The sequence below is a fragment of the Natator depressus genome, chromosome 3, assembly GCF_965152275.1.
Source record: "Natator depressus isolate rNatDep1 chromosome 3, rNatDep2.hap1, whole genome shotgun sequence".
Classification (NCBI taxonomy): Eukaryota; Metazoa; Chordata; order Testudines; family Cheloniidae; genus Natator; species Natator depressus.
The window spans coordinates 957,270-1,076,852 of record NC_134236.1 but is presented as its reverse complement, the minus strand read 5'-3'; the positions used below and the strand labels follow the sequence as shown (position 1 = coordinate 1,076,852).

The following is a 119,583-nucleotide window of genomic DNA, read 5'->3' as shown; positions in this document are numbered from 1 at the left end:
AGTGCAGTGGGTCTGTACTTCATCAGGACTAAACTGGAGAGGGAAGGATGTTGAGTGCAGTGGGTAGTGGGAGTCTGCAGGGCTGGACTGTGATGGGGCAGGAGTGGACTGCAGCGGGTACAGACTGGAGCCAGTAGGTTGGTAAGAGAGCGTTGGCGGTGTCTGGGGGTGCATAGAAAAAAGTTTTGGGACAGTGGCTGTAGGGGAGGGCGGGCATGGAACTGCTTGGTTTGCAGAGCTAGTATCGCCTGGAGCGGGTCTGCTTGGCACTCCATAATGTTTAAGAGCCGCTCCTTGACTTTGTTCTGGCACGCCATGTTCTCCTTTGAGTCCCTCTTCTCACTGTCCCACCACTCCTTCAGTTCCTGTTTTCCAGCCATGGAGTGCATCACGACATCACACAGAAGGTCCTCCGTGACCAATCTCTAATTCTGTGCAGCCATTCAGCTGGGCGATAACAAAGAGGGAGGCTGGGCACCCAAGGTCATCTCTGTGAAGCCAAAATGCAACATTTTACAGAAGCAGTATTGTTTGCAACACAGAGACCACTGATTCAGTGATTTAAAACACAGCCACTAATCACATACCTGTCACTAACTGGCTGACCCCAGGCACACATGAGCCACACATGGGCCATAAGACCCCCAAAATGGTGAGTAACCACAGGGGCAGGGAAAATCAATGTTCCAGGACCGTACTGTATACTGGGCACATGGCTCTTGGGGAGAGCCAGGATTGTTGGGGGGGGCTTATAATCATTCCTGTCCCCACATTTTCCACAGGCTGTGTTCATTATGGAAGATATCTTGCTGCTGAGGGTGTGCAGGGAATCAATGGAGGGTCTTCTCCAAGACTGCGGCTTCCTCCCTGTATCTTATGCAGCTCACCAGTGTGCATCAATGGTCCCCCCCAACAGTGATGGCAGAGTGGTGCAGGAAATTTACTCTTAATGGGGCAAGAAACAAAGCAGCTCTGCCAAAGAACCTGCGGCAGCAGATTGCCCAGTATTTCCATGAGAGTTTCCTGGAGATCTCTGAGGGAGATTCCCATGAAGTGAGGGATTCAATCAACAGCCTGTTCCACCACTCAGACTAGGCATGTGATGGTATGCGCATCAGACAGACACAAGCCTGCTTTCTGCAACCCACCTGTCCCCAACAACCTGCTTCGATGATTTCCAAAATCAGATCCACTTGCCGGGGGCCTCCTCTCCTGTTTGCGCTTTGCCAAGCCCCGATGGCTATGACTAGCTAGCCTCCTCCAGGGAAGAGAAGAGCTCCTGGCTGCATGCATCTCTGACCTCCGAGTCGTCCTCTGCCTCTGTCCCCCTCCCCCTCCACATCCTCGTCCAAGATTTCCTCCTCCTGGCTCGGTCCACTCTCAACTGGCATGTGAACCACCAAATTATCCACAGGCGCTTTCGCAGTGGAGGTGGGGTCACCACCGAGTATCGCATCCAGCTCTTTGTAGAACTGGCAGCTCGTGGGCGCAGCACCAGAGCAGTGGTTTGCCTCCTACGCATTGTGGTAGGCATTCCGCAGCTCCTTCACTTTGACCCTGCACTGCAGCATGTCCCGGTCATAGCCCCTTTCTGTCATGCATCATGAAATCTGTCTGTAGGTATCCTAATTCCGACGGCTGGAGCGCAGCTGGCACTGGACAGCCTTCTTTCCCCAAATGCTGACGAGGTCCAGCAGCTCAGCATTGCTCCAAGCGGGGGATCGCCTGGTGCGTGGAGCAGGCGTGGCCACCTCAAAGATGCACTGAGACCACTGCATTTGTCACCAAGCAAACAGGAAGGGGACTTTCAAAATTCTCAAGGAATTTTGGGGTGGGGATGATGATTGGTCACATGCGGGCAGGGCAGTAGAGTTCAACCGATGACCAGAGAGGCAAGAACAGGCATTGTGGGACACCTACCCAGAGGCCAATCACAGCACTGTAATCGACCAGGGTGTCTACACTAGCACTGCGGCACTGTACCCCCAGTGCAGAAAGCTGAACGCCTCTCGTCAGGTTGGTTTTTTTACAGTGCTACAACTGCGCAGTTACACCACAGAAAACTGCTTTACTGCTCAGAAACTTGCCAGTGTAGACAAGGCCTGAATGAACACTCCCCTGATAGCTAGCTGGGAGGGGGAGAGACTTTGGGTGTGTTTATGTAAATACAGTTTGCTCCTGCTCTACTTATATATTGAGCAGAGAGAGTGCTGTCAAAGTGATCAGTTTTGGCCTGTGTTGGGTACAAATCATTTTATTACTGAATGCAGGGGAGTGAAATGCTGTTACCAAAACGTTGTAATTATTGTAGAGAAGCAGAACTGTGCTTAATCTGTCCCAACTGAAGAGGGTCACCTTCAGCTGAAAGGACCTCGTTAAGCCAGGGGCTCGAATGCCAGCATACTGTGAAAGTAAGAGAGGGTGGGAACAGATGTCCTAGCTGGAAGGTGAGTGCCTGGCCTCTGCCTGGGGTGCCCAGGCTGGTTTGATCTGTTCCCCCTCCACTGTTCAAAGACAGAGCTAAGTAAGTTTCAGTGGGAGCCTCTTTTGTTATTTTAAACGCTCCGTCACTGAGAGCTGAAATCACTTGAGATGGGGCCATGTCTCTGCCCCACCTGCAAAGAGCCAAAAATCCCTAAGAGATGGATGTGCAGAGGTTGCGGCAGGTGGCTGGCCAATGAGTGGCCAGCTAGCTGTCAGGGGAACATTCATTCAGACCCATGCTGTCTCACCGCATGGGTTAATGGGAAGTCAGACATGCAGGTGCTCACCACCAGACACTGGACTTTATGATGAGCTGTTACTGAAACCAGTTTCATCACATATAGGGTCCTCTAATCCCAAGAGAGCAGCCACTGAGCCAGGTCAATAGATAGCTCAGATCTGCCCCAGTAACCACACTGCTGCCACGCCCGTAGTCACTAAATGCTACAGGGTTAATATAAAACGCAAGACGAGTGCTACTAATAGTAAACATGCTATACAGCCCATCATTGCAAAGTCCTTGCAGCAGTGACGGAATAGCCTGCGGGCTTGTAATGTCTCACTGGTATCTCCCAAAAGACGAGAACGTCCTCGGTCTGTAGTTCAAAATGCTCCATTTAGCTGTAAATCCACAGTCCAGAGAATCAGGGCAGTAAATGGGGCCAAACGGAGATCTCTTAGGGGTCTTTCATACCCTCTGCCATGTGCCTGGAAATTCACTGTCTCAAACAAGCCCACAGCCCAGGGGCATGGAAGATTACTGACCCAAGCTGGAGTCCAGGGCCACATGGGCATATCATAGAATCATAGAAGATCAGGGTTGGAAGGGACCTCAGGAGGTCATCTAGTCCAACCCCCTGCTCAAAGCAGGACCAATCCCCAACTAAATCATCCCAGCCAGGGCTTTCTCAAGCCTGACCTTAAAAACTTCTAAGAAAGGAGATTCCACCACCTCCCTAGGTAACGCATTCCAGTGCTTCACCACCCTCCTAGTGAAATACTTTTTCCTAATATCCAACCTAAACCTCCCCCACTGCAACCTGAGACCGTTACTCCTTGTTCTGTCATCTGCTACCACTGAGAACAGTCAAGATCCATCCTCTTTGGAACCGCCTTTCAGGTAGTTGAAAGCAGCTATCAAATCCTCCGTCATTCTTCTCTTCCGCAGACTAAACAATCCCAGTTCCCTCAGCCTCCCCTCATAAGTCGTGTGCTCCAGTCCCCTAATCATTTTTGTTGCCCTCCGCTGGACTCTCCAATTTTTCCACATCCTTCTTGTAGTGTGGGTCCCAAAACTGGACACAGTACTCCAGATGAGGCCTCACCAATGTCGAATAGGGGGGAACGATCACGTCCCTCGATCTGCTGGCAATGCCCCTACTTATACATCCCAAAATGCCATTGGCCTTCTTGGCTACAAGGGCACACTGTTGACTCATATCCAGCTTCTCGTCCACTGTAACCCCTAGGTCCTTTTCTGCAGAACTGCTGCCTAATCCTCTAATTTGTCTAGGTCCCTGTGTATCCTATCCCTACCCTCCAGCGTATCTACCTCTCCTCCCAGTTTAGTGTCATCTGCAAACTTGCTGAGGGTGCAATCCACACCATCCTCCAGATCACTTATGAAGATATTGAAGAAAACCAGCCCGAGGACCAACCCTTGGGGCACTCCACTTGATACCGGCTGCCAACTAGACATAGAGCCATTGATCACTACCCGTTGAACCCGACAATCTAGCCAGCTTTCTATCCACCTTATAGTCCATTCATTCAGCCCATACTTCTTTAACTTGCTGACAAGATTACTGTGGGAGACCATGTCAGAAGCTTTGCTAAAGTCAAGGAACAACATGTGCACTGCTTTCCCCTCATCCACAGAACCAGTTATCTCGTCATAGAAGGCAATTAGATTAGTCAGGCATGACTTGCCCTTGGTGAATCCATGCTGACTGTTCCTGATCACTTTCCTCTCCTCTAAGTGCTTCAGAATTGATTCCTTGAGGACCTGCTCCATGACTTTTCCAGGGACTGAGGTGAGGCTGACTGGCCTGTAGTTCCCAGGATCCTCCTTCTTCCCTTTTTTTAAAGATGGGCACTACATTAACCTTTTTCCAATCGTCCAGGACTTCCTCCGATCGCCATGAGTTTTCAAAGATAATGGCCAATGGCTCTGCAATCACATCCGCCAACTCCTTTAGCACTCTCGGATGCAGCGCATCCGGCCCCATGGACTTGTGCACGTCCAGCTTTTCTAAATAGTCCCGAACCACTTCTTTCTCCACAGAGGGCTGGTCACCTCCTCCCCATGCTGTGCTGCCCAGTGCAGCAGTCTGGGAGCTGACCTTGTTCGTGAAGACAGAGGCAAAAAAAGCATTGAGCACATTAGCTTTTTCCACGTCCTCTGTCACTAGCTTGCCTCCCTCATTCAGTAAGGGGCCCACACTTTCCTTGACTTTCTTCTTGTTGCTAACATACCTGAAGAAACCCTTCTTGTTACTCTTAACATCTCTTGCTAGCTGCAACTCCAGGTGTGATTTGGCCTTCCTGATTTCACTCCTGCATGCCCGAGCAATATTTTTATACTCTTCCCTGGTCATTTGTCCAATCTTCCACTTCTTGTAAGCTTCTTTTTTGTGTTTAAGATCAGCAAGGATTTCACTGTGAAGCCAAGCTGGTCGCCTGCCATATTTACTATTCTTTCTACACATCGGGATGGTTTGTCCTTGTAACCTCAATAAGGATTCTTTAGAATACAGCCAGCTCTCCTGGACTCCTTTCCCCCTCATGTTATTCTCTCAGGGGATCCTGCCCATCAGTTCCCAGAGGGAGTCAAAGTCTGCTTTTCTGAAGTCCAGGGTCCGTATTCTGCTGCTCTCTTTTCTTCGCTGTGTCAGGATCCTGAACTCGACCATCTCATGGTCACTGCCTCCCAGGTTCCCATCCATTTTGGTTCCCCTACTAATTCTTCCCGGTTTGTGAGCAGCAGGTCAAGAAGAGCTCTGCCCCTAGTTGGTTCCTCCAGCACTTGCACCAGGAAATTGTCCCCTACACTTTCCAAAAACTTCCTGGATTGTCTGTGCACCGCTGTATTGCTCTCCCAGCAGATATCAGGGTGATTGAAGTCTCCCATGAGAACCAGGGCCTGCGATCTAGTAACTTCCGTTAGTTGCCGGAAGAAAGCCTCGTCCACCTCATCCCCCTGGTCCGGTGGTCTATAGCAGACTCCCACCACGACATCACCCTTGTTGCTCACACTTCTAAACTTAATCCAGAGACTCTCAGGTTTTTCTGCAGTTTCGTACCGGAGCTCTGAGCAGTCATACTGCTCCCTTACATACAGTGCAACTCCCCCACCTTTTCTGCCCTTCCTGTCCTTCCTGAACAGCTTATATCCATCCATGACAGTACTCCAGTCATGGGAGTTATCCCACCAAGTCTCTGTTATTCCAATCACATCATAATTCCATGTCCTTACATGCTTTGCTGACTCCCAGGGCAGCCCTTGCCCAGCTACCCGCTGAGGTGCCCACAGGAAGGCTCACTGGGCAGGACAATGTTCTTTTCTGGCCCATTGTGAGTGTGAAGTGTCTTTAATGAGCCGGCAGCTGTCTGGCCTTGCTGTAAATCTATCGGGGCTCACCCCGAAAGCCAACCCATGTGTGATGCCAGGGCATTGCCAATACTCATCACTTCAGCTACAAGTTTCAGAGTAACAGCCGTGTTAGGCTGTATTCGCAAAAAGAAAAGGAGGACTTGTGGCACCTTAGAGACTAACCAATTTATTTGAGCATAAGCTTTCGTGAGCTACAGCTCACTTCATCGGATGCAAGCTTCATCCAGTCGTAACTTCTCCAGGGCCGCCGGCCGTGACGCGCTTTGTACCCGATTTGCTGCAATTGTCGAACGCTGGCAGCATTCACTCACCCAGCACCGCAGCCTGTTTGCCATGGAGCCCGGCTGCTCTACCCCTGCTGGGGGGGGCGGGGGGGCGCTGGCGGTGGAGCTGCTCCTTGAGCTGAGGGCAGAATGGGGCAGGCAGAGGTGAGGGGTGGGTGGTGCCAGCTCCTGCAGGCGGGTGACTTGGTGGAGAGGCTGTGGGGGGAGGGGAGCAGAGGGGCTGGAGGTCTGGGCACAAGGGGCGTGAGGCTGGTGCTGCGGGAGTGGGCGGCTCCTATGGGGCATGCTTGAGGGTCTCGCAGCAGGGAAGTGGGGAGGCTGTTTGTGGACCCCTCCTTCCCCCGCCCTGTGCCCCACACACGTGGCCTGCTGGGGCGAGGCTGTGGCTGGCATGGGACCATGATTAACCCTTTCCTAACTGAGCTGTTCTGTTTGAGAACTTCGTTCCCCTTGTTCTGTATGTGTGACAGATTCTCACGCGGGTAAATCATCATCCCCCTTCCCCCTCTCACTCACCAGGGCTGATGGCATGAGCTGGGGGCAGGGGGCTCTGTGGGACTGGGCCGGGCCATTCTATGGGTCACAGGACCCCCGCAGATCACCCACGGCCTCCAGGGCTCCTGACTAGGAACGGGCTGAGCAGCTGAGCCCACACGGGAGGGTGGAATGACCGTTATGCCGCAGCCTCCGCTCAGCCCTGCAGCTGCAGGGCCCCGGAAGACCCCCCTCCCCAGAGCCAGCCGCAGGCACGTCGCGGCAAAGCGGCTGAGGCCTGAGCCGGGCTGTGCAGACTTGGCCGCGTAGGCAGCACTGTGGTTCCTGGCAACAGCAGTGGGAGCTTCCATGGTCCTGATCCTCAGAGCCTCCAGCCACGTCTGGCTTGGCCGCTGCACACCCTGGGTGAAGACCCCACAGGAGAGCCGAGGCGCTGGGGTCCAGATGCAACCAGGGGCACCAAACCCTTTTGAGAGTCCCTGAGAGCCCTGGGTCCTGTATGGGTGGCTCCTCCAAACCCAGAGCTTGTCCCAGAGCACAGCCTGGGCACAACACCCACTGCCCCAGGGCATAGCCCCCCATCCCGATCCTACACCCCTCCCCACCCCATCGTGTGGGTCCCACACCCCTCCCCACCCCATCACATGGACTCCCTCCCCACCCCATCACACAGATCCCTCCCCATCACATGGACCCCCTCCCTTCCCCTCCCCATCACACAGACCCCTCCCCTCCCCACCCAGCACAACAGAGGCCATGGAACTTCCCCAAAATAATTCCCAGAACAGACGTGTTAGGAAAACATCCAGTCTTGACGGAAAAACGGCCAGTGCTGGAGAACCCCGCTGGCCCCTGTTCCGATGACTAATTACTCTCACAGTTACATTTACACTGTATTTACCGTCTGAAATTGTCTGGCTTCGCCTTCCAGCCCTAGTCCCCTGTCAGATCTTCCTCTGCTAGATTGAAGAGCCCATCAGCAAATATTTGTTCCCCATGTAGACACATATAGACCATGGCTCTTCTCTGACCCCTCACCAAGTGACCAGCCTCCTCCCAGAATTGTGGCACCAGACCTGGACGCAGGATCCCAGGGCAGGCGCATCAGCATCAAATAACCTCTCGGCTCTGACTCAAGACTACCATTTATCCATCCCAGGATTGTGTTAGCTGTTTTGGCCACAGCATTGCTCTGGGAGCTCACGTTTATCTGCCAGGCACACCAAAGCTTTTCCAGAGTCCCTGCTGCCCAGGATCAAATCCCCCTGTCACGGAGTGTGGGGGAGTCCGGGCCCTGAACCCCTCTTCCTGGGATTCACTGAGACTCTCAGCCAGCCAGTAAAACCGAAGGTTTATTGGACAACAGGAACACAGTCCAAAACAGAGCTTGTGGGTACAACCAGGACCCCTGAGTCAAGTCCTTCTGGGGGAGCAGGGAGCTTAGACCCCAGCCCTGGGGTTCCCTGCGTTCCTCCACCCAGCCCCGAACTGAAACTAAACCCACCCAGCAGGCTCCCTGCTGCAGCCTCCGTCCACATTCCTGGGCAGATGTGTTACCTCCCCCTCCCCCTCCAGGCTCAGGTTACCGGCTCTCAGGTCTCCCACCCCCAGGGCACATTCCCAGGTCAACACTCCCTCCTCCCTGCTGCGTCACATCATCACATCTCTCCCCCCTTCGAGACTGAACTGAGCGGGGTCACTGTGACCAGTGACCTGGGGAAGTTCGGGGCCCCCTCTCCGGGACAGCGCATCCGCTATCAGGTTGGCACTTCCCTTCACATGGACCACGTCCATGTCGTAATCCTGCAGGAGCAGGCTCCATCTCAGGAGCTTGGCGTTGGCTCCTTTCATCTGGTGCAGCCAGGTCAGGGGAGAGTGGTCGGTGTACACGGTGAAGTGTTGCCCGAAGAGATAGGGCTCTAGTTTCTTGAGGGCCCACACCATGGCCAGGCACTCCTTCTCGATGGCCGCATAGTTCTGCTCCCGGGGTAGCAAATTCTTGCTCAGATACACGATGGGGTGTCTCTCCCCCTTTTCATCCTCCTGCATTAACACCGCCCCCAGTCCCGTGTCGGAGGCGTCGGTGAACACCACAAAGGGATTGTCAAAGTCTGGGTTTCCCAGAACTGGGCCACTGACCAGAGCCTCCTTCAGCGCCCGGAAAGCCTCCTGGCACTGCTCGGTCCAAACCACCTTGTCTGGCTTCCCCTTCTTGCATAGCTCAGTGATGGGGGTGGCGATGGCGCTAAAGTGGGGCACAAATCTTCGATAGTACCCGCCATCCCAATAAAGGCTTGGACCTGCTTTTCGGTGTGGGGAGTGGGCCAGTCTCTGATCACCTCCACCTTGGCTGGTTCCGGCTTTAGGCGGCCGCTCCCCACCCGATGGCCCAGGTAAGATACTTCAGCCATCCCCACCTTGCACTTCTCCGCTTTTACGGTCAGCCCAGCCCCCTGGAGTCGGTCCAGCACTTGTCTAACCTGGGACACGTGGTCCTCCCAGGTCTGGCTAAAGACACAGATGTCATCAATATACGCCACGGCAAAACTCTCCATCCCCCTCAGGAGCTGGTCCACCAGGCGCTGGAAGGTGGCCGGCGCTCCCTTGAGGCCGAAAGGCAGGGTCAGGAACTCAGAGCCCCAGAGGGGCGATAAAGGCCAATTTCAGCCGGGCATCTGCATCCAGCTGCACTTGCCAGTAGCCCTTTGTAAGGTCCATGGTGGTAAGGTACCGAGCTCCTCCCAGCTTGTCTAGGAGCTCGTCCGGCCTGGGCATGGGGTAGGCATCAGATACAGTGATGGCATTGAGCTTCCGATAGTCCACACAGAACCGGACCGACCCATCCTTTTTGGGGACCAGCACCACCGGCGAGGCCCAAGGGCTGGCAGATGGCTGGATCACCCCCAAAGCCAGCATGTCCCGGACCTCTCTTTCCAGGTCCTGAGCAGTTTTCCCTGTGACTCAGAAGGGGGAGCATCTTATCGGCGGGTGCGACCCTGTCTGCACCCGGTGGACAGTCAGATTAGTGCGTCCAGGCTGGTTGGAAAACAGCTGTCGGGACGGATGCAGCACCCCCCTGACCTCAGCTTGCTGGGTAGGGGTTAGCTGATCCGAGAGGGGAATTGCTTCCAGGGGGGAACCAGCTCTGGTCCCAGGGAATAGATCTACTAAAGGGTCATCTCCCTGTTCCTCCCACTGTCCACACACGGCCAACACCACATTCCCCCTGGCATAATATGGCTTCATCATATTCACATGGTACACCCGGCGGTGGTGCGCCCGGTTCGACAGCTCCACCACATAGTTTACCTCATTGAGCTGCTTAACGACCTTGAACGGGCCCTCCCAGGCGGCCTGTAGTTTGTTCTTTCTCACGGGGACGAGAACCATCACCTGATCCCCGGTGGCGTAGGCACGGGCCCGCGCCGTGCGGTCATACCAGACCTTCTGCTTCCTCTGGGCTCTGGCCAGATTCTCCCTGGCCAGGCCCATGAGTTCAGCCAGCCTCTCTCGGAAGATCAGGACATACTCCACCACTGACTCTCCATCGGGAGTGGCCTTCCCCTCCCACTCGTCTCTCATCAGGTCCAGGGGGCCTCTTACCCTCCTTCCATATAACAGTTCGAAAGGCGAAAATCCGGTAGACTCCTGGGGCACCTCCCTGTACGCGAACAGCAGGTGAGGTAAGTACTTGTCCCAATCCTGCGGGTGCTGGTTCATAAAGGTTTTCAGCATCATCTTTAGCGTCCCATTGAACCTCTCCACCAGCCCATTGGACTGGGGGTGATAAGCTGAGGCCCAGTCATGCCGGACCCCACATTTCTCCCACAAGCACCGGAGCAGGGCCGACATGAAGTTGGACCCTTGATCTGTCAAGACTTCCTTTGGGAATCCCACTCGGCTGAAAATGGTCAGGAGCGCATCTGCCACGGTGTTGGCTTCAATGGAAGCTAAGGGCACTGCCTCGGGGTAGCGAGTGGCAAAATCTACCACCACCAGACTGTATTTCTTCCCTGACCGGGTCGTCTTGCTGAGAGGTCCCACGATGTCCATGGCCACCTTCTGGAAAGGTTCCTCTATGATGGGCAAAGGTCTCAAAGCCGCTTTCCCCTTGTCCCGGGCCTTCCCCACCCTCTGACAGGGGTCACAGGATCGGCAATACTGCCGGACGGTGGTAAAGACCCTGGGCCAGTAAAAGTTCTGTAGCAACCTCTGCCGGGTGCGCCGGATTCCCTGGTGCCCTGCGAGGGGGATGTCGTGGGCCAGGGACAGGAGCTTGCGGCGATACTTCTGGGGGACCACCAGCTGCCTCCTGATCCCACAGGACTCCCCTTCCCCTGGGGGAGCCCATTCTTGGTACAGGAACCCCTTCTCCCACAGGAACCTCTCCTGGCAGCCTCTCCTCATGGTCCGTCCCACACTGAGGTCGGCCAGGTCCCTGAGCTTCCGCAAGGAGGGATCTTTCCTCAACTCGGCCTGGAACTCAGCGGCTGGGGAAGGGATGGGGCCCGGTTCCCCCTCAGTGGTCAGGTCTGAGGCCTCAGCCTCTCTGAGCCGTGCCCCTCGGCGCTCCCTCCCCACCAGGGTAGGGTCCTGCGCCTCCGGTGTGGTACCCTCCCCAAGGTCAGGGTGCAGTGCCCCTCGCCGGCTCTGGCTACGGGTCACAACCAGGGCAGTCTGGGGGTTGCTTGGCCAGTCCTCTAGGTCCCCCCCCATCAAAACCTCAGTGGGCAAATGGTGGTGTACCCCCACATCCTTGGGGCCTTCCTTGGCCCCCCATTTCAGGTGTACCCTTGCCACGGGCACCTTAAATGGGGTCCCGCCCACCCCCGTCAGGGTCAGGTAGGTGTTAGGCACCACCCGATCTGGGGCCACCACCTCGGGCCGGGCCAGCGTCACCTCCGCGCCCGTATCCCAGTGTCCATTGACCTTCCTCCCATCCACCTCCAGGGGAACAAGGCACTCTCTCCGGAGGGAGAGCCCCATGCCCACCCTGTAAACCGAGAACCCTGAGCCCAGAGCCTCCAGCCCTCTGGCGGGGCTGGCCAGGGGTACTCTTCCCTCCTGAGCAGGTAGTAAACTGGCAACCCCCCTTGCCTGGGTCGTCTGCCCCTCGTCCACCTGGGTCCCTACCCAGTTAACCCTGGGTAGGTTGGGTCTGCTCAGTTTGTCCCTGAGCCTGGGGCACTGGGTCCGTACGTGGCCCCTCTGGCCACAGTGATAGCAGCTCAGGTCACGTTGGTCCCCTCGAGCGGGTCGGAGGGGCCCGACAACAGGCGTTTCCCTTTGGAGGAGGTTCTCCCTATTTCCCCGCTGGGAGGTCCCCTGGTGACTCTCTCTCTGCATCGTGAGGGGCCTGTTCTTTTGGGACTCCTCCCTGCTACCCCCTGACCGACTGTTCACAAACTCGTCGGCCAGCTGCCCTGCCTGCTGGGGGGTCTCGAGCTTTTTGTCCACCAGCCACAGCCTCAGGTCGGAAGGGCACTGTTCATACAGTTGCTCCAGTACGATGAGGTCAAGCAGGTCCTCTTTAGTTTGGGCCCCAGCTGCCCACTTGCGGGCACATCCCTGGATTCGGTTGACCAGTTGTAGGTAGGTGACCTCAGGCATTTTACGCTGACTCCGGAACCTTCTCCGGTACATCTCGGGGGTCAGCCCAAACTCATGGAGCAGGGCCTGTTTGAACAGTTCATAGTCCCCTGCCTCCGCCCCTGTCATCCGGCTGTACACCTCCACGGCTTTGGGGTCCAGTAAGGGGGTGAGGAACTGGAGCCTGTCTGCAGGGTCAACCCTGTGCATCTCGCAGGCATTCTCAAAGGCCGTCAGGAAGCTATCTATGTCCTCCCCCTCCTTCCGCTGGGCCAGGAAGCACTTATCAAAGCTCCTTGCAGTCTTGGGTCCCCCTGCACTCACCGCAGCCAGGGCCACACTGCTCCTCAGCCTGGCCAGCTCCAGTTCATGCTGTCTTTGTTTCTCCTTCTCCTCCTGCTCATGCCTATGTTGCCTCTCCTTCTCCTGATGTTCCCTCTCCTTCTCCTCCTGCTCATGTTGATGTTGTTTCTCCTTCTCCTCCTGCTCATGTTGACGTTGTTTTTCATGATCCTCCAGCTCCCTCATTTTCATCTCCCTCTACCATTCCAGCCGCATCCGCTCCAGGGACGGGGAGCTCCGCCGGGAGGATCCCCTGCTGGCTGCTGGGGTCAGGGTGCCCTCGGTATTCGCTGGGCTTCCCCCAACTCCTCCCCCAGGCATAGGTAGGGAGGGTCTCGGGATGTCCTGGGCAGCAGTCTGACCCCTCCCAGCCCGGTCAGGCCCCAGGGCCCATGCTGCGTCCGCCGGGCGGCTTCCCTCAGGGACAGGGATCGGATCATCCAAGCGATCCCTCTCCTCCAACTGGGCAATCAGCTGTTCCTTGGTGGACCTCCCGATGCGCAGCCCCCTCTGCCTGCACAGCTCCACCAGGTCGCTCTTAAGGCGTTTAGCGTACATCTCCCTGCTGGCCACTCGCAGGCCGGGCAGCTTTCTATGGTTTCCAGGAAAAACCCCTAGTGTGCCAGTCCTTCTTGAGGTCACCACCTCTTTGCCAGGGTTGAGCTGCAGACTCCTCCGCCCCTGGGACCGCTCGCTGCAATCCCCCGGGGGACCCTGTGACTGCAAAAGTCCTTCTCTCTGGTCACACACTCCCAGGGGTTAACCGCCCCCTGAAACCGTCTCTCTCTGAATCTTCAGCACACCTGGTCCCCGTCAATTCCCCTTTGTTTTACTGCTCCCCAGTCACTTACTGCAGGAAGCGCCGTTCACGGGGTGCAGTACATCCCACCCCTGCCACCAGTGGTCACGGAGTGTGGGGGAGTCCAGGCCCTGCACCCCTCTTCCTGGGATTCACTGAGACTCTCAGCCAGCCAGTAAAACAGAAGGTTTATTGGACAACAGGAACACAGTCCGAAACAGAGCTTGTGGGGACACCCAGGACCCCTCAGTGAAGTCCTTCTGGGGGAGCAGGGAGCTTAGACCCCAGCCCTGGGGTTCCCTGTGTTCCTCCACCCAGCCCCAAACTGAAACTAAACCCACCCAGCCGGTTCCCTTTTGCAGCCTGTCTTCACATTCCTGGGCAGAGGTGTCACCTCCCCCTCCCCCTCCCCCTCCTGGCTCAGGTGACAGGCTCTCAGGTCTCCCGTCCCCAGGGCACATTCCCAGGTCAACACTCCCCCCTCCCTGCTGCGTCACATCCTCACACCCCCATGCTGTATATACGGCCACATCCTTTGTTCCTAGATGAACACATTTACATCTGTTTGCTTAACTTAAGAACGGCCATACTGGGTCAGGCCAATGGTCCATCCAGCCCAGTGTCCTGTCTTCTGACAGTGGCCAGTGCCAGGTGCCCCAGAGGGAGTGGACAGAACAGGAAATCACCCAGTGATCCATTCCCAGCTTCTGGCAAACAGAGGTTTAGGGACACCCAGAGGATGAGGTTGCATCCCTGCCCATCTTGGCTAATAGCCATTAATGGCTCTATCCTCCAGGAATTTATCTAATTTTTGTTGAACCCTGTTATACTTTTGGCCTTCACAACGTCCCCTGGCAAAGGTTCCCCAGACAGACTGTGCGTTCTGTGACGAAATACTTCCTTGTGTTTGTTTTAAACCTGCTGCCTGTTAATTTCATTGGGTGACCCCTGGTTCTTGTGTTAAGTGAAGGGGTAAATAACACTTCCCAGTTCACTTCTCCACATGATTCTCCACGCCTCTATCTCATTCCCCCTCAGGCAACTCTTTCCCAAGCTGAAAAGTCCCAATTTATTTAATCTCTCCTCGTATGGCAGCTGTTCCATCCGCACGATCATTTTTGTTGCCCTTCTCTGAACCTTTTCAAATTCCAGTCTATCTTTTTTGAGATGGGGTAACCAGAACTGCACGCAGCATTCAAGCTGTGAATGTACCATGGATTTATAGAGAGGCAACATGACATTTTCTGTCTTATTATTTATCCCTTTCCTAATGGTTCCCAACGTTCTGTTTGCTTTTTTGGCTGCCGCTGCACATTGAGTGGATGTTTTCAGAGAACTATCCACAGTGACTCCAAGATCTCTTTCTTGAGTGGTAACAGCTAATCTAGACCCCATTATTTTGTATGGATAGTTGGGATTATGTTTCCAATGTGCATTACTTTGCATTGATCAACACTGAATTTCATCTGCCATTTTGTTGCCCAGTCACCCAGTTTTGTGAGATCCCTTTGTAGCTCTTTGCAGGCTGCCTGGGACTTAACTATCTGGAGTAATTTTGAATCAACTGCAAAATTTCCCACCTCACTATTTACCCCTTTTTCCAGATCACTTTTGTCTGTTGAACAGCACTGGTCCCAGTACACATACCTGGGGGACCCTGCAATTTACCTCTTTCCCCTATGAAAACTCACAGGTTTTTCCTACCTTTTGTTTCTTGTCTTTTAACCAGTTACTGATCCATGAGGGGACCTTCCCTCTTATCCCATGACACCTTATGAGCCTTTGGTGAAGGACCTTGTCAAAGGTTTTCTGAAAGTCCAAGTTACACTATATCTACTGACTCCCCCTTGTCCACAGGCTTGTTGACGCCCCCCACAGAATTCTAGTAGATTGGTGAGGCAGGATTTCCCTTTACAAAAGCTGTGTTGATTCTTCCCCAACAAATCATGTTCACCTGTGTGTCTGATCATCCTGTTCTTTACTCTAGTTTCAACCAATTGGCCCAGTACTGAAGTTAGGTTTAGCAGCCTGTAATTGCCAGGGTCATCTCTGAAGCCTTCTTTAAAAATCAGTGTCACATTAGCTATCCACAGTCATCTGGACCCGAGGCAGATTTAAGGGATAGGTTACATACCATAGTTAGCAGTTCTGCAGTTTCATACTTGCTTTCCTTCAGAACTCTTGGGTGAATCCCACCTGGTCCTGGGGACTTATTACTGTTTAGTTTATCCATTTGTTCCAAAACCTCTTCAAATGACATCTCAGTTGCACCCAATTTACCAAGCCATCCAGATCGCTCTGTGTCACTGACCTGGCCTCTTCATTATTTCTCACTCTCCCCCCGCCCCCCCATCTTTGTGTCATCGGCAAACTTTATCCTGAATGATTTCATGTTTTCTTCCAGGTGATTGATAAAAATGTGTAATAGTGCAAGGCCAAGAACTGAGCCTTGCGGGACCACTCTGGAAATACAGCCACATGTTGACGAGTCCTTGTCTACAATTACAGGGCCCGACCAGTTCGCCAGTTTTTAATCCATTTACTGTGGGCCAGGTTCATTTGATATTGTTCTCGTTTTTTAATCAATATCATGTGGTACCAAGTTAAATGCCTTAGAGAAGTCTCAGAGTAGCAGCCGTGTTAGTCTGTATTCGCAAAAAGAACAGGGGGACTTGTGGCACCTTAGAGACTAACCAATTTATTTGAGCATAAGCTTTCATGAGCTACAGCTCACTTCATCGGATGAAGTGAGCTGTAGCTCACGAAAGCTTATGCTCAAATAAATTGGTTAGTCTCTAAGGTGCCACAAGTCCTCCTGTTCTTTTTAGAGAAGTCTGAGTATTACATCCTCACTGTTACTAATGGCATTGGGTGGCCCCTGGTTCTTGTGTTATGTGAAGGAGTAAATCACACATCCTGATTCACTTTCTTCACCCCAGTCATGATTTTATAAACCTCGATCCTCTCCCCCCTTCGTCGTCTCTTTGCCACGCTGAACAGTCCCAGTCTTATTAATCTCTCCTCATATGGCAGCCGTTCCAGACCCCTAATCATGTTTGTTGCCCTTTTCTGAACCTTTTCCAATTCAAATATCTCTTTTTTGGGATGGGGCGACCACATCCGCATGCAGTATTCAAGGTGTGGGCGTCCCATGGATTTATATAGAATCAACAGGATATTTTCTGTCTCATTATCTATCCCTTTCCTGATGATTTTTTGGCTGCCACTGCACATTGAGGGGATGTTTTCAGAGAACTCTCCACAGTGACTCCAAGATCTTTCTTGAGTGGAAACAGCTAATCTAGACCCCGTCCTTGTATATGAAGAATTGGGATGACGTTTCCCACTGTGCACAACTTTGCATTGATCAACATTGAATCTCACCTGCCAGTTTGTTGCCCGGTCGCCCAGATCCCTTTTTAACCAGCACAGCCTTCTTTCTGACTGTTGGATTGTGGATTTTGGAGCACCTGGTACAGTGTCTTTAAATGATTCTCAGTTATCATTCACATTTTTCTGATTAAACTCTTCCTCCCAGCTGATCTGGCTCATAACTGTTTTCAGCTCTGTGAAATTGGCCCTGTTAAAGCTCCAAGGGTGTATATTACTGGTCTGGACTTTATGTTGGTTGCACATTATAAATGGGACCAAGTCATGATCACTTGTACTTAAGCTACCAGTAATTTTTCGCTCTGTGATCAGTTCCCCTCTGTTAGGACCAGGTCTCATGTACAATCCCCCCGTCAGCTGCAACCCTTTTGGAGGTGGGGAATTGCCATTGATAATGCTCAGCCATTCCAAGGACACGTTCGTGCTGGCAGGACAAGACCTCCAGCATGTCACTCAGTGTGATGTCCCCAGTGGTCACAGCTTGTTTCCCTGCATGTTGTAGGTAGGTGCATAAGGAGCCGGTCATCCTGGCGGGTGGGGGTCCGTAACAGACAGCAACTCACACCCCGTCTGATGCTTTAGCTGCTAGGACAGCGAGCCAGAAACATCCAAGATCATTTTCTTCTGAGTTATCCGTGACTTGGAACTGGGCAATGCCCCCTCCCCGACACCTTTGGCCCCCTTGATCCTTCCTGGGTAGGGGACAGCCACTGAGTGTGACACTCCCGCTGTGCGATGCGTCGCACCACCTCTGTCAAAGCAACGAACGTGCTCAGAAACGAGCAATCCCGACCCCTCCGGGGTGTTACCCGCCTCCGTGCATTGGTTTCCTTCGGCTCCTTAACGAGTTGTGTTCTCAACAGCTCGATTCTGGGTGGAGCACTCAGCTCTTCCCTCTTCTTACCACCTCTCGTGCTATTAGCTTAACCCCCCAGCCCCTCCAGCCAGCCCGTCCCAAGGAGAGTGGCCCCCCTTGTGGAGGCCATGCAGCCCCCTCGCCCTGTAGAAGGGGGACCCATGTTCCACAACCGCAAAGCCCTTCCCCTACACGCCTCACCTAGCCAGCGAGTCCCCTCCTGCATCCTCTGGCTCCTTGCTCGACGGACAGGAAGGCGCTCGAAGAAGCCTGGCCATTCCTCATCACCAGGCTGCTGCATGCTCTGAAGTCTCCCCCTACCTGTGAGCCAGCCCGTCACACAGTGTCATTGGTGAGCACAGGATCCATCCCCAGGGATCCCTGCCTGTGGCCTTCAGCCACCCGGCCAATCTTCACACGCGGCTCCAGGGAGGGAGCACCCCTTGGTGCTTGGGGAGGATGCTGCATGTGTGTGCATTGCTGGGGGAGGGACTGTGTGGGGGTGGGAGGTGCTGTGAGGGGGTGGGATGTGCTGCACTGTGCTGTGGGGGCGGGATGTGCCATGAGGGAGTGGGATGCGCTGTGTGTGGGTGGGAGGTGCTGTGAGGGGGTGGGATGTGCTGCACTGTGCTGTGGGGGAGGGATGTGCTGTGAGGGGGCGGGATGTGCCATGAGGGGGTGGGATGTGCTGTGAGGGGGCGGGATGTGCCATGAGGGGGTGGGATGCGCTGTGTGGGGGTGGGAGGTGCTGTGTGGGGGTGGGAGGTGCTGCACTGTGCTGTGTGTGGGTGGGATGCGCCATGAGGGGGTGGGATGCGCTGTGGGGGCGGGGGATGTGCTGTGTGGGGGTGGGATGTGCTGTGTGGGGGTGGGATGTGCTGCACTGTGCTGTGGGGCGATGTGCTGTGTGGGGCAGGACGGGTTGCACTGTGCTGTGGGGGCGGGGGGTTCACTGTTATCTATCTCTGGCACCCCCCCCACACACACACACTCTCGCTCTGCAGGGTGGAGGACACCATGGTTCAGGAGCCGTCTGGCGAGGGCTCCGGCTCGCTCTGGAGCAGCGGATGGGAGCTGCCCCTCCAGCCTTCAGATGTCGGCCAGGATCCCAAGGGCTGCAAGCGGTTTGCGAAAACGGGAGACAAGTCCAGCTGCCTCCTCCCTGCCAGCATGGAGGGGAGCCCCGCGCAGGCACCGAGCTGCTCCCCGTGACAGCTGGACCTGGGGGCCAGGACCTGGCCGAGCTGGTGCCGGCTGCATGGAGAGCAGGTCACAGGCCCAGGCTGCTCCTCGGCCACTGTCACAGGGATCTCCAGGGAATGCCCCAGACTGAGCCCGCGGGTCCCTCCCTGACTGATTCGACTGCCCCCCAGGATGGCCTCAGCCCCCGACCCTGCTGAGACAGGAGCAGACGTGTGCCCCTGGATGGCTGCAGGCAGAGGCTGGGAATTCCCATCTTCATAAACATCCTGCCCAGGACCTCACCCCAGGGTCAGGGGGACGGGGCCTCGGAGCCACGGTGCTCGGGGCAGAGAGCCTGGGGGACAGTTTGCCCCCCAGCAGAGACCCATGGGGTGCTGCCTGCCCTGGGATCACCCCAGCCAGGGCGCTGGGGACAGGAGTGCCTTACATGCGCACAGTGCCCAGCCCACAGGGGCCTGTGTGTGACGGGACCTGTGAGCACACGGAAATGCCTGACTGGATCCGAGCTAGGCCCAGCTTGCCCAGTGCCCTGTGGCTGACAACGGCAGCACCATACGCTGCAGGGGAAGGTGTGAGAGCCCCGCACAGTTAGCCATTACCCTCAGCCCCGAAGCCGGACATTTTCTCTCCGTTACGCCATTAATGGTGCGGGATCGTCTGGGGATCCCTAGGCATGGCCAGTCCCCTGGGATCACACTCAGCTCTTGACCCAGAGACTCCCAGTGGCAGAGAGTTCCACAAGCCACGTGCACCTGGTGTGGAAAAGCGTTTCCTCTTCTCACTTCTCACTGCCCCCTTTGTGCCATTGACTGTCCCCTTGGCCTTGTGTTCGGTGGCCCGGAGAACAGACACTCCCCTCTCCGCCAGCCACTGGGTTCCATACGCGTGTCCTGGCCTCGCTTAGCCATCGCCCCTCCGCGGCGCCAACCCCACCTGTCCACCCTCCCTCCCTGGCAGTCCCCCGGCTCCCGATCAGGCTGGTGGCCCAGCTCCGGCCCCCAGCTCTGCGCTAGCCCAGGGCGGGGGGGGGGCGCCATGCTCCTCTGTGCCACTCGCCATCCCACTCCCACAGCCGCCCTCGCTTGCTCCCGCTCCGGGCAGCGGGGGGGTGGCACCTTCGTGGGCCGAGCCCTGGGGAGCAGCTCGCTCGGCACCCTAAGGCGAGCGCCAGACCTGCCAGGCAGCCCTCCTCAAACCCCAGCAGAGCGACGGGCACCGGCCAGCCCCCGGCAGCGCCCAGCTCTGCCAGCGGGGTCCCGGGGCAGGGCTGATGGATCCCAGTGCAGGCCAGGCCGGGAGCCCTGCGCCCCCTAACCGCGGCAGCCGCTCCCCTGCCCCTGGGTTTCCGGGAGAGGAGCGCCCGGCAGGAGACTCAGCACCACGGACAGCGACACGCAGCGCCCGCCGCCTCCGGCCCGGGGGGAGGCATATGCGGGGGCAGAGTGTGGGGGGCTATGGGGGCAGTGGAGGGGGGCTAGGGAGGGCAGTGAGTGTGGGGGGCTATGGGGGGCAATGTGCTTATGGGGGCTGGCTCTAGGGGACGGCTGTGAGTATGTGGGGCTGTGGGTGGGGCGGTTATAGCTGGGGGGTTGCTCTGGGGGGCAATACGCTATAGGGGTGGTTATGGGGCAGCCAAGGAGGGGGCATGGCCATGCAGGAGGCGCTGAATGGGGGCCACACGCCTATGGGGCTGGCTATGGGTGGGGGAGGCTTTCTGGCCGCTGCGCTGCGCCCCTCCGGCAGCTAAGAATCTGAAAATAAAGCGCAGGGAGCGGAGAGACGCAGGGGCTGGGGCCGGGCCAGAACAAACCGTCCCCGAGCCGCGGCGCTCGGTCCCCCCGGGGCTCGGCCCCCGTCCCGCCCCGCCTGGCTCAGGCTCGCCAGTTGCCAGCGCTGCGCGGGCCGCTCCGACGGCGGGGGGCGCCCCCGCGGGCGGTCCCGGCGCTGGCCCCGGGGCTCCCGCGCCCCGCCCGGGCCGGACCCTGGCTCGCTCCGTCTCTAATCAGTTCATGTCCCACTGACGTCAGTGGAGCTCCCGGCTCTATATAAACATCCCGCGAGCCGCCGGCTCAGCGCGCTCGGGACGGACCGGACCGGACTCACCCCGCACGGCACCACTCGGTGAGGCCGCCGCGGGGCCGCGCGCTTCCCCAGGCCGGGCTGGCCGCGGGACCCTGCCGGGGCGCGCAGCGCGGGGTGGGGGGAGGGGGCTCGGCGGGGCGGGGCGGGATGGGGGCTCGGGGGAGGGGGGAGGGGCTCGGCGGGGCGGGTCGCGATGGGGAGGAGGGGGCTCGGCGGGGCGGGGCAGGTCGCGATGGGGGCTCGGGGGAGGGGGCTCGGCGGGGCAGGGCGGGGCGGGATGGGGGCTCGGCGGGATGGGGGGAGGGGGCTCGGCGGGGCGGGGCGGGATGGGGGCTCGGCGGGATGGGGGGAGGGGGCTCGGCGGGGCGGGGCGGGGCGGGATGGGGGCTCGGCGGGATGGGGGGAGGGGGCTCGGCGGGGCGGCGCCGGGCGGGGCTCGGTCCCCGCTCACCTCCGGGGTCTCTCCGCAGGTCCCGGACGCGCCCGGCATGAGGCGGGCGCTGCTGACCGCGCTGCTGGCGTCGCTGCTGCTCTCCCCGCTGCGCCCCGCCGGGCCCCGCAGCAGCGCCGAGGCCGCGCCCCGCCCGAGCCGGTCCCTGCGGGGCCCCGCGCCGCGCCCGCCGCCCGCCCCGCTGCTGCGCGCCCTGCGGCCCGTGGGCGGCCTGGCGCGGGCGAGGCGCGAGGAGCCGCCGCTCTCCATCGACCTGACCTTCCACCTGCTGCGCCACATGCTGGACGTGGCGCGGGCGCAGAGCCAGCGCGCGCAGGCCGAGCAGAACCGGCTCATCTTCGACTCGGTGGGCAAGTGAGGAGGCCACGTGCGCGGGCCGCTGCGCTGCGCCGCGCCGCGCCGGGCCGGGCCGCCAGGGGGCGCGCAGAGAGCCCGGCCCGCCCCGCAGCGCCCCGGTCCGGCCGGCCCCGGAGCCCCGCGCCAGGGCGCAGCTGGAGGCGCGCGCGGCCGCTGCGATTTTCTAATAAAATGTCTTGGGAAAAGCCCCGGCGTCTGCGCGTCTGTGCGGGGCGCGGGGGGCTCTCCCGGGCGCAGGGTCTGGAGCCGCTGCGGGGAGCCTGCCGGGGGGCGATGCGGGGACTGGGGGCGGGAATCCGTGCGGGGACGAGCTCTACTGGGGCTGATCTGCCCGGAGCGCAGCTGGGCTGCGGGGACGGGGGGCCTGGGCCCTGTGTGCACCCCGGAACCCAGGGCAGCAGGCGGGAGGGAACTGGTCCCCGGCAGCCCCAGGGCCCCGAGCGCCGCAGCGGAGCTGCCTGGGGTCCCAAGGAGCGGCCGGGCCAAGCCCCCATCGGCGGCTGGGCGGATCGTTAGCCTGGTCCCGCCGGCACCAGCACCCGGCCCGAGCCCGATCGCGGGGGAAAGGGGAGGCTGACCCCGGGGGAGGGAGCTGGGGGCGGGGAGGAGCCCAAAGGGGGCAGACCCCGAGAGGGAGAGGCCAATATCTCTGAGGGGCTCCAGCCCCATTGCTGGGGGCCTCACCCCTGCAGGGCTCTCTGCCGCAGGCTGGGGGCGCGCAGTGGCCCTGCTCTGGGTAAGTACTGGGGGGCCCTGCCTGTCTATGGGAGCAGGGGCCTGAGGACCCCCTGGTGCCCATGCCTGCTGCTGAGCTGCTGCCCGGTGGGAGACAGAGGGGCGCCCCTTCCAACACCCAGCCGGGCTGGGGGGCGGGTGCAAAGCCCCGAAACCTTGGCCTGCCCCACGGGGTGCCGGGAGATCAGGCAGTGAGGCGCCTCCCTCTGTGCCCAGGGCAGAGCGGGGTGCTGAGCCCCGAGCTCAGCCCATCACCCGCTGCAGGTTGCAGCCTGGGTACCCCCCTCCGGCTGCAGGCAGGGGTGGGGATTTCTATGGGGCAGGGGACCCCGATGGGCCAGGGTCACGGGGCGGGGGGGGGAAGGACCCTGGGTGCCCTGGGCGGCATATCCTGTGGTCGGTGGCTCGGTGGTGCCTGCTCAGAGCCCAGGGGAAGGCAGCCGGGTGCCCATGGGGCTGGCCCCTGCCCCTGCTTCCTTTCCCCCAAGTGGGGGCAGGCTTTGTGCAGGTGTTTCCTGCTCTCTGCAGGGGCCCAGCATGCCAGGAGGGGCAGAGACTGGGGCGCCTAGGGGGTGGGAGACAGGGCAGGGCCTGGCCCTTTGCAGCGCGATGCCAGGGCTGCCATGCTGCCAGCTGCTGCTGGCAGGGTGCCGGGGCCCAGGACAACCCAGACCTCAGCAACCTGCTGGGGCCTAGGGGGCAGAGCGAGGTAGGCGCCTGTGTGGGCTGCAGCTGACCAGCCCCTCTGTGCAGCGAAGGCACCCGCGGCTCCCCTGGGCGCACCACAGCTCCGCACGGGCCTGGGGCTGGACGGGTTTGCCTGGCCGCAGACGTGGGGAGCGGGTCCAGCCCCCTGCACTGGGGGAAGCAGCCGCAACTGCAGCCCAGGAGGAAGCAGCTTGTAGGGCGCAGGTCTTGCTGGCTGGCACAGGGTTTGCAGGATGGGGGGACATTGGGAGGCACGGGAACAGAGGCGCGGAGGAAGTGGGGGGCACGGGAACAGAGGTGCAGAGGAGGTGGGGGGCACAGGGACAGAGGTGCGGATGAGCTGGGGGCACATGGGCAGAGGAGCGGAGGAGGTCGGGGCCATGGGGAAAGAGACGCGGAGGAGGTGGGGGGCACAGGGACAGAGACGTGGAGGAGGTGGGGGGCACGGGGACAGAAGCGTGGGGGCACTGGGGGGACACAGGGACAGAGAAGTGGGCAGCACGGGGGGCACGGGGACAGAGGCGCGGAGGAGGTGGGGGGCACGGGGACAGAAGCGTGGGGGCACTGGGGGGACACAGGGACAGAGAAGTGGGCAGCACAGGGGGCACGGGGACAGAGGCGCGGAGAAGGTGGGGGGCACGGGGACAGAGGCGTGGAGGAGGTGGGGGACACAGGGACAGAGGTGCGGAGGAGGTGGGGGGCACAGGGACAGAGGCACGGGGGCACTGGGGGGGACACAGGGACAGAGAAGTGGGCGGCACGGGGACAGAGGCGCGGAGGAGGTGGGGGGCACAGGGACAGAGGTGTGGATGAGCTGGGGGCACAGGGGCAGAGGAGCGGAGGAGGTCGGGGCCATGGGGACAGAGGTGTGGGGGTACTGAGGGGACACAGGGACAGAGAAGTGGGCAGCACTGAGGGGACTCAGGGACAGAGGCGCGGAGGAGGTGGGAGGCATGGGGACAGAGGTGCAGAGGAGATGGGGGGCACAGGGACAGAGGCGTGGGGGCACTGGGGGGACACAGGGACAGAGAAGTGGGCGGCACGGGGACAGAGGCATGGAAGCGCTGCCAGGGAATGGGCGGTTGTGAGAATACACAGGGTCACTCCAGGATTTCCCTGACGCTTGGCATCAACCCCTCTAATGGCAGCCGCTGTGTGAGGCCTGACTGCCAGCGACCGCGCAGGCCACAGGGTCCGGCGCCACCGCCAGAGCAGGGGCCTTTGCATGGCTGAGGAGGGGCTCAGCGCCCAGGATGCCATCTGCATGTCAGGGGAGGCTGCCACGGCATCCCTGGGCGATGCTCTGGAACTGCTCCCCATGAAACCAGGCAGGACTCTGGGGCAGTGTCCTCTCGGGGAGCAGCCTGTCTGCAGGACACACAGCTCCCCCGGCTCCACCTTCCTGGCTCTGACCTTGGAGCCTTCAGCCTCCTCTGCCCCTCCCTGCGCTTCCCACAGCGAGTCCGCCCAGGCGGGGTCCTGGGGAAGCCAGAGGGTCCTCCCCCCCAACTCCGCAGTCAGACGGGACTCTCAGCCAGCCAGGAAAACAGAGCTTTATTAGACGACAGGGACATGGTCTAACACAGAGCTTGTAGGTGCAGAGAACAGGACCCCTCAGTTGCGTCCATTTTGGGGGCAGTGAGCCAGACAACCCCGTCTGCCCTTCACTCCATGTCTCCAGCCAGCCCCCAACTGAAACTCCCCCCAGCCCCTCCTCCTCTGGGCTTTGTCCCTTTCCCGGGCCAGGAGGTCACCTGATTCCTTTGTTCTCCAACCCTTTAGCTCTCACCTTGCAGGGGGGAAGGGCCCAGGGCATCAGGTGCCAGGAAAGAGGGTGTCGGCCATTCTGTGTGTCCAGACCCCTGAACACAGCTGCCCTCCAGAGCTCTGCAACGATCATACACCCTTACCCCCACCCCCTAGATACTTAAGAACTGCCTAGGGGAAACTGAGGCACCCCCACACTATTCAGAGGAAACATTAAGAACAGTCCCACTTCGTCACAGAGGCTCTGTGGGCACCTGGAGCCTCACAGGGGGTGGGCACCGCTGGGGGGCCCAGGGAGATGGACCCTGTGATGAAGTGGGGCTTTCCCCTTGTTATGTTGTATGTGAGTCTTACTCTTTGCATGGATGCTGTGTGTGACTTTTGCGGAGGCTGCTCCAGCTGCCTGCAAGGATGCTCTGGCCACCCCCTCATCACCTGAGAACCAGGAGGGGGATGTGAGCAGGGGACTCTTGGCCCAGGACGGAGGAGGAGCAACGGGCCGGGCAGGGGCCAGGCAGCTGGAAGGAGTCGGTCTCCACTGGTTTGGGGCGCAGGGGGAGGGCAGAGCCCTGGCTCTGGGCTCCCCTCCCTTCAAGGTGGGCTTGGATGAAAGTCATTGATTTCTGTGCTAACAACTTCTGCCCTACGCTGTGATCCTGTCAACTAATAAACCTTCTGTTTTACTGGCTGGCTGAGAGTCACGTCTGACTGCGGAGTTGGGGGGCAGGACCCTCTGGCTTCCCCAGGACCCCGCCTGGGCAGACTCGCTCTGGGAAGCGCACGGAGGGGCAGAGGAGGCTGAAGTCTCCGAGGTCAGACCCAGGAAGGTGGAGCCGGGGGAGCTGTGTGTCCTGCAGACAGGCTGCTCCCGGAGAGGAGACTTCCCCAGAGTCCTGCCTGGCTTCGTAGGGAGCAGTTCCAGAGCATCGCCCAGGGACCCCGTGACAGACCCACAGTTGGACACCTGTGGGGCCAGGCCCATTGCCAGGTGCCCGGGCCCATGGGGGTGAGCCCAGGGCTGGGTTCTGGGGGGCGCTGGCAGGCACTCGGCATCCCAAGGCTGCTGACATGAGCCCCTGGCTGGCCCGGGCTCCGGGTTCCTCACAGGCCCCAGCGCCACCCACAGCCCTTGGAAGTGGCTATAAAACTCTACTGCTCCATGGCACTGACACTGCAGACCCGGGGTGGGGGGCAGCTGCGTCTTGTGCCTGCCCTGACGCTCCCCTGGCGTCCTGCAGCCCCCGTGTCCCTTGCATCAGATGTGGCATCTTGCACAGGGCTGGGCGTCTGCAGGCTGGATGGGCCGCCAGTCCCCACACCCGAGGGCCATGGCTGGTGTCTGGGGGCCACAGCTCAGCCGGGCCGAGCTCCCAGCTGGGCCCCGGGCCCCAAGAAGCCGAGGCTGCTCTGGGGCAGACTCCTGCGCTTTCCGGGCACTAGCAGTGAGCTGGGGAAGGGGATCTCAGCTTCCTTCCGCCACAGGAGAGGGGAGGCCAGGCCTTGCCCCCCAATGGGGGCTATTTGGAGTGGGGGGGCAGAGCCCCCCCATGCCATAAGTCCTGCGCGGATCCGCCTTGGCAGTGGGGCTGGCACAGAGCCCCACCCGAGGGCCTGCAGCGGCGTCCTGCGGGCGCTGAGCCGGGGCTGGCTCCTGCGTCACTCTCGGGCCGGGGTCAGGTTTGTGGAGCCGGCGGGGGCTGCTCCAGGCACAGCGTGGGGGGTGGGGGGCGCGTCTCCCCGCTCACCGCACTAATTGCGCATGGCCCCGCGCTGCCAGCCGCCCGCTCGGTCCAGCCCTGTTTGCTCACTGCCGCCAGAGGAACTTGCTTGTGAGACACCCAGCACCTGCCCGCTCCGCGCAGGCCCCTGGCAATGGGGGGTGCTGGGGCCGCCGTGCTGCTCCCCCTCCCCGGCCGGGCCCACAGCGCCTTCCCAAGGGGGAGCCACCACCCCCACTGCCGGGTACAACTGGGGGCCCAGGAGGGCAAAGCCAGAGCCCTGCACCCCAGCGTGGCAGCGTGGGCAAGGTGAGCAGGACAGGAACGCAGGATGCCTGGCTTCCATTCCCTGACACCCCCCACATGTTAATGCCTCACAGCACCGACCCCAGGGTGGCGCTAGGGGGCGCTGTGGGGCAGGGAGAGGGCTGGGGGGGGGCTCAGCAGGGGGCGCTCTCCCCTGGCAGGCAGGGCTGCCCCCAGGCTGGGGCTAGGGGCCATGATGCAGGGAGCGGGGCAGGGGGTGCGCTGGGGTGTTCTCCTGTTGCAGTCGATGTGGACTATCCAGTGTTGTCCTGGTTGGCGGCGGTGTCAGATCCGGGGGGGGTGACAGGCCTGGCCATTGGGCTTGGGGGGGCTTTGATGGCTGGGGCCCCACCCCCTGTTTGTGACCAGGGCTCTGTGGGACGGGGGCCTCATGGCCCTCAGGGCTAGTGCAACTGGTGATGCAATGGGGAGATCCCCCTCCCCCGGTGTTTTCTAAAGCCCAGCCCCCCACTCCGACCCCAGCACCACCCAGCCAGTGACACAGGAGGGTTTTTCACAGGCTTTTAACAAAATTACAAACAAAATTCCATTATTCTGGGAATATAGAAAACCTGAGGGAAGGGGGCCAGGAACGCAGGGTCTCGGCCAGCAGAGAAGGGGCCAGGAAGGCAGGGTCTCGGGCCGGGGGAGAGTGGGCCAGGAACGCAGGGTCTCGGCGAGGGGAGAGGGGGCCAGGAACGCAGGGTCTCGGGCCGGGGGAGAGAGGGCCAGGAACGCAGGGTCTCAGGCCGGGGGAGAAGGGGCCAGGAACTCAGGGTCTCGGGCCGGGGGAGAGGGGGCCAGGAACGCAGGGTCTCGGGCCGGGGGAGAGGGGGCCAGGAACGCAGGGTCTCGGCGAGGGGAGAAGGGGCCAGGAACGCAGGGTCTCGGCGAGGGGAGAGGGGGCCAGGAACGCAGGGTCTCGGGCCGGGGGAGAAGGGGCCAAGAACGCAGGGTCTCGGGCCGGAGGAGAGGGGGCCAGGAACGCAGGGTCTCGGGCCGGGGGAGAGGGGGCCAGGAACTCAGGGTCTCGGGCCGGGGGAGAGAGGGCCAGGAACGCAGGGTCTCGGGCCGGGTGAGAGGGGACCAGGAACGCAGGGTCTCGGGCCGGGGGAGAGGGGGCCAGGAACGCAGGGTCTCGGCGAGGGGAGAGGGGGCCAGGAACGCAGGGTCTCGGGCCAGGGGAGAGAGGGCCAGGAACACAGGGTCTCGGCGAGGGGAGAGGGGGCCAGGAACGCAGGGTCTCGGGCCGGGGGAGAGGGGGCCAGGAACGCAGGGTCTCGGGCCGGGGGAGAGGGGGCCAGGAACGCAGGGTCTCGGCGAGGGGAGAAGGGGCCAGGAACGCAGGGTCTCGGCGAGGGGAGAGGGGGCCAGGAACGCAGGGTCTCGGGCCGGGGGAGAAGGGGCCAAGAACGCAGGGTCTCGGGCCGGAGGAGAGGGGGCCAGGAACGCAGGGTCTCGGGCCGGGGGAGAGGGGGCCAGGAACTCAGGGTCTCGGGCCGGGGGAGAGAGGGCCAGGAACGCAGGGTCTCGGGCCGGGGGAGAGGGGACCAGGAACGCAGGGTCTCGGGCCGGGGGAGAGGGGGCCAGGAACGCAGGGTCTCGGCGAGGGGAGAGGGGGCCAGGAACGCAGGGTCTCGGGCCAGGGGAGAGAGGGCCAGGAACACAGGGTCTCGGCGAGGGGAGAGGGGGCCAGGAACGCAGGGTCTCGGGCCGGGGGAGAGGGGGCCAGGAACTCAGGGTCTCGGGCCGGGGGAGAGGGGGCCAGGAACACAGGGTCTCGGCGAGGGGAGAGGGGGCCAGGAACTCAGGGTCTCGGGCCGGGGGAGAGGGGGCCAGGAACGCAGGGTCTCGGCGAGGGGAGAGGGGGCCAGGAACGCAGGGTCTCGGGCCGGAGGAGAGGGGGCCAGGAACGCAGGGTCTCGGCGAGGGGAGAGGGGGCCAGGAACGCAGGGTCTCGGGCCGGGGGAGAGGGGGCCAGGAACGCAGGGTCTCGGCGAGGGGAGAAGGGGCCAGGAACGCAGGGTCTCGGCGAGGGGAGAGGGGGCCAGGAACGCAGGGTCTCGGGCCGGGGGAGAAGGGGCCAGGAACGCAGGGTCTCGGGCCGGGGGAAAGGGGGCCAGGAACTCAGGGTCTCGGGCCGGGGGAGAGGGGGCCAGGAACGCAGGGTCTCGGCGAGGGGAGAGGGGGCCAGGAACGCAGGGTCTCGGGCCGGAGGAGAGGGGGCCAGGAACGCAGGGTCTCGGCGAGGGGAGAGGGGGCCAGGAACGCAGGGTCTCGGGCCGGAGGAGAGGGGGCCAGGAACGCAGGGTCTCGGCGAGGGGAGAGGGGGCCAGGAACGCAGGGTCTCGGGCCGGGGGAGAGGGGGCCAGGAACGCAGGGTCTCGGCGAGGGGAGAGGGGGCCAGGAACGCAGGGTCTCGGGCCGGGGGAGAGGGGGCCAGGAACGCAGGGTCTCGGCGAGGGGAGAGGGGGCCAGGAACGCAGGGTCTCGGGCCGGAGGAGAGGGGGCCAGGAACGCAGGGTCTCGGGCCGGAGGAGAGGGGGCCAGGAACGCAGGGTCTCGGCGAGGGGAGAGGGGGCCAGGAACGCAGGGTCTCGGGCCGGGGGAGAGGGGGCCAGGAACGCAGGGTCTCGGCGAGGGGAGAGGGGGCCAGGAACGCAGGGTCTCGGGCCGGGGGAGAGGGGGCCAGGAACGCAGGGTCTCGGCGAGGGGAGAAGGGGCCAGGAATGCAGAGTCTCGGCTGGGGGAATCAGTTGCTGATGACACCATGTCCTGGAGGTCTCACTCATGGGCTCCTCCTGCATTGCTGGCTCTCAGTGCTGACCTGGCGTGGGGAGAGGGGGAATCAGCACCTGCCCCCTGCGCTGGAGCCCCCTGGGCTGGCATTGGCTGAGATCCCAGAGGGGCAGGCCTGGTGCTGGGCTGAGCACATGGCAGGGGTTCTGGGGGGCAGGGGCTGGAGGCTCCCATCCCAGCCAGGCCAGGGCAGGGTCTGGGCAGGGTCCGGGGCAGGCCTGTCCTGACAGTCGGGGCTACAGGGCTCTCCCCTGGCTGGTTCCTAAGCATCCGAGCAGCTGGGCCTCTGGCCCCCTGGGAGACACACCCCCGGCTGCACCCATCTCCCTGCTGGGGAGTTTGCAGTTCCACCCACTCACCCCGTAGCCCCCCTTTCCCCATGGCCTTTGCCATCTTATCAGCTCCTGCCCCCAACTACACTCTCCCCTGTGCGTTGGGACCTCCAGCTGGACGTCAGCTGCCCCCAGTGTAGGGCCCCCCACCCCCAGGCTGGCCCGGCTGCGCCTCAGCCCAGTGGGGGCCTGGCCTGGAATGGCACTTACCATGCGGGGAGCTCGATGGCTTCTGTCTGGGCCCCACTGCTAGGGAGGGAGAGCGAGAGGGCGGGTGAGCTGGAGAGGGAGGCTGCCTGCATCTGCCCCTCCCTGAATATTCCCCCTCTGCCCAGCACCCAGACCCAGTCAGTGGCGGGCCAAGAGTGGGGCCCGGCAGTGGGGGAGTGAAGGCGCGTGGGGCCCTGGGCTCAGGCCTGCATGGCCTCCAGCCAGACCCCCAGTGTAGGCCGCGCCTGCCCCTCCCACCTCCCTGTGGCCCAAGTCGCAGCCTCTGACCCGTGCGGGCCCCAGGGCTGTCAGGCTGGGACTAGGGGGCATTTCTTGTAATATTTTATGAGCCCTGTGTGTGCTCAGTTTCCTCTCTGTGCTGCATTGTTACTGAGTGGGTGGATGTGACGAAGTGGGACTGTTCTTAATGGTTCCTCTGAACAGTGTGGGGGTGCCTCAGTTTCCCCTAGGCAGTTCTTAAGTATCTAGGTGGTGGGGTAAGGGTGTATGATCACTGCAGAGCCCTAGAGGGCAGGTGTGTGCAGGGGTCTGGACACAGAGAATGGCCGACACCCTGTTTCCTGGCCACTGATGGCCTGGGCCCTTCCCCCCTGCAAGGTGAGAGCTAAAGGGTTGGAGAACAAAGGAATCAGGTGACCTCCTGGCCCGGGAAAGGGACAAAGCCCAGAGGAGGAGGGAGGGGGAGAGTTTCAGTTTGGGGCTGGCTGCGGACATGGAGTGAAGTGCAGACATGGTTGTCTGGCTCACTGCCCCCCAAAATGGACCCAGCTGAGGGGTCCCGTTCTCTGCACCTGCAAACTCTGTGTTAGACCATGTTCCTGTCGTCTAATAAACCTTCTGTGTTACTGGCTGGCTGAGAGTCCCATCTGACTGCGGAGTTGGGGGGCAGGACCCTCTGGCTTCCCCAGGAGCCCCGCCTGAGCGGACTGGCTGTGGGAAGCGCACGGAGGGGCAGAGGAGGCTGAATGCTCCGAGGTCAGAGCCAGGAAGGTGGAAGCTGTGTGAGCTGCGTGTCCTGGGGACAGGCTGCTCCTAGAGAGGCAACTTCCCCAAAGTCCTGACTGGCTTCCTGGGGAGCAGTTCCCGAGCATCGCCCAGGGACTCCATGACAGTGGAAAAGGGCTATGTGCTCTCAGGGCAGGGGGAGAGCTGCCCAGGCCCCCTACCAGCGGCAACAGTGGCAGCTCCAAGGGGGAGAAGATCACGTCCCACCTCTCCACAGGGCAGCTGAACACCACTCCCCAGCGGAGAGCAACAGGCGGGCGGGGGGATAAGCGTTGGCTGCTGGAAGCACTGGCGGGGGCTCGGACCAAGGAGTGAGCCGGAGCCAGACAGAGCTTGAACCCCGGGGTCGCTGCGGCTGGCTGGGCGCTGGCTGCCCAGAACGGACTCTGCTGGAACCTTCACTTCTCTGTGTGCCAGGCCACGGATACACCCGCCTGTCTGCCCGCGCTGGCTGGGTGTCCCTGCAGACGCTGGCGGGGGGGGGTGCTGCTCCCCCAGATGGGACACGTCTCCCCCAGGTCTGAACTTGCTACCTGGAGCTCCCGGGGTGGGGCAGGGGGCTGCAGGGCTCACCCTGGGGGAAGAGCGAGACCCCAGGGAGTCTGGGTCACCGAAGGGCTCCTCCCTGAGACTGTTCCCAGGCTGGGGCTGGCCCTGGGGGTCCATGACAGTGTGACATTGTGAGTGTAATATAATATCTCATGGAAAGGTGACACAGGGCCAGAAAGAGTTAATGAACTCCCAGACTGACCTGACCCAGGGCCGGACTGTAAAGACTGGTTAGGAGGATCTGTAAATGAACAGAGCTGTGAAATGCAGCCGGCATTGTGAGAGAGAGAAGGGGAGCTGTGTGCTCAGGTCTTGTGATGTCAGCAAACAAGTCTTGTCTATTACCATGGCTTTGATTCAAAGATCAAAAGAGGAATATTAACATTTAGGAAGACACTGGAGTGACATAGTATTATTGTCTATATGGCTCTTTGAAGGTTGTGGTAACCGGTATCTGAACTGTTAATGGATAAATTACTCTGGGCTAATTGCTAGGACATTTAGGAGAAGGAAAGTGAAGCCGATTGTTTTCTCAGGCCAAAAGGCTGCAGGGGATGTATAAAACCCTGGGACACGATCCTTCATCTCCGATCTGCTTTGGGTTTCAAGAAGGGGAAACCCTGAGCCATAAGGATTGAGATCCCCAGTCACTGACAGGAGTCACCCTGAACATGGACATTGGACTGTAACCCGTGGACTATTTCTAAAAGGACTTTTGGCAACTACAAGCTCAGCTCTGCTGTATCTGAATCTCAAGAACTGAACCCAAGTCTGTCTGTATATTGATCTTTTAACCAGCACGCTCTCTCTCTTCTTTTTTTTAATAAATTTTAGTTTGGTTAATAAGACTTGACTGTAAGCGTGTATTTGGGGTAAGATCTAAGTTTTATATTGACCTGGGTCTGGGGCTTGGTCCTTTGGGGTCAGGAGAACCTTTTTTTTTCTGTGATGAAATAAGATTTTCAGAATTTAGCATCCTATGTTTGATGTGTGTGTCTGGATGGAGGCCTCCGGCTGGGCACTTTCAGGGCACTGCGTTGTTTGGACGTCTGAGTACCCAGGGAGGTGCTGGAGAAGCTGGTTCGGGCTGGCTGGGTAAATCGAAGGAGTGGAATATCCACCAGCGTTTGGGGTTTGTCCGCCCTGGTCTGTTTGCAGTTCACCCTGACAGAGTGACCTCAGCTGGCTCCCACGGGCAGCCCCGTCACAGACAGACATGCCCCTGCCGAGATCGGCCCACCGGCCCCAGCACTAAGAGCCCGGGGGTGAGATCAGGAACTGGAGAGGGGTCAGGGAAGAGCCGTGGGAATGATCGAAGGGTTTGAAACCTGCCTCAGTGACACGCCAGGAGCTCAAATGAGACAAAGGGAGGGTCTAAGGGGTGATGTGATCCCAGCCTAGAGCAGTGGCTGCTTCTCCACCTTTGTGGGCTCAGGGCCCACCTGTGAATGTCGCGACCCAGTAACTAGTCTGGGGGTGGGGGCCCTGGGGTGGTTTTGAACAGGTCCTGCCCCTTCAGCGGGGTTGGGTCCTGCCCAGCTCCTGTGCTGTGCGGGGGTTGGGCTTGGCTCTCTGCCCTGGGCCTTGCACCTCGGGGTGGCAGTGCCGCTCAGGTTTGGCCCCGCCCAAACTGGCGGGAGTGGAGCTGTGCCCTGGATCACGGGGGTGGCAGCGCCAGCCACTGGAACCCGGCCTACCCTGACTGCCGTCATCATGACATCTGGGCCAAACCTGAGTGGGGCAGGGACCCGAGGTGCCGGAACGGGAAGTGAACGAGCCTGGCCTGTCCACTTTTCGCCCCCGCCCCCGCGAGGCCTGCCCCCAAGCTGGAAGCTGGAGCCCGGGCCGGGGAAAAGCAGCCCGTGAAGCCCAGGCAGCTGTGGAGAGCCACGGACCAGCTGCCTGCCCGGGGCAGGGAGGGGGGCCGAGAGCAGCCCCTGGCCCATCTCCCCGCCCCATGGTCCGGCTGCGGCTCTTGGGCCCCAGAGGACCCGCCCCCCGGCCAGGCTGGAAGCCGGAGCCAGGTCAGGGTAAGAGCCACGCAAGCAGCTGTGGGGAGCCGCGGACCATCCACCTGCCCTGGGCAGGGGGCCCGGGGGTCGGGGATACAGGCTAGAGGCTGCTCTTGGCTCCCCCACCCTGGGCAGGTGAAGGGGCCCAGCCTCCCTGGCCCAGCTCCAGCTTCTGGCTTGGCTGGGGGGGGCCTCGGGGGAAGAGGAGGGGCAGGGGCGGGGCCACGGAGGGGGCCTCGTGGCCCCCCCACCTTTAGGAAGACTCCGTAGCCCCTGGCAGGGACCAAGAGGTTGCAGTGCCCGGAGCAGGGATGGGAGCACAGCCAGCCCCGTGGGACAGGAGCTGCCACGTGACCCTTCGGCACAGCCTGGGGCCGACTGTGGGTCCCGACTCCGGGTGGAGAAGCCCTGCTCTGCCAGTACCTCCATGGGAACAAACGTTGACCAGGTGCTCTGCGGGCAGGTGGAGGAAGGGCGAAGCGGGACAGATTCCCACTGGCGATGGGGGTCGGTGTTTAACGGGGAGGTAATTAGCCATTGGACAATCAGTGCAGCCGGCTCTGCTCTGGGGCAAGTCTTGGGCCCGGGTCGGACGGGGGGCAGATCACATGGTCATGGGCCTTGCTAGCCGGCGCTCTGGGGGTCTCTGAACAGCAGGAGGAGGCTGTTACCCGCGTGTGGCCCGGGGGGACTGTCCCTCACCCCAGTCACTCACCTTCGGCCCCCTCTAGCGCCTCTGGCCCCTCTGGCCTGTCCTCGTCGGCTCCAGCATCTCCTCCATCCCCGCCTGCAAACCCGTCCGAGTCGTCCTCACCCAGCGAGTCTGGGAGAGCGAGGGAATCCCAGAGTCAGCAACCGCACCGGGGGGGCCAAGCCTGCCCCACCCTCCCCACTGAGGGTCCCTGGCCAGGCCTCCCCAGAGAGCCCAGCGGGGCAGAGGCATGGAGCAGCCGGAAGGGAGGCTCTGGCCATGCCACCTGCACCCAGCTCAGCCAGTCCTGGGGTCCCTGCCAGGCATCTGCCCCCAGCACACAGCCAGCTGCGCATGGAGAGGGGCAGAAGCCAGGATCCACTGCTGGGAAGGGACCGTGCTGGCAGCCGCCCCAGGAGGCTGAGATCAGTGCTCTGCCACCCCCTCCTGTACCCCAGCCCCCCACCTGCAAGCCAGCCACACCCCCTTGGACAGCCCATACACCCTGGGCCCCACACCCCTCCCCGGGGGGCCCCTGCTATAGCTAACGCCAGCCCTGCCCCCACCTCGTTGCATGTCAGACATGTCAGACGGACCTGTGGGCTGAGGAGCAGCTCTGCCCACCCCGCACAGCACCCAGGACAGGGGCTCACACCATGGCCCCAAGGCGACCTGCCGGTGCCAGGCCCCCCTCGCCCTGCGGCGCCCCTGGGTCACCTGTCTGGAATTCGATGGTTCTCAGCATCTCGGCCAGGTAGTCCACATTGACAAAGAAGTGGTCCATCTTCTCGTAGCCGGGCTCCGGGCGGCTGCTCATCGACACCTTCGACATGTCTGTGATCCTGCCAGGCAGAGCCAGGGGCATCTCAGCCTCACAAATCTGGCCTGACTTCATTCAGAGCCATTGCAGAGCACCGGGCCTGTGACTCCACGACACCCCCGCACAGCCCGACCAACCGCCCCACTCTGGGACTGGGGGCACTGGCCGAGCTGTGTGTGGGGAGCCCAGGGCTGGGTAGCAGGGGGCTGCGGGTCAGGATTGGGGGCTCTGGCAGAGCTGGGGGAGGGGAGCCCAGGGCTGGGGTAACAGGGGGCTGTGGGGTGGGATTGGGGCACTGGCAGAGCTGGGGGAGGGGAGCCCAGGGCTGGGGTAGCCGGGGGCTGTGGGGCAGGATTGGGGGCACTGGCAGAGCTGGGGGAGGGGAGCCCAGGGCTGGGGTAGCAGGGGGCTGTGGGGAGGGATTCGGGGCACCGGCAGAGCTGGGGGAGGGGAGCTCAGGCTGGGGCAGCAGGGGGCTGTGGGGCGGGATTGGGGGCACTGGCCGAGCTGTGTGTGGGGAGCCCAGGGCAGGGCTGGCAGGGGGCTGTGGGGCAGGATTTTTGTGCTCACACCATCCCACAGATACAGGCATCGCCTCATGGGATCCCAGCCAAGGTCCGTCCAGCCCAGAGTCCCATCCCCAACGGCAGCGCAGGCTGCTGGGGGCAGGTGTGAGAGCCCCATGGCAACTGCTGTGGGACAACCTGCCTGTGAGGACGTGGGGATATTTTGTAATATTTTTATGAAGCCTATGTGTGCCTCAGTTTCCCCTCTATGCTGCATTGTTACCCAGTGTGGGGGAGGCTGGGCACCTCCAGGCAGGCTCAGGCACGGATGGGAATGGCACCCAGGTGTCTGGGACTCTGTGGGTCACTGGGAAAGGACTGGCTGAAGCCAACCCCATATCAATGGAGAATCCATGGCAACAATGGCAAATCTAATTGCTGGGAATGGACACCTGGCCCCACCTCTTGGCAGGAGCCGAGAAGCATCCCCCCAGCTGGGGAATGAAGGGCTGAGAGGTGTGAGGTGGGGGATAAGAGCTGGGGGCTGGAAGGAGTCAGGCTCTCACCTGGAGTCTGACCAAGGAGGTTGGATGGAGAGACAGACAGAGCGCGAACCATGGGGGTCACTGCGGCTGGGCTGGGCTGTAACCGTCAGTTCTCTGGGCCACCCGAGGGGCTGCCTGGGCCATGTGCCAGGTGACCAATAAACCCGCCTGGTTTCCCAGCGCTGGGCGAGTGGCCCTGCAGACGCTGGGTGAGGGGCACTGATCCCTGAGGAGAGGACACGTCTCCCCCAGGATCTGTCCCAGACTCGCTGCCCAGGGCTCCCGGGGTGGGGCAGGGGGCTGCAGCCCCAGGGGCCCAGTCTCAGGAGGCGGTGAGACCACGTGGCTCACCCTGGGGGAAGAGCAAGACCCCGGGGGGTCTGGGTCACTGCAGGCCCCTCCCAGAGACTGTTCCCAGGCTGGGGGCTTAGCACCAGCCCCGTGGATCCATGACTCTGCCCCAAGGACCCCTGACCCCTACGGAGATGGGCTCCAACCAGAGGTTTCTCTCTCCTGTTGTCTCCCCCCCAGACTTACTTTTTAAGCAGCTCCTTGGATTGCTGCAGGGAGGGAGAGGCAGAGAGCTTGGTTAGCATCAGCACCTGCTCCTGGAGCCCAGCCCCCACCAGCCCCTGAGCCCGGGGCCCTGTTCGACCAGCCTGCAGGCTGGCGCTGGCCTTGGCCCCAGCTCTGGCTGGGGGCAGGCTCAAGACCACGTTTCCTTTCCAAGCAGCCTGCAGCATGGGCCGCCCTCGGGCTTTACCACTCAGCCAAGCAGGACCGCCTGGCTGGGGGCCTAGCAGGCCCCTGCCCCCGAGCCCTTTGCCCAGGCCCTTATTCCGGGAGGATGGTGCCCACGGCGTGGCCAGGTACCAGTGTGGAGAAGCCCCTCCCCTGCCCAGACGCCCCCTCCCCACACAGACCTGCAGGTACGCGGCCATCTGGGGCTCCTCCATGGCCTGGATAGCCGACTCCACCAGCTTGGAGGCGATCTCCAGGTGCTCCCCGTACTGGCGGATGAGGGAGCGCACGTGGCTCACCCGCTCCTCCTGCTCCCGGCTGATGCGCTGCACCAGCTCCTTCTTACGCTCCTCCAGGGAGCTGCACAGGGAGTCGAAGCGCTGGCAGAGATGCTGCTTCTGCCGCCGACTGTTCTCCTGCGGGGGGAGCCGCCCCCACGTCACTGCAGGGGCTCGGGGCCACCCCTCCTCCAGCCCCACAGCCCCCGCCCGGTCCCCTGACCTCCAGGAGGAGCAAAGGGGCCAGGGGTCAGGGCAGGGCGCTGGGAGCCAGGGCTCCGGGGTTCTCTCCCCAGCTCTGGGAAAGGAAGGGGTCTAGCGCTGGGCCAGGAGCCAGGACTTGCGGGCTGGATTAGCCATCAGGTCACGGACGCGCTGTGGCCGTTCCCTTCTGTTCTCCAGAGTCAGGAGATCACCCCCCTGACCCCTGTGCCGCTCTGGCCTGAGACCCGCCCCAGCGATTCCTGCATCAAGCCCCACCATGCTGGTGGGGCCCCAGCGGGTCCAGTACAGATGCCTGGCCTGTGACAAAGTGGGAATGTTCTTAATGTTTTCTCCAAATACTGTGTGTGCCTCAGTTTCCCCTGTGTGTTACTCGAGTATCTAGGTGGAGGGATAAAGGTGTGTGATCATTGCAGAGGCCCGTCAATGGCAGGTCTGGCTGAACAGAACAGGGAATCATCAAGTGATCCATCCCCTGTCGCCCATTCCCAGCTCCTGGCAAACAGAGGCTAGGGACACCACCCCTGCCTATCCTGGCTGCCTGGGCCCAGAAACAGCTGACACTGTATCCTGGCAATTGATGGCCGGGCCCCCTCCTCTGCAGCAGGCAGGCGGAGGAGTTGGTGTAGCCCAGGTGACCTGCTTGCTGGGGAAAGAGCCAAATGACGGAGGAGGAGCAATGGGGGTGAGGAGACCAGGCAGCTGGAACTAATCAGTCTCATGCTTTGAGCCTCAGAGGGGAGAGTCCAGGGCGCTAAGCCCTGGATCCCGCTAAGATGGACTTTGCTGCTGTAAGCAGGGTCTGGATGATTTCTCCCGACAGCCAGCAGAGAGTGGGAGAGACTTCAGGGGCAAACCGTATTTACAAGAACACACCTACTCTGCCTCGGTATCCAGCAGACAGAGCTGTGCTGCTCAAAGTGATCAGCTTTGTCCGGCGTTGGGTACAAATCATGTTACTACTGAATGCAGGGGGAGTGACATGCTGTTGTCTTTATTGTATGAATAAAGAGGAGCAGAGCTGTGCTTAACCTGTCCCGATTGAGGGGTCACCCTCAGCTGAAAGCACCTCGTTAAGCCAGGGGCTCGAATGCCAGGAAGATAAGAGGGGTGGAGACAGGTGTTGTGGCCTTTTTCTAAGGGGCCCTGGTCAGGGTTAATCTGTTCCTCCCTATTGCTTAAAGCTAGAGTGAAATGGGCTTTGTTAGGAGCCTTTCATTAAGTTAAATGCTCAAAAGAGCTGAAATGGCTTGTGGTTGGGCAGTGTCTCTTTGTGATGAAGTGGGACTGTTCTTAATGTTTCCTCTGAATAGTGTGGGGGTGCCTCAGTTTCCCCTAGGCAGTTCTTAAGTATCTAGGGAGTGGGGTAAGGGTGTATGATCATTGCAGAGCCCTAGAGGGCAGGTGTCTGCAGGGGTCTGGACACAGAGAATGGCCGACACCCTGTTTCCTGGCCACTGATGGCCTGGGCCCTTCCCCCCTGCAAGGTGAGAGCTAAAGGGTTGGAGAACAAAGGAATCAGGTGACCTCCTGGCCCGGGAAAGGGACAAAGCCCAGAGGAGGAGGGGCTGGAGGGAGTTTTCAGTTTGGGGCTGGCTGGGACATGGAGTGAAGTGCAGACGGGGTTGTCTGGCTCACTGCCGCCCAAAATGGACCCAGCTGAGGGGTCCTGTTCTCTGCACCTACAAGCTCTGTGTTAGACCATGTTCCTGTCATCTAATAAACTTTCCGTTTTACTGGCTGGCTGAGAGTCACGTCTGGCTGCGGAGTTGGGGTGCAGGACCCTCTGGCTTCCCCCAGAGAGTCTGCCCAGGCTACTGCTGGGCGCCATTCCCACCTCCGTTCCTTAGCCTGTCCTGAGAGCAAACGGTCCCTTTCCCACCACTGGGTAACACTGCTACACAAAGGGGAAACTGAGGCACACACCAGCATCATAAAAATATTACAGAAAATTCCCTCTTTGTCCCACCCTCCCTATTAGACATCTGCACCTTGTTCCTAGGCTGAATTCGTGTAGTGCCTGCTCCCAGCCGGCGGCTCGTGTTAGACTGTCTGGCAGATGGAAGAGAAGTCTGCTTTCACAGACCTCTTCCCACACAGGTGCGAGCAGACCCTGAGCAAGTCACCTTTCAGGCGTCTCTTTGGCGAGAGAATCAGACCCATCTCCTTCAGGCTCTCCGCAGCTGGCGGATTTTCTAGCCCTCTGTCCTGTTCCCTGAACCCTTTCCAGTCCATTAACCTCCCGTTGGCAGAGCAGGCCCCAGATCCCAGCTCACTGTCCCTGTCTGGAGAGTGAACACCATCTGCTAGTCCACCTTGTACCCTCTTAGCTACAGCGTCACACAGGGCTATGCTGGGCCAGCTGGTTTCTCCCAGGAGCGCTTCCCTGCCTTCCCGGCTCGGCCCCCAGCCCCATGGCACCTAGGCTGTGACCGTAGGTGGGAGGGCCTGGCATTTGGCTAGGTTACAAGGTATGGGGCCCCGCTCCGCAAGCCATGCGGGCCTTGCTGCCCCAGGGCTATTTACCTCTCCACTGTCCCTGGCAGATTTGACCAGCAGGGATTTTTATCTTTGCTGCCAGGTCCCTGATGAAGACCCTGAAGAGCCGTGGGCAGCTCCTGGTGAGAGCCCACTCCCAATCCCCGCAGGAGGAGAGTACCCCCTGCCCACGGCCTCTGCCTGCTCTCACCCCATGCGGGGGCCGCCCAGGGACCCCATACCTCGATGGCCTTGCAGATCTCCTCCATCTGGGTCACGATGGCCTGGATGCGGTCGTTCCCAGCCACCAGCATGGCGACCCCGTCGCTCAGCTCGCTCTGCCACAGGGGGGTAGGGAGGTCAGTGCTGGGCGGCAGCCCCCCCCTACGCTGCTGGAGGGGGCCTGGCCAGCAGCCCCCACAGCAATGAATGCACGGGGAGCTCAGCAAGCGCAGACTGGGTCCTGCAGGCTCCCTGCCAGCCCCCCCACTCCCCAGGCCTCTGCCAGGAGCCCCACAGAGCCTGCACCTGGGGCAGCTCTGGCCTCTCAGCGCCCCCTGGGGAGGAGAGACCTGCCCCTGGCCCAGAAGGGGGGGCAGCCGCTGAATTGCAAAGACCTGGGGGTGAGGCTGCCCCACTCCTGTTGCTCCAGCCAGGCTGGGCCAGGCCGGCCCCTGGGCGGGATCAGGACAGCCCAAGGGCCCCCACGGCCACATGGGCACCAACTGCAGCAGAGGAGAACGCGGCACGGGGCCCCCGCCACGCCCCCTCCCCAAGCCACGCTCCCCCTGCCCCGGTCCCTGGCCCCCCAGGCCGTGGCACGCAGCCCCAGGTACCTTCTGGTGCTTGTAGACGCTGGGCAGCGGGGCCACCTCGCAGTCCTTGTGGGCCCCGAACACCTTGCACAGGGAGCAGGTGGGCGCCTCGCAGGTCAGGCAATAGATGTTGATCTTCTCGTCCTCGTGCTCATCACACATCAGCTGCTGCTCTGCCTTGGCGTGCAGGGGCCTGGGGGACGGGCAGAGATGGGCCCCGCTCCCCGCGCCCCCCTGCCGGCCCCCAGGGCCCCCGCCCTCCTCCGTGTGCCCCACAGCCGCCCCACACGGCCCGGAATCGCCCCCTGCCCTCAGGAAAACCCCGCTCAGCCCCCCCTCCGGCCCCCAGGGCCCCCAGCCTCCTCCATGTGCCCCACAGCCGCCCCGCACGGCCCAGAATCGCCCCCCGCCCTCAGGAAAACCCCGTTCAGCCCCCCCTCCGGCCCTCAGGGCCCCCCCCCTCCATGTGCCCCACAGCCGCCCCGCACGGCCCGGAATCGCCCGCCACCCTCAGGAAAACCCCACTCAGCCCCCCCACCGGCCCTCAGGGCCCCCAGCCTCCTCCGTGTGCCCCACAGCCGCCCCGCACGGCCCAGAATCGCCCCCCGCCCTCAGGAAAACCCCGCTCAGCCCCCCTCTCCGGCCCTCAGGGCCCCCACCCTCCTCCGTGTGCCCCACAACCGCCCCGTACAGCCCGGAAACGCCCCCCGCCCTCAGGAAAACCCCGCTCAGCCCCCCCGCCGGCCCTCAGGGCCCCCACCCTCCTCCGTGTGCCCCACAACCGCCCTGCACAGCCCGGAATCGCCCCCTGCCCTCAGGAAAACCCCGCTCAGCCCCCTCCCTGACCCCTCAAGACCCCCTGCACAGATCTTCCACTCCCCCAAGCCCTTGGCCCCCCCGGGCCCAGCAGACCCAGGCCCTCGCTGGGCCTCTGCCCGCACCTGGTGGACTCCTGCTTGTAGATGTCGATGATGTTCTCCACGAGCAGGTTGCGCTGCAGCCCGTAGACGCCGTGCCGGTCTAGGACGACCTCGTGGCGGCAGGAGGGGCACCGGAACCGCCCCCCCGACGACACCGAGCTCGAGCCCCGCGACTGCCACAGCGGGTTGGAAGCCTGGCAGGGAATGGGCACGAGTCGGGGGGGGCCAGGAGGCCATGGGGGAGACCCCAATACGCCCGCCCAGACCTGGGCACCCAGCCTGGGGTTGCCCCTGCGGGCTCCGGCCCCGGGCGCCTGGCACAAAGTCAGCAGCACCCAGGGGAAGGGCAGGGCAGAGTCACAGACTCAGGCCAGCCAGGGCTGGGCCGCGACGGAGGGCAGCCAAGGGGCCAGCGCTGCCCGGCTCAGGGGAGCGAGCCCCTTCAATAGCCCAGCCAGCCCCACCCAGAGCCCCACCAGCCCCACCCACAGCAGCCCCGCCCACAATCCTGCCAGGGCCACCCCAGCCCCACCAGGGCCCCACCAGCCCCGCCCACAGCGCCACCCCAGCCCCGCCCACAGCCCTTCCAGCCCCACCCAGAGCCCCACCAGCCCCACCCACAGCAGCCCCGCCCACAATCCTGCCAGGGCCACACCAGCCCCACCAGGGCCCCACCAGCCCCGCCCACAGCGCCACCCCAGCCCCGCCCACAGCCCTTCCAGCCCCGCCCACAACCCTGCCAGCCCCACCCAGAGCCCCACCAGGGCCCCACCAGCCCCACCAGGGCCCCACCAGCCCCGCCCACAGCCCTTCCAGCCCCGCCCACAGCCACACCAGAGCCACACCAGCCCCACCCACAGCCCCACCCACTGCCCTGCCAGGGCCCCACCAGCCCCACCAAGAGGAGCAGCCCCTCCCACAACGCTGCCAGGGCCACACCAGCCCCACCAGGGCCCCACCAGCCCCGCCCACAGCCCCATACCAGCCCCGCCCACAGCCCTTCCAGCCCTGCCCACAGCCCCACCCCACCTACAACCCTGCCATCCCCACCCAGACCCCCACCAGGGCCCCACCAGCCCCACCCACAGCACCGCCCACAGCCCCACACCAGCCCCACCCACAGCCCCACCAGAGCCACACCAGCCCCACCCAGAGCCCTGCCAGGGCCCCACCAGCCCCACCCATAGCCCTACCCACAGCCCCACACCAGCCCTGCCCACAACCCTGCCAGCCCCACCCAGAGCCCTGCCAGGGCCATTGCCAGCAGATCGAGGGACGTGATCGTTCCCCTCTATTCGGCATTGGTGAGGCCTCATCTGGAGTACTGTGTCCAGTTTTGGGTCCCACACTACAAGAAGGACGTGGATAAATTGGAAAGAGTCCAGCGGAGGGCAACAAAAATGATGAGGGGACTGGAACACAGGACTTATGAGGAGAGGCTGAGGGAACTGGGGATGTTTAGTCTACGGAAGAGAAGTATGAGGGGGGATTTGATAGCTGCTTTCAACTACCTGAGAGGTGGTTCCAGAGAGGATGGATCTAGACCGTTCTCAGTGGTAGCAGATGACAGAACAAGGAGCAATGGTCTCAAGTTGCAGTGGGGGAGGTTTAGGTTGGATATTAGGAAAAACTTTTTCACGAGGAGGGTGGTGAAGCACTGGAATGCGTTACCTAGGGAGGTGGTGGAATCTCCATCCTTAGATATTTTTAAGGTCAGGCTTGACAAAGCCCTGGCTGGGATGATTTAGTTGGGGTTGGTCCTGCTGTGAGCAGGGGGTTGGACTAGATGACCTCCCGAGGTCCCTTCCAGCCCTGACATTCCATGATTCCATGATTCTACATCTCCGGAGGGGGCTGCAGAGGCGGGGTCCCCAGGGTGCCCTGGGGGCCCCAGGCCGGGCGCTCGGCAGGAGCCCAGGGCGGAGGCCAGCTGCTATTGGAGATGGAGATGGGACGTGCAGGCTTGGGAGGAGGCCACAGGCAGTGCCAGGAGCTGCGGAAAACCACAGAGCCCCCCGACCAGCCGTGGGGTGGGGAGTTGCGTGGAGGGGAGACAAGGCTGGCGGCCACTGCAGGGCCGGACGTGTGACACCGACTCTGGCCAGGCTCTGCAGGTGGATGAGAGTGTTGGGAGGTGGGGGGCAGTAATCACAGTGGGGAGCAAAATCCCAGGGACAAGTTTCTTAGCACAGCCTGGCTCGCCATGCAGCCCCCCTTCCCATCCCCCAGTGCCGCTCCCAGCCCCACATGAAGCCCCCATCCCATCCCCCAGTGCCGCTCCCAGTCCCCCACGCAGCCCCCCCATCCCATCCCCCAGTGTCGCTCGCAGCCCCGCACGCAGCCCCCCCATCCCATCCTCCAGTGCTGCTCCCAGTGCCCCACGCAGGCCCCCCATCCCATCCCCCAGTGCCGCTCCCAGCCCCCCACGCAACCCCCATCGCCTCCCCCACTGCCGCTCCCAGCCCCACACATGAAGCCCCCATCCCATCCCATCCCCCATTGCCTCCCATCTCCCAGTGCTGCTCCCAGCCCCCACATAGTCCCCCCATCCCATCCCCCAGTGCCGCTCCCAGCCCCCCACGCAGCCCCCCCATCCCATCCCCCAGTGCCGCTCCCAGCCCCCCACGCAGCCCCCCCATCCCATCCCCCAGTGCCGCTCCCAGCCCCCCACGCAGCCCCCATCGCCTCCCAGCCCCACAGCCTCTCTCCCCGCCCCGCCCCGCACGCAGCCCAGCCTGCCCGGCTGCGCCCTCACCTGGAAGACGTCGTTGGCGCACTTGCGGCAGAGGTTGTGCTGGCAGGGCAGGATGACCACGGGCTTGGTGAACATCTCCAGGCAGATGGGGCAGATCAGCTGCTTCTCCAGGCTGTCCATGCTGTGCGAGTCCCCCAGCATGGGCTTGAAGCCCACCGCAAAGTTCATCCCCGCGGCCCAGCACTGCCCCCGCAGCCCTGCCCTGTGCCCCGCGCCTCCCCGTGGGCTGGCTGCCTGGCCCCGGCCTGCCCTGGCCCGCCGGTGCCCCTAGCTCCCTGCGTCCCCCTCCCCAGAGCCGCTGCCCTGCCCGTCTGCACTCGCTGCCCGCCCCGGCCGCGGCCCCAGCCCAGCCGTGAGCACGGGCGCTAATTTTAGCAGCCCTCTGGGCCGGGCCACGTGGGCCCCGTGGAATCCCAGAGCCAATTTTATCTGCAGCTGTCAGCGGCGTCGGGTGACACCGAGTCACGCAGCTGCCTCGGCGGGCCCTGGCTCCAGCGCGGAGCCCGGGGGCAGCCGGAGGGCCAGGCGCGCTCCGAGACCCAGCCGCTGGCTCCCGGGCCTGGCTGGACGCGGGAGACGCTCGGGCAGTGGCTGGAGGCCCCGGCTCCCACCGGGCCCGGCTGGTGACGCTGGGTCCTGGCAGGCCCCTGTGCTCCTCCCCATCGCAGCCAGTGGCCCTGCGGTGCTGTCCCGGGGAGGCCCGCAGGAGGCCCGGGGGGGGGAGGGGGAAGGGGCAGAGACCGGAAGGGGAGCGGCCCCCGCAGCCCCGGACCCTGCCCAGATTTGCTCGCAGGCCAGGCCGCGAGACCCCGCGGGGAGAGCCGGCAGAGGGTGGCCAGGCCAAGCCGAGCCGGGGCCTGTGCACCTGCCCCCAGTGCGTGCTGGTGACTCCAGGCCCGCCGGGTGGGTGCACCTGCAGCCCCCCGGGTTCACGCTGACAGCCGCGTGACTGTCCCGGCGACAGGGCCGCACAGCTCGCCTGCGTCACCCAAGCACTAGCCGTCTGGAGGGAGGGAGAGGGGGTTGCAGGATCCCACCCCAAGGAAGGGGACAGTTGGAGGCCTGAGGGGGGGTGTCAGAGTGGCAGGTACCTTGGGGCAGGGGCAGCATGCACACGAGGTCAGTGTGGGAGCAGGGGTGTGACGAAGCGGGACTGTTCTTAATGTTTCCTCTGAATAGTGTGGGGGTGCCTCAGTTTCCCCTAGGCAGTTCTTAAGTATCTAGGGGGTGGGATAAGGGTGTATGGTCGTTGCAGGGCCCTAGAGGGCAGGTGTGTGCAGGGGTCTGGACACAGAGAATGGCCGACACCCTGTTTCCTGGCAACTGATGGCCTGGCCCTTCCCCCCTGCAAGGTGAGAGCTAAAGGGCTGGAGAACAAAGGAATCAGGTGCCCTCCTGGCCCGGGAAAGGGACAAAGCCCAGAGGAGGAGGGGCTGGAGGGAGTTTTCAGTTTGGGGCTGGCTGGGGACGTGGAGTGAAGGGCAGACGGGGTTGTCTGGCTCACTGCCCCCCAAAATGGACCCAGCTGAGGGGTCCCGTTCTCTGCACCTACAAGCTCTGTGTTAGACCATGTTCCTGTCGTCTAATAAACCTTCTGTTTTACTGGCTGGCTGAGAGTCCGTCTGACTGTGGAGTTGGGGGGCAGGACCCTCTGGCTTCCCCAGGACCCTGCCTGAGCGGACTCGCTGTGGGAAGCGCACGGAGGGGCAGAGGAGGCTGAATGCTCCGAGGTCAGACCCAGGAAGGTGGAAGCTGGGTGAGCTGTGGGTCCTGCAGACAGGCTGCTCACAGGAAGGCGACTGCCCCAGAGTCCTGCCTGGCTTCATGGGGAGCAGCTCCAGACCATCGCCCGGGGACGCCGTGACAAGGGGTTTATGGGAAATGATGGGTATGGACAGTGCAGGCTGCAGCGGGGGGCCGGGGCTGGGAGACGGGGCAGGTGGGTTTTCCGGGAGAAGGCAGGAGGGCTGGGTGATGGCAGGGGAGTGGCGCAGGGAGGCAAAGGCGAGGGGACACTAGCAACAAGCCAGGAAATGAGCTACACGTGTCTGTTCCTGTTTGAAATGTCTCCAGGATGGGCCCCCGGCAGCCCCAGCTCCCTGCCCTTAGGGACACCCCGCTGTGCCCTTAGCTCTTCCCGAGGGCAGGCCCCATGGCCCCAGGACTCCCACGTGGAGCTCTAGGCCCCAGCACCCCCAGTTCTCTCCAGGGCCCAAGTGCGTCCAGACCCTGGCCCGAAGGCGGCCCCCTCAGGGCGGAACGCACCCAGTCAGGGTGACCGGAGATGGGGCAGCCTCTCCTCTTTATTAGCCAGCAGCTGGAGCCCGTCTGGCAGCCTGGCAGGATGCTCCAGTCAGAGCCCATGTTGGCACAAGCAACTGCCCCCTCGTCCTTGGCCCCCGCGTCCCCTTCTCTCCCAGCCCTGCGGGTCTCTGGGCGCCTGTCAGGAGCCCAGCTATGGACAGGCCTGGAGCCCGCTGGTGGCTTTCCCCCAGTTGCAGCCCAGCTGTTCCACCCCTTCCCCTGCCTCGACTGCCAGCGCAGCATGCCCGCCCACCCGGGGGCATTAGCTCCTCCAGTGTGAGGGCAGAGCCTCTCACGCTGCTGGGCTGATTCCAGCCCGACCTCAGCCCCGTCCGGGGGAGAAAGGAATCCCTTCACGCCGGGTCAGCAAAACACAGAGAATGGGGAAACTGAGTCATGCAACTTGTTCATTAAACTAGTACAAACATTCCCACAGCCTGCCCCCGGCAGCCCCTCCGCCCCCAGCTGGCCCCGCTCCCTAGCAGGAAGCTCACCCTGATACCAGGCTATATTTAGACTGCCAGGCAGAGCCTGTGTCCTGCAGCGGGTACAGTGTGTGCTCCACACAGAGAACCCTCCGGCTCCCACCCAGGCACCCTGGAGCTGCTGTGTCGCCCACACCCCCAGTGCTGAGCAGAGCTGTCCTGGTCTAGCCCCCTACTCCCCAGCTGGCCTGTCGTGCCCAGCCTGTGCCCTGCAGTCATGCTCCTGCCCCATGCTGAGTGCCAGGAGGGCGCCCAGGGCACAGCCCCAGCTGGCCTGTGGGGCAGGCTGCAGTCGGGGGCTGGCTGCCGTGTACTGTGCGTGGCCCCCACTCACTGAGAGCAGCCCCCACCCATGGAGCTCTCAGCCTGGGAGCAGCAGGAGACACACCGGGTAGGGGGCACCCCTAGAGCCGGGCGCCATGGTCCAGGGAGGCTGAGCGGGGGACCCCAGCAGGAAAGTGAGAGAGCTCAGTCCCAGCCATGCGCTAGGGCCAACAGCCAGCCAGACCGGTGAGCCAGGGCGCCGGCCTCCTGCCCCCAGACTCCCGCCCCCCAGGGAGAACAGCCTGCCAGGGTGCCTGTTCCCTGCCCCCAGCCGCGAAGGGGGCAGTGACATGCCAGGGCATCTGTCCCCTGCCCCCAGACTCACCACAGGGGAGAATGGCCTGCCAGTCCCTGCTGTATTAATTGAGGTGGAATAAAGGGGCCAGACGTGTTAACAAAGTGCAAGCTGGTCTCCATATTGGAAGAGAAGGTTCAAGGTCTGGAGCAACAGGTATCGACCCTGCGTTGCATAAGAGAAACTGAAGATTTCCTGGACAGACGTCAGGATATGCTTCTACGGACACAATGTTCTGAAGATTCAGAGCAGGCTGCGCAGCGGGGACAGGAGGACGGTGAAGAAATTTGGCAGCATGTGGCCTCCAGAAGAAGAAAGGGGAGCGTCCATGTACCAGCAACGCAGATACAGGTAAGCAACCGTTTTCATCTTCTCTCCACAGGTACGAATAAGGGGAGTGGACGAGATGATACATCTGAGGGAAGGGAAGAGAAGGAGACTCCGCCGATGGGAAGGCATGAGATGCACTGTCCTAGGGTTGGGGGTTCCACGACCACTGCTCCCAAGAGAAGGAGGCGGGTGGTGGTGGTTGGGGACTCTCTCCTCCGGGGGACTGAGTCATCTACCTGCCGCCCCAACCGGGAAAACCGAGAAGTCTCCTGCTTGCCAGGAGCTAAGATTCGCAATGTGACGGTGTCACGGAGTCCCTGGGCGATGCTCTGGAACTGCTCCCCATGAAGCCAGGCAGGACTCTGGGGCAGTCTCCTTTCTGTGAGCAGCCTGTCTGCAGGACACACAGCTCACCCGGCTTCCACCTTCCTGGGTCTGACCTCGGAGCATTCAGCATCCTCTGCCCCTCCATGCGCTTCCCACAGTGAGTCCGCCCAGGCCGGGTCCTGGGGAAGCCAGAGGGTCCTGCCCCCCAACTCCGCAGTCAGACGGGACTCTCAGCCAGCCAGTAACACAGAAGGTTTATTAGACGACAGGAACATGGTCTAACACAGAGCTTGTAGGTGCAGAGAACAGAACCCCTCAGCTGGGTCCATTTTGGGGGGCAGTAAGTCAGACAACCAGGTCTGCTCTTCACTCCATGTCCCAGCCAGCCCCAAACTGAAACTCTCTCCAGCCCCTCCTCCTCTGGGCTTTGTCCTTTTCCCGGGCCAGGAGGTCACCGGATTCCTTTGTTCTCCAACCCTTTAGCTCTCACCTTGCAGGGGGGAAGGGCCCAGGCCATCAGTGGCCAGGAAACAGAGTGTCGGCCATTCTCTGTGTCCAGACCCCTGCACACAGCTGCCCTCTCGGACTCTGCAATGATCATACACCCTTACCCCACCACCTAGATACTTTAGAACTGCATAGGGGAAACTGAGGCACCCCCACATTATTCAGAGGAAACATTAAGAACAGTCCCACTTCGTCACAGACGGAGAGACTGCCGAGTCTCATCAAGCCCTCGGATCGCTACCCTTTCCTGCTTCTCCACGTGGGCACCAATGACACTGCCAAGAACGACCTTGAGCAGATCACTGCAGACTACGTGGCTCTGGGAAGAAGGATAAAGGAGTTTGAGGCGCAAGTGGTCTTCTCGTCCATCCTCCCCGTGGAAGGAAAAGGCCTGGGTAGGGACCGTCGAATCGTGGAAGTCAATGAATGGCTACGCAGGTGGTGTCGGAGAGAAGGCTTTGGATTCTTTGACCATGGGATGGTGTTCCAAGAAGGAGGAGTGCTAGGCAGAGACGGGCTCCACCTAACAAAGAGAGGGAAGAGCATCTTCGCAAGCAGGCTGGCTAACCTAGTGAGGAGGGCTTTAAACTAGGATCACCGAGGGAAGGAGACCAAAGCCCTGAGGTAAGTTGGATACCGGAAGGAAACACGAGCAGGAGCGCGCGAGAGGGCAGGGCTCCTGCCTCATACTGAGAAAGAGGGGCGATCAGCGGGTTATCTCAAGTGCCTATATACAAATGCAAGAAGCCTGGGAAAGAAGCAGGGAGAACTGGAAGTCCTGGCACAGTCAAGGAATTATGACGTGATTGGAATAACAGAGACTTGGTGGGATAACTCCCATGACTGGAGTACTGTCATGGATGGATATAAGCTGTTCAGGAAGGACAGGAAGGGCAGAAAAGGTGGGGGAGTTGCACTGTATGTAAGGGAGCAGTATGACTGCTCAGAGCTCAAGTATGAAACTGCAGAAAAACCTGAGAGTCTCTGGATTAAGTTTAGAAGTGTGAGCAACAAGGGTGATGTGGTGGTGGGAGTCTGCTATAGATCACCGGACCAGGGAAATGAGGTAGACGAGGCTTTCTTCCGGCAACTCACGGAAGTTACTAGATCGCACGCCCTGGTTCTCATGGGAGACTTCAATCATCCTGATATCTGCTGGGAGAGCAATACAGCGGTGCACAGACAATCCAGGAAGTTTTTGGAAAGTGTAGGGGACAATTTCCTGGTGCAAGTGCTAGACGAGCCAACTAGGGGCAGAGCTCTTCTTGACCTGCTGCTCACAAACCGGGAAGAATTAGTAGGGGAAGCAAAAGTGGATGGGAACCTGGGAGGCAGTGACCATGAGATGGTCAAGTTCAGGATCCTGACACAAGGAAGAGAGGAAAGTAGCAGAATACGGACCCTGGACTTCAGAAAAGCAGACTTTGACTCCCTCAGGGAACTGATGGGCAAGATCCCCTGGGAGAATAACATGAGGGGGAAAGGAGTCCAGGAGAGCTGGCTGTATTTTAAAGAATCCTTATTGAGGTTACAGGGACAAACCATCCCGATGTGTAGAAAGAACAGTAAATATGGCAGGCGACCAGCTTGGCTTCACAGTGAAATCCTTGCTGATCTTAAACGTCAAAAAAGAAGCTTACAAGAAGTGGAAGATTGGACAAATGACCAGGGAAGAGTATAAAAATATTGCTCAGGCATGCAGGAGTGAAATCAGGAAGGCCAAATCACACCTGGAGTTGCAGCTAGCAAGAGATGTTAAGAGTAACAAGAAGGGTTTCTTCAGGTATGTTAGCAACAAGAAGAAAGTCAAGGAAAGTGTGGGCCCCTTACTGAATGAGGGAGGCAACCTTGTGACAGAGGACGTGGAAAAAGCTAATGTACTCAATGCTTTTTTTGCCTCTCTTCACGAACAAGGTCAGCTCCCAGACGGCTGCACTGGGCAGCACAGCATGGGGAGGAGGTGACCAGCCCTCTGTGGAGAAAGAAGTGGTTCGGGACTATTTAGAAAAGCTGGATGAGCACAAGTCCATGGGGCCGGATGCGTTGCATCTGAGAGTGCTAAAGGAGTTGGTGGATGTGATTGCAGAGCCATTGGCCATTATATTTGAAAACTCATGGCGATCCGGGGAAGTCCCGGACGACTGGAAAAAGGCGAATGTAGTGTCCATCTTTAAAAAAGGGAAGGAGGAGGATCCGGGGAACTACAGGCCAGACAGCCTCACCTCAGTCCCTGGAAAAATCATGGAGCAGGTCCTCAAGGAATCAATTCTGAAGCACTTAGAGGAGAGGAAAGTGATCAGGAACAGTCAGCGTGGATTCACCAAGAGCAAGTCATGCCTGACTAATCTAATTGCCTTCTATGACGAGATAACTGGCTCTGTGGATGAAGGGAAAGTGGTGGACGTGTTGTTCCTTGACTTTAGCAAAGCTTTTGACACAGTCTCCCACAGTATTCTTGCCAGCAAGTTAAAGAAGTATGGGCTGGATGAATGGACTATAAGGTGGATAGAAAGCTGGCTAGATTGTCGGGCTCAACGGGTAGTGATCAATGGCTCCGTGTCTACTTGGCAGCCGGTATCAAGTGGAGTGCCCCAAAAGTCGGTCTTCAGGCCGGTTTCGTTCAATATCTTCATAAGTGATCTGGAGGATGGTGTGGATTGCACCCTCAGCAAGTTTGCAGATGACACTAAACTGGGAGGAGTGGTAGATACGCTGGAGGGTAGGGATAGGATACAGAGGGACCTAGACAAATTAGAGGATTGGGCCAAAAGAAATCTGATGAGGTTCAACAAGGACAAGTGCAGAGTCCTGCACTTAGGACGGAAGAATCCCAGGCACCGCTACAGACTAGGGACCGAATGGCTCAGCAGCAGTTCTGCAGAAAAGGACCTGGGGTTACAGTGGACGAGAAGCTGGATATGAGTCAACAGCGTGCCCTTGTTGCCAAGAAGGCCAATGGCATTTTGGGATGTATATGTCGGGGCATTGCCAGCAAATCGAGGGACGTGATCGTTCCCCTCTATTCGACATGGGTGAGGCCTCATCTGGAGTACTGTGTCCAGTTTTGGGCCCCACACTACAAGAAGGATGTGGAAAAATTGGAAAGAGTCCAGCGGAGGCCAACAAAAATGATGAGGGGACTGGAACACAGGACTTATGAGGAGAGGCTGAGGGAACTGGCATTATTCAGTCTGCGGAAGAGAAGAATGAGGGGGGATTTGATAGCAGCCTTCAACTACCTGAAAGGGGGATGGATCTAGACTGTTCTCAGTGGTAGCAGATGACAGAACGAGGAGTAATGGTCTCAAGTTGCAGTGGGGGAGGTCTAGGTTGGATATTAGGAAAAACTTTTTCACTAGGAGGGTGGTGAAACACTGGAATGGGTTCCCTAGGGAGGTGGTGGAATCTCCTTCCTTAGAAGTTTTTAAGGTCAGGCTTGACAAAGCCCTGGCTGGGATGATTTAGTTGGGGATTGGTCCTGCTTTGAGCAGGGGGTTGGATTAGATGACCTCCTGAGGTCCCTTCCAACCCTGATAGTCTATGATTCTATGACTCAGTCCTTCAAGATTGCCCTGGCTGGGATGATTTAGTTGGGGTTGGTCCTGCTTTGAGCAGGGGGTTGGACTAGATGACCTCCAGAGGTCCCTTCCAGCCCTGATCTTCTATGATTCTATGACCCGGGCCCCGTCCAGGCCTGACCCTGGGGGGAACAAGGCCCAGGGCTCGGTAGCTAGAGGGGTCTGTGACCCCTCCCGTAATGACCTCTGATTAACGAACAGCCGGCGGGCCCCAGCAACAGGCTTTGCACTGTCTGAAGTGAGCCTTTCAGTGCCCCCTTGGCCCTGCCCTTGGCCAGGGGCAGTTGTACAAGGCCCCCGATGGTCTGGGAGCCGCTCATGCCCATTCCTGGGCACAGAGAAGGCGGCAGCCGAGCTGGGCTCGAGCCGGCTGGGGCTGGGGTTACAGCCCTGACCCCGTCTCCTCGCGCACACAGGCCAAAGCTGCCCGGGCCGAGCAGAGCCCAGTGACGGGGGATGTGGCGTCTGGCTCTGCCAGGGACTCGCCCTGGCAGCCTTGCTGCAGGACAAACCCTGGCCCAGCCGAGAGCCGCAAACTCACCCAGTGCCAGGGTGGCCAGAGCCCCGCCTGAACCTGCCTCCCGCTGCCCAGGGGCTCCAGCCCTGCGGCAGGCAATGGCCGGCTACGTCCCACACCCAGTAGCCAGGGGGAAAAGCCAGAGCTGGGCCAGCGAGACGACAGGTGGGGCAGGACAGGACACCCGAGGTGGGGGCAGGAGATGAGGCCTCAAGGCCCCGGGGCTGGGGCTGGCACCAGGGGAGGTGGTGATGGTGGCAGGGACAGGACGGCTCCCAGGTGTAGGACACAGCAGGGCCCAGGAGCGGTTTTGCTGGTGCCAGGGGCGATGGCGCAGCCCTGGGGGTCGGTCCTTCCGGTCGGGACGTCGCTCAGGAGCGGGACGTGTCCCGGGGGCGCCAGCCGCGGTGGGGAACTTTGCTTCCTTCGGTCAGACGCCGTCGCCAGCCTCCTCCTGATTCTACCCCAAAGTCTTTTCCTGCTCGGCCCGATGGCAGGACATGGGGGGGCCCGTCCCCCCTTGCTGTGCTCCCAACCCCCCCTTTCTGACACACCGACTGGGGCCCATTGGTTCCCGCGCCACCCCCCGGCTCGTCACTCTGGTCCGCAGCCAAGCTCCCCACCGGGGGGCGTCTGTCAGCCCAGTTATCACAGCATGCGGGGGGCGGGGGGGCCCAGCCCCGCCCCAGTGACTGCACTGGGAGCTGCCTGTCCTCACGGGTGCTGCAGTGCCCCTGGTGGCCAGGAGGAGTCACTGCAGGGGCCTCACACCAGCTGCCCGGCGGGGGCTGGCGCGAGGTTTGTGGGGTGGGGGTCCTTGGCCCAGCGCAGGGCACGGGCACAAGGCAATGAGTTAACACTGCAGCTGGGTGTGGGGCTGACAGAGCCTGGGGGCCGGATTTGGGGTGTCAGCACAAGGGGCTCAGGGGTGGCGCGGTGCTGCCATGGGGGGGTCACTGGTCCACAGGGTTGGTGCTACCAACTGGCTTTTAAACAATCCCAAGGGTCCCACTCTTCTGCAAGAGTCAGCCACACAGCCTCCATGGCTGCACCCCTGGGCTCCAGCCTCAGCCCGTAGCTCTGCCCCGCCGAGCCAGACGCCCGGGAGAGACGCGGCCGCTCTGCAGGGCCCCCTGCGCCCGCCAGTGCTGCAGAGACACCAGGCAACCTCTCCCCCCGAGCAGGTCTCGGCCCCCTGGGCGCGGCGTGGGGGGCCCTCGGCTTGCCCAGAGAAGTCGGGGTTCAGACACAGTCTGGCCAGTCCCAGGGCTCCCAGGACCCTGGCTGTGTGGAACCATCTCAGTTTCCTTTCTCTGTCCCTGTCCCTTTGTCCATGCATCCCGGGTAAGCCCCGAGTCTCTCCAAAGACCTCTCGGCCAAGCCTCCTGCCACCTCTGGGCCATTGTTCTCCGGCCGCCCCACGCCGACTTCCACGTTCTGCCTGCCGGAGCTTCCCATCCTCAGACGTCATTTGTTCAGTCCTGTCCTGTCCTTCTGGCTCCTCCATTGGCATGGATCATGTCAGCTTGTCCTTTAACGCCTGTCCCCCCGCCAATACGGCTTCACTCCCGCTCTGCCCAGGAGCCTTTAATCCTCCTGCAGCCACGGGGGAGCAAGCGCCAGCCTGGTAAGTCTCTGCCATGCATCTCATTCATAAAAATATTACAGAAATTCCCACTTGGTCACACTCCTTCCCCTTGAAGACAGACCTGAGCAGGGTCACCTCAGCCAGTGATCTGAGGGAGTTAAAACCCACAAGTGTTCCCCATTGATCCCTGTGACACAGGCAGACCAGCCAACCTGTGCATGTCCCATAACAACCTAACAGGGGCATTGCAACCGTAAGCAAGACAATCTACTTGTGAGTCAGCAGTGTGCCCTTGTTGCCAAGAAGGCCAATGGCATTTTGGGATGTATATGTCGGGGCATTGCCAGCAGATCGAGGGACGTGATCGTTCCCCTCTATTCGACATTGGTGAGGCCTCATCTGGAGTACTGTGTCCAGTTTTGGGCCCCACACTACAAGAAGGATGTGGAAAAATTGGAAAGAGTCCAGCGGAGGGCAGCAAAAATGATTAGGGGTCTGGAGCACATGACTTGCGGGGAGGGATAGCTCAGTGGTTTGAGCATTGGCCTGCTAAACCCAGGGTTGTGAGTTCAATCCTTGAGGGGGCCATTTAGGGATCGGGGCAAAAATGGGGGATTGGTCCTGCTTTGAGCAGGGGGTTGGACTAGATGACCTCCTGAGGTCCCTTCCAACCCTGATATTCTATAATATGTGAACTTTGAAGAGATGTACCAGACTAGCAATCGTCAACTCCTTCATTTGTAGTGGCAGAAATCAAGGGGAGATGCTAAGTGCATTTGGCTGTGTTTACCTGCACCCTCAGACATCTAACAATGGGATCTAATGAGCTTGTAGATGCTAAATCCTGTTCCTGTCCCATAATGCTTCATTTCTGTGCTGTATTGACTCAGAGACCAAAGGGGATATTGTCATTTAGACGGGACTTGTGGTGTAATAATATTATGTGCCCTCAACTCTCTTTGAAGCCCAGAATTCTACAGAGCAGCGACCTGGGAATGGTCTTGCTCGTTTGAATGGCTGCTGCTGAAGGTATCGTCGGAGCAAGGACCCACTGAATAGCGAGTGCAGCCCATGGACTTGCTGCCATCAAAGCCCACGTGGGGAGCTGCCTGTCAGCGCCTAGAAAGGAAGCTTCAGGGCTGATCCAGCCGTCTCAGGTCTGCTCAGACTTTGAACAGGGAAAGGGTAAGTCGTAGGCCGGAGTCTTCCAACACTGATTTGGAACGAAGGCACGGAGGGACTCGCAGACTCTGCCCCCAGATGGCCTACAGGACTATAACCCTTTACATGGATTCCAGAGAGACTTTTACAAGTCAGCAGCCTCGTCATCTCTGCCATGAACCTGACCTAGGACTCCACACACACTGTGTGTGTCTTGACTGTTTAACCACAGCAACGCTCTTCTTTCTTTTCCCCGTTTACTTTTAGTGACTAAAGGACTGACATCAGCCTGCTTATTGGGTAAGATCTGAGAGACACACTGACCTGGGGATCAGTGTTCAGGCCTTTGGGATTGGTGAACCCAGAGGCAGATTACAGTTTTGTGGGGCCCTGGGCCAGAGCTGCCCCTTCCACCTGCAGTATCCCCCGCTCCCCAAACTCTTGCTGGGAAAATGGAGTCAGGGCACGGGGGCTTCCCCCCCTCCTTGGCAGGAGCACCAGGCAGGCAGGTGGAGTGAGTCGGGGGTACCCATTTTTCTGGGCCCCCCCAATTGGCCATGGCCCTTGGGCACAGGCCCTGTTGGCCCACAGCTAATCCACCATTGGGGGAACCTCACATATGGTGACCCAGGTTTCCAGTAACCCCCCATTATATTACACTTGGCTGTCGGCCTGGGAGCCGGGGCTGGAATGCCTCCAGGGGATGGAGTTTGGCTGCTGGCTCACCGGGGGGTGCTGCAGAAGCTGCTTTGTTACTGGCCTGGTGACTCTAGTTATAGACTAAACCACCAGCTTTGGGGACTGCGTGCAGTCTGCCCTGTGTGTGGCATCCTCAGTGTGACCCATCCGGGCCCCCGGTCACAATCCCAACCCGATTTCCCACGCCTACCAGGCACCTGCAGGACCCTTACCGTTCACTGGTCATAACACCGCCTCATGTCCTCCCAGAGGACCTGTCTGTTAGAGGGCCCTAGCAGGGGGTTTTCAGGCAGCCCCATGCCCATTTGCCACCCAAAACCTTTGGGTTTGAAACTGGGCTGGGGTACTGCCATTCCCTTCGCCCCTTGTCTGCCAGGCAGTGACCCACCTGCCTTCATGTGCCGGTGTGACATTGTGAGTGTAATATAATATCTGATGGAAAGGTGACAGGGCCAGAAAGAGTTAATGAACTCCCAGACTGACCTGACCCAGGGCTGGACTGTAAAGACTGGTTAGGAGGATCTGTAAATGAACAGAGCTGTGAAATGCAGCCGGCATTGTGAGAGAGAGAAGGGTAGATGTTCGCTCAGGTCTTGTGATGTCAGCAAACAAGTCTTGTCTATTACCATGGCTTTGATTCAAAGATCAAAAGAGGAATATTAACATTTAGGAAGACACTGGAGTGACATAGTATTATTGTCTATATGGCTCTTTGAAGGTTGTGGTAACCGGTATCTGAACTGTTAATGGATAAATGACCCTGGGCTAATTGCCAGGATGTTTGGGAGAAGGAAAGTGAAGCCGATTGTTTTCTCAGGCCAAGAGGCTGCTGGAAATGTATAAATACCCTGGGACACGTTCCTCCTTCATCTCAGATCTGCTTTGGGTTTCAGGAGGGGGAAACCCTGAGCCATAAGGATTGAGATCCCCAGTCACTGACGGGAGTCACCCTGAACATGGACATTGGACTGTAACCCGTGGACTATTTCTAAAAGGACTTTTGGCAACTACAGACTCACCGTCTCTGCTCTGTATCTGAACCTCAAGAACTGAACTCAAGTCTGTCTGTATATTGATCTTTCCACCAACTCTCCCTCTTTTCTTTTTTAATAGATTTTAGTTTAGTTACTAAGGATTGACTGTAAGCGTGTATTTGGGGTAAGATCTGAGTTATCATTTGACCCGGGTCTGGGGCTTGGTCCTTTAGGGTCAGGAGAACCTTTTCTTTTCTGTGATGAAATAAGATTTTCAGAGTTTAGCATCCTATGTTTGACGTGTGTGTCTGGATGGAGGCCGGAGGCCGGGCACTTTAAGGGCACTGCGTTGTTTGGATGTCCGAGTACCCAGGGAGGTGCTGGAGAAGCTGGTTTAGGCTGGCTGGGTAACTCTAAAGAGTGGAATATCCACCAGCGGTTGGGGTTTGTGACCTCAGCTGGCTCTCATGGACAGAATCATCACTGTTGGCTGTCATGGCTGCAGCCTGGGGGGTCCTGACCCCTAGGTGGGGGTAGGAAGCATTTGGGGTGGGATCTGGGTAGATTTGTCCCACTGCACAGTGGGGCCCCAAACCCAGCCCTGTCTCTTGGGGCTCTGGTGTCACAGGGGCTTGTGAGGCCAGGACTGAGGGTGCTCCCCAGCATTGGTAGGCCCCCCTGGAGTCATGACTCCACCCCAGAGCCATGTGCCTGCACAGCCCCCATTTCCCCTTTGGGGGTAACCTGTTTCCCCCAGGGCACAGGCCTCTCTTGGCACCCCCTCCTGATGGGCTGTGATTCGGGGTCTCTTGCTGAGAACCTGCCATGGCCAGGGCCACCCTCTGACCAGGGGTCTCTGTTACCAGCATCAGCCCCCCAGCTGCTTTACCTTTCATGGGGGCCTCTCTTACCCCTGGAAAGGGCAAACTTGTCTGGCCCCCACCCTGCCCAGGGCTCCCCACACTCAGCCGGGGTCTCAACCCCCACAGGGCTAAGCTCTGCAGGCTGGGAGCTGGCTCTGTGGGGCACAGTATCCAGTTGAGGTTACACCTGAACCCAGGGGACCCACAGCTCCCCTGTGGATCTGGGTGGGGCTGTTCCTCTGCCCCTCAGGCCCAGGGGCTGGTTACAGACAGGAAGGTGCCCTGAGCCTAGCAGCCCTTCCTTCGCGTCACAAGCCGGGGGAAGGACTCTCCCGCTCCCTGCCAGACAGCTACCTGCGTGTGCCTTGGCACCTCCACGCCCAGCCTTCTGGCTCAGGGGTTCAACCCCTGGGCTGGGGCAGGAACCGGGCTGGAGTTTTGTCCTCAGGTGACCCAGGCATTCCCCACAAGGACGTCAGAGCTGGTGAGCTGGAGAACCCCGACTACCAGCCCCCCGCCCTGCCTGTGGCTGCCCAGGGCTCTGAGCCATAGGCGGGGCGAATGGCTCCCCACCTGGACCCGTTGCCCCGGTCACAGCCCTGCAGCGTTCGATGGGGTGGCACCACACAGGGTGTGACAAGGGGCCTCTGCCCCAGAATCTCCCCGCCCCAGGAGCGTCTCCCCATTGGCCACCTCCCTCCGCTCCCCCAGGGGTCCGATGAGTCCGAGCTCCGGAGAGTCCAACACGACACGTGCCTGGGGCCTGGAGTGGGAGCTCATCCACCAGCATTGTGACGAAGTGGGAATTTTCTGTAATATTTTTAAAACCCCCATCTGTGCCTCAGTTTCCCCTTTTTTTTGCATAGCTACCCAGTGGGGAGGAAAAAGTCTGTTTGCTCTCAGGGAGGCTAAGAGACCTAGGTGTGAATGGTGCCCATGTGTCTGAGCCGGGACGGGTTGTTGAAGAGAACTGGCTGAGGCCAACCCCGTATCAGCGGAGAACCTGAGAAGATGATGGGAAATTGAAGCACCAGGACACGGACACCTGCCAGCCAGCAACCCAGAGGGATACAGCTTTCCCCACCTCCCAGCAGTAAAGCTGAGCAGAGACCCAAGTTCCCGCTAAGCTGCGCAGCCACGCAGCAGCCTATTAAGGGCCACACAGGTGCCTCTCCTGCAGCCCCAGCCCCAGAGCTGCTGCAGCTGTGGAGAGGTGCTCCCCCCACCCCCCCCCAGCCCAGCCTAGGGCAGCCTGCACCCCAAACCCCTCATCCCTGGCCCCACCCCAGAGTCCACATCCCCAGTGGGAGCCTGCACCCCAATGCTCTGCCCCAGCCCCTCCGACACACCAAACCCCTCGGCCCCACTCCTGCCACGCATCACCTCCACATTGGTGCACATAACAACTCATTCCGCACATGGATGGGAAAAGTTAGAGGGAACATTGGCAGAGACCCCAGCTGAGAACAATGGACTGGGAGGTGCGGGGGGAGAAGATAAGAGCTGGGGGCTGGAAGGAGTCGGGCTCTCAACGTGCTGCCTGACCTCCTTGGTCAGACTCCAGACAGAGCATGAACCAAGTGGGGGTCACTGCAGCTGGGCTGGGCTGGGCTGTAACCATCAGTTCTCTGGGCCACCCAAGGAGCTGCCTGGGCCATGTGCCAGGAGACTAAAACCCACCTGGTTTCACAGCGCTGGGTGAGTGTCCCTGCAGACACCAGGTGAGGGGCACTGATCCCTGAGGAGAGGACACGTCAGGAGGTGGTGAGAGCGTGTGGCCAACCCTCAAGGAAGAGTGGGATCCGCTGGGGGTCTGGGTCACTGAAGGGCTCCTCCCAGAGACTGTTCCCAAGCTGGGGGCTTAGCACTGGCCCTGTGGGTCCATGACCCTCACACCCTGTGCCAGCAGAGCTGGCTGTGTGACTACTTCCCAGTGAAAGGTCAGACACAGTTCACTCCATGAGGTTCAGCTACAGGCTGCCATCTTAGCTTGGCAGAGGATGGTGAACCCCTCGGTACCAGACTAACCTCATGTTCTCAAGCCTCAGGCACTTCACCCACTTATGCCTTGTCCTCATATCTTACTCCTGGGGGGAATTCTGCACCACTGCATGTGTGCATAATTCATGAGCCATGTATATTTTTAATTTTTTGCACAGAAAAAAGCTTCTGCTGGAAAGTTGCTGCGATTCCACCTTTTGCCCACCAGAGGGCATGGTGGTGATAGAACAGAGCAGCAGCTCCCGGCCAGCTACGGAAGAGAAAGAGCCTGTAGTGCCTTCTTTACAGTGCCTGTCAGGCCAGGCAAGGAGACAGGGACTATGGGGAGACAGACAGTGTGGGGCAGAGGCTGAATGGGAGTGGAGGTACAAGGCCACAGTGGGGAGGGAGTGCAGGGCCACAGAGGGACAGGGAGTGGCTGAATGGGGGCACAGACACATGGAGACAAGATGCAGGGCCACATGAGGATGGTGGAGGCTGAGTGGGGGCACAGATGGACAGGGGGTGCAAGGACACATGGGGACAAAGGCAGATGTGCCTGACTGAATGGGAGAGGCTAGGGGTCAGCCAGGGTCTGCATGGGGGAAGCTCCCTAACAATCCTTCCCTGCCCACCCCCAAAATTCTGTTCTATTCTTCCACCCACACCCAACAACCCTCCATGTTTGCTCCTGTCACGAAGTTTGCGGGAGTCAGGGCCCTACACCCCCAACTTCCTGCGATTCACCATGACTCTCAAACCTTCTGTTTTGCTGGCTGGCTAACAGATGACAGGAACACAGACCCAATCAGCTTGTAGGTACAGACAACAGGACCCCCCCCCTCAGTCAGGTCCATCCGGGGGCAGGGAGCTTAGATCCCAGCCCTGGGGCTCCCTCTGTTTCCCTGTGGGGAGCAGGGAGGCCAGAGCCCATCTGGGCATCTCTCCATTTCCCCAGCCAGCTCAAAACTACCCTTCTCCAGCCCCTCCTCTCAACTTTGAGTCTTTCCTGGGCCAGGAGGTCACCTGATCTCTTTGTTCTCCAACACCTTCAGTTGGCACCTTGCAGAGGAGGAAGGGCCCACGCCATCAGATGCCGGGAGATGGGGTGTTGGCCATTTTCTGTGTAGACAGCATCACACAGGCCCTCTAGGGCTCTGCAAAAATCACACCCCCATCCCATCACCTAGATACTTAAAAAAGGCATGGGGGAAACTGAGGCACCCCCACAGTATTTGGAGAAAACCTTAAGAACATTCCCACTTCGTCACAGCTCCCAGGCTTATTTCCAGCAGTTACTTCCCGCTCCCTCAGCTCCTCCGTTACCCCTGACTCCCCCCAGCCTTTGTACTGCTTTTGAGGGGGTGTGGAAAATACAGAACTCTGAGTAATAATTAATTTACACAATACAGAACTGTATTAATACGCCTAGTAATAAATCTATTTGACAAAAATCATTTCCTGAATCTTTTTTGTTATCTGTATTGTTACAGGCAGACTTGCTGACAGGTATTTTGAAATAAATAACCAAAAATAATTTAAACTGGTGTGATTATATTGTGTTATTTTGACAAATAAAATATGCAGAATTTAAATATGATGTACAAAATTCTCAATTTTTTTGACACAGAGTTCCCTCAGGACTAATAGACTCATTGATTCCCAGGCCAGAAGGGACCACGGCAACCATCTCGTCTGACCTCCTGCATAACAGGCCAGAGCCTTTCCCCACTAGAATTCCCAGAGCAGAGCTTTGAGGAAACATCCCATTGTGACTGAAAAATGGCCAGCAATGGAAAATCCACAACTCCTGGTAAATTGTCCCAATGGCTAATTACTCACCATTAAAAATGTACATGTTATTTCCAGTCTGAATTCATCTAGCTTCAACTTCCAGCCACAGGCATTAGACCTTCCTCTGCTAGACTGAAGCACCCATTATAAAATATTTGTTCCCCATTTAGGTACTTACAGACTGGGCTCAAGTCACCAGAACACCAAGATGCTCCTGCTTGGTGGCCAACAACCCCTTAATGTTCAGCTGGAGGACCATAAGTGCCAGACCTACGACTAGAAAAATCATCGTCCGAAACCTGTTTGACCAAGGTTCGTGGTAATCCTCAAATTCAATCTGCTCGTTGGATCATCTGTTTCTCCAGACTGCAGACAAGCTGCCGGTGGATACTTACAGGGGACGCATCGTGAACGCTAATCCATTGCCCCTGTAACAGGACTGGCACCCACCTCTCATGAGCACCCCCTTTCTCTGGCTGACATGCCTGCAAAGAGTTCTTTTCACAGCACAGCACCCACCTCTCGTGGACAGCCCCCTTTCTCTCGGTTGGGTGTGAGCCTGCTTTACTTTCCGTTCTTACACTGGGGCGGCACCCACCCCTCACAATCGCCCCCTGGCCAATGGTTCTCTCAGCAGGTATTCAGCCGCTCAGCCCTCCGGCTGAGCCGCATACACTGCTCCCCCTTCCGGGGTATACAGTCCAGAGTTCTTATCTCAGCCCTGGTATGGGGCTGTAGGTCTAAGGCTTCTGCCAGAGGCACAGCCTTCTTCAACCACCCAGCCGGGCCTCATCTCAGTACCCCCAGCTGTTGGTGTTTCCACAGGCCCCCCTAGGCTCAGTCTGCAACCAGACCAGCAGGCCCCATCTCAGTATCCTCACGGGCCTGGCCAGGTTCTGTGCTCAGCCCCCCGGGCTCAGCCTGCCTGCACTGACCTCCTGCTGCTCTTCCTGCCAGCCAGGCACCCGGTCTTCAGCAGCCTTCCCTGGGCTTCAGTCCTGGCTGCAGGGAGCTACTCATGCTGGTCTAGCCAGCCAGGCACCTAGTCGTCTCTTTTCAAGCTCCGCCCAGCAATGAAGGCTCTGCTCTGCTGACAGCCTTTTATCCGACTCTTCCGGCCCCTTATTGGTCGGTCCAGCAGCTCCTCTGATTGGCCCCGCCTGTGCAGCCGCTCTAGGCTGCCTGGAGGACTCCTCGCTGCTCTATTCTGGGACACAAGGCCTCCAGCAGGGGGCCCCAGACCAAAGTCCACCCTGCCACAGTCCCCCTCTCACATACTGCGACCATCTTACAAACACTGCAACTATGGTCAAAACACACAACCCCCTGCTCAGAAACCTGGCCGGACGCCATGGGGCGCCGGTGCCCCAACATTACACACGTTAGCCTTGGCACTCGTTGGCGGAGCCCTGCGCTCCAGTCTGGGCTCGCTCGGCTCACACAAGGATCATCAACGTACAACTTAATTCCACCATGCGTATTATTTTGGGCACACCCAAATCTACTCCTCAGTCATGGTTACCGGTTCTCTGCAATATTGCTCCACCCAGTGTTCGCAGACAGAAAAGCACAGCAGAGCTTGTGATAAAAAGTGTGATATGCCACATCTACCGTTAACTAAAGACTTGTTTAATCCACCACATGGTCGTCTGCTCTCACAGCGCCTGCTGTGGGTAAGTTTACCGGGCGAGGGATTTACGGTATAGGACACGTGGACACGTGGAAAGCTTCATGGTTCGCAGAGAAAGTGACAAATAATTAGCTTGTCTCTGACCCCACTCAACGTCAACCTGGGTTTGATTTGGAATTTGTGCTGCAGTGGAATTTCAGTGGTATTTTAGAGACAGTCACTATGTCAGTGAGGGCAGCCACAAACCTTGACACACATTGTTGAGGACTTCAAAATGACTCAACTTCCTGGAGTCTTCATGCTTCTAACATTGTCGATAAGGACACTGTGGTTTGGCTTGACCAGATTGCATACGCCAAATAAATAAATAAGTAAATAAATCAAGATACTCCTTAGCTTTCCCTTAAGGTAAATAGATTGAGCTCTTGGAGTCTATCGCTGTAAGTTTTGTAATCCTTTAATCATTCTTGTGACTCTTCTCGGACTCCTCTCCAATTTATCAACATCCTTCCTGAACTGTGGGCACCAGACCTGGACACAGGATCCCAGCAGCAGTCGCCCCAGTGCCAAACAGAGGTACAATAACCTCTCTGCTCCGACTCGAGATTCCCGTTTACGCTCCCAGGTTGGTATTAGCCCTTTTGGACACAGTGTTACACTGGGAGCTCATGTCCTGCTGATTGTCCACCACGACACCCAGGGTAGAGTCCCTCAGCCTGTAAGTCTGGCCTGCATCCTTTGTTCCTAGTTGTACATTTACATTTAGCCATACTAAAATGTACACTGCTTGCTTGTGCCCCGTGTCCCCAGGGATCCAGATCGCTCTGTGTCACTGACTTGTCCTCTTCATTATTCTCCACTCCCCCAACCTTTTGAGACCTGCCAGTTTTTAATCCATTTTATTGGGACAGGTTCATTTTATATCATTCTAGCTTTTTATTCAAAATGTCGGGTGTACCAAGTCAAATGTAGACACTAAGTGAGGTGTCTACACTGACGCTGCACCGCTCTAACTAGGTCGACAAAAGTTGTATGCCTCTCGTCACGCTGGTTTTATGATGTCAGCCTAGCAGGGGAGTTCCATGGGCGGGAGATGCAGTAGTACAGTGTATACTCCTCCAGTGTTTTGTCTATGAAACTGTGTAGTGTAGACAAGGCCTTAGAGAAGTCTGAGTATGTTATGTCAACACTATTACCTTGCCATCTCATCAAGAAACAGATCCTGTCAAACTAACTTGATATGTTTCCCAGAAACCTGTGAGGACTGTCATTAATTATACCAACTTCCTTTAATTCTTTATTAACCAAGTTCCGTATCAGCTGCTCTATTTGTCACGCCTCCCCCGGCTTGGTGCTACACCCCCAGCTTTGGAACAGTCTCTTGGAGGAACTCTTCAGTGGGCCAGACCCCCCAGCAGGTCCCACTCTTCCTTCAGGGCAGGCCATGCAGCCTCACCGCCTCCTGAGACTGGACTTCCCTAGCTCTTCCTACTTTTGGGTCCAAAGGCACTGGCCAGTAGCCTTTGGTGAGATCAGTGGTAGTGAGGTACCAGGTCCCCCCCCGCAACTTGTTTAGGGTCTCATCGGTCCTAGGAATGGGGTAGACATCGGACATGGTGATGGCACTGAACTTCCGACAGCCCACACAGAACCGGATCGATCCGTCCTTCTTGGGGAGCAGCACCACGGGCAAGGCCCAGGGGCTGGAAGACAGCTGGGTCACCCCTAAGGCCAGCATGTCCTTGCCCTCTCTCTGCAGGCCTGGGCTGGTTTCCTGTCTGCAGCAGACACTAAGCAATGCCCAGCATGTGCTGTATCTGCTCGCCCGTGGGGCCAAAGGCATTCGAGAGACTTTTCCTTTGCATTGTCAGTGACTCACAAACAGGCAACAGAGCACCCCTCCCCCTCCTCTTTCGCCCACTCTTCTCACAAATGTTACACTCCCTGACATTTTGCCTTTCCCCAAGTCCCACATCTGGGACACCCCCGCTGGTTCATTTCCCAGGACCCACGCTTAGCCTCATCCCCTTTGGGTTTCTTTTCATAACCAGACCCACTGGCCACAAACTCATCTGCCAACCAGCCTCCATGGCGCAGCTCCTTCGGCTTCCCATTAGCCCCGGGTTCAGCTCGCGGGACAAATCCTGGCATTGCTCAAACCCGAGCAGCTTGTAAAAATGTGTGTGGAGAGATTCTCCCATTGGGATGGTAGCTTCCATGTACATCAATCCCTTGGGCATTGCACATGCCAAAACCTTGTCCTGTGAGCATCCAGACTATCCGTCTGGCTGTGCACCTCTATCACCCAGGGATCGGGCGAGGGGCTGAGAGGGTTTGACCGGTCCACAGGGTAGACCAGGCTCAAAGCACAGCCTTCTCAAAGGCCAAGGTCTGTACCGCCCTTCCTTAAACTGGGCACTTTGTACACCGTAGGTTCCCGTGGACTCTCCCCACTCGCCCCTCAAGGGGACCTGGGGCTCCTCCACATCCTGGGGCTGCTTTTCCTGGTACATCCAGTGTCTCAGTCAGCTCCCTGCCCTGTGTGCTCCCTCTCTCCCTCCGCTGCAGCTCCAGAGACAGGAATTGGGCATGAGGATGCCCTGCTGCTGCCTTCATTGCCCTGGGGTCTGACCAGCCTTCTCCAGCCGCACAACCAGCTGCGCCTTGCTTCACTTCCCCTGCTCCCTGCACAGCTCCACCATGCTCTTCCTAGGGAAGGGGTGTCACAGACCCACAGGGTCGGGGCTCAGGCCCCAACCCAGAAACAGTCTCAGAGAGGAACCCTTCAATGGGCCAGACCCCCCGGGGTCTCACTGTTCCCCGTGGGTGAGCCTCAGCCCGTAGCTCTGCCCAGCGAGTCCCACCAAGCCAGACACCTGGGAGAGACTCGGCCACTCTGCAGGGACCCCTGCGCCTGCCAGTGCCTGCAGAGACACCAGGCAGCCTTCCCCCAGAGCAGGTCTCGGTCCCCTGGGCGCGGCATAGGGAGCCCTTGGGTTAAGACACAATCCAGCCAGCCAAGCCACCACAATCAGCCAGCTAAGCTGCTGTGGGCTCCACTTTCGCTCCCTCCCTTGTCTGTCTGTCCATCCCAGGCAGCCCCAGGTCTCACCAAAGGCCAGCTCCTGTCCCAGCCTCGGGTTCCCTCCCACCGAGCCCTGCAGAGTCCCAGCCCCACCTGCTGGAGCTTGTTCAGTCCTGGAGGCTCCCACTGTCTGGCTGGATCCTCCCTTGAGCTGAGGCAGGGTCAGCCTGGCCTTAACACCCCAACAGGCCTGTGACAACCCTCCTGCTCTGCCCTAGGAGCATTTAACCCCTCGGCCCCTGCGGGTCAGCAGCCCCCCGCCCGGGAAGTCTCGCCAGGCTTGGCCTTCAGGAAAGCATTGCAAGAAATTCCCACTTTGTTGCAGGGGGGCTGGCCTGGTGCCGTTGAGGGAGTGTGGCCCGAGGTTGGCGTGGCACTACTGGGGGCTGGCCTGATGGGGGAGCACCAGGGCTGATGCGGTGCCATTGAATGGGGCCCAGCTGCGTGGGGGGAGGATGGCTGTAGGGTGGAGGTTGAGCCACCTGGCAGAGAGAAAGGCCAACCAGCCTGCCCTATGGGTCAGGGGAGGGGCTCCCTCCTGTGTGACACAGTGCTGCCCTGGTTAAAGGGCTGGGTCACCACCTGGCCCCAGACCTGGGCAGTCCCTGCCTGGTCTCTGCTACCAGCATGTGAAACTGGCTGGCCCCTCCCCCAGAGCACAGCCCCATAGCCTCTCTGCCCCACGCGATGGGAGGCGTAGCACCAGCCGTGGCACTGGAGAACAGGCGGGATGTGATGCCTCTGCCCAGCCGCGACCTGGCACCCCCACCCGCCCAGCTGACTCCAGCCCACAGGACAGGGCAGCCTACACAGAATTAACCCTTGACACACCAAGCAGGCTCTGTTTACACTGCATCCCCTGAAGCTTTCTGTGGTCTGTGGCCCAGCAGCCTAGACCCACTGCCCCTCCCCCCGCAGTGCCCCCGAGGGAGGGCAGCCAGAGGCAGCTGGGGGACAAGCATTGGTGGCTCCAGCTCACAGAGACTCCCTTGGGAGCAGAGGCCTCCATGCAGGGGAGGAAGCTGGACATGGGGGCGGGGGTGCACCAACCTCCAGGGCAGGTGCAGTGCAGGGAGCAGCTGCCGGCTGCCAGGCTAGAGGGGGGAGGGTGTTATTCCAATGGCCCATTACCCTCCCCTGGGCCCATTCAGCCTCTAGGCCAAGGCACAGGACCCTGCCCCTGCTCCGCCTGGCTCCCAGGGAGGTGGCTTCAGGCAACAGGTGCTGAGGCCCAGCCGTGTCCCTTCCCCTCTCTGGTCCCTCACTGTCTAGCTGACAGCCCCTGTAGGGAAGCAGGAAAGGCCCCCGCCCAGCTGTGCAGACCCAGCTGTGACCACACACCCTTAGCTGGCTGGGCACACAGCAATGCGACAGCGCTAGGCCCACTGGGGTCCCCCAGGTGCTGGGGCCAGTCCTGCAGCACAGGTGAGAGGAGCCGTGCACAGCCTGGCTCTGGACACGCTTCTGAGAAGAGAACCTGGAGCAAGGCTGGGCAGGGAGCTGGCTGCGCGGGTACAAGTCACGGACTCAGAGCAGTGCTGGCAGGGCAAAGACCACGGTGAGAGACAAGCCCGCAGCAGCCTTTAATGGTGCCATCAAAGCCAGACAACAGGTTCCTTTACTCCCCTGACACACCGCCCCGGTGGGCCCCAGGGTGCCAGCAGGGACACCAACGAGGCTGAGACACAGTGACTGAGGCTCTGCCTGGAGGCCAGGACAGGAGCACTGGGGGAAGAGGGTCCTACCCCCAGAGGGGCAGCGGGCCACAGAGCAAGCAGACAGTGAGTGCGCTACCTGCCAGGACCACGGCCTGCCTAGAGAGCTGTGTTTGGCACCCGACACAGGGAAGGGACAGGTCCCTGGAAGCAGCAGGGTGCCCGGCAGGATCAGCCTGCAGCTGCCCCATCTCCATGGGCTAGTTACAGTGGGGTTGGTCTCATTTTTCTCCAGGCTGCGCGGCTGGGGCATAGGCGTGTGCTTCTCAGGCCAGGACCCAGAGGGCAGCACCCAGCCCAGGGCCCTGCGAGCTCGGCGTCCGCGCACCTGTAAACACTGGGTTTGGGGAAGAGGGGCCCGGCTGGGGAGAAGCCAGGCGGGTGCTGGTGCTGCTGGTGAGTGACTGGCCAAGGGAGGGATGGGGGCTGTGCGGCAAGGCAGGGGGTGTGCCCAGGGGTTTCCAGTCTCGGGTTCCTGGTGCAGCACAGGGAGCCTGGCCCGTCAGCAGGCTACAGCAGCCGGAGAAGTCACAGCACAAGGAGCCTTGGGCAGGTGCGAGTCCTTACAGGGCCCGGGCAGAGGCCCGAACGGCCTCCCCACAGGCGTTGGCCAGTTTACCTGAGATTCGAGCCGCAGCCAGGTGGCCTGGCTGCGCCCAGCGCAGGGACCCCGGGCAGCGGCAGTTCCAGTGGGGTTCCCACCCAGAGTCCAGGCAAGGGGACAGGCAGTCGGCAGGTCGAGGCTGGCCTCATGCGTCAGTCCTCAGGCTGGCGTCTGGCAGTGGCTCCTCTCCCGCTGCTGCAGGCAGGGGCTGCACCACAATGGGTGTCTGGGTGTCTGAGGAGCAACAGGCTCAGTGAGGGGCAGGGCATGCAGGGGTCTCAGAGCACCCCCACTGCCACCCAGGATCCCCCCAGCCCCAAACCAGGCTGCCTGCTTGGCACAGAACCCGGCAGCCAGAGGGATGGGAGCTCAGGGCTCAGGCCAGCTGCTCCAGGCCCCGAGAACAAACCCAAGGAGAGGGTGCAGGCCCCAGGGAGGTGAAAGCCATGGAGCAGAGTGTGGACCTGGCCAGCCCAAATGGCTATTACTGGCCCACCACTGTGGGCAAAGATGGTGGGGCACTGGCAGCCAGGGCTGGGCTGGCCAGGGGGAGCTGGCAGGGGGAGCCCAGGCTGGGAGGGCCAGGGGGAGGAGGGGGTTGGGGGGAGCACAGGCTGGGCCGGCCAGAGGGAACTGTGGGAGCCCGGGCTGGGCATGGCGGAAGGGAAGAAGGGGCTGGAGCCCGGGCTGGGCCGGCCAGGGGGAGCCCAGGCTGGGTGTGTGAGGGGGACAGACCAGGCCGGGGAGCTGGGAGCAGAGGGTGGGTTGGGGATGACAAGTGCTCCTCTGGCTCACTGGAAGGCTCCTCCAAGGGGCTGGTGAAAGCCAGGATGTATCACAAATCCTGTGGGTCTGTGACAAAGGGCCAGCAATAGCAGGCACCAGAGGTGCAGGGCCGCAAGTGTGGGGATGCCAGGAGCACCCCATCACCCGACAGGCATAGCAGCCATGCCCAACTCCCTGCTGTCTCCCTCCACGCCTGCCTGGGGCCCCAGGGACACGCAGGTGGGGGCGGCTGTGGCAGTGCAAGGCCTGGGGGACGCAAGGCTGGTGAGTGCTGCGGTGAGTCCCAGGGAGGCCTTGCTCCAAGCGTGGGAAGACAATTGCCTTGTGCTGGGCCCCCTCTCCTGGCCACTCAAAGCACTGTCACCAGGCCTCCTGGACATCAGCTCAGCGACTGAAGGAACAGCCTCCGCCCCACATGCTGGGGCCAACAACAGGAGGGCTCAGCCCCATCCCGGAGGGCAGGGCCCCCCCCCCCCCCCGATTGCAATGAGCAGGACTGGGCCTGTCAGGCGGAGCAGCAGGGCAGGCCCCAGGGTTGCTCAGCTCCCTCCGGGCGCCTGGATCCAGGCTGTCGCCTGCTCTGCCCTGCACCCTGCCCACACGGGCCCGCACCGTGGGTGGGACTGACCTCAGGCTCAGCCAAGCCCCTGCTCCCACGTGGACTGCTGTGTCCCTCCCTGCAGGGGGCAGGACAGCACAATCCTCCCCAACCCCCCAAGCACTAGGGCCCAGCACTGCCTGCCCCAGCCCCTTCCGCAGGCACCTGGCACAGACTGCCCCAGCCCAGAGGGGACCCCAGGGTGTCAGGCTGACCCCACTTTCCTCCATTCACAGCACAGGCACTGGGGGTCCCCCCTCCCTGGTGACAGCTGCCAGGGCTGGGCCGAGCCAAGCCAGCCACAGGCTCGTGTAGACAGCACGGCGCGGGGCAGGGCAGACGAGAGACTTGCCCAGAGTACACAGCAAGCCGCAGCAGAGCTGGGACCCTGGGCCGGAGCCCAGTACTGCCCCTCCTCTAGCTCCCGCTGCCATCTGCCCCGCCGGCCCCTTCAAAACCCACCGCCTGCCACGTGCTGCCCACCCCCGGTGCTGGCCATGCCCCAACCCCCCATTACCCTTGCTGCCTCAGGCTCCACCGCCCACCTCCCCGGCGGATTCCCCACCCCGCTGAGAGTGCGGCCCAGACCAGGGCAGGCCAGGGGCTGCGCGGTCTCCCCCGAGAGCAGGAGCACAGCGCAGGGCAACTCCTCCTGCTCCTCCTCACCTTCGGCCTCAGCTTGGATCTGGGCCTCCAGGTCCTCGGGGTTGACGTACTTGTAGGCGTCCTCATCCTCAGGCGGGCGGCACTTCCCGCAGCAGAAGCAGCAGCAGCAGCAGCAGCAGCAGCAGGACAAGAGGCCGCAGCACACGGCCAAGGCCTGCATAGGAGGGAGCAGCCGGGTCACAGAATCCGCGGGGCTGCGAGGGATCTCCCAGCCCAGCGCCCCGCAGCGAGGCAGGACCATGGACTGTCTGAGCAGCCCTGACGGGGGTGTGTCCAGCCGGCTCTGGGGAACCTCCAGTGGGGACGGGGGCTCCACGGCCTCCATGGGCAATCCGTCCCACTGCGTCACCCCCTGGGCAGGACGCTTTTCCTGGGGTCCAACCGAAACCGCCCTGGCTGCAGTTGAACCCATGGCTTCTTGGGGGTTTCAGGAAAATAATCGACCTCCCTCCTCTTTATAACAACCGTTTCTGTAGCTGAAGACTTCTCTCTTCTCCCCCCACTCCAGTCTTCTCTTCACCAAACTAAACAAACCCTTTTTCAATTCTTCCTGGAAGGTCGTGTTTTCTCGATCTTTAATCATTTTTTGTTGATCTTCTCTGGAGTCTCTCCAATTTGTCTACATCTTTCCTGAATTGTGGCACCCAGAACTGGACACAATACTCCAGTTGAGGCTAATCAGCGTGGAGTAGAGCAGAAGAATTACTTCTTGTGCCTTGCTTACAACACTCCTGCTAATACATCCCAGAATGATGTTCGCTTTTTTTGCAACAGCGTTACACTGTTCACTCATATTTAGTTTGTGTCCAATATGACCCCCAGATCCCTTCCCTAGCTCCGTCCTAGGCCGTCATTTCCCATTTTGTATGTATGCAACTGAGTGTTCCCTCTGAAGTGGAGTACTTTGCATTTACCCTTGTTGAATTTTATCCTATTTACTGCAGACCATTTCTCCAGTTTGTCCAGATCAGTTTGAATTTTAATCCTGTCCTCCAAAGCACTTGCAACCCCTCCCAGCTTGGTATTGTCTGCAAATGTTATAAGTGTACTCCCTATGCCATTATCTAAACCACTGATGAAGATATTGAATAGAAGTAGCCCCATGATAGATCCCTGCAGGACCCCACTTGTTATGCCCTCTAGCTTGACTGTGAACCATTAACTACTACACTCTGGGAATGGTTTTGCACCCACCTTACAGTAGGTTCATCTAGGTTACATTTCCCTAGTTTGTTTGTGAGACAGTCACTTGAGACAGGTTTCAGAGTAGCAGCCGTGTTAGTCTGTTAGTCCGCAAAAAGAACAGGAGGACTTGTGGCACCTTAGAGACTAACAAATTTATTTGAGCATCGGATGCATCCAGTGAAGTGAGCTGTAGCTCACGAAAGCTTATGCTCAAATAAACTTGTTAGTGTCTAAAGTGCCACAAGTCCTCCTGTTCTTTTCACTTGAGATAGTATCGTATCTCAACATCAGTAAGGCTTTTATCACATCCGCCACTTCCCCCTATCCACAAGGCTTGTTACTCACTCTGTCAAAGGAGGATATTAGGTTGGTTTGACAAGATTTGCTCTTGACACTGTTCACTGTTACTTATCACCTTCTCATCCTGTAAGTCTTTACAAATACGTTGTTTGAGTATTTGCTCCATTATCTTTCCAGGTACCAAAGTTAAACTGACTGGTCTGTAATTCCCTGGTTTGTCTTTATCCCCTTTAGTGATAAGGACTATATTTGCCCTTTGCCAGTCTTCTGGGATCTCTCCCGGCCTCCAGGAGTTCTCAAAAATAATCACGAATGGCCCAGAGATCTCTTCAGCCAGTTCCTTAAGTATTCTAGGATGTATTTCATCAGGCCCTACCGACTTGGAGACACCTAACTTGTCTATGTAATTCTTGTTCTTTCCTTAGTTTAGCTTCAGACCCTGCCCCATCCTTCCCCGACGTTCAGACTGACTGAACTCCCACCTCTGCCACAATGGGTGGCTCAGGGCCTGGGCACCGCACCCACCTCCGGTTGGGACACCCAGAGCCCAGGAGACCTCTCCACGTCACCCCACCTGGCAGCCTGAGCCACATGGCTGGGGCAGCCAGCGCTGGGAGTGCCCCGGAGGAGCCCAACAGGGGCAGAGAATGGGCGGGTGGGGGCTGTGCCCAGCACACAGGGGGCACTCACCTTGAACCACCACTTGGACATGAGGAAGTAGTACTTGACGCTCTCCTCGCCGAACTGCTCAGCCACGTAGAGCCCCATAGAGCCATATTCATCGTAGATCTTCCGCTTGTTCTCGTCATTCAGCGTCGCATTCGCATTGTTGATCTCCTTGAACTTCTCCACTGCCTCGGGATTCTCGGGGTTCTTGTCCGGGTGGTACTTCAGGGCTAGTTTCCTGCATGGTGCAGGGAAGCGGCAGGGCTGAGGAGACGTCCCAAGTCACCCCCAAGATCTCAGGGGGGCACCAGAGAATCCTCTCTCCCTTTTCCCTGGGGCTGGGAGACCCTAAGCTACTTGGTATGACCCTACCCCATGCTGGGGGCAGGAGGACCCTTGGGAGAGCAAGGTGCGACCTCTCCCCCACAGGAGTTCCAGGGTGTGCATTCCTCTCCAGACCCAGGGCCAGAGCCAAGCCATGGCTGGCTGGGCTCTCCCTGCCCCAGCACATCCAGCAGCAGAGGTGCAGCCACAAGGGGCCCGTGGGAGAGGCTGGGGTCGCTGGGCCCAGCAGGTCGGCTCCCTACCTGTACGCCTTCTTGATCTCCTCTGAAGAAGCCCCCTTCTCCAGGCCCAGGACTCTGTACAAACTCTCCCCAGCCCGGGACATTTTCCGCTGGGGTCGGCCGGGTTCCGCCATGTTGCTCTGTATTGGAGGGGGAATGGGGGGGTGTGAGTCACCACGCCCACGCCCTGCAAGCTGCAGCCACCACTTTGTGGGGCAGGACCGGTGAGGACAAGGGGAGCTGGGTGCAGGGGCTGGCACACCAGCTATTCCAGCTCCCCAGAGCGTGCAAAGGGGCCTGTGCTGGCCAGGATCCTGTCACCCACTGCAGGACCATCTCCTCATAGCAATCCAGGCAGGCAGCTGTGTGTGCTGGGCAGCGGGGCACAGCTGCCCAGGGGATCCCCCTCCCATCACAGGGCCCGCTCAGCAGAGCCCCCGGGGGGATTAGGGAACCATGCAGACACCAGCTCTCCAACAAAGGGCAAGCCCAGGGCTCCCATGCTACAGCCGGCGCTCACAGTACCAGCGAGGAAGCAGGGAACAGCAGCTTTCCAGCAGGCCCTGCACCCCCACCTGGCCTGGGGCTCCCACCCGCAAGGAGGGAAGGCCAGGCCAGCAGTGCCTACACCTCCCTCCTTACCAAACCTCCCCTCCTCCACACCACACGCAGCCCTCTACACCCGAGACAAGGCCACACCAGCACCACAGGCCCCCAGCAGCCTGGGGCGAGCCTGCCCCCTGCGCAGAGCCTTGGCCTGGGGCAGCGATGCCCTCGGGGCAGGCCCAACACGGTGTGGGCATACTGCTCGCTTGCAGCCGCTGTCACCCTCACGAGTCAGGGCTGCCAACGGCCAGCACTGCCCCCTCGTGGCCACAGGGCCCACAGCCCAGGGACCAGAGTACTCCCAGATACATGCCAGTGCAGCACGCCCCATTCACAGCCATGCACCCACAAGGAGGGGGGCTAACTGCAGAGACATTGAAGGCGTGGACCTCCCCACACAGACACCCCCAAACCCTCTCTCTGCAGCTTGTCAGAGCTCTGGGTTTCTCTCACCCTGCAAGCTCCCCTGCCCCACCCCCAAAAAGGGCCCGAGAGCTCAGCAGAAGGACAGGGACCAGGACCACAGCACTTACCAAGCCAGGAGTGTGAATCCAGGCTCACCCGGCAGCAGGAATGAGGAAGTGAAACAAGGCAGGGCAAGAACTGGCCAGACAAGGAGGAGAGACAGAGAGACAGCCCAGCAACCAGCCCCCACCTGGCCGTGACCCAAAGGGGAGGGCACAGACAGCCCAGCAACCAGCCTGCCCATGGCCAGCGCTCACCTGGCCCTGACCCAAGGTGGGGGCACAGACAGCCCAGCAACCAGCCTGCCACGGCCAGCGCCCACCTGGCCATGACCCAAGGGGAAGGGGGGGACAGACAGCCCAGCAACCAGCCTGCCCACGGCCAGCGCCCACCTGGCCATGACCCAAGGGGGGGGCACAGACAGCGCAGCAACCAGCCTGCCCACGGCCAGCGCCCACCTGGCCGTGACCCCGGGAGCGGGGAGCCACAGACAAGCCAACAACCAGCCTGCCCACGGCCAGCGCCCACCTGGCCATGACCCAAGGGGGGGGCACAGACAGCGCAGCAACCAGCCTGCCCACGGCCAGCGCCCACCTGGCCGTGACCCCGGGAGCGGGGGGCCACAGACAAGCCAACAACCAGCCTGCCCACGGCCAGCGCCCACCTGGCCGTGACCCCGGGGGTGGGGGGGCACAGGCAAGCCAACAACCTGCCTGCCATGGCCAGCACCCACCTGGCCGTGACCCCGGGGGCGGGGGGGGGGGACGACAGACAAGCCAACAACCAGCCTGCCCACGCCCAGCGCCCACCTGGCCGTGACCCCGGGGGCGGGGGGGGACAGACAGCCCAGCAACCAGCCTGCCCACGGCCAGTGCCCACCTGGCCGTGACCCAAGGGGAAGGGGGGGCACAGACAGCCCAGCAACCAGCCTGCCACGGCCAGCGCCCACCTGGCCGTGACCCCAGGGGCAGGGGGGGACAGACAGCCCAGCAACCAGCCTGCCACGGCCAGCGCCCACCTGGCCGTGACCCCGGGGCGGGGGGGAAAGACAGCCCAGCAACCAGCCTGCCCATGGCCAGCGCCCACCTGGCCCTGACCCAAGGGGAAGGGGGGGCACAGACAGCCCAGCAACCAGCCTGCCACGGCCAGCGCCCACCTGGCTGTGACCCCAGGGGGCAGGGGGGGACAGACAGCCCAGCAACCAGCCTGCCACGGCCAGCGCCCACCTGGCCGTGACCCCAGGGGGCAGGGGGGGACAGACAGCCCAGCAACCAGCCTGCCCACGCCCAGCGCCCACCTGGCCGTGACCCCGGGGGCGGGGGGGGACAGACAGCCCAGCAACCAGCCTGCCCACGGCCAGTGCCCACCTGGCCGTGACCCAAGGGGAAGGGGGGGCACAGACAGCCCAGCAACCAGCCTGCCACGGCCAGCGCCCACCTGGCCATGACCCCAGGGGCAGGGGGGGACAGACAGCCCAGCAACCAGCCTGCCACGGCCAGCGCCCACCTGGCCGTGACCCCGGGGCGGGGGGGAAAGACAGCCCAGCAACCAGCCTGCCCATGGCCAGCGCCCACCTGGCCCTGACCCAAGGGGAAGGGGGGGCACAGACAGCCCAGCAACCAGCCTGCCACGGCCAGCGCCCACCTGGCTGTGACCCCAGGGGGCAGGGGGGGACAGACAGCCCAGCAACCAGCCTGCCACGGCCAGCGCCCACCTGGCTGTGACCCCAGGGGGCAGGGGGGGACAGACAGCCCAGCAACCAGCCTGCCACGGCCAGCGCCCACCTGGCCGTGACCCCGGGGCGGGGGGGACAGACAGCCCAGCAACCAGCCTGCCCATGGCCAGCGCCCACCTGGCCCTGACCCAAGGGGAAGGGGGGGACAGACAGCCCAGCAACCAGCCTGCCCATGGCCAGCGCCCGGGCCCGGTGGACCTGACCGAGCTCCTGGGCTTGGTGGAATCGCGTCCTGCTCCGAGCCCCACCCCCCGCAGCCCGCCCGGCCGGCTCCCCGCCAGCCCCACTGACCCTCACGCCACCAGCAGGCCCCGAGCACGGAGCGGGTCTGGCCCCGGGGCCGGGGGCTTGGCCCGGTGACAGCTCAGCTCCGGGCCCGGCCGAAGACCCGGAGCCCGGCCCCTTCCGCCAGCCCCGGCGGGGCCACGGCCAGGCGCCAGCCGCGGGAGGGTCTGGGGCGCCCCAGGTCCGCGGCCCGGGGGTGGGGGGCAGGGCTGGGGCCGCGCTCTGCCCGGGCGCCCGGCGACTCCCGGCCCCGGGCCGGGCCCCGAGCGGCCAGCAGAGCCCGCGCGGACCAGCCGGCGGCCCGCGGGGGGCGGGGCCGAGCCCGGCGCCGGGGCAGCGCGTCCGCTCCGCTCCGCTCCGCTCCCGGGGGCTCGGCTCCGGCCAGCCCGGCCCCGCCCGCCCGCCCGCCGCGGGGAGTTCCGCCGCTCCCCCGGCCCGGCCCCTCACCGGCGGCTCCGCTCAGCTTCCGCCACCGACCCGGCGGAACCGGACCCTCCTCACGCCTGCGCAGGCGCCTTCACCCCGCGCGGCCCCGCGCAGGCGCAGATCCCTGTACGGCGATGACAGGGCAGAGCCCCGCGGCCGGCCCGTCCCGTCCCTAGGGCCACCGGACCTGGAAGTGCCCCGGAGACAACTCCCAGCGTGCCCCGCGCCACCCCTCCGCCTCCCAGCGTGCCCCGCGCCCACCCCCTCCAACTCCCAGCGTGCCCCGCGCCCCGCCCCTCCGACTCCCAGCGTTCCCCGCGCCCACCCCCTCCGACTCCCAGCGTGCACCGCGCCGCGCCCCCCCTCCGACTCCCAGCACGCCCCGCGCCCACCCCCTCCGACTCCCAGCACTCCCCGCGCGCCCGGCGGGGCGGGGCTGTCCCGGCTCGGCTCGGCTCGGCTCGCACAGAGGCGCAGGCGCGGTCCTGGCAGACCCTTTATTGACGCGTACACAGCGGAGCCGCCCCCAGGGCAGCCGGAGCCGCCCGCGGGAACCAGGCGCCGGGCAGCTGCCGCCCGCTGGGGCCAGGGCTCCTGCAGGCGGCCCGGGCCGGTCTCAGTGGCGCGCCCAGAAAAGCGGGACCCCCAGCGCACCCCCCCGGGCCCAGTCCCGGCGCCCCGCAAGGCACGAGGCAGCCCCGGCTCCTAGCCCTGGGCGTGGCAGCGGGAGGCCCCCGTGGCACCGGCTCTCCTCTTGTCCCAGTCCATGGTCCTCGCTTCCCGGGCACTGGCGGAAGGGCCGGGCCGGAGCAGCCGCGGCCCCCGCCTCCCCGTGCCCCAGGCGTTAGCGGGAGGGGCTCGGCTGGGGGGTTGCCGAAACACGCGGAGGCCTCCTAGCCGCGCTCCCGCTCACAACAGCTTCTGCCACACGCCGCTGGCCTGCCCTCAGCACGAGCCAGGCGTCAAGGAAGGAGCTCCGGCTAGACGGGTCTCCTCACAAGCCCACTCCCGCAGAGGGATGAGCTGCAATCCCCCACCTGCCTCCCGGACAGGCTGGGCGTCTCCGCCACGCCAGCAGAGCGGCCCAGAGATGGGGGAGCTGCCAGACTCATGAACCTGGCCGTGGGTGGAAGGCCTGCTGGGGAAGGTGAGGCGCACCTCCTATTCTGCACAAGCCCTAGGTTGCTGCCAGCACCAGACTGCTCCCGGCTAAACAGCCCCAGGGCCCTGCCCCACATTCAGGGCTATCAGGGCACTGGAGGAGGGGTGGGAGGAGAGCTGCTGGCTGAGGACGACAGGGCTGTTCCCTTCCATTTGATCCTGTGTCCCTGACACTTTTTCAAGTAGCTGGCCCCTGAGCCGGAACATGGGGGGAGTAACTGCTCAGAGCAAACACACACAGAACCTGCTCCAGCCTGTGCATGGGCCTCACCTCACCCCTTCCAGACCATGGGGAGAGTCTCTTACCACCTCCACACCCACCACATCTATGTGGGGCCAAAGGGAGAATCTGACCCCCCTCCTCCCACCTACCAGAGCAGGGCACCAGGAGTGTGTGCCCAGTGTGCGCACACTGCAAGCCACAGGCAGTCTCTGCCCTGCATGCACAATGGAGGGTGCTGGTGGGCAGTTTCCAAATGGCTGCCCGCCTAACAGTGTGTGGTCCAGAGGCCAGCAGGGAGGGGCGATCCTGGGGCAGCAGAAGGGCAAGGCTGGAAAGAGGGAGGGAGGAGGCAGCGGGGGCAAGGCTGGCAGGCAGGCCATCACGCTCAGTAGTCCGTGCTCTCATTCTCACACCAGGCGGAGGGGGCATCAGTACCAAAGTACCTGTCTCCAAAGTTACCTAGACACAAAAACAACACCGTAAGACAAGCCGCAGCAGCACCACACCCCACCATAGAAGATCAGGGTTGGAAGGGACCTCAGGAGGTCATCTAGTCCAACCCCCTGCTCCAAGCAGGACCAATCCCCAATCTTTGCCCCAGATCCCTAAATGGTCCCCTCAAGGATTGAACTCACAACCTTGGGTTTAGCAGGCCAATGCTCAAACCACCGAGCCATCCTTCCCCTCCCTCATGCCAGCCCCTCTCCCCCGAGACAGCCCCAGGAGAATGAAACCATGGCCCGGCCCTGCCAGGAGCACACCATCTAGCACAGCTGGCTCCGGGGCGAGAAAGGGCACAGGAGGGCCTGGTCAGTCGCCCAAGCCAGGCTGTGCTCCCCGTCCCCTTACCGATTCCAGGGATGATGTGGAATTCCTCGTTGACCTTCTTGTCCACGGCTGTGGTGATGATGCGGACACGGGGGAAGGCGTAGGCCACGGAGTGAACCCCCATCTCCGCCATCAGCAGGGACAGCAGGAAGATCTTCTCCTCATGGACATCGTGATCCTGCAGCACAGACACTGCTGAGCCGTTTGGCCCCAGAGTGAAGTGCCATGCCCCTTCCGCCCAAGCACCCCCAGAGCCCTGCCAACCCCTCCGTGGCCGGAGGAGCACCGGGCCACCCCAAGCCCACTCCGCCGCCCTCCTCCCACAGCTGGAGGAGTCCCGGGCCGCCGGGAGTCCTGAGCCCCAGGCCGGCCCCAGCCATGCCGCCGACACCCCTCCATCTCCCCTCCCGAGACGTCCCGCTAGAAAAACAAAAGCTCTTCCTGAAGACCCTGAGATTTTTCTATGCCCCATGCCGGGGCGGCTGAAGAGGTGGTATCTGCTACTCCGGGAGATTATGGATGAACTGGGAACACTGAGTAGCACACACCACCTCCTCAACCACCTCAGCACCTGCCTGGTGCATAATAAGAAGCAAAAAAACTTCCCCCGTGCAACCCGCCCAAACCCACAACCCGGCAGCAGCAGCTCTGCCAGGGGAGGCTTAGCCTATTATACCGCCACCTATGGCGAAGTGCCCCATGCTCAGAGCAGTAGCTTCCATGCTGGAAAGCCCAGCCACCAGCCTGCACTCCCCAGGCAGCTTGCCCCGCAGGCTCACCAGAAGGACGCGCACGGCCATCATGGCTGCAGCCCCTGTGGACACGGTGCTGTCCATCAGGATGACATAGTCTTCGCTGATCTCCTTGGGGAGCCGCAGATAGTGAAGCTGAGGAGAGATGGGGGACAGAGCTTATGAAGGAGTCAAGTGTGATGCCCTGGGCCCACTCCCCGCAGCTCCTTGGTCAGCCCCCCAGGCGGAGCAGGGTGGCTGCTGAGAGCACAAGCACTCTGGGGATGCTGGGGGTGTGACGTTATGAGTGTAATATAATAGCTCATTGAAAGGTGACAGGGCCAGAAAGAGTTAATGAACTCCCAGACTGACCTGACCCATGGCTGAACTTTAAAGACTGGTTAGGAGATCTGTAAATGAATAGAGCTTTGAAATGCAGCCGGCATTGTTAGAGATAGAAGGGTAGCGCTCAGGTCTTGTGATGTAAGCAAACAAGTCTTGTCTGTTGCTATAGCTTTGATTCAAAGATCAAAAGAGGAATATTAACATTTAGGAAGACACTTGAGTGACATAGTATTATTGTCTATATGGCTCTTTGAAGGTTGTGGTAACCGGTAGGAACTGTTTAATGGATAAATTACCCTGGCCTAATTGCCAGGATGTTTGGGGGAAGGAAAGTGAAGCCGATTGTTTTCTCAGGCCAAATGGCTGCAGGAAATGTATAAATACCCTGGGACACGATCCTTCATCATCTCAAATCTGCTTTGGGTTTCAGGAGGTGGAAACCTTAAGCCATAAGGATTGAGATCCCCAGTCACTGACTGGAGTCACCCTGAACATGGACATTGGACTGTAACCCGTGGACTATTTCTAAAAGGACTTTTGGCAACTACAAGCTCAACTCTGCTCTGTATCTGAACCTCAAGAACTGAACTCAAGTATGTCTGTATATCGATCTTTGAACCAGCACGCTCTCTCTCTTCTTTTTTTAATAAATTTTAGTTTAGTTAATAAGAACTGACTGCAAGTGTGTATTTGGGGTAAGATCTAAGTTATCATTTGACCGGGGTCTGGGGCTTGGTCCTTTGGGGTCAGGAGAACCTTTTCTTTTCTATGATGAAATAAGATTTTCAGAATTTATTATCCTATGTTTGACGTGTGTGTCTGGATGGAGGCCTGCGGCTGGGCACTTTAAGGGAACTGCATTATTTGGACATCTGAGTACCCAGGGAGGTACTATAGAAGCTGGTTTGGGCTGGCTGGGTAAATCGAAGGAGTGGACTATCCACCAGTGTTTGGGGTTTGTTTGCCCCGTTCTGTTTGCAGTTCATGCTGATTAAGTGACCTCAGCTGGCTCCCACGGGCAGCATCGTCACAGGGGGGAAGGGTTGGTGGGATGGGAGCCGATGCTCCCCAAGAGCTGGGGGCAGAGAGGGGACGCACAGGGCAGCGCTCACCTCAGGCTCCCCTGTGTCATGGTTGGTCTGGATCAGAATCTTGCCCAGTCGAATGTCTTTGCAGACAGCAGTGAGAGCCTGCTCCATGGTCTCCCCCGCCCGCAGGATGGACACACCTGTGATCTGGACAACAGCCACCTTAGATTGGACTGGGCAGCGACCGCCTCCCGCATCTCAGACCTCAAGCCAGGGCAGCACTTCTCTCCCTCCCCTCCCCCCCCCCCCCGCCTCCCACACTGGGGCAGCACCCCCTCAACAGTTCCCCAGCCCTCACACTGGGGCAAGGACCCCCAGCCACCCTTCCTATTCCCCAAAGCACTCTGGGAAGCCTCGCATCTCCCCTCTGGAGCCCAAGGGGGTGTTGTCTATCCACCTATCTAGGACATATCTCTGGCCCCCATTGGCCCAGGACCTGAGAGCCTCACCATCTTCTCCCCGTCCTGCCTTACTGCAGAGGACAGGGGGAACTGACCTCACAGAAGCTAAGTGACTGGCCCAGGGTCACATAGGCAGTCTGTGCGGAGCAGGGAATGGAACCAGCTCTCCCAGGCCTGGGCCGCGGAATGGCCACCCTTCCTCCCAGAGTCCTGGGGGGACCCGGCCAGTCTCACCCGCTGTCTGTGGAACCGCTTCCCTTCATACACAGTCCCCTGAGGCGTCTCCACCGTCACTGGCTGCAGAAGAAGAGCAGGTCATTAACCTGGGGGCAGACCCTGAGCCAGGCTGCAGCATGACACAGCTGGACAAGTAGCAAAGGGCAGGGTGGGCCTTACATGGCAGGTTGGGGGCAGGTCACCCCAGGAGAAGGGGCAGGGCCTGTAGCATGAGTGGCAGGCAGGAAGGGTGGGTCACCGGGGGAAGGGGCGGGCCCTGTAGTGTGAGTGGCAGGCAGAAAGGGTGGGTCACCGGGGGAAGGGGCGGGGCCTGTAGCGTGAGCAGCAGGTAGGAAGGGTGGGGATGGGTCAGTGGGGAATGGGCGGGGCCTGTAGTGTGAGTGGCAGGCAGGAAGGGTGGGTCACCGGGGGAAGGGGCGGGGCCTGTAGCGTGAGCGGCAGGCAGGAAGGATGGGTCACCGGGGGAAGGGGCGGGGCCTGTAGCGTGAGCGGCAGGTAGGAAGGGTGGGGGTGGGTCGGTCACCGGGGGAAGGGGCGGGGCCTGTAGTGTGAGTGGCAGGTAGGAAGGGTGGGGGTGGGTCAGTGGGGAAGGGGCGGGGCCTGTAGTGTGAGTGGCAGGCAGGAAGGGTGGGTCACCGGGGAAAGGGGCGGGGCCTGTAGCATGAGCAGTAGGCAGGAAGGGTGGGTCACCGGGGGAAGGGGCGGGGCCTGTAGCGTGAGCGGCAGGCAGGAAGGGTGGGTCACCGGGGAAAGGGGCGGGGCCTGTAGTGTGAGCAGCAGGCAGGAAGGGTGGGTCACCGGGGAAAGGGGCGGGGCCTGTAGCATGAGCAGCAGGCAGGAAGGGTGGGTCACCGGGGGAAGGGGCGGGGCCTGTAGCGTGAGCGGCAGGCAGGAAGGGTGGGTCACCGGGGAAAGGGGCGGGGCCTGTAGTGTGAGCAGCAGGCAGGAAGGGTGGGTCACCGGGGGAAGGGGCGGGGCCTGTAGCGTGAGCAGCAGGCAGGAAGGGTGGGTCAGTGGGGAAGGGGCGGGGCCTGTAGCGTGAGCGGCAGGCAGGAGGGGCAGGTCACATACTTTGAGTGGCAGGAAGGAGAGGGCATGTTCAATCAGCAGCCTCATCAGGCGCTTGGAATAGAAGATGAACTCGTCCCTGGTTGTGTCCTTGTTCCTGTTGGACCAGTGACACAGAGGTAAGAGCAGACTCCAGGCCCTGGGGCCCCTGCATCCCCCCATCCCAATGGCACCCCAATTCCAACCCCATGCAGCGCAGGTGAGTGGGTTGGGGGCAGAGAGCAGGCATGTTGGGGAAAATATCTTGTCACTCCCCCTAATGAGCCAGGTTCTCCCAGATGGTTGCCAGGGTAGATCCATGCACCCCCAGCACCGGGGCCCTGTCACCTCTCCTACGTGGGGGTCCCAGGGCATAGAGGGGACCTAGCCATCACCCCCCTCCAGGGAAAATAAGGGAATAACCGATATGGGAGTCACTTAATAAAGAATGGCATTAATTATATTACTCTCCTTTTCAATCCATGTGGATTTATGGAAATAGTTTGACAGGATCTCTCTATCTGATGAGGTTACAAGTTTGGTTGATAAAGGTAATAGTGGTGATGTGATAATTTGACTTGGTACGCATGATACTAACTAAAATAATACAAATTCAAAATGGCACACAGTAAGTGGATTAAAAGCTGGCTAACTGACAGGTCTCAAAATGTAACTAAACAGGGAACCATCCTCAAGTGGTTGTTTCTAGTGAGGTCCCACAGGGATCTGTTCTTGGACCCTCTGAAAGAAAAAACCAGCCCTCAAAGATTGGGGGAGTGGCCTGATGGAGGGTGTCTCCCGCTCCTTCATCCTCCATTGGGGGGCGGGGACATGCTGACGGGGCAGGGATGGAGGAGCTCTGGTTACACCAGACTAGCCCGACCAATATACCATTTGCCCGCGGCCCCCAGCAGCAGGGCCCGCTCCCCAAGTCTCACTGGGGCAGGACGGCGGGAGGGTGCTCCGTCTCCCCCCAGTAAGGGCAGCAGCACCTCAGGCCAGCCAGGCCTTCTCCAAGGTGTGGCCACTCCCTTTAAGAGCTGTTCTAGGAAGGATCAGCAGACCAGGCTGGGAATTGGGCCACGTACAGTTAGGCAACTTCCTCCCGCTGAGCTCCGGACAGACCCTGCCAGCCTTGCTACCCAGCCTGAGGCCTGGGACCAGAAAAGGCTCTGCAGAGAGGCCAGGGACGAGAGTGGGACCCTGTGACAATGTGGAAATTTTCTGTAATATTTTCTATGAAGCCTATGTGTGCCTCAGTTTACCCTGTATTTTGTATGCCTACCCAAGGCAGAAAAGGAATAAGGCCACTCTCCGGGCAGGCTGGGAGACATGGGAAGGAATGGTGCCTAGCTGCCTGAGCCAGGCCGGGCCACGGGAAAGGACTGGCCAAGGCCAACCACAGCAATGGAAAATCCAAGAAGGAATGGCAAGGCAATCACCAGGACCTTGACACGGGGGGAGGCGTGGGTGCGGGGACACCAATTTCCACACTTCTCAGCAGGGAAGCTGAGCAACACCAGCTCAAGAACAAAAGAAGCTGGGAGATGTGAGGCGGGGTAAGAGCTGGCTGCTGGGAGGAGTTGGGGCTCTCACCTGGGATGTGAACGAGGAGAGAGACAGAGCTTCAAGAATGGGGTTCCCCGCAGCTGGGCTGGGCTCTGGGCTGACCAGAATGACTTGGGCCATGCTTTACCCTTCATCTCTCTGTGCTGACCAAGGGCTGCTGTGAGAGGTCACTCCCGGCAGCATAGGGCAGCTACACGGGAGACCTTCCAGCACACTGCTGGCACCTTGCTAGTGTACACGTAGCCTGAAAAACCCACCGGTCTGAAAACTCTGCCCGAGTGTCACTGGAAATACCGGGTTAGGAGCGGGCAAGGCTCTGTCAGGTGTCTAGTACAGCTTGACTCACTGACGGGAGCTCAGGGGGTGGGGCAGGGGGGCTGGAGCCCCAGAAGTCCAGTCTCAGGAGGTGGTGAAGCCGCACGGCCTACCCTGAAGGAAGAATGAGACCCCTGGGGTTCTGGCCCATCTCAGGGGCACCTCCCAGAGACCGTTTCCAAGCAGGGGGCATACCCCCGATGCCGGGGATCAGTGACAGACCAGCAGCCCTGCCCCACTTAATCAACTGGGGCAGAGAGGGAATCAGGGTAGACTGGACACCCTGCAGCAAAGGGAACCAGGGCCAAACAAAGCCCATGTTTGAGAGACTTCGTCAACCACATCTCAGGAGTGGGGGGCCTGATTTGAAATATGCCTGGCCGAGAGTGAGTTCCTGGAAAAGTCAGAAGAGAAACTGAGGCAGGGGGACTGCAGTGCTCCAGGACTCCAACTAGGCCAGCCCCCCCACAGGGAGAGGGCGAGGGGTGGGAAAGGATAGGCTGCCCCAGCCACAGAGAGGGTGGGGGACTCAGTACCTGATGATGGTGTGCATGCCACGCACCTGCGGCGTGCCCTCGAGGACACTCAGCGACGTGGGCAGCGGCTGCCCTTGGTGGGCAGAGGCCAGGGCCGCTCTGCAGAAAGACACAAGTGAGTCTGGCCCAGCAGCCCTCTGCCAGGCATTTGCATAGGCATGCACGTGCCAGCCCCACCCACATGCAGGGAAATGCCGGTGGCCCCGCCAGCTCTCTGCCACATTCACTACCCCGCAGGAGACTCCCGCGGGCGTGCGTGTGTCTGACGCCTGCACGGCAGCTCCACCCACCAGGGGTCTGCCAGGCAGCCCCATGCCCTGCTCCCGGGGCTCCCTCCAAACACAGGGCACAGAACCAGCTGCATGGGGGAGAGATGTGGACACTTGCTCTGGCACGCCAGGGATGGCCCCACCTCCCAGTAGCTGGACTAGCAATGGCAGTGAGGCTGCAGCAGCATGAGCGGAGGCGCAGGCTAGCCCCGCCCGCCGGGGCCCCGGTGTGCGCCTGTCACTAGAGCAAGTTTTGATCTAGCTAGACGGAGACCAGTTTAGATGGAAACTAACGCAGGTGCAGCACATATGCCGCAGTCCGGCCTCCCAGCCGCAGCACAGACAGCCCCATGGGGCCTGCTGCGACAAGGGAAGTATAAGAGTTGCTCTGAAGCCTATCCGTGCCTCGGTTTCCCCTACACACACATTACTCGCTTGGGAAAAGGGATGACGTTGGCTCTCAGGGCAGGCTAAGAGACCTAGGTGGGTGTCATCTCCCTATCTGGGTGGAATGAACAGTCATTAGGGAACCAGCTGACACCCACCCAGATCAAGAAGGGGCCCAGAGAGACAAGACCAGATCCAATGACTCCTGGATCCACGCTCTCAGCAGGGAAGCTGAGCAGAGAACAAATGACTGGCTGGTGAGAGGTGGGGGATGAGTGCTGGCTTCTGGAGGAAACTCTCTCACCTAGGAGCTAGGCAGGTCTACACTACCGCTTCTGTCGATCTAACTTCTGTCATTCAGGGGTGTGAAAAGCCCCCCCGCACGTGATGCACATTACAGCTGCCTAAGCGCTGTCCACAGCAGTGCGGTCAGCGGGAGGCGCTCTCCCACCATCGCTTCCGCCTGTCGCCGAGGTGCAGTCACTATGCCGATGGGAGAGCGCTCGCCCGCCGGCAACGTGGCGCTTCTAGTGTAGACTAGCCGTGACTGAGGTCAGACTTAGGGCTTGTCGATGCTCAAAACGCTACAGCTGCCTTGCTGTAGCAATTCAGGGTAGACACGAACCACGCCGACAGGAGCATCCAGCTCCCCGAGAGGCAGTAGCTAGGTCGATGGAAGAATTCTTCTGTCAACCTACCGCTGTCTAGACGGGGACTTAGGTCAGCTTAACTACGCCACTCCCGCGGGGGGTGGGGGGATCTTTTCACACTCCTGTGCAATGTAGTTAAACTGACCTAATTTAAACCAGGTGTGTGAGTGAGTGAGAGCGAGAGAGAAAAAATGGAGTTCACTGCAGTCTGGCTGGGCTCTGGACTGACCAGAATGGACCTTGCTTCAGCCGTCTCCTCTCTGGGCTCACCCCGTTTAAAGAAGCTGTGAGAGTGTCACTGGAAGTATCCAGCGAGGCGCCTGGATCGCTGCAGAATGGACAAGTCTCTACTAGGGTCAGTCTCAGCGGGACTCGCTCACCAGAGTTCTCGGTGTGAAGCAGGAGTGCTGGAGCCCGGCGGTTCAGACTTGGGAAGGAAGAGTGGGACTCATTGGGGAGGGTCTGGCCCACTGAAGGGCTCCTCCAAGACACTGTTCCAAAGCAGGGGGTGTAGCACCAATCCTGTGGATCCGTGACACCCGCACAGCCTGAACCCGGCAGCTCTCACAGCTGCGGTGCAGTTTGAGGCCAATGAAGCCTCACTAGGAGGGTGGTGAAGCACTGGAACGGGTTCCCTAGGGAGGTGGTGGAATCTCCATCCTTAGGGGTTTTTAAGGCCCGGCTTGACAAAGCCCTGGCTGGGATGATTTAGTTGGGGTTGGTCCTGCTTTGAGCAGGGGGTTGGACTAGATGACCTCCAGAGGTCCCTTCCAGCCCTGATCTTCTATGATTCTAAGCGTGTCTCTCGCTGGAGGAAATGCAGGAGCAGCCTCCCCAGTGCTCCCCGTACGAAGCCCATATCCTGACTGTGGAGGCCGCAAAGCTCATGCAGCATGGGGCACTCGGCTTCACTGCCTCCCAGCTCATCCAGGGGCAGGGCTAGCAGCTACTGAGCTGGGAAGCAGGTATTGCCCCCCGGGCCTATCTGCCGCTCCCCCCGGTGACGAGAGCCCTCCTCCCACAGCAGGGAGCCCAGCATGGACCAGGGCCCTGCCTGGCAGAGGGTTAGTACCAAGAGACTGTGGAGAGGCCTGGGTGACAGCACCAGCCCTGCAGGTCACACACACACACAGCATTGTGGGAAGGGTCTGCTCTGCTCCGGGGGGCTCAGAGACAAACAAAGCAAGTCACCAGCCAAGGAGACATCCCCCCAAGCCAAGCAACACACACAGGAGCGGCCAGCGCAGCAGGGAAGGAACGGAGACAAACTGTCCTCACATATGCCAGCGCAGCTTCCTCTGGTGCAGACACCAAGGGCCAACAGGGACAGGGGAGGGCACGACAGGGGCACAAGAGAGAGACAAATGGGCGTTAGAGGGCGGCAGGCGGCAGCAGCTTCCTGCTATGGACACAGGGTGCTGGGGGAGAGGGGGGCAGCCCAACAGAGCCCGAAGGGAGAAGCATCTGGCCCCAGGCCTAGCGAGAGCAGGGAGCTGCTGGAAGCACCTGGAGGAGGGAAGCAGCCTGGTCTCACCTAGCTGCAGGGACAGGGAGGGGGGTGGAGCTGCCTGGCCCCAGCAGGTGGTCATGGAGGCCCACCTCCCGTTTTGGCTTTGCCCTGCTATACCCCAGCAGCAGCAGGGCAGTGTCTGAGCAGAGCACGCCCAGCAGCACTGCACTAAGCTGGCAGTCTCGAGTGAGAGTGTGGGCTGAGGCTGCTGCCCCTTTCCAGACCCCCTCTGGAGGAGCCGAGCAAACCCCCCCTCCCCCGAACGGCAGCTGAGCCCCACAACTCAGCAGCACAGCCTGGCCCAGTGCCCTGTGAGAGCAAGCAAGGAGAGCGTCCAGAGTCGTCCCAAGGGGTCAGACCCCCCCCATACACATATTCTAGGCAGCTGCCCGGGAGGCGGCCAGCAGAAGAGGCAGGGCACAGGTCCCGGCGCACCTGCCTCTGGGGAGCTGTGCCAGCAAGCTGCAGCAGCTCTCCCTGCTCGGGGAGCCCCTCTGGCTCCAGAGGGGACACGATTGGCAGCTCCCGTGCCGCCCCACCAGGCAAGCCGCCCAGCTGCGGGCTCAGCCGCACCAAGCAGAGGCCCCTGGCAGACCCCAGCACACGCTGCAGAGGGGCTGGAGCCTCCCCGGTGGGCAGGTGGAGGGGCTCCCAGGGAACCAGCTACAGGGCAGCACTAGGGAGTCTACGCATGCCATGCACCACGGGAATCCAGTGGCCATTAGCACTGCCAGCCCTTCTGTGGCGTCGGTGCTAGCCACGCCTCGTCTGGGTGGCTGGGGCCCTGGAACTGCCATGGGCCGTGAGCCCACAGGTCTGGGCTGCCCGCATCCCGCTCCCCACACTGCGCCCGGGGACAGGTCCGGGCTGAGGTGCGAGAGGAGAGAGGGGCCGCACTGCGCCCATCGTACCTGACCGTGATTTCACGCTGCAATGGTGAGAGCCCACGTCGAGATTGCAGGGCGGGGGATAGGGAGAGAAATACAGAACATCTGTCACTGCCTGCAAGCCCCCCCGCCCCAGTAGCAGCACAGCCCCCTCGCCCCACCCAGCACCTCCAGCTGTTGCTAACCCTGGGAGCAGGCAAAGCCACAGCAGTGGGTGCGCGAATATCCATGGAGGGGCAGGCCTGGGCTGGCCGGGGGCTGGAGGGTGAGATTAGGGGCAGTGGCAGGGCTGTGTGTGGGGAGCCCAGGGCTGGGGTAGCAGGGGACCATGGGGCGGGACTGGGGCACTGGCAGAGCTGTGTGTGGGGAGCCAAGGGTGGGGTAGCAGGGGACCATGGGGCGGGACTGGGGCACTGGCAGAGCTGTGTGTGGGGAGTGCGGTGCTGGCAGGTGGGCGAGCTTGGGGGCAGTGGCAGGGCTGTGTGTGGGGAAGGCAGGGCTGGGCTGGCTGGGGGCTGTAGGGTGGGATTGGGGCACTGGCAGAGCTGTGTGTGGGGAGCCAAGGGCTGGGGTAGCAGGGGACCATGGGGAGGGACTGGGGCACTGGCAGAGCTGTGTGTGGGGAGCCAAGGGCTGGGGAAGCAGGGGACCATGGGGGCGGGATTGGGGCACTGGCAGAGCTGTGTGTGAGGCGCCCAGGGCTGGTCGGGGGCTGCAGGTCAGGACTGAGGGACCAGGAGAGCAGGGGCCAGCTACCAGTCAGCCGTGCCAGACTGGAGAACGAGGAGGTGCAGGAGACATGCAATGTGGTGCCCTGGACCAGGCAGCTCGGCCCCTGCTTTAGGGTCACTCGCTCTCACCCTTCCCCTCTCAGCCTGACTGGGGACACCACATGGGGCCCAGGGGCCCTGAATCGGGGGCAATCCTGCGTCAGCAGGAGCCACCATACAACAGCTGAGGGGTCCGCGTCGCCCATAGCGCACGGGGACCAAGGAGCCAGAGACAGCAGCCGCCCCACCCTCCTCACCTTCTCCAGCTGGCTGTGCACATGCTGCACAATGAGATCCAGGGCCACGAAGTTCTCCCCACCTGACAAGAGCAAGAACAGGAGATGAATCCCAGCCCTGTCCACCCCACGCCCCCCCAGCCAGAGCCCAGCCCTGCCCACCCCACACCCCTGCCCACCTGGAGCCCAACCCCCAAGCCCCCTGCCCACCCAACACCCTGACCCCTCAGCCCAGTTCTCCACCCACTCACCCTGACACCTCCACCCACCTGGAGCCCAGCCCCTGACCTACCCACCCTGACTGCCCAGCCCTGCCCACCCTGACACCCCTTCAGATACCCAGAGCACTGCCTCACCCACCCTCTCTCCCCCGCAGCCCCACCCACTCTGACACCCACTGCCCACCTGGAGCCTGACCCGGCTCCCCCAGCGCGGCCTCACCTCTGGGCACCACAATGTCGGCCACCTGCACGGTGGGTTCGATGTACTGCTCGAAGGCCGGCTTGACGAACTTGTTGTACTGCTTGATGACGCCCACAAGGTCGCGCCCGCGCTCCATGATGTCACGCTGCAGCCGCCGCACCAGCCGGATGTCGGAGTCCGTGTCCACAAACACCTTCATGTCCAGGAGCTGGGGGTCCAGGAGGGTGAACACCCGTCTGCCCCCCAACCAGGCCTGCCCCAGCTCTGAGACTCAGGGCAGGGCCCTCCCCCGGCACACCCAGCTCTGACCACACAGAGCACAACGGGGTGGTTCTTGGGAGTGGTCAGCTGGCTGTTCCCCCAACCCCCATGTGCACCCCAGGCCAGTCTCTCCAACCCTCCCAGGGGTGCTCTGAGGACATACCTGTCCTCCACACCGGTTCCCAGGCAGTGCCCAACACCAGCAGGCACCCAGGACAGCCCTCCCTGCCCCAGGCAGTGCCCAGTGCCAGCAGGCAAGCCATACCTTCAGCAGCTCCTTGTTGGCAAAAGATAAAATCCCCTCAAACACTACCACATTGGCCCCATAGATGGTTTTCTGCAGGGAGAGAAGGGCCACACCATGCTTCAGAGACTGGTAACCCTGCCCCTGTCCGCTCCCCCACTGCACCCCATTCCCTTGCCTTACCCCAAACCCTGTCCCCACACACCCCATCCTCTCCACACACACTGTGCACTGCCCCCAGCCCTCCCCTTGGGAAGCCATACATCTGGAGGGGCTCCCCACCCTGCCCCCCACATACCCACTGCCCCCAGCCCTCCCCTGCCCATGGGAAGCCGTACATCTGGCAGGGCTCCCCGCCCTGCCCCCACATACCCACTCCTTGCGGCGGCTGTGCGTGGTGAAATCGTACGCAGGCACCTTGACGCTCTTGCCCTTCTTCAGCTTGCGCAGCACGCTGATCAGCAGGTCGAAGTCGAAGGCATCGGGGTGGTCGAAGTTGTACTCGTTGTGGGCAGCCAGCTCCTGCTGCTCCTTATTCAGCACCTGGGGACGGGTGGGGGAGACGGGGCAGTGCATAGGTGGGGGGGAGGCGCACAGGGAAGAGGGCGGAGCAGTGTACAGGGGAGGGGCACAGACGCAGTACGTGGAGGGGTGGAGGAGGGGCAAGGGAAAGAATTGATAGGATGGAGGAAACTCAGTCCGTTCGATCTGCCGAAATTCAGACATGGAGCCCAGTACCCCGACTATAGACACCCCCTAAGCAGCAGCCCCACTGGTGGGGACCCAGGGCTGCCTCCCTGGCAGGAGATGTTCTGGGCAGAGCTCAGGGAACCCAGCTCTCCAAGCATTCAGCCCCAGCCAGGCTCTGGCCCCCCACCCCCATCCACAGCAGCTGGTCAGCCTCAGGGCTGGGGCAGCTGACTGCCAGGGCCGGGGCAGCAGAGATATCCAGCCCTGTCAGGGCTCCCCCTTCCCCCAGGGGCGCACTGGCTCACCTTATAGAAGCAGTCCATGGACAGCAGCACCACCCAGGGCACGTCCAGGGCCTCAATGATCTTATTGGCCACCGTGGTCTTGCCTGATGCACTCCCTCCACAAAGGCCTGGGGAGAGAAATCCGCCCCAGACGCTGGCCGCTGCTTCCCCAGCACCGCCTCCCCGTCCAGGAGATTCACAGGAAGGTCAGCATGGAGAAAACAGGGCCATATCCCGCCCACCCTCTGGGGAGCGGCACGGGAGCCCTGTTGGCAGAGGGCTGGTCACCGGCACGCCATAGCTCGGCCCCGCCCCCCACATACCCAGCAAGGCCCCACAGGGAACGCTCTGGGCCAGTTAGCGAGGGCTCCATGACACTGACACCAAAGTACATGGCCCTCAGAGCCAGGCACAGCCCCTGCTAAGCCACATCCTCATCCACAACATTCACCCCACCCCACCCCCAAGGGGTATCAACCTCCCACCATGCACGCTGCTGCCCCTGCAGGCACTGGGCACCCTCAGGGCCACGCAGGGGCAACACCGGAGAAATGGCAGGCAACACATGCCTGTCCCCATGGCTTCAGGGCAGCTGGTCCCTGCTTGGGGAGCAGGATGGGACAGAGTTGGTCTGACCCACATCATCGCCCGAATACGCTGTCCAGTAGCATCGTTCCAAACTTCGCAGAGACTCTGCCCGGGGCTAAGCTCAGGCTTGGAAGAGGCCAGGTGGGTCGGTGGAGGATGCTGGGCAAAGGGACAAGGCCTTTCATAGAGCAGCTCTGAGAACTGCCCAGACGCGCCCTCCCCCACTCACCAGCACCTGCTAACCCCTCCAGGTCACTGTCACCCCTTGACCCTGCCCCGCCCACTGCCCATCATCCCCTGCCTACCAGCCACTGGTTCCCCCATCTCATCCCCCCAGCTCCCCCCTCCATTTGCCATCACCCCACTGCCCCCTTAAGCTCACTGTAACCCCCACGCTCGCTTGCCGTCACCCCACCCAAAGCATGATCCCCTCGGATCCCTGTGTCCACCCTGTCAGTTGCTGACTCAGAAAGTCCCATGGGGCAGCAGCGGTGCTTGGAGCAGGCAGCTCATCTACTCACAGCAAGGCCCGCTGAGGTGAAAGCAGAAAAGGGGAACAGCGCCAGGCTATGGGGTGAGGTGAGCAGCGCAGAGTCGGACCTGATCAGGGGGTGGTGGAGTGGCTGGGTGGGCAGGAGAGGCCTGGGGGTTGTGGGGTGCACAACCCCTGGCGGCAGGTTCACACCCACAAACGGTCAGTGCAGTCCATAGTCTAGGAGACTGCTGGAGTCCTCACTCAGCAACACCCACAGTTAACACTGCCTACCACCTCCGGCTGGCTAGGAGACCCCTCCCCATCCTGGCGGACAATGACCTGCCTCAGTTACTCGCGCTTCAGCCCCCCCTCTGCATTACAGCAACGCGACACACCTGGGGACGGGGCCCGCGGGGACTCCAGCTCGCTCAGCCTCTGCAGCACGGCTCCTGCCAGCACGGCCCACCTGCCCGCCGCCCCCTAGGCTGGCTGCCCACAGGCATCAGGTCAGGTTCAAGGTCTCGGCCTACGCTGAACTTTTGCCAGCGAGCGGCGAGTTTGAGCCGCGCTTCGACGACAGCCGAGCCCGACGCACGGACAGCGCGAGGGCAGGGGCAGCCCAGGCTGCCCGGGGGGCCAGGGGTTGGGTTGGGGAGCCCGGCGGCGCTTGTCGGCGGGGGCAGGCCCCGCCCGGCGAGTCCAGCGCCTGGCACAGCTGCAGCCGGGCAGCCGGGGTGGGGGTCTCACCGATGACGAAGGCTTCCTTGAAGGGCGTGCCCGTCTCGGTGTACCAGGGCGGCCGCCCCGCCGTGTAAATGGTCCGTTTGCTGGTCCGCAGCAGCGGGGGCTCCGTCTTCGACTGGCTCATGGTCCGTTTCCGCGGGGACAGCGCGGGCGTCAGCGGCAGGCGGCTCAGCAGCGTGTCCAGGGAGTCCTCGCCGCTGCCGCTGCGGGGCACGACGCCTCAGAGCCGGGCCCGGGCGCGCCCCGCGGGGCACGCCCCCCCCCGGCCGGGCCCGGCGCGCCCCACAGAGCCCGCCCCCCCCCGGCCGGGCCCGGCGCGCCCCACAGAGCCCGCCCCCCCCCGGCCGGGCCCGGCGCGCCCCACAGAGCCCGCCCCCCCCCGGCCGGGCCCGGCGCGCCCCACAGAGCCCGCCCCCCCCCGGTCCCCTCCCCCGGCCGGGCCCGGGCGCGCCCCACAGAGCCCGCCCCCCCCCGGTCCCCTCCCCCGGCCGGGCCCGGGCGCGCCCCACAGAGCCCGCCCCCCCCCGGTCCCCTCCCCCGGCCGGGCCCGGCGCGCCCCACAGAGCCCGCCCCCCCCCGGCCGGGCCCGGCGCGCCCCACAGAGCCCGCCCCCCCCCGGCCGGGCCCGGCGCGCCCCACAGAGCCCGCCCCCCCCCGGTCCCCTCCCCCGGCCGGGCCCGGCGCGCCCCACAGAGCCCGCCCCCCCCCGGCCGGGCCCGGCGCGCCCCACAGAGCCCGCCCCCCCCCGGCCGGGCCCGGGCGCGCCCCACAGAGCCCGCCCCCCCCCCGGCCGGGCCCGGGCACGCCCCACAGAGCCCGCCCCCCCCCGGCCGGGCCCGGGCACGCCCCCCCCCGGCCGGGCCCGGGCACGCCCCACAGAGCCCGCCCCCCCCCGGCCGGGCCCGGGCACGCCCCACAGAGCCCGCCCCCCCCCCGGCCGGGCCCGGCGCGCCCCACAGAGCCCGCCCCCCCCCGGCCGGGCCCGGCGCGCCCCACAGAGCCCGCCCCCCCCCGGCCGGGCCCGGCGCGCCCCACAGAGCCCGTCCCCCCCCGGTCCCCTCCCCCGGCCGGGCCCGGCGCGCCCCACAGAGCCCGAGCCCCCCTTGCACCATCCGACCCCCGCAGCGCACCCGGCCCCGCTCGCACCTGTCCCGCCGCGACCCCGGCCGCTCCTCCGCGCCCGCTGTCGCCGCCGCCATCTTGCCGGTGGCCGCAGGGGCTGCCGGGAGCTGCGGTGCCCAGGGCCCTGTCTCGTGGCTCTGTCCGGCGCGGCGGCGGGAACTACAGCTCCCGGCAGCCCCCGCGTGGGGACAGCGGGCCTCGGCCCCGCCCACCGCCTGGCCCAAGCCCCGCCCACCGCATAGCCCCGCCCACTGCCTGCCCCGTGAACGGCCCCCACCTACCTCATGGCCCCCATGCACCACCCCCAGCCTGCCCCAAGACCCCGCCCACGGCCCCGCCCACCGCCTGCCCCAAACCCCGCCCTCCGCATGGCCCCGCCCACTGCCTGCCTGGCTGGGGAGGCTCTCTGGGGCGCGCTGCGAGAAGGGTCCGGCCTGGGGCTGGGGGGGCAGCTGGCAGCAGTCGGGTGGGTGAGGGCGGGGATGGCGGGAAGGCCAAGGGGGGCTCCACTGTGAGCTGAGACTGTGGGGGGAGCGGGTGGCGCTGGGGCAAGCAACGGATACTTTGGCCGGGGGGGGGGGGGGGAATGTGGATCTGGACCAAGAACAGAAACAGAAACAGTGTTTCCCGCGGAGACTCGTCTGTTCTATGGCATCCTGTTAAGTCCTAATATTTCCTCCTCTGCGGGAGTTCCTGAGACCTGTGCCAGTGGGGGGCTGCGGCCGGACTTCCCCTGAATGCTGTCAGCAAGGACAGGGCTGGGGGCCTGGGGGAGCTGCTTGCTGGTCTCCTGCCCTGGTGCCTTGATTCTTTGCTGCCCTTTGCAGGGTTTCTGCCGAGGGGCCCGGGCTTGGAGCTGCACCATCGCCAGACTGAGGGGAGCCCCAGGGCTGCTCTGCCTGCGAGCCTGGCCAGTGGTCCTTGCCCTCTGGCTGCCCAGCACCTCCATGGGCAGCCCCTGCCCATGTGCCCACCCGCCAGGGCACGCTGCACAGGGCCGGTGGAACGTCCAGGGCTCCCCACAGCGACCCGGACTGACCTGCTCTAGCCCGGGCTCCTGGGCTCCACCTCCTATGGGTCCTGCTCCCGAGGGCTCTGCCGGCCCCAGAACTGGGTTCCTCGCTCAGGCAGCTTTTACAGGCTGTGAGCAGTGGGGAGCTGAGGAGCATCTGCAGCCCCGGGGCCCCAAGCACCAGCAGCAGGAGAAGATGAGCGAGTGCCAAGTCTGCTGGTACCACGGCACCATCCAGAACAGCATCCCCCTGCACTGCCTGGCTCTGCCTCTGACCTGGCCAGGGGGTGGGACCTCCGGGCAAGAGGAGGAGACAGGGCTGGCACTTGCTGGGGGAGGAGCAGGGGGCGGGGTCACAGACAGGAGCAGGGCCTTGTGGGGGGTGCACACCTCCAATTTGCTGTCTAGCCTACCTCAACCCCTCAACCAGGAAGAGCCTGGCACCGCCCCGGTCTCTCACCATCACAGGCAATCCCATAATACGATCCCACTCATAAATGGCTCAAGCTCTGTTTTACTCTAATGTAGTGACTGTCTGTGACGAAGTGGGACTGTTCTTAATGGTTCCTCCGAATATTGTGGGGGTGCCTCAATTTCCCCTATGCAGTTCTTAAGTATCTAGGTGGTGGGGTAAGGGTGTATGATCACTGCAGAGCCCTAGAGGGCAGGTGTGTGCAGGGGTCTGGACACAGAGAATGGCCGACACCCTGTTTCCTGGCAACTGATGGCCTGGGCCCTTCCCCCCTGCAAGGTGAGAGCTAAAGGGTTGGAGAACAAAGGAATCAGGTGACCTCCTGGCCCGGGAAAGGAACAAAGCCCAGAGGAGCGGGGGCTGGAGGGAGTTTCAGTTTGGGGCTGGCTGGGACATGGAGTGAAGTGCAGACATGGTTGTCTGAGTCACTGCCCCCCAAAATGGACCCAGCCGAGGGGTCCCGTTCTCTGCACCTGCAAGCTCTGTTTTAGACCATGTTCCTGTCGTCTAATAAACCTCTGTTTTATTGGCTGGCTGAGAGTCACGTCTGTCTGCGAAGCTGGGGTACAGGACCCTCTGGCTTCCCCAGGAGCCCCGCCTGGGCGGACTCGCTGTGGGAAGCGCACGGAGGGGCAGAGGATGCTGAATGCTCCGAGGTCAGATCCAGGAAGGTGGAAGCTGTGTGAGCTGTGTGTCCTGCAGACAGGCTGCTCACAGGAAGGCGACTGCCCCAGAGTCCTGACTGGCTTCATGGGGAGCAGTTCCAGAGCATCGCCCAGGGACTCCGTGACACTGTCCCAACTACTCCACTCTTTGGAACAAATTGTGTGCCCCCCCCCAACTGCCTTCAGTAGGACACCCCTACATCTCCTACTCCTGGGGGAATTCTGTGCCAAAAAATGTAAAATTCTGCAACCAAAAATGTTAAATTCTGCGCCTTCATACCTTAACAGATCTTGTGGTCATTGGGCAGTTTGGAGAGGTCTGCCATGCCAGCTGTCTTCGCAGAGCTGGGGCAACACACAGGGAGAACACACACACACAGCCGAACATCTAACCACAGCCTTCAGTCGTACCAGCAGACCCGTCAGATGGTTCTAGTCGCTCTGGGAGAGCAGTATGGAGAGGTTCGGCTGGGCAGGCATCTAGTGAGGTGCTGAGGTCCCACTGGGTGGTTTCTGAGGAGATGCTGGTCTCGCCAGCTGAGGTATCTTCCAGCACAGCAGGACAACGACCAACGTCAAGATCCTGGGCAGTGGAGGAGGTGGGAGAAATTCTCCTTGGAGCGTCCTTCTCCTGAGCAGCAGGTGAGATGATGTTTGTCGTGGCTGTGATTTCCCAGAAGGCCGTCCTCGAGGTGCAGGATCTCCCTGCAGCAGCATCTCCACGGGTTTTCTTCAAAGAAGCGCTGTTTGTCCCAGCGACGCTGCTCATCTGCGACCTCCTGGAAGCGCTGAGGGTCTTCTTAGCGGCTGTTCCCCGATGGGCGTTCCACAGAGCAGCCGCGGTCCGAGCAGCAGTTGAAGGTGTCTGTGGAAGCAGTATGAAGATCTTCTTTTGAAGCAGGAGCAGTACAGTTCATTGTCAAAGCGGCAGTCTTCCTCAGGATAGCAGGTCGAGTCTTCCAGTAGCTGCAGTTTCTGCTGCAGTAATTAAACTGAGAACAGATTTTAAAATGTTTTTTAAAGTTAATGTTAAAATTATATAATACACAGGCTATATACGTGTGACCTTCAGAGTGATAAAAGAATAAGTATCATCCCCGTGACAGACCCTCAGTCCGGCATACATTCCTCATGCTGCTGAAAACATTCACGGCACAAAGCGGATCCCAGCTTTTTAAAAAAAGAAAAGGAGTACTTGTGGCACCTTAGAGACTAACCAATTTATTTGACCATGAGCTTTCGTGAGCTACAGCTCACTTCATCGGAAAGCTTATGAAAGCTTATGCGCAAATAAATTGGTTAGTCTCTAAGGTGCCACAAGTCCTCCTGTTCTTTTTGCGAATACAGACTAACACGGCTGTTACTCTGAAACCAGCTTTTTAAACAATCCCTCAGGAACACACAGCAGCTCACATCTGTGTACTCACACAGAATTACAACAGAAGCTTATAACAATATTTCATCATAAATAAACCAGAACCATAAAGATTTCAGAACAAAACGGTAATACCAAAGCAATCCTGTCAGACAACAGAGCTAAATCAATTCTGGTTTTTTAACCAGTTTATTCTCCCCAAGGGGAGGTGCACCATTCCCAGAAGCACTGCAATATCGGGTGAATGCATGGAGTGGACAAACCAAGCTCCTCTTCCATCTCCCTGCTCCAAAAATCCATTTAATACAGAGTTCTTAGCTAGCAAAGGTGTCAGATATTAAACTGATCAGAACAGATTGGAAAATTTTATTAAAGCTAATGTTAAAATTATATAATACACAGGTTAAGGGAAGAGCGTCTGTACATCTGGGGGTAGTGCTTAGATATTCCACAAATACAAAGTTTGTTTTTAAAAGTCATATGATACATATAGTGCATAATCAGCAATAACCCAAATGTAGGTGAATAGATTTAACGATACAGTTTAGATATTAGGAGCCGAATACTCGGGTACATCACTCAGGAGTAGTTGTACAGAGAGTTGGTTGTGGAAAGCAATTAGAGGCATGAGTGGAGATTGTCCCTCAGTAATTGAGAATTAGGTAGGTTTGTCCATTTAGAAAATACAATCCATGAGGGAAGTGTTTCCGTTACTTTCCTGACTGTGCTTCTCATTGGCCTCCAGCTCATCCCTTCTGATATTGCCGATGTTGGGTGATGTGTTCTAGGTAGATGTCCCTCGACCACCTGATGGTGTCCAACACCATGAGTTGCTGCATCAGCCGAGCATAGAGCTGACCGATTCTGCATTCTCTCAGCACTCTTTCATTACCAGGGTCCCATGCACCCATGGCTCCGACGATCAGTGCCTGTGTCTGGACCTGGTAACCACTAGCTCCCAGGGTGTCGGCCAGAGGGGCGTATTTCTCCACCTTTCGAGCTTGGGCATCGTGGAAGGCGGGGTCCTGTTCTCGACGGGCACTGTGACATCCACCATGGTGATCGTCTTCTGGTCCTCCTTGGTGATGACAATGTCCGGTCATGGCTGTCCGTTCCGGGGATGGCAGAGTTCACGGCCACCTTCCCCATGGGTGGCAGGATGGCTCTGACCAGGCGATCTTGGATGGTGTTGTGTCGCAGCTGCCAGGCTCTAGAATGGGGCTTGTAGCTACAAAGGACGTGGGGTAGTGTCTTGTTGGCGTAGCCGCACTTCCTGCATCGCTTGTCCTGATTCCCGTTTTGATATTGCGCTCCATGTGTTTTATGGAAATATGCTAATGAGTGTAAATACGATGTAACTGGGACATGCTTCATGCAAAAGGTCTCTTGTAATGTATCATTACAAAGCTTATAACCTACTGAATGTGTCCATCCTGTTTGTATGAATGCACCATTCTTGTATCTGAAACTAGCTATGTGAAGTATAACACTGAAGTCCTTTTGTAAGTATGCAAAGTGTGGGCCATTAATAATGGCTTGGAATCTTGATGGCTCCCATTACCCAGGACAATTGGTTGTAAATGCTCTGTTTACTTGTAAGCCTTCCTGTGAATCAGGCCAGGAAGAATGGAGGCTTGGGGGTCTCACAGGACATGTGACCATATCACCTGGTACTGGAATCCATCTTAAACCTGGTGCTTTTCCATTGAGAAGGAGGGATGGGGACCCAGAGAGACAAAAGATTACCCCCCCTTGTGCCAAAGCTATAAAAGGGGGTGGAACAGAACAAAGGGGCTGCCAGTCATGAGAAATCCCCTAGCTGCCACCTGAGCTGGAACTAACCAGGACCGTACCAGGGGAAAGGATTGGGCCCAGACTAGGAAGGAGTCTAGTCTGTGAAAGAAGTTTATTGGAACATCTCTGAGGGTGAGATTTACCTGTATTCAGTTTCTTAATGTATTAGGCTTAGACTTGTGTGTTTTGTTTTATTTTACTTGGTAACTTACTTTGTTCTGTCTGTTATTACTTGAAACCACTTACATTCTACTTTTATACTTATTACAATCACTTTTGTTTATTAACAAACCCAGAGCAAGTGATTAATACCTTGGGGAGCAAACAGCTGTGCATATCTGTCTATCAGTGTTATAGAGGGTGAACAATTTATGAGTTTACCCTGTATAAGCTTTATGCAGAGTAAAACTGATTTATTTGGGGTTTGGATCCCATTGGGAACTGGGTGTCTGGGTGTTGGAGATAGGTGACCTGCTGAGTGGTTTTCAGTTAAAGCCTGCAGCTTTGGGGGCGTAGTTCAGACCTGGGTCTGTGTTGCAGCAGGCTAGCATGTCTGGCTCAACGAGGCAGGGTTCTGGAGTCCCAAGCCTTCAGGGAAAACTGGCTCAGAGGTAATTCGAGCACATCAGATGACAGTCCCAAAGGGGTCTCTGTGACTAAACCCATCACACCTATGGCAGACAGCTCCATTCAGCGGGATGCAATTGAGCTGGGCCCTGTGGATGAACCTCCAATCAGCAAATCGGGTGAAGCTTCCCCCGGGGAGGAAGTGGTTGCTGGTATCCCACTTGCACTTTACCTTGAACATCTTGCCCTGGTCTGGCTACTACACCTGATCTCAGGCACAGAGGTCGAGAAGTGATACTTCTACACTGCAACACTACGCAGCCCTATCGCCCCCATCCAGATCACCGGGAGGAGACCGCAGACACCATTAACAAGACTTGCAGAACCATTTCACTGAGTGAAAGTCACCGCCCCGCAATGACTCCCAGGCCAGAATCCACAGCAAGGTCCCTGTGCACAGAATCTGGATCAGAGACAGAAAATACTCTCCACCCCGTTAGTTTGGTGCCTATAGCTGGTCTCCCTGGTTGCCCAGACATGGCTAATGTGCATAACTCCATCCACTTCCCTGTGATGTGCTCTGTCCCCGGGAGCTCTCACAGCAACACAGGGAGCAGACAGGTGTGCAAGGGGCACAGCAGTCCAGGCTAGTGTCTGTTCGCACACATCTAGCTCTGGCACACAGCAGACACGTCCCATGTCTCTGAGCACCAGGACAGGCCCTGGCTCTCCTGTGTCTAACCAGGGCATGTCTGCCCTGTCCTGAGCTGGTTCGCAGCTGTCAGGAAAGCAAGAGTGGGGAGATTACCCCCGGGGGAATTCTGCACCACTGCACACATGCATAATTAATGAGCCATGCATATTTTTATTTTTTTGCGCAGAAAAAAGCTTCTGCCAGAAAGTTGGTGCAGTTCTGGGTTTTGCCCACCAGAGGGTGCTGTGGTGATAGAACAGAGCATTAGCTCCCAGCCAGCTAAGGAAGAGAGAGAGCCTGCCTTCTTCACAGAGCCTGTCAGGTCAGGTCAGGAGACAGGGGCTATGGGGAGACAGACAACTTAGGGTGATGGGGGGTCAGAAAGGGGCTCATAAAGGCTAGTGGGGGAGGACAGACTGCAGCAGGGGCTCAATGGGAATGGAGGCACAGGGCCACAGGGGGGTGGGAGATGCAAGGTCACATGGGGATGGTGGAGGGGGTGCAGGGCCACATGGGGATGGGGGAAGTGGGTGTCTGAGTGGGGGTGGAGGGTCACATGGGGACAGGGGCAGGTGTGCCTGACTGAATGGAAGAGACTAGGAGTCTGCCAGGATCTGCATGGGGGAATACCTCCCCCCAAAAAAAACCTGTTCCATACTTTTCCCACCCACATCCAACATCCCTCCAGGTTCACTCCCAGGCTCCTTCCCAGCAATTTACTTCCCTCTCCTTTAGCTCCTCTGTTACCCTGACCTGCCCCCACCCCGTGCCTTTGCACTGCTTCTGAGGGGTGCGGGAAATACGGTTCTGTGTTGTAGTTTAAACGAATTATTACTCAGAGTTCCGTATTAATATGCCAGGTAAGGAATCTATTTGTCAAAAAACATTTCCTGGCATCTTTTTTGTTGTCAGCATTGTTACAGACACTTCCTGACACATATTTTGAAATAAATGACCAAAAATAATTGAAACTGGAGTGATTATATTGTGTTATTTTAACAAATAAAATATGCAGAATTTGAAAATATTGTGTGCAGAATTTTTAAATTTTTGATGCAGATCCCAGGGTCCTGGGCCACGCTCCTGTCTGTGACCCCACCCCTGCTCCTCCTCCAGCAAGTGCTAGCCCCACCTCCTCCTCTCCCCCGCCCTGAGGCCCTGTCCCCTGGCCAGCTCAGAGGCAGAGCCAGGGAGTGAAGGGGGCTGCTGTTCTGGCTGGTGCCATGGTGCAGGCAGCCGCAGCACTCCCGTCTTCTCCTCTTGCTGCTAGTGCCTGGGGCCCCGGGGCTGCAGATGCTCCTCAGCTCCCCACTTCCCTTCAACTGCTTGCAGCCCATAAGAGCTGCCTGGGCGAGGAACCCAGTTCTGGGGCTGGCAGAGCCCTCGGGAGCAGCACCCATAGGGGCAGGGCCCAGGAGCCCAGTCTAGAGCAGATCAGTCCAGGCCGCTGTGGGGAGCCCTGGACGTTCCACCAGCCCTGTGCAGCGTGCCCTGGTGGGTGGGCACATGGGCAGGGGCTGCTCATACAGGTGCTGCCCATAGGCACTGACTAAAAATTAGCGGGTGCTTAGCACCCACCAGCAGCCAGCAACCTCCCATGCCCCAGCGCCCCTCCCCGACCAGCAGCCCCACTGATCAACTCTGGCTCTGGGAGAGTTGGCTGGGATGCAGTAGCTGGAGTATTTGGGGAGTCGGAAGCTGGAGTTGGAGCATGTGTAGTATCTGCATTCGAAGCAGGGATGGGATGGCGACCTAAGTTCCCTCTAAGCTGAGTGGCCGCGTGGCTGTGCAGCTGCCTATTAAGCCCCATGCAGGGGCTCAGGGATGCAGTGGGGAGAGGTGCCTCTCCCTCCCCGGTCCCAGCACAGATCCGCCGGAGCTGCCAGAGAGGCCCAGCCCAGTCCGGTTGGAGCTTCCCCGGCCAGGCAGAGGTGCCTCTCCCCCAGCCCCGAGCTGCTGCGGTGAGAGGGAGCTTGCGGGAATCCTCTCTCTCCCCACCACAGCCCCGGGGCAGCCTGCACCCCAAACCTCTCATCCCTGGCCCCACCCCAGAGCCCGCACCCCCCTCCGCAGCCCAGAGCCTGCACCCCCACCCAGAGCCCTCAGCTCCCCCGCACCCCAACCTGCTGCCCCAGCCCTGAGCCCCCTTCCACACCCCAAACCCCTCATCCCCTGCCCCAGCCCACACCCCCCCACACAGCCCAGAGCCTGCACCCCCAGCCAGAGCCCTCACCCCCCCGCACCCTCTGCCCCAGCCCTGGGCTGCCTCCCACATCCCGAACCCCTCGGTCTCACCCCCGCCACACATCGCCTCCATATTGGTGCAGAGAACAAAATTCATTCCGCACATGGATGTAAAAAATTAGAGAGAACACTGGTGGCAGTACCATAGTCTGGTAGAGTTGGCCTCTTCCGGTGCGAGATGTCCTTTGCAGGTGACTTGATACAACTTACATTTCTTCTGCATCTTGAAAGGCAGGTTGCAGAGGGCACACCGGAAGGCAATCCGCTTGCTATGGATTCTCTTGAGGTGTCTGCTGAGACCGCCAATGTGCTGGAATCCTCGGACCGGATGGCAGAGGGGGCAGAGGAGTGTGTCCGTGGGTAGGGGACACTGGAGATCGATGCAATCCTTCTCCCTTTCTTCTCCCTCCATTGGATGACAATATGTAATAGAGATGTTTTAATCAAACGAACATGTACAAGGTGATGGGTGATAATCTAGCCATGGAGCCAGTCATTTGAGCAATCTCCAGCGGTCTAGGTGGTTTCAATCTATACGAAAACAGTGTGAATATCCTGGCCTACGCAGACGATCTGGTCCTGATCACAGACAACCCCAAGAGTCTCCAACAAAAGCTGGACATCACCAGCCAGGCTGCCAACTGGATGGGACTCTGCTTCAATGCTAGGAAGTGCGCTTCCCTGCATATCGATGGCAGTAGGAGGGATTCGGTCCAGGAGACGCCATTTCAGGTCCAGAGTGAACCCATGATCTTCCTCCAGGATGGGCAAGCGTACCAACATCTCGGCACGCTGACAGGTTTCTGCATCCAGCAGACACCTGAGGATACCATCGCGGCGATCCTACGAGATGTGGCCAGGATCGACTCCTCCCTACTGGAACCATGGCAGAAGATCAACGCCTTGAACACCTGCCTGATCCCCTGTACTCATTTTTCCTGAGGGGATCTGCTGTGGCCAAGTTACCTCTGAACAAAGCAGACAACACCACTGGCAGCTGGTGAAGAAGTGGATGTTTCTTCCTCAGAGGGCCAGCAATGAACTGGTGTACATCTCGCACCAGCAGGATGGTGCCAACGTCCCTCGAATTGGTGATCTGTGCGACATAGCCGGGATCACTCACGCCTTACGCCTTCTGACGTGCCCAGATGCCACAGAGAGGAACATCGTGGAGAGTGCTCTGCAGGATGCCGTCAAGAAGCGAATTGCCAGGACCCTCCTCCAACCAAGATGTCGCCACCTACCTGAGCAGCTTGCTGAAAGGTGAATTTGGAAGAGACGGGGGAGACTTTGCTTCGCTCTGGACTCGTGCCCGCAATGCTACGCAACGACTGGAGAAACCTGTCAGCTGCCACTGGATGTGGTGCGAGGAACGCCAGGAGCTGGGAGTTCTGGTGCCACAGGAGAAGAACACGGAGCCCACAATCCTCCATCCGAGAGCTAGAACCAGCGGGAGAGGACCCTGAAAGAAGCCATCCTCTGCCAATATGTGGAAAACCAGAAGCTGGACCAGGGCAAGGCCTCTGAGTGCAAGTGGGACGCCAGCAACCACTTTCTCCCCAGGGGCAGCTTCACCCAATTTGCTGACTGGAGGTTCATCTACAGGGCCTGGCTCAACTGTGTCCTGCCGAATGGAGCCATCTGCCATGGGAATCGGGACAAGCGATGCAGGAAGTGCGGCTACGCCAACAAGACGCTACCTCACGTCCTGTGTAGCTGGAAGTGCCACTCCAGAGCCTGGCAGCTGCGACACACGCCATCCAAGACCACCTGGCCAGAGCCATCCTGCCACCTGTGGGGAAGGTGGCTGTGAACTCTGCCATCCCTGGAACGGACAGCCAACTGCGACCAGACAGCTTCATTACCATGGAGGACCAGAAGAAGATCATCATGGTGGATGTCACAGTGCCGTTCAAGAACAGGACCCGGCCTTCCACGACACCCGAGCTCGAAAGCTGGAGAAATACGCCCCTCTGGCCAACAACCTGAGAGCTAGGGGTGACCAGGTCCAGACACACGCACTGATCATCGAAGCCCTGGGTGCATGGGACCCTGGTAACGAGTGAGTGCTGAGAGAATGCGGAACCGGTCAGCTCTACGCTCGGCAATTCATGGTGTCGGACACCATCAGGTGGTTGAGGGACATCTACCTAGAACACATCACCAGACAGGGCCATCCTTAGGCATACACAGCATATGCAGCTGCGTAGGGCACCATGAAATTTGGGGCACCAAATTGCCCCAAATTTCATGGTGCCCTAGGCAGCTGCATGCTGCATACATGGCAGCACCAGCCCCGGCGACTGTAGAACTGATCAATTAAATTGTTTTTAATTAGTCACTTTATTAATATAACTTCATAAGTAAAGTTTTATGAATGAAACAACAACATTCATTCATAAAACCAGTTACCCCAATAACTGGCTAATTGAGTTTCACTTTCAATCCAATTGCTGCTTAAATCACTGAAACTTGCACTGCTTCAACATCACATCAGCCACTCGATCAGGGGCTCATTCACCTGCACATCCGCCGATGTGATAGACGCCATCATGGGCCAGCAATGCCCCTCTGCCATGTACATTGGACAGGGACGGCCCTGTCACTGGACATCGGGAATACCAGGAGGGATGAGCTGGAGGCCGATGTGAAGCGCAGTCAGGAAAGTAACGGAAAGACTTCCCTCATGGATTGTATTTTCTAAATGGACAAACCTACCTAATTCTCAATTACTGAGGGACAATCTCCACTCATGCCTCTAATTGCTTTCCACAACCAACTCTCTGTATAACTACTCATGAGTGATGTACCCGAGTATTCGGCTCTTAATATTTAAACTGTATCGTTAAATCTATTCACCTACATTTGGGTTATTGCTGATTATGCACTATATGTATCATGACAGGTTTCAGAGTAACAGCCGTGTTCGTCTGTATTCGCAAAAAGAAAAGGAGGACTTGTGGCACCTTAGAGACTAACCAATTTATTTGAGCATAAGCTTTCGTGAGCTACAGCTCACTTCATCCGATGAAGTGAGCTGTAGCTCACGAAAGCTCATGCTCAAATAAATTGGTTAGTCTCTAAGGTGCCACAAGTCCTCCTTTTCTTTATATGTATCATATGACTTTTAAAAACAAACTTTGTATTTGTGGATAATCTAAGCACTACCCCCAGATGTACAGACACTCTTCCCTTAACCTGTGTATTATATAATTTTAACATTAGCTTTAATAAAATTTTCCAATCTGTTCTGATCAGTTTAATCAGTCAGCCTCACCTCAGTCCCTAGAAAAATCATGGAGCAGGTCCTCAAGGAATCAATTCTGAAGCACTTAGAGGAGAGGAAAGTGATCAGGAACAGTCAGCATGGATTCACCCAGAGCAAGTCATGCCTGACTAAACTAATTACCTTCTATGACGAGATAACTGGCTCTGTGGATGAGGGGAAAGTGGTGGACGTGTTGTTCCTTGACTTTAGCAAAGCTTTTGACATGGTCTCCCACAGTATTCTTGCCAGCAAGTTAAAGAAGTATGGGCTGGATGAATGGACGATAAGGTGGATAGAAAGTTGGCTAGATTGTCGGGCTCAACGGGTAGTGATTGTCACGGAGTGTGGGGGAGTCCAGGCCCTGCACCCCTCTTCCTGGGATTCACTGAGACTCTCAGCCAGCCAGTAAAACAGAAGGTTTATTGGACAACAGGAACACAGTCCAAAACAGAGCTTGTGGGTACAACCAGGACCCCTCAGTCAAATCCTTCTGGGGGAGCAGGGAGCTTAGACCCAAGCCCTGGGGTTCCCTGCGTTCCTCCACCCAGCACCAAACTGAAACTAAACCCCCCCAGCAGGCTCCCTTCTGCAGCCTCTGTCCACATTCCTGGGCAGAGGTGTTACCTTCCCCCGCCCCCTCCTGGCTCAGGTTACAGGCTCTCAGGTCTCCCGTCCCCAGGGCACATTCCCAGGTCAACACTCCCCTCTCCCTGCTGCATCACATCATCACATCTCTCCCCCCTTTGAGACCAAACTGAGCAGGGTCACTGTGACCAGTGACCTGAGGAAGTTCAGGGCCCCCTCTCCGGGACAGCGCGTCCGCTATCAGGTTGGCACTTCCCTTCACGTGGACCACGTCCATGTCGTAATCCTGCAGGAGCAGGCTCCACCTCAGGAGTTTGGCGTTGGCTCCTTTCATCTGGTGCAGCCAGGTCAGGGGAGAGTGGTCGGTGTACACGGTGAAGTGTCGCCCAAATAGATAGGGCTCTAGCTTCGTAAGGGCCCACACCATGGCCAGGCACTCCTTCTCGATGGCCGCGTAGTGTTGCTCCCGGGGTAGCAACTTCTTGCTCAGGTACACGATGGGGTGTCTCTCCCCCTTTTCATCCTCCTGCATTAACACCGCCCCCACTCCCGTGTCTGAGGTGTCGGTGAACACCACAAAGGGCTTGTCAAAGTCTGGGTTTGCCAGAACTGGGTCACGGACCAGAGCCTCCTTTAGCGCACAGACAGCCTCCTGGCCCTGCTCGGTCCAGACCACCTTGTCTGGCTTCCCCTTCTTGCATAGCTCAGTGATGGGGGTGGCTATGGCGCTAAAGTGGGGCACAAATCTTCGGTAGTATCCTGCCATCCCAATAAAGGCTTGGACCTGCTTTTTGGTGTGGGGAGTGGGCCAGTCTCTGATCACCTCCACCTTGGCTGGTTCTGGCTTTAGGCGGCCGCTCCCCACCCGATGGCCCAGGTAAGATACTTCAGCCATCCCCACCTTGCACTTCTCTGCTTTCACGGTCAGCCCAGCCCCCTGGAGTCGGTCCAGCACTTGTCTAACCTGGGACACATGGTCCTCCCCGGTGTGGCTAAAGACATAGATGTCATCAATATACGCCACGGCAAAACTCTCCATCCCCCTCAGTAGCTGGTCCACCAGGCGCTGAAAGGTGGCCGGCGCTCCCTTGAGGCCGAAAGACAGGGTCAGGAACTCAGAGCCCCAGAGGGGTGATAAAGGCCAATTTCAGCCGGGCATCTGCATCCAGCGGCACTTGCCAGTAGCCCTTTGTAAGGTCCATGGTGGTAAGGTACCGAGCTCCTCCCAGCTTGTCTAGGAGCTCGTCAGGCCTGGGCATGGGGTAGGCATCCGATACAGTGATGGCATTGAGCTTCCGATAGTCCACACAGAACCGGACCGACCCATCCTTTTTGGGGACCAGCACCACCGGCGAGGCCCAAGGGCTGGCAGATGGCTGGATCACCCCCAAAGCCAGCATGTCCCGGACCTCTCTTTCCAGGTCCTGAGCAGTTTTCCCTGTGACTCGGAAGGGGGAGCATCCTTGGCGGGTGTGATCCTGTCTGCACCCGGTGGACAGACAGATTAGTGTGTCCAGGCTGGTTGGAAAACAGCTGTCGGTACGGATGCAGCACCCCCCTGACCTCAGCTTGCTGGGCAGGAGTTAGCCGATCCGAGAGGGGAATTGTTTCCAGGGGGGAACCAGCTCTGGTCCCAGGGAACAGATCTACTAAAGGGTCATCTCCCTGCTCCTCCCACTGTCCACACACGGCCAACACCACATTCCCCCTGGCATAATATGGCTTCATCATATTCACATGGTACACCCGGCGGTGGTGCGCCCGGTTCGACAGCTCCACCACATAGTTTACCTCATTGAGTTGCTTGACGACCTTGAAAGGGCCCTCCCAGGCGGCCTGTAGTTTGTTCTTTCTCACGGGGATGAGAACCATCACCTGATCCCCGGTGGCGTAGGCACGGGCCCGCGCCGTGCGGTCATACCAGACCTTCTGCTTCCTCTGGGCTCTGGCCAGATTCTCCCTGGCCAGGCCCATGAGTTCAGCAAGTCTCTCTCGGAAGATCAGGACATACTCCACCACTGACTTTCCATCGGGAGTGGCCTTCCCCTCCCACTCGTCTCTCATCAGGTCCAGGGGGCCCCTCACCCTCCTTCCATATAACAGTTCGAAAGGCGAAAATCCGGTAGACTCCTGGGGCACCTCCCTGTACGCGAACAGCAGGTGAGGTAAGTACTTGTCCCAATCCTGCGGGTGCTGGTTCATAAAGGTTTTCAGCATCATCTTTAGCGTCCCGTTAAACCTCTCCACCAGCCCATTGGACTGGGGGTGATACGCTGAGGCCCAGTCATGCCGGACCCCACATTTCTCCCACAAGCACCGGAGCAGGGCCGACATGAAGTTGGAGCCTTGGTCTGTCAAGACTTCCCTGGGGAACCCCACTCGGCTGAAAATGGTCAGGAGCTCATCTGCCACGGTGTCTGCTTCAATGGAAGCTAAGGGCACTGCCTCGGGGTAGCGGGTGGCAAAATCTACCACCACCAGAATGTATTTCTTCCCCGACCGGGTCGTCTTGCTGAGAGGTCCCATGATGTCCATGGCCACCTTCTGGAAAGGTTCCTCTATGATGGGCAAAGGTCTCAAAGCCGCTTTCCCCTTGTCCCGGGCCTTCCCCACCCTCTGACAGGGGTCGCAGGATCGGCAATACGGCCGGACGGTGGTAAAGACCCCGGGCCAGTAAAAGTTCTGTAGCGACCTCTGCCGGATGCGCCGGATTCCCTGGTGCCCTGCGAGGGGGATGTCATGGGCCAGGGACAGGAGCTTGCGGCGTACTTCTGGGGGACCACCAGCTGCCTCCTGATCCCACAGGACTCCCCTTCCCCTGGGGGAGCCCATTCTCGGTACAGGAACCCCTTCTCCCACAGGAAACCTCTCCTGGCAGCCTCTCCTCATGGTCCGTCCCACACTGAGGTCGGCCAGGTCCCTGAGCTTCCGCAAGGAGGGATCTTTCCTCAGCTCGGCCTGGAACTCATCGGCTGGGGAAGGGATGGGGCCCGGTTCCCCCTCAGTGGTCAGGTCTGAGGCCACAGCCTCTCTGAGCCGTGCCCCTCGGCACTCCCTCCCCACCAGGGTAGGGTCCTGCGCCTCCGGTGTGGTACCCTCCCCAAGGTCAGGGCGTAATGCCCCTCGCCGGCTCTGGCTACGGCTCACAACCAGGGCGGTCTGGGGCTTGCTTGGCCAGTCCTCTAGGTCTCCCCCCATCAAAACCTCAGTGGGCAAATGGTGGTGCACCCCCACATCCTTGGGGCCCTCCTTGGCCCCCCATTTCAGGTGTACCCTTGCCACGGGCACCTTGAATGGGGTCCTGCCCACCCCCGTCAGTGTGAGGTAGGTGTTAGGCACCACGCAATCTGGGGCCACCACCTCAGGCTGGGCCAGCGTCACCTCCGCCCCCGTATCCCAGTATCCATTGACCTTCCTCCCATCCACCTCCGGGGAACAAGGCACTCTCTCCGGAGGGACAGCCCCGCGCCCACCCTGTAAACCGAGCACCCTGAGTCCAGAGCCTTCAGCCGTCTGGCGGAGCTGGCCGGGGGTACTCTTCCCTCCGGAGCAGGTGGTAAACTGGCAGCCCCACTTGCCTGGGTCGTCTGCCCCTCGTCGAGCTGGGTCCCTACCCAGTTAACCCTGGGTAGGTTGGGTCTGCTCAGTCTGTCCCTGAGCCTGGGGCACTGGGGTCCATACGTGGCCTCTATCACAGTGATAGCAGCTCAGGTCACGTTGGTCCCCTCGAGCGGGTCGGAGGGGCCCGACACCAGGCGTTCCCCTTTGGAGAGGGTTCTCCCTATTTCCCCGCTGGGAGGTCCCATGGTGACTCTCTCTCTGCATCGGGGGGAGCCTGTTCTTTTGGGACTCCTCCCGGCTACCCCCTGACCGACTGTTCACAAACTCGTCGGCCAGCTGCCCTGCGTGCTGGGGGGTCTCGAGCTTTTTGTCCACCAGCCACAGCCTCAGGTCGGAAGGGCACTGTTCATACAGGTGCTCCAGTACAAACAGGTCCAGCAGGTCCTCTTAGTTTGGGCCCCCGCTGTCCACTTGCGGGCATATCCCTGCATCCTGTTGACCAGTTGTAGGTAGGTGACCTCAGGCGTTTTACGCTGACTCCGGAACCTCCTCCGGTACATCTCGGGGGTCAGCCCAAACTCACGGAGCAGGGCCTGTTTGAACAGTTCATAGTCCCCTGCCTCTGCCCCTGTCATCCGGCTGTAGAACCTCCACGGCTTTGGGGTCCAGTAAGGGGGTGAGGAACTGGAGCCTGTCTGCAGGGTCAACCCTGTGCAGCTCGCAGGCATTCTCAAAGGCCGTCAGGAAGCTATCCATGTCCTCCCCCTCCTTCCGCTGGGCCAGGAAGCACTTATCAAAGCTCCTTGCAGTCTTGGGTCCCCCCTCACTCACCGCAGCCGGGGCCCCACTGCTCCTCAGCCTGGCCAGCTCCAGTTCATGCTGTCTTTGTTTCTCCTTCTCCTGACATTCATGCCGACGCTGCTTTTCATGATCCTCCAGCTCCCTCATTTTCATCTCCCTCTCCCATTCCAGCCGCATCTGCTCTAGGGATGGGGAGCTCCGCCGGGAGGATCCCCTGCTGGCTGCTGTGGTCAGGGTGCCCTCAGTATTCACTGGGCTTCCCCAACCCTTACTGACTCGGATGCATCGCATTGGATAGGTGAGTGGCAGCCTGTAAGTCCCCCTCCCCAACAGTCCGCGCAGCTGCTTGGAGGGGGTATCGCAAACTCTCGTGATGGTAGTTGCGGGTTCTGGCAAGCCAGGGTAAAGGATTTTTTGGATAAATGGATAAGGAAGAACCAGGACCCATACCAGGTGCAGGGGTCAACCTGGGATGAGATTAAAAAGGAAATGGAAGAAGTGTTAGGGGACTCAGAGGTATGGGGGGTGGCTGAGGAGCCCACCCTCCTTGGTATATGGGTAGTGGAAGAAGGTCCCTGCCCATGGGGACTGAATGCCTTCCAGGGAAAGGAAGCACTTCAGTCTGCTTGTGAGAGGTTTGAAGTAAGGGCAGCATTATGGGGAGTTGCCAGTAATCTTTCAAGTTTGGTGCTGCTTCAGCAAGGGCTGCTGAAGGGTTGTAAATTAGTTAGGGGAGTGAAAGATGATTTGGCACAAAAGGGTTTATAGTCAAAAGCAGAGTTAACAGACCACCTTTAGAGACTGGAGCTGGGACTTGGTCCTGGGGGAGTGGAGAGAGAAGAAAAAAGTTTCAAAGTGCAACCTGCCTTTCCACACTCTTTTGTTTTTCTGAAGTTTTAATGGAGGGTACTTTGGATACTTACGTGAGATGTCAAGAAGGAAGTTTTTGTTTAATGATAAAACCCAGTTCCATAAATGTAACTGTATGTGCAACTCTGTGCAGTCACATTGGATGGAAGCTTGGCAATTAAATTATCCAAGGAGGTCAGGTCGAGTGGCTACTCCCACCACTATGCTTCTGCCCCAGAAGCCTTTACAGCTATTCTGAGGGAAAATGGGCCCTTTTCCCACAGAAATGGTCTATAGGGGACTGCTGCAGGCAGCAGGCGGAGAGAGAATCTGATCAAAATTATTTGACTTTTGGGTAATGTAATCAAAATCACTAAAGGATGGAAGGGGTTTCTATTGGAACTTAACTTGGCTGCCCCGGTTGTGTCTAGTTGTACAAGATGGCAGGGTAATCGGGGTACAGTTGTGTAAAAGAGTAATCACAGCGCAAGGGATGTTAGGCAAAAGAGAATTTTGTGTGGTAAAAGGAAAAGGGGAGGAATGATGGGAGCACTGAGCCTTGGGGTGGCTCTGGGGGATCAGATTGTTGCTTTGGTGGGTGTGCATGAAAACTCTGTGGGCATGGGGGAGGCAGTTACACCTTGTGTAAAATTAATTTGGCTAATATGATGTTATGGAGGTTAAACTATATGGAAGGAATCTGCATATTCCCAGGACGTGTGCAGTGTATATTGGAGAAGGGGTTAAAAGAAATGCAAATAAAACATGGTACTTCATTAAAATCCTATTAGGGCTCCAAAAGGAGCCACAATAGGTTGTGCTTTCTTTTTCAGATCTATGTGTTTTGGAGCAGGAGATAAAAGTGGAAAGTAATCAGAACTCTGGTGGAAGTAAAATGCTTCCCTTTTTAAGACAGTGTCTGAGCTGCTAACAGCTTTGGATCCAGAAGCAAGCTACTAAGCCTCTGTGTAAATGCAAATTACCTAGCTGATGGGCACAAAGGAGCTGCAAATAATGAATACATCCGGTCAGCAAACAGGCTACTAGAAGACTCAGATTAAGGCCCTCCAGGAAAGGGAGGTGAAAAAACAAGTCAAGCCTGAAAATAAGGGGGACAGGTTAACCTTAAGGGGGGTGTGTGTGTGTGTGTACAGTGCTAGAATCTGAAGCTGTGTCTCAGCTATTACCTGAGAATAAACTTAAAGCTTGGTACAGCAGAGAAACTATTGCAAACTTGGTCTGTTGTACAAGAGGGGAAACTGAGGTACACCACCTCATGAATTTCATAAATGACCAGTGAGTGGGGTAATTCACTAGCCTGACTATAGAACAAAATAAGGACAGCCTGGAGGTAATTCTTCTGTTTTTCCTGCAATTAGCAAGGAAATTTGTAAAAGAAAGTGGTATTATTATTAAGCAATAATCTGTCCCTACCAGGGGGGTGGAAACTGTTTCTTTTGTTTTTCAGACACTCTACAAGCAAGCTGGCGCCAGCGGAAGAATAACTCAGAATACCATGGATCTATGTTTTGTGTTTGTCTGTGGTGTTTGTCTTGTTGCTAGCATTGCTGTGTTTCCATGAACAGAAAATCTCATGACATGGGTGGGGATGGCTTCAAAAGGCTGACCTTGGGGGGGAAGATGTGTATGGGAATGCAAAATGCTCAGCTAGGAGGCCAGCACCTGTGTAATAGCTACCGTGGTACCTGGAAATGGAATGGCAACTAAGGTGGCCCCCACAGGCCCTATGGAACTAATGAGAAGGGGGAGGAGCTCACTGGGAATCAATGGAGGGGTGTGTAAAATAGTGTAAATCAACAGAAGATGTTTGGATGTGCCCCTCTCCTATGACTATAGAGGAGCAGGATCAATGGCCTATGCAAGGGGTGGACAATTGGGTGTACTGTGTATAAGGTGTTTTGCTGGGAATGTACATATTACTGGGGGCACAATTACACCAGCCCATAACCAAACTACACCCATCTATATGCTGCTATCTGGACTTCGGTGCACAAATGGATCTGTGAATCTTATTGCTGTGAATAAGCCAGGGCATACTGCCTGATTCCATACCAAGTGGTCAAGCTGGTTTGGACAATATCCCATTTCTCTGTGAACATTCAATGGACTTATGATATGGACAAAAGCAAGCAAAACCTGCAGGGGCAGCTTGTTGCAACTGCCAGCAACTGGACACATCAGATCGTGACCCCGTCGAAGGAGGAGAGGCAGTGTTTTGGGGGTGTCTCGAATGTTGGACCATACTGCAGTGGTCAGGACTCAGTGTTGCTGTGGATTTTGTACTGTTAACTGTACTTGTGTTACGTTGCATAGGGAGATAACCTATAAGTAATGTAGTAAGCCCTCCAAACCCTGCAGTGTACTAGACAACCCGGACCCAACCTTCTCAGGCCCACTCTAATGGGAAGTCTGGAACACTAATTGGAATAGGTGTGGTATGCCCGTACGAGAGAAGGTGCAGGGCACTGTACTACACAAGGGGCAGTGGGACAGATGGAGCATCGACACCTTCCACCTTGATGCCTGGCCCCATCAGGAAATGTGTCGCCATATGTCCTATGCTTTTCCAGGGATACCTGGGCAGGAGGATCCCAAAAGAAAAAGAAAAAAAAGGGGTGGAGTGTTAGGATATAGATATTCAGGCCTGTCTGTAAAGGCCTGTACTTTAAGAATTTAGGGGTATTCTTATCACTTGGCTAGTTCTAGAAGTATAAAAGAGAGAATCAAAATCACTGTCTGCCGGTGTAAGGGCCTTCTCTTACTGTGACAGTTCGAGGCCCTGTGCTTAGGCTAAGGCCTTTGGCTAAGCAGCAGAGGCAGCCATAAGCTAGGAAGCGACCGGTCACATCCTCACATTCCAAACTAGTCACATTGAAAGAAGGTGCAATTGAGCTGTTAGGAATACAATCCTGTCCTGATAATGCCTATCACCTCCAGAGAAAGGGAAGTGCCTAGAAAATGTAAAAGGAAACAGCATCCTGTCTGGCAAGAACTCACTTATCAATACTGGGATGTGAAATCCTCACTTCTGTATTGTTTTGTCATTATAGTTCCTACTTTGCTATTGTTTGTCTGTATAATCTGTCTGGTTCTGTGATTGTTCCTGTCTGCTGTATAATTAATTTTGCTGGGTGTAAACTAATTAAGGTGGTGGGATATAATTGGTTACATAATCATGTTACAATATGTTAGGATTGGTTAGTTAAATTTCAGGAAAATGATTGGTTAAGGTATAGCTAAGCCGAACTCAAGTTTTACTATATAATCTAAAAAGAAAAAAGAAAAGGAGTACTTGTGGCACCTTAGAGACTAACCAGTTTATTTGAGCATGAGCTTTCGTGAGCTACAGCTCACTTCATCGGATGCATAGCATATCGTGGAAACTGCAGAAGACATTATATACACACAGAGACCATGAAACAAAACTTCCTCCCACCCCACTGTCCTGCTGCTAACAGCTTATCTAAAGTGATCATCAAGTGATCATCAAGGAAGGCCATTTCCAGCACAAATCAAGGTTTTCTCACTCTTCCCCCCCCCCCCACACACACACAGACACACATACAAACTCACTCTCCTGCTGGTAATAGCCCATATTTCCAAGATACCTCTGAACAACATAATGATCCACAGAGGCCTGCCTACCAACATTACAAAAAGAAGGATTCTAGGTGGACTCCTCCTGAAGGTCGAAACAGCAGACTGGACTTCTACATAGAGTGCTTCCGCCGACGTGCACGGGCTGAAATTGTGGAAAAGCAGCATCACTTGCCCCATAACCTCAGCCGTGCAGAACACAATGCCATCCACAGCCTCAGAAACAACTCTGACATCATAATCAAAAAGGCTGACAAAGGAGGTGCTGTTGTCATCATGAATAGGTTGGAATATGAACAAGAGGCTGCTCGGCAGCTCTCCAACACCACTTTCTACAAGCCATTACCCTCTGATCCCACTGAGAGTTACCAAAAGCATCTACAGCATTTGCTCAAGAAACTTCCTGAAAAAGCGCAAGATCAAATCCGCACAGACACACCCCTGGAACCCCGACCTGGGATATTCTATCTACTACCCAAGATCCATAAACCTGGAAATCCTGGACGCCCCATCATCTCAGGCATTGGCACCCTGACAGCAGGATTGTCTGGCTATGTAGACTCCCTCCTCAGGCCCTACGCTACCAGCACTCCCAGCTACCTTCGAGACACCACTGACTTCCTGAGGAAACTACAATCCATCGGTGATCTTCCTGATAACACCATCCTGGCCACTATGGATGTAGAAGCCCTCTACACCAACATTCCACACAAAGATGGACTACAAGCCATCAAGAACACTATCCCCGATAATGTCACGGCTAACCTGGTGGCTGAACTTTGTGACTTTGTCCTTACCCATAACTATTTTACATTTGGGGACAATGTATACCTTCAGATCAGCGGCACTGCTATGGGTACCCGCATGGCCCCACAGTATGCCAACATTTTTATGGCTGATTTAGAACAACGCTTCCTCAGCTCTCGTCCCCTAACGCCCCTACTTTACTTGCGCTATATTGATGACATCTTCATCATCTGGACCCATGGAAAAGAAGCCCTTGAGGAATTCCACCATGATTTCAACAATTTCCATCCCACCATCAACCTCAGCCTGGTCCAGTCCACACATGAGATCCACTTCCTGGACACTACAGTGCTAATAAACGATGGTCACATCAACACCACCCTATACCGGAAACCTACTGACCGCTATTCCTACCTACATGCCTCCAGCTTTCACCCTGACCACACCACACGATCCATCGTCTACAGCCAAGCTCTGCGATACAACCGCATTTGCTCCAACCCCTCAGACAGAGACAAACACCTACAAGATCTCTATCAAGCATTCTTACAACTACAATACCCACCTGCGGAAGTGAAGAAACAGATTGATAGAGCCAGAAGAGTTCCCAGAAGTCACCTACTACAGGACAGGCCTAACAAAGAAAATAACAGAACGCCACTAGCCGTCACCTTCAGCCCCAACTAAAACCCCTCCAACGCATTATTAAGGATCTACAACCTATCCTGAAGGATGACCCAACACTCTCACAAATCTTGGGAGAAAGGCCAGTCCTTGCCTACAGACAGCCCCCCAACCTGAAGCGAATACTCACCAACAACCACATACCACACAACAGAACCACTAACCCAGGAACCTATCCTTGCAACAAAGCCCGTTGCCAACTGTGCCCACATATCTATTCAGGGAACACCATCACAGGGCCTAACAACATCAGCCACACTATCAGAGGCTCGTTCACCTGCACATCTACCAATGTGATATATGCCATCATGTGCCAGCAATGCCCCTCTGCCATGTACATTGGTCAAACTGGACAGTCTCTACGTAAAAGAATAAATGGACACAAATCAGATGTTAAGAATTATAACATTCATAAACCAGTCGGAGAACACTTCAATCTCTCTGGTCACGCAATCACAGACATGAGGGTCGCTATCTTACAGCAAAAAAACTTCAAATCCAGACTCCAGCGAGAAACTGCTGAATTGGAATTCATTTGCAAATTGGATACTATTAATTTGGGCTTGAATAGAGACTGGGAGTGGCTAAGTCATTATGCAAGGTAGCCTATCTCCCCTTGTTTTTTTCCTACAAACCCCCCCCCCCAAGACGTTCTGGTTAAACTTGGATTATTGCTGTGCACATTGTAAGATGAGCTATTGCCA

General features: G+C 59.5%; 4 protein-coding genes and 1 non-coding gene across 10 annotated transcripts; 1 reads left to right on the top strand and 4 right to left on the bottom strand.

The window, feature by feature from the left end:
- Positions 1 to 20,700: 20,700 nt before the first annotated feature.
- Positions 20,701 to 21,946, top strand: UCN (urocortin). Its single transcript, XM_074946929.1, is given in 4 exon segments — positions 20,701 to 20,755; positions 21,062 to 21,176; positions 21,608 to 21,615; positions 21,618 to 21,946. Coding segments are annotated over 4 exon segments (507 nt in total).
- Positions 21,947 to 29,856: 7,910 nt separating this feature from the next.
- Positions 29,857 to 45,143, bottom strand: TRIM54 (tripartite motif containing 54). 3 transcript variants are annotated; one of them, XM_074946734.1, is made up of 11 exons: positions 44,879 to 45,143; positions 42,145 to 42,317; positions 41,225 to 41,396; positions 40,631 to 40,726; positions 37,593 to 37,826; positions 37,207 to 37,229; positions 35,516 to 35,640; positions 34,823 to 34,930; positions 32,298 to 32,336; positions 30,521 to 30,559; positions 29,857 to 30,006 (listed from the first exon to the last, which is right to left on the bottom strand). In XM_074946734.1, the coding sequence occupies exons 1-11, from the start codon at positions 45,044 to 45,046 to the stop codon at positions 29,996 to 29,998; spliced, it is 1,188 nt and encodes a 395-aa protein (XP_074802835.1). In that variant the 5' UTR covers positions 45,047 to 45,143; the 3' UTR covers positions 29,857 to 29,995. The 3 variants fall into 3 exon arrangements, with proteins under 3 accessions (XP_074802835.1, XP_074802836.1, XP_074802837.1); XM_074946735.1 differs by lacking the exon at positions 32,298 to 32,336 and having other exon boundaries at positions 29,858 to 30,006; positions 44,879 to 45,135; XM_074946736.1 differs by lacking the exon at positions 32,298 to 32,336 and having other exon boundaries at positions 29,858 to 30,006; positions 30,521 to 30,556; positions 44,879 to 45,135.
- Positions 45,144 to 64,726: 19,583 nt separating this feature from the next.
- DNAJC5G (DnaJ heat shock protein family (Hsp40) member C5 gamma) lies at positions 64,727 to 79,686 on the bottom strand. 4 transcript variants are annotated; one of them, XM_074947260.1, is made up of 5 exons: positions 79,456 to 79,686; positions 74,427 to 74,545; positions 73,864 to 74,077; positions 71,689 to 71,842; positions 64,727 to 69,872 (listed from the first exon to the last, which is right to left on the bottom strand). In XM_074947260.1, the coding sequence occupies exons 1-5, from the start codon at positions 79,684 to 79,686 to the stop codon at positions 69,784 to 69,786; spliced, it is 807 nt and encodes a 268-aa protein (XP_074803361.1). In that variant the 3' UTR covers positions 64,727 to 69,783. The 4 variants fall into 4 exon arrangements, with proteins under 4 accessions (XP_074803361.1, XP_074803362.1, XP_074803364.1 ...); XM_074947261.1 differs by lacking the exon at positions 79,456 to 79,686 and adding an exon at positions 77,944 to 78,158; XM_074947263.1 differs by lacking the exon at positions 79,456 to 79,686 and adding an exon at positions 77,503 to 77,617.
- Positions 79,627 to 96,076, bottom strand: LOC141984317 (uridine-cytidine kinase-like 1). The gene is made up of 15 exons (XM_074947259.1): positions 95,968 to 96,076; positions 94,825 to 95,024; positions 93,036 to 93,142; positions 92,413 to 92,583; positions 92,062 to 92,133; positions 91,554 to 91,743; positions 91,134 to 91,195; positions 90,131 to 90,147; positions 86,404 to 86,502; positions 84,008 to 84,101; positions 82,934 to 82,996; positions 82,323 to 82,445; positions 80,914 to 81,021; positions 80,156 to 80,312; positions 79,627 to 79,765 (listed from the first exon to the last, which is right to left on the bottom strand). Exons 1-15 carry the CDS (start codon positions 96,018 to 96,020, stop codon positions 79,692 to 79,694), a joined length of 1,590 nt encoding a protein of 529 aa, XP_074803360.1. The 5' UTR covers positions 96,021 to 96,076; the 3' UTR covers positions 79,627 to 79,691.
- Positions 96,077 to 99,670: 3,594 nt separating this feature from the next.
- LOC141985605 (U2 spliceosomal RNA) lies at positions 99,671 to 99,858 on the bottom strand. Its single transcript, XR_012638967.1, has one exon. It is a non-coding gene; the product is annotated as a U2 spliceosomal RNA (small nuclear RNA).
- Between the last annotated feature and the right edge of the window lie 19,725 nt (positions 99,859 to 119,583).

Bases quoted from the DNA above. Each gene is read 5' to 3' on its own strand.
- TRIM54 (XM_074946734.1), bottom strand. From the start codon at position 45,046: ATGAACTTTGCGGTGGGCTTCAAGCCCATGCTGGGGGACTCGCACAGC. The intron at 40,727-41,224 runs GTACCTGGGGCT...CCCCTGTGGCAG, and splicing joins GCGTCTACAAGCACCAGAAG to AGCGAGCTGAGCGACGGGGT. The intron at 37,827-40,630 runs GTATGGGGTCCC...CTCCCCCCGCAG, and splicing joins AGATCTGCAAGGCCATCGAG to GAGAACAGTCGGCGGCAGAA.
- DNAJC5G (XM_074947260.1), bottom strand. From the start codon at position 79,686: ATGGCCTGCCTGCCAGCCTTGCCCCCGCTGCCTCCTCCCTCCCTCTTT. The intron at 71,843-73,863 runs GTGAGTGCCCCC...CCTCCTATGCAG, and splicing joins TGTCCAAGTGGTGGTTCAAG to GCCTTGGCCGTGTGCTGCGG. The intron at 69,873-71,688 runs GTGAGGAGGAGC...GTTGCTCCTCAG, and splicing joins GATCCAAGCTGAGGCCGAAG to ACACCCAGACACCCATTGTG.
- LOC141984317 (XM_074947259.1), bottom strand. From the start codon at position 96,020: ATGGCGGCGGCGACAGCGGGCGCGGAGGAGCGGCCGGGGTCGCGGCGG. The intron at 93,143-94,824 runs GTGAGACCCCCA...TTCTCTCCCCAG, and splicing joins CAAGGAAGCCTTCGTCATCG to GCCTTTGTGGAGGGAGTGCA. The intron at 82,997-84,007 runs GTATGTGACCTG...CTTCTTCTGCAG, and splicing joins TCTCCTTCCTGCCACTCAAA to CCAGTGACGGTGGAGACGCC.